This window comes from Mustela erminea, chromosome 14, assembly GCF_009829155.1.
Source record: "Mustela erminea isolate mMusErm1 chromosome 14, mMusErm1.Pri, whole genome shotgun sequence".
Classification (NCBI taxonomy): Eukaryota; Metazoa; Chordata; class Mammalia; order Carnivora; family Mustelidae; genus Mustela; species Mustela erminea.
In genome coordinates, this window is record NC_045627.1 from 31,866,543 (window position 1) to 32,010,721 (window position 144,179).

Sequence of the window (144,179 nt, forward strand, 5' to 3'; positions counted from 1 at the left end):
TAGGTACAGAGTTTCAGTACTTAAATCCATACCCTGAACCTTTTTTTAGTTTCTAAGCCAGAATCATATCTACTTAAGGGCCTTAATTACATCCTTTGAAATTATCACAATTATTTAACTTTTGTTCTCGAACTTCAGGAAAAAGAAAATGCAACAAAAATAAAGTAATTACTCCCCAAGCTGATGAGACCCTTCAGATGTTTTTAACACTGAAGTACTGCACTTTGTTATTTTTAACAGTGTCAGCTATCGCTAACAAATAGATTCCATAATGGTCACACTAACTTATTTCTTGTCACTTTCTTTTTTAAACCAGAAAAGAATAAAGTTTAGGCTGTATTAACTCTGGAACAAATGGATACACATTGCTCTCTATATAAATATATTATACCGCTGAGCGTGGCTATGGAGTTCTATGTAAACTTGAAGTCCCAGAATTACAATTTGTGAAACATAAATTAAAAATATGTTTCAAGGATCTCACCATTTTTTTGAGGATTTAAGTTTTTTTCCCATCATGGGAGTACATGTGTGTAGTTACAAATACAGGTACATAAAATACAGGTATGTACTTATTTTCTTCCACACATTAAAGTACTTTACATTGAGCTCATTTTATATTCACAACCAATTTATGATAACTGTTATTATAATGATATTCATAAAAGTCCATTTGACAGGTGAGAGCATTGAACATTAAAGACTGGAAAGCAACTTGCCTAAATTCACAGAGAGCTTGGATTGGAGCCCAGGCAGTCTAAATCCAATCGACCTATGTAAAGTCCCTGACACAGAGCAAGAAGTCAGATGAAGGCTATTACTTACTGGCATTCATCTAGTATTCCATAAAAGTTGCTGAGATTGGAACCATGTGCAATTATGCCTCTGATAATCTGAAGTGGAACACCTGTGCAGACAGTTTAATATCTACTCTTTAGGTTAAGACTAAAAGTCAGATGAGCATCCTCAGGTTGTAGGCGGTTTAACAGTGAATTCTAGAAAAAGACAAACCATGGAAAAAGACAGACCATACATTCACTTATGAGTGTGTATGGAAGCCTGAAGGGATCAATAGACTTAAGTGATTCCGAATAGGGTTTTGATCAATGACAGAATTTCTCAAGCAATCTTAACTGACTACCCTCCATGCGTACACAAAGCTGACTTGCAATGCCCTGGATACCTGAAGAGTAAAAGCTCTCAAGCTAAGAATAAAAACAGATACCACTGTGGGAAAACAGTATTGTAGGAAAATAGAGATATGTGAAAAGTGGAAAAAAAAAGTCTAAGAAAATAAAAAAGGTGGTATAACAATACAGTTCACAAGTAATTATCTGATTAATTGTACAGTTAGAGAATTTCAAAGTAGGGACAGATTACCTTGGTATGGTGCTCAGGAAAAACTTAGACAAGTGGTAGAAATTAAGTCTGGGTTGGATTTGTAGGGAAAGAAAGGAAAAGCATTCTAGACATAGCTAACATTTCTACACTGAATACAATTCTGGTATAAGTATATACCATATGCTTTAAATTTTTTTTTAATTTTTGTTTTAAATTGTATTTATTTTGACAGAGATCACAAGTAGGCAGAGAAGCAGGCAGAGAGAGAAGGGGAAGCAGGCTTCCTGCTGAGCAGAGAGCCCATTGTGGGGCCCGATCCCAAGACCCTGAGACCATGACCTGAACTGAAGACAGAGGCTTTAACCTACTGAGCCATCCAGGTGCCCCTATACCATATGCTTTATACATCTTTATCTTGCATCTCATCTCAGTTTTGCTGGCCCTGATGTTCAAGAACAAATGCAATAATCTTTTTTTACTAACTTTGAGCCAGTTTTTGTTTTTGATTATTACTAAAGTGTATTCTGAAAGAAAAGAAAATATTTTACTTAAACTTTTCTTAGTTGATTTAAAATTTGTAATATATGAGTGTTTTATGCTAAGTGAAGTAAGTCAGGCAGAGAAAGACAATTATCGTATGATTTCACTCATATGTAGAATTTAAGAAACAAAACAGATGAACCGAGGTGAAGGGAATGAAAAATAAAACAAGATAAAAGCAGAGAGGGAGGGGTGCCTGTGTGGCTCCGCTGTTTAAGTGGCTGCCTTCTGCTCAGGTCATGATCCCAGGGCCCTGGGACTGAGCCCATGTTGGGCTCACTGCTCAGTGGGAAGCCTGTTTCTACCTCTTTCTCTCTGCCTCTCTCTCTCTCTGTGTCAAATAAATAAAATCTTAAACAAACAAACAAAACAAAGCAAAAACAGAGAAGGAGGCAAACCAATACAAGACTTTTAATTATAGAGAACAAACAGGGTTGCTGGAAGGGAGGTGAGGGAGTGGATGGTTTAAATGGGTGACAGTTAATAGAAGGGCACTTGATGTGATGAGCACTGAGTGTTATATGCAAGTGGTGAATTGCAAAATTCTATCCTTGAAACTAGCACTACACTCTTTGTTAACTAACTAGAATTTAAATAAAATAAAAAGTACAATAAAAATGTAACATATGGTATGTGACTACCATCTATTCTTTTGCTTTGTACTCTTCAAATATTAGGGATTATCCATGATCACTGTAATACTATTTTCCTATGCCTACTGAGGTGTCTAGAGATCCTTTTGCCTTATGACAAAGGAAATTATTTTATGGTAGTTTGTCAGGGCAGCAAGTGAATAGTTGGCAGAATGAATCCCTTTCATAAGTTCTTTTGAAGACCTACACATATCTGTCTTTTCAAGTCTGAGATTTAAAGCAAAAAAGTTCAATTTACATGATTCTCTGTCTTCAAAGGTCTTATAAGAGATGTAGGTATGCGAATATTTCTCACTCTTTCCTGGATGATTCTTTTCTTCTACTTTCTAAATATGAGAACATGCAAAATCTACTGAAAAAGAAAAAAAAAATCCTTTGGCAAAAACCATGTGAATACTGGGCGCCTGGGTGGCTCAGTGGGTTAAGCCGCTGCCTTCGGCTCAGGTCATGATCTCAGGGTCCTGGAATCGAGTCCCGCATCGGGCTCTCTGCTCAGCAGGGAGCCTGCTTCCTCCTCTCTCTCTGCCTGCCTCTCCATCTACTTGTGATTTCTCTCTGTCAAATAAATAAATAAAATCTTTAAAAAAAAATGTGAATACTAAAAAATGGCATAAATATTTACCTTTTTATGTTCTGATCCTCTCTGTCCTTACTGGGTTCTATACCTACCTCAGGGGGAAGTCTCATTCAAACTGCATTTTTTTAAAATAATTTATTTATTTGACAGAGAGTGGGAGAAGAAGAGAGTGCACAAGGAGGGGGAGCAGCAGGGGAGAGGGGAAAGCAGGCTCCCTGCTCAGCATGGAGGCCGATGCAGAACTCGATCCCAGGACCCTGAAATCATGACCTGAGCTGAAGGCAGAGGTTTAACCCACGGAGCCACCCAGGTGCCCCCAAACTGCATTTTGAAAACATCTTTGTCCTTAGGAGGCTTGTTCACTGTCTTCTTTGTCTATTGCATTGGAATAGTTTTGTTCAATACAGGATCTGATACAAACATGCAGGGTAGGAGGATGGGAGATGCCCTGAGTCGTCTTTCCCTCAGCTTCTGTAAAATCCCCAGGATTCTAGCCCTTACCAGGCAGGCCACCCCGCCATGCTCCCAGCCCACAGATGGCAGCATCTGTCTTAGCTCCTCTCCTGGACTTGGGAGAGAACACAGTTTCTATCTCTGTGTCCCCAACTCTACAAAGGCTTTTTTCTTTCCCCTCTTTCTAATTCTTCAGTAGTTGGAATTATTAAATTTCTCTATCAAACTACTTAACATGGGCTTTCATTTTCAAGCTAGATCCTCATGTAGGTATCCACATCCACTTCCTTAATGGCGTCCTCTTCAGGAAACAGAAAGAACAAGATGAATTGTTATAATTCTAAGTGCTAATTAAAAATAACTAATAAATTAGAAGAGGTAATACACTTTTGGAACATCTCATAGGCTAATTGCTGGGAAATTAAATTTGCTTAGGAAATCTTTTTAAGTTAATGAATTATGTGAACTAATATCTAATTCATTAGATATTAAATAGTTCTTGAGACTTGTTATGATAAATTTTATAGGAAACTAGATGTACCACTTCAGATCTTTGCTGAAAATAAGATATAAACACAACAGAAAGAGAACCAGTTCAGTGAGGATGTACTAAAAATAATTTCTCAAAGTTAATAATTCCTCTTGGAAAGGTATCCAAAACTATTTATCTGTAATTATTACAGGAAAACAACTGCAAATGGAAAATTTCAAGTAAAATTATTAGATTCACAATCTTTCTCCTCCCCTCTTTTACTCTGAAATAATTACCATTATATATGTAATTCAATATAGATATAAATATAATATATAATTCAAATATACATATATATATAATTCATACATAATTCAATAAAAATCCTAGACAGAGAAGGTAAATTATAGCAAAGGTGATGTTTAGACTTTTCCCCTTTTTCATGAGGTATTTATAACATGATTTATGTATTTAGTGTGGATAAGAAGTTTCCAAGAAATACCAGTCAGTACAATGCCATCATCTTACACACGTGTAACTTTCATTTATAAATGGACTTAAAGACACAGAATGCACCTGAATCAGAGCAGAGTTTTGTCACTGAATCTGTCATTTCATGAGGAAGTCATTCACTAAGTCTTTGTGATAGATTTTATTATTGATCTAAACATATACTGCTCCACATTTGGTGGTGAATAGAAACTCCCACCCTGTCAATCTCAGAAGTAACCATGTTACCTGCTTTGGACACTCTAGATAACTGGGAATGACATTTTGAGCAGGAACTTTGAAAGCCACCTTTATTGTTATATGCCACTGAGAATTTAGGCTTGTTTGTTTGTACAGCACATCCTAGCTCTACCCTGATTGATACAGTACTTCACACAAAATGATGAGTATGAGTCAGAAAACTATGTTTAGGCTTAAATCAGGCCCTAAGTTTATTCAGTGAAACTAGACAATTTACTTGGCATTCCTATCTCAAATGCAGTAGGGCTGGTTTTTAGGGCTGATTATCTCTGAAGTTCTTTCATTTCTGAAATTATATGATTCTATCCTTACTGAGAATCTGTGAAGAGGCTTATTATGCATAAAATTAAACAAAAATTTTCCCAACAGCTGTGCTTAAGAAATTATCTTTTAAAAAATAGTTTTGTAAGTTTTATTATTATTATGATCAACATTACTAAGATTTTAGGTTTGTCTTTATGAGCAGCCCCAAATCATTGTAATAGTATGTGATCAATGACTTAAAAATTTTTCTCTTTGGCTCAACATATATTCCAGAGGGACTGTTTTGATTCTAATAGGTAGGAAATATTCAAATTGTTTAGAAAGTGCACATTCAATAAAATGACTTCAGACACATTATGTATATAACACACACATTCAGCAGTATTGCTTCTAAAATTCATATGAGTTCTATATTAAATAAGGTTTATTTTTGCTTAAATACTAAGCTTTATGCATAATTAATATGGAGCTAGACTGTAATATCTATGATGCTGGTCTTCTTTTTATGATTCTTGACATACAGTGAATATTCATTAAAAATATGTTGATGAAAGACATTATTAGGCCATTTTATGAAATAAAATTTACCATCTTTGATTTTGTACATAATTATGTTCCTTCAGTCTAGAAAAATCCAAATTATTATACGGCTTCAGGGATAATGAGTTAAAATGACATCTTTGCTCTGCTAGCATTAATTTATTAATTGATTTATTCTTTCATTCACTTAACAAATACTTTTTGAGCCTTTTATTGATAGGCAATTCATTAAGCACTGTTGATACAAAAATAATAATAAAATTGGAAAACAAAGTTATATTTGGAAAGAATTCGTTGAAAATTATCAAGTATTATTTAGAAAATGATCATTTTTATGAAAAGCATTATATAACCAAAATACTGGTAGTTATACATTTGTTTTGACTTGCCCTTCCTTTTTTTTTTTAATTTTATTCATTTATTTGACAGAGATCACAAGTAGGCAGAAAGGCAGGCAGAGAGAGGGGAGGAAGCAGGCTCCCCACTGAGCAGAGAGCCCTGATGCAGGGCTCTATCCCAGGACCCTGGGATCATGACCTGAGCCGAAAGCAGAGGCTTTAACCCACTGAGCCACCCAGGCGCCCTTGACTTGCCCTTCTTAATGGTGCTTTACATGAAATGATTAAGTGGTTTCAAAATCTGTATAGGAATTATTTAATTAAAAATGTTGTTGCCTTCCAATTTCCCTCAACTCCCTTCTCCTCTCTAACTCCCCTGTCTTCCATGCTATTTTTTATGCTCTACAAATTGGAAGGGGAGGTGAACCATGAGAGACTATGGACTCTGAAAAACAATCTGAGGGGTTTGAAGGGGCAGGGAGTGGGAGGTTGGGAGAACCAGGTGGTGGGTATTAGAGAGAGCACGGATTACATGGAGCACTGGGTGTGGTGCAAAAACAGTGAATACTGTTACACTGAAAATAAATAAAAAAAATTTTAAAAAATGTTGTTGCCTAAGGCATGAGGAATCACTTATTTCATTACTAGAATATACTTTCTACAACTGCCATAATATGAGCCCTTACCATGCCTTCTTCTTGTCTTCTCCTTGAGACTTAAGTCCCAAAAGTCAAGATCATATGTGTATGGAGTTTCATCTTTTTTTGCTGGTGGAGAAGGGATGTAGATCATGTGTGAAAAATAATCATTTGTAAAACAGAGGGCAAGTAATAAAAGCTGATCCAAAATAGAAGTGAATGGTAGGTTTTAAGAAATATTTTAGACTAGATTTGTAAGTTTTGATGTGTGTTTATTAATCCATGTATATACACACATAAATATACTGACTTAATGTTACTGACTTTAATATTTGAATTGTAAGAACTCCATTATAGATTAAGTATGCATTATAAACACAAACCAGATTTTTTGTACCCTCCTTTCTTACTCTACCTTGCATCTGCTTTTTCTCTAGTTTGAACAATCCTTTATAAATCCCTTTGTCTCATGAATTCTAACTAAATCTTTTACAGGTAAATTGACTTGCTGGCTCCTTTGTGTGCCCTCTTTAACTATCTTCTATTTCCACCCAGGCAAATATAAATATTTCTTCTTTTCTACTTAAAATTGCATATATTTTCCAAATATCATATTATATCTAGTTGTATATATTTATGACTTTTCCATCTTTCCTACTCTATTAATCTTCTATAGAAAGACATATTTCTTAGTTATTCTTATGTACCTGATAACAAAACAACTCTAGATGGCCAAATGTTCGTTCTATGGGGAAAACAAAACAAAACAAAAACAAAAACAAAAAACAACCTCAGTGATATTTTAAGCAAAAGCCCATGTTTTGATCATTCTTAAAATGAATAGCTTCCATTTCTATAACCCTAGTCAAGAATCCACATTCTCTGATCTCTCCTAAAAAATTTCCACCTTATTACCTCAAATACAATATTGAACAGTTACAAGTTCCTTCTCTTACGAATTGAACTTCTGTGGATATCCATTATTCTTGTTCATGACACTACTGATGTCTAGATTTCTTAATTAAATGCTATGGATTTTCCTTAGTTTCATATTTTCTCTCAAATAAGTTGAATATATATGTTAAAAAATATGATTCTTAAGTTTATTATTTCTGTAATTTCTCATTCTACATATAGCTACTGGCTTAAAGAACTTTCTTCTAATGTCTAACTTGGTTTTTAAAGTAGTCTTCAAGATGGTTTTTCTTTCACCATTGTTTTTCTTCAATTTTCCCTAATATGATGAAATATTTTTCCCATAAAACACAAAAATAATTGTATTACTCTTTTACATTAAACCTTTTGTTTATTCTTCATTGTTTACAGAATAGAGGACGAATGACTTTGCCAATATATTACTTTTACTTCCAACAATATCTCCAAACTCATCTAACACCCATGCATTCACTTAGTGTTTCGGATGTTGCCACTCTTCAGGTTTCCTGAAAGGTTTATGCTATGACATCACAACGTACTGTGAATTTTTTCTGTAGTTACACCACTCTTGAAGGCGACATACACTTTTATTATAATACACATCATGAGTATCTGTTTGTACTTCTGCCTTACAAAGGAGAGTAAGCTTGTTGAATATAGAGACTCTTTTTGTTTGTTTTGTTTCCTTTTGTTTATCCCTGATACATAAAACAGGGTCTGATAGGTGTTAGGCACAAAACCATTGGATAGCTCAATGGATATCTGTATATATCTATACCAATATCTTTCTATTTATATATATATATATATATATAGTGTTTATATATACATATCTAATACATTAAATAACTGATCGAATGAATAGATTATTATGCATTTATGTATTTATATTAGTTTTAGTTTTTTAAATAGCAAATAGTAAGCAAAAAACTGTTTTTCCTCAAAGGGAAGAAAAGCAAATTTTCAAGCAGTCTACAAGAGAATTGAGTAAAAGATATGTATCAAAAGCCAATAAGTCACAAAATATAGTTACCTAATCATTTTTTTCTGAGATTTAAACTGACTCTTGCAGGGGAAACGTCTCAAAGAATGTTGGCAATATAATTAATACACATTTCTTTTCTCTACTTCTGACACTTGTGAATTCTCTCATCTCTAATGAAATCCTCGGGTGCAGACTGCACTTAATACCATGCATTTGCATATTGATTGGTAATGACATTATCAAATACATCAAACCCTTTATAGAATACATATTTGAATAACTATCTACAATAAAAGAGGTCATCAATATGTAACCTTATTAAGGTACTTTTGATTTCATTAATAACTGATTAGATTTCATCAACCTTTCACACAGGATTATCTAATATACCTACAGATATGGTAAATTACTCCCATGCATTTTTATTTCTCTTGGTTATTACTATTCTAGAAGAAGGGTGGAAAGATACACAGTTTAGAGAAATACTAGGCAAACTCCATTTGTCCTCTTTCTCAATCATAATTGGAATATTTGGAAATAAAAAGTTCCATTCAATCAATACCAACTTATCTTGCAAGAAAAAAAAAAAGTGTTCTTGTTTATTGTCTTTGTCTTTTTAGACAAAGAATAGCAATGCAAGCTAGAAGAACTTTTTTTAAAAAAGATTTATTTATTTTAGAGAGAGAGAGTGCAAGAGAGCTCACATGAGTTGGGGGAGGAGCAGAGGGAGAGAATCTTCAAACAGACTCCCTGCTGAGTGTGGAGCCCAACACAGGGCTAGATCCCACAACCCATGAGCTCATGACCTAAGCAGATACCAAGCATCAGTTGTTCAAATGACTGAGCCATCCACGTGCCCCTAAATTAGAAGTTCTTGTTTGGAGATCATGGCCCATAAGTGTTTTGAGCCCAGTTAAATTTTATGTATATACGAAGAAAGGACTCATACATGACCTTTTTTTTTTTTTTTTTTTTAAGATTTTATTTATTTATTTATTTGACAGGCAGAGGCTTTAACCCACTGAGTCACCCAGGCGCCCCCATACATAACCTTTAATGGAGCCTATGACTTGGAAGTTTAACAATCATTGATTTATGCTAATACAATTAATTACTTTCTTGACTATATAAAGTTTTAACTTTTAACTTCAGTAGAACTCAGTGATTTAGTAGAACTCAATTGCCTTATGGGGATTTGGGTGTACTATTTAAATGTCCTTTACTTCAGTCATAGACTTAAATGTATTCTCTATTTGAGAAAATTTCACTACCAAGAAAACTTGGGGATAAGATTATTGATGAGTAGAAATGACAGAGTTTTTTTCAGCACCTTCTATTGGTCAAGTATTATATAAGTACCTTACATATGCTTTCTGTTTTAGTCTCAGAGATAAGATCTGACAGTAAAGTGGTAAAAACAGGTTTTATTCAGTAATACAACTGCAATAGGGAACAGAGCGTAGTGTGAACTGAACCTAATTTTGCTGAAACCCAAGACTGGAGACTGTTTAAAGGCTGAGGTATGCTAGGGGCAGAGCACTGAAAGCTAAAAAGGAGGTTAGTTCTTGTGACTAGGCCACTCGGATTTGTCAGTTGGAGTTTATCTAGAGGAGAAATAAATGTGTCCTGTCTTTTTCTTATCCTTTCCAGGAAGCAGTGGTGCAAGTTAAAACAAGGCATCTCTGGCAGTTAGGCCTTTAATCTCCCATGAGGACTAGGAGAAAGAGAGTTATCTCCCTAAATGCTTGCATTTCAAAGAGATAGTGAGTTTGTAGTTTTATATCTCATATGGCAGAGAAGGGGTTTATAGTTTCAAGATTTCTAAAGTAATGACTTTAAAATACACAAACAAACAAAGTAATTACTCTAAGAGAGGATTCTGGAGCCTATTTGCCTATCACCAGGTTTTGGCTGAAACAAACAGAAACATGCCTCTGGCAGCCTTGAGTTTTCTCACGCAGGCCTTTGAGGCCTTTTAAGGAGGGTTTGGGGTTCTTCTAGGGACAAACACCAGGCCGAGGCTTGGTCATCTTTTGGTGCAGAGGTTTGGACTGAGTTATGATGTGCCAAGAATTTTGAAATTCTCAATTCACGCAAGTCTTCAGAGAACTGAAGCCATGAGAATATTCTCTCTAAGGCTTGCTATTAGAAATGCTGGAAGTTGTCAAGTGGAAATTCAAATCTAAGTATGTCCCAGTTCTAAAACCTGTGCATTTTTTCTGCTATACCCATTGGTTCCATTTAAAGTTAAAATCAATTTTTTCCTCCAAATCTAGAATTGAAACAGAGAGTTTTAGAGTGGTTGTACCAAATGTAGGTCTAAGGCACTTATGCATATCTTAAAAATAGTAAGATTTGACTATCCAAGTATTCATCATATACATTAAGAAACAGAATTTTATTTTTATTTATTTATTTTTCTTAAGCATTTTATTTATTTATTTGACAGAGAGAGAGAGAAAGGACAAGCAAGGGGAACAGCAGGCAGAGGGAGAGGGAGAAGCAGGCTTCCTGCTGAGCAGGGAGCCCCATGCAGGACTCTATCTCAGGACCCTGGGGCCATGAGCTGAGCTGAAGGCAGTCACTTAACTGATGGAGCCACCCAGGTGTCCCCCCAAACAAAATTTTATTAGCACCTTAGAAGATCAGTGGGGTCCCCTCCCCTACCACAGCCCTGTCGCTGTACACCAAAGATAACTACACCATGACTACTTATTATTCATTCTTTAAGTTTTCTTAGTTTGTCATTAGTTTGTCATATATGTGTGTGTGTGTAACCATATATGTAGTATGTATCTATAAACCATATTTTTTTTTCTTTTAAAGACTTACATAAATTGTATCTTATGTACATAGATATCTATAATTGCTTCTGTCAGCATTAGGGTTTTTTTAGTCTTATATGTGTTTTAATTATAGAACATTCTTTTTTTATTGCACACAATATCTATTATTTTATCAATATATATTTATGGTGTTTTCAGGTGATTTCTATTACAGAGCTACTATAAATATTCTTTTTTGTTTCTTGGTAAACATGTTTAAAATTACCTATAGTGTATATAACTATTGGTATCATTTCTGGATTTTTAAGAAATACATATCTCCAATCTCAGTAAGTAAATGAAAAATAGATTTCATGAATTTACACATTAACTTCCAGTTGATGAGAATTTCCCAAACTCTACAACCTCTACAACACTTGATATTATCAAGGCTATTTGTATTTGTATTAAGCTAGTTCAGTGTGAAGTAATGAAGCAATTTTCATTTTCCTAAATAACCCTTGAGCATCTTTCACCTTTATGTGTTCTAGGAAATACCTGCCCATGCCTTTAGCCCTTTTCTTTCTAGTAGATTATTTGTCTTTTTATGTTCTGGATACTAATGCCTGGATTAATATGTGTTGCAAACAAATTTGGTTTTAGCTTATCTTTTTCATTTTATAGTTTCTTTTGGTTAATGGAAAACTCTGATTTCAATGGAGTTGAGTCTATTAAATGTTTCTTGTAAGTTTTGCACAAACTGAGTCTTGTTTAAGAAATATCTTCAACAGATGAATGGATAAAGAAAATGTGGTCCATATATACAATGGGATATTACTCAGCCATTAGAAAGGATGAATACCTAATTTTTGCATCAACATGGTTGGGACTGGAGGAGATTATGCTGAGTCAAATAAATCAAGCAGAGAAAGTCAAATATCCTATGGTTTCACTTACTTGTGGAACATAAGGAATAACATATTAGGAGAAGGAAAGGAAAAGTGAATTGGGGGAAATCAGAGGAAAGATGAACCATGAGAGTCTATGGACTCCAAGAAACAAACTGAGGGTTTTACAGGGAAAGGGGGTTGGGGGATGGGTGAGCCTGGTGGTGGGATTAAGAAGGGCATGGATTGCATGGAGCACTGGGTGTTATACATAACAATGAATCTTGGAACACTGCATCAAAAACTAATGATGTATTTTATGTTGACTAACATAACACAATTAAAAAAAAGAAATCTCCTTCATCCATCAAAACATGTAGCTTTTTTCTTTAGATGAATTTTGCCTTTCAAATTTAAATTAAAAATCCATGTAAAGATGACATTTTATAACTCTAGGTAAACTTTGTTTTCTAGGTACAGAAATACTGAGTTCAGTACCAATTATTGAATGGCCCATCTTTTTTGAAGCATTTTGTAATACTGAGATAAAACGTTAATTAACTATTATATTCATAAATCAAGCTATATTGTTCCTTCTGTCTGTTCTTCTCTTTCTGGTTCATTTGAAAGGTGGTATAGCTATTTTCCCAAGTTATTATCCAGAGTTATTGACTATTCTTGGACTTTGTATCCCAAATAAATTTAGATTCAATTTATCGAAACTGGTGTTTTGTTTTTGTTTTTTTGCCTTTTATCCTGAACAGATGACTTTGTGACTATTGTGGTTATGGTGAGTCTTTTTACTGTCCATTCTTTCAGTTTTCTTTTCCATAAAATTGCACATACATTTTACTTACTTGATAGGACATATGTGAAAATTAAGTAAAGTTATATATATATATATATATTCAATATGTATAACTTATAAAGCATCTTGAATACTGTTATTGAAAGAGTAGCATATTTATTTTTTATTTGTGAGTTATAAGTGTATTTACCTCTAATAGTCCCAATCTTATCCAACTGTGCTTGACCTGTAATACAATTATCACTATTTTAATCAATGGACGGAAGACCTACTAGAGTTCATTTGTGCCTGTACGAATCTACTATAATTTTCTCTATTTGTTTAACAAGAAGTTATCCTTTAAGTTCATAGAGTTACATTAATATTCAAATTTAAAAAAAAAAATAGCCTGAAGAAGTCATACAGACTTCTTACATACTTCTGTACATAACTACATACATAGTCATCAATTTAAGAGTCAATAGAGATACAACTCAGGTCCTTTAAGCGTGAAAAATGTAATTAGCATAGATACTTGGTAATGACACAAAACTTAGATTCAGATGAATTAACTACCTAACTTTGGTTAATTTGTTTAAAGTTTTGAGTGTCAGTTTCTTAATACATAAAAGAAGGATTGTAATAATACTGTCCTTGTGCTTTCATTGCGAGAGGTACACGAGATGTGAAAAAAATTGTTTAGGTTTGTGCTATTTAAATCATACTCATGATTATAAAATTGTAGATGTAAACTTACCATATTGTATGAGTCAAAACATTTTAAGTGTCTCATGACAATTTGCTTTTGAAAGAAATATAGTAAACCTCTTTATAGAGCAAACATTTTGTAATCCAAATAAATCCATGCAATTTGGCTATATAAACTGAAATTCTTGAATAACCATTTTCTTATGATTCACTTATTTACTTATTCTAAACCAGTTTAATATACATAAGTGGGAAATATTTCAGTTTCTGTGTATAACAGGGAAAAAAAAAATGAAGAATCAGTTGAAGCATTAAAAAAATCTCCTGAAACCATGGAAGAACAAATAATTAGGTACTCATCTATAAAACCACTCATGTGCTATGAGTATTAGGATTTGTTGCACTTTGATTTAGAAGCTGAATTTTGCCCTTTCATTGGAGGTTAACTGATCACTACGAACATTTCTTTAGTTTAAGAGGCAAGAAAGGTCATTGCTTAAAACAGCAAATGTAAAAATCAATACATATTTTCTGTTTAATATAAGAATACATGAACTGGAGAAGAGGTGAGAGAGAATATAAAAAGTGTAAATTTCCCCATCTTGCATAACAGAAATTCAATCAATATTGCCTAAAATTGAAATATGGATTTTTTAAAATGACTTCAACTTAATGCTTTTTTTATAATCTCTGTTACTTAAACTAGAGGAACTGGTTAGGAAATAATATTTCTTACAGTAAAAGCCAACTGAACATTTGTTAATTTTTAAAGGATTTTATTTATTATTTCAGAGAGAGAGAGAGAGAGCACGAGTAGGGAAGTGCAAAGGGAGAGGAAGAAGCAGGCTCCCTCTGAGTAGGGAACCCAATACCATAGGATCATGACCTGAGCCAAAGGCAAATGCCTGACTGAGCTTCCCAGGCACCTCCCAAATTTGTGAATTTTAAACATTCTTTTGTTTCTGATTTTCCAGTTTAATAAACACTGTTTTCAATTTTTTTTTTAATTTTTTATTTTTTATAAACATATATTTTTATCCCCAGGGGTACAGGTCTGTGAATCACCAGGTTTACACACTTCACAGCACTCACCACTGTTTTCAATTTTAATAAAATATACACATTTAAAGAGAACACAGATTTAATTTTTTAACATTAATAATATCTAGCTTTAAAGAGTGAATTCATTTATAGTTAACAATAGAAATATTAGAAACTTTTCTTGAAGTTCTGGAATTCTGCTAAAAAGAGAGTAAGAGAAACAAGATTAATTTGTTATACTTTTCTAAGACTTTTTGGAAAACTCTTTGCTCTGGTATAAATGATTATAAAGTGACTATACTATTTCTAATTACTTTGACTGCTAAGTGACTAATGACTTAAAACTTAGATAACACAGTGCTTGGGATTGAGTAAAGGGCTGAATGAACATTTGCTACTATTATTATATTTAGATCACAGCCTAATTTCTAAGTAAAGACTTTTTTTTTTCTTTTGTAAAATACCTAGGAAAGCCAGGAAAAAATAAGGATAGTTCATGAAAAAATAACCCTACTTTCTTCTGATTTAGTGACTCAATATCCTTATAGGTAAAGAGAGTATTTGGGAGTGTAAATCATAAAGAACAGTTATTTTTTTTAATTGAGGTACAGTTAACACACAACGTTACATTAATTTCATGTATACACTACAGTGATTCAACAGGCTTATATGCTGTGCTATGTTCACCGCAAGTATTGCTACCATTTGTCACTATACATGGCTGTATTTACAGTACCATTGACTATATTCACTATTCTGTATGTTTTATCCCCATGATTTATTCATTCCATAACTGTAAGCCTGTATTTCCCACCCCCTTTACCCATTTTGCCATTCCCTCACACTCTACCCATCTGGCAACCATCAGTTTGTTCTCTGTATTTATTGGTCTGTTCTGCTTGTCTTCCTTCCTTCCCTTCTCTCTCTCTTCCTTTCTTCCTTTCTTCATTTTTTTTTTAATTTTTTATTTTTTATAAACATATATTTTTATCCCCAGGGGTACAGGTCTGTGAATCACCAGGTTTACACACTTCACAGCACTCACCAAAGCACATACCCTCCCCAGTGTGATAATCCCACCCCCTTCTCCCAAACCCCCTCCCCCCAGCAACCCTCAGCTTGTTTTGTGAGATTAAGAGTCACTTATGGTTTGTCTCCTTGAAGGGAAGGGAGTAGACAGGGAAGGGGAGGACAAGAACAAGCAGACTCTATGCTGAGTACAGAGCTTGACACTGGCTGATCCCAGGACCCTGACATCACTACCTGAGCTGAAACCAAGAGTCGATGCTTAACCAACTGAGCCAACCAGGCGCCCCTGCTTTTGCTTTTCTTGATTGTTTATTCATTTGTTTTGCTTTTTAGATTCTACATATCATTGAATTCCTATGGCATTCGTCTTTGTCTGTCTGACTTATTTTACTCAGCATAATACCTTTGGGTAATTTCCCTCAGCAGTAGTTCCCTATAATCATTCCGTACACATAGGTTCTATGTATATTTTGTTAAATGTATCACTATTTTGAATGTTATTTTTAATGGTATAACAAACTTCAAAACCATTCATTTTTGATAGATAGAAACACATAGTTTTATTTTATAGTGGTATCCTACACTTTTCCTAATGTGACTTGTTAATACTAACAGCTTTTTAAAATAGATTATCTAGGATTTCCTACAAATACAATCACATTTTTCTGTGAATAAGAATGCCTCATTTCTTCTCCACTGTGTATACTTTTACTGTATTAATTGTATTATGGCTTAGAGCAAAATTTCCTTTGTAATAAGAAAGTGAGGTGCTTATTCCAAATCTTAGAAAGCACTTAATATTTTACCACTAATTATGATACTTATACTAGGTTTATCATAGATGCTTCTGTTGGGTGGAGGAATTTCCTTCCTGTTAATAGTTCGCTTTTTTTTTAATTTTGAACTTTACTCTGAGTTTTGTGATATGTTCTTTCTGTATCTATTGAGATCATAGCATTTTTCTTTTATTCTGTTAATATGGTGGGTTAAATTGATTGATTTTGAAAATGTTAAAGCAACTCTGCATTCCTGTCATAAATCCAACTTAATGATATATTATCATTTTATGTGTTGCTGATTTTGATTTAAATATTTTGTTAAATATTTGGTTGATATTTATATGAGAGATGTATAATTTTCTTTTTTTTGTAATGTCTTTATCTAGTTTTCAGTACAAATCTAATACTGGCTACAAAAATAAGAGCTAGAAGTAAATCTTTCTTCCATAATATTTGAATGAGTTTATTTAAGGATTGTGTTATGTTTTCCTTAAAAATTTGAAAGAGTTTAATGGTAAAACAATAAAGGCATGGAGTATTCTTTATAATTCTTATAAAATAAAAATTTTGTATATTTAATTATTATTTATTTAATTGTTATAAATTAATTTATATGTTTTATTATTTTGTTACTCAGCTTTGGTAATTAATATCTTACAAATAACATAATTAATAATTAATGTTTAATTACTTAATTAAAAATTACTTACAAGGAGCACCTGGGTGGCTCAGTTGGTTAAGCGACTCCCTTTGGCTCAGGTCATGATTCTGGAGTCCCAAGATCAAGTCCTGCATTGGGTTCCCTGCTCAATGGGGAGTCTGCTTCTCCGTCTGACCCTTACTCCTCTCATCCTCTCTCTCTCTCTCATTCTCTCTCTCAAGTAAATAAATAAAATCTTAAAAAAATACTTATGATCATTGTGTTCTTAACTTACAGCAATCTGCTTTCAAATACTATATCACTTCATATATAATATAGGATTCTTATATCACTAAACTTCCATTTTACCTTCCAATTCTTTGTGCTATAGTTACCAACATTTTACTTCTACATGTTACAAATCCCTCAATACATTGCATTATTTTTACTTAAAATACTTTTTTACTTTTTAATTTTATTAATTTTATTTTTTTAAAGGTTTTAATTATTTATTTGACAGAGAAAGGGACAACTAGAGAGTGAACACAAGCAGAGTGAGTGGGAGAGAAAGAAGCAGACTTCCCACCAAGCAGGGAGCCCAAAGCAGGGCTTGATCGGAGGACTCTGGGATCATGACCTGAGCTGAAGGCAGATGCTTAAGGACTGAGCCACCCAGTGCCCCAATACTTGTCTTTTAAATAAGTTCCTTTCTATAGTTGAAATATAATTGGCACATTGTATTATATTTGTTTTAGGTGTACATCATATTGATCTGACAATTTTATACATTATTCAATGCTTACCATGGTAATTGTATCACCATCAGTTCTGTAACAATATTATTAACTATATTCCTTATGCTGTACTTTTCATCTCTGAGATTTACTTATTTTATAACTGCAAATTTGAACTTCTTAATTCAATGAGAAAAAGTGTTTCATTTTTATCCACATATTTACCAGTTTGTCATTTCTAGAGTTCTCTATTTTTAATGATCTAAGATTTTTTTTAATGCCTGAAGCACTTCTTTAGCTTGTTTTTTAAACTATAAGTCTGCTGACAATGAATCCTCACAATTTTTGTTGTCTGCAAAAAGCTTAATTTTGTCTTAATTTAAAAAAAATGTTTTGGTGATTTTAAAATTGTCAGCTTTTTTCTCAACATATGCTATTAAGACATCGTTTCATTGCCTTCTAGACAATATAGGTTCTGATGAATCTTTTGGCTTATTATCTTTGTTCTTCAGAAAATAATGTGCTTTTGACCTTTGTTGCTATTAAGAGTTTTTTTTATACATTGCTTTTCAGCAATTTGATTTTGATATGCTTGTATAATTTTCTTTTGTTCTCACAATTGAAAATATTTTAAGCTCCTTGGGTCATGGGTTTATAGATTCATCATATTTGAAAATTTTTAATCCATTATTTCTTAAACAATTTTTTACCATGTCATCTCTCTTTTTTTTTTCCATTGCATGTATGTGACATTACCTAATAGTACAGTACAAATCTTTATGTCTCTGTTCTTCCTATTTAAGTCTTTGGTATTTCTTCAATTAAAAACAAAATTTATTTCATTATGTTCACTGATTTGTTGTTCTTTAAACTAAAATACATGTCACCTAGTTCAGGGAATTGTTTATTTCAAATACTATATTTTTTATCTTTAAGAGTCAGAGTTGGTGGCTTTTTAATATCTTTTATTGCTATACTCATTACTTGAATGTTCCTTTTGAAGTACCAAGCACTGAGCATATTTTTGGCACCTTTGTCTATGAACTTTATCACCTCTTTCATTTTGTTTATGCTTTTATTGACTGATTTTTCTCCTGGTCACGAGTAATATTTTCCTATTTCTTCATAAATCTATTATATTTTTGTCAGAAGCTGGCAATTATAAATTTTATATATTTTTACTGCTTTTCTCTATACCTTTTATATGTTATGTTTTGTCCTGGAGAGTTATTATTGGATCGGTGGATTTTCTTTCTCTTTTTTTTTTTTTTTTTTTTTTTTTTTGACGGCTTGATGTTTATGGTCATTTTGAGGGGAAGGGGTCCAGAGGAGTTTCTATCTGAGGGCTAGTTTTGGCTGGTTAATAAAGTATGGTGCTTCTGGGATAGATAGCAAAAGACCTTTGCATTTATCACGGCCTATCTACTCTGTGTGGTGGGAATTTGAATTATTCCCTATAATTTGTGTGTTTGGGAAATATTTTAGTTTGCAGGATCCTGTGATTTTCTTTCTTTCCTTGAAGTTCACCTTTGCTAGGATTTGTGGATTTTTACCATATCTGTGCTTGTGTTGTTATTCAGCCAGAGATTTATGGTGTCCCCTATATCAGGTTCTGCAATTTATTGTTTTCTCTGTATAGCTCTACATCTCTGTTATTCTGCTCTGTTTACTCTAGCTGTCATTGCTTTTCCAAACTCAGATGTGTTCTACTTTGGCTTCCTCATTCCTGTGGTGTAGTATAGAATTGCCACATGTAGAAGCTATGGTGAAGGTAGGGCTCATCTTGTTTGTTTTTGTGTTCTTACCTTCTCAGTCCTACACTAACTGGTGTTCAAAATAGGAACACATTGTTTCATATATATATTTTCAAATTGATCCCTGTTATTCCTTCTAATTTACAGGCAGTGTGCTTTTTGCATTTTAGATGGGTACACAAAGATCTCCCTGGATGAGACACAGACACTGGGAAAAGGATCCCAACTAATGGAAAACTGAACTTTTAAAATAAATAATTAAAGAAGTACTAGGCTTCTTTAAGCCTCATTGCCTTCATGAGTTCAGAATGCATAACATATTAGAGCCTGGGTTCCACTCCCATCTATCCATCTGAGTTCTAAGGAACAGATGTCTTCTATAGTCAGAGGGAGGCCAGAGATGTGCAATTCCAGTTCACAATGTGACAATTCAGTGTCTGGAATGACTATATCAGCATTTAGTCTGGTGAAGCAGTAACTCTCCCCTATTTGATCAGGGGCTCCATTTTAAGGATTGTGACTGACTGAGAATCAATTGCCTTAAGCACTGGATTTTAGCTATTTTCCCTGGGGTTTTGAAAGAGGCTAACTTCTTATCTAAAAGGCAAGTCTATAGGGGATTAGCTTTGGACAAATGACCTTGAAATACAAGAATTTTGTAACTTATTTAGAACTAGACTGAGTTTCCAGAATCTTAACACAGGCTGTATCTATCCTGGAGGATAAAAATAGCCTAGTTTTTAAGAATTACTATTGCACCAATTATTTATTATACTGAATAAATATGTAATTATATATATATATATAATTTCCATATATAATCATAATTTATATATACTTTCTAAAGAAATTTGTTTTGTTTCTGAATTCCCATTTTATTATTATTTATTGCTGCATAACATTTCGAACCCAACATTAATACCTTAAAACAGCAAAAATTTGCTAACAGTTTCTGAGAATAGGAAATCCCAAAACACTTAGTTTGGTGGTTCTGGCTCATGATTTCTCATGAAGTTGAAGTCTAACTGTTGGCTGGAGTTTCAATAACTTGAGGTTTGACTCATGGTTGTAAGCAGCAGATTTCAGCTCCCTCTCACCTTGTTTTAATCAGGAGATGGTAGACATCTATCCTCTCACCGTGTCTTAACTTGGTGAAAGAGAGCTCTCTGGGGTCTCATTTAGGAGGTCATTAATCCTATTCAGAAGGGCTCCTCCCTCATGACTTAATTACCTCCCAAAGGCCCCATCTCCAAATTCCATTACACTGGCGATTAGTTTTCAGCATATGAATTTTGGGAGGACATATTTAGTCTATAGCATTCCAACATGGGCCCTTCCAAAATTCGGTCCTTTTTGCATACAAAGTTCATTTGTTCCATCCCAAAAGACCCCAAAGTCTTAACTCAGTCCAGCACTAACTTTAAAGTCTAAGTCCAAGGTCTCATGTAAACATCATGTAAATCAGATTTGGGTCAAACTCAAGGTATGAGTCATTCTGAGGCTACTCTTCTCTAGCTGTGAAATTGTGAGACCAAATGTGTTATGTGGTTCCAAGATACAACACTGAAGCAGGGATAGTGTAGGCATTCCATTTCAAAAGGGAGACATAGGAAAGAAGTAAGGAGGGACAGGTCCCAAATAAACCCAAGACCTAATGGAAAAAAGTACACTGGAACTTAAGTTTGAGAATATTCCTCTCAATGCTCATGCTCTGTTTTCCAGGCCCAGTGGGGTAGTAAGTCACCCCCATGGCTCTGTGGGACAACCTACTACAGCTTTACTGGGGCCCCACCACTTGCTGAGAACTGTGGCCCTCCCAGTTTGTGGTACCACACCTGGGCTCTGCCATGCATCCTTATCCTTTAAAACCTAGGTGCATCAAGCCTTTTGGGCCTGTGATGGGAGTGGCTTTCTTGATCTTTGAATCATTTCCAGGCCATTCTTCCATTATAGTTGTTTATCCATTATCTTGGGGTATTTGTACATTATCTTGAACAATATCTCCTGGCTTCTGTTTAGATGGCTGAATCATACTAATCATACTACTCTTAACAAATGGTCACATGGCTTCACCTTTAATATCCTCACATTTTGCAATTTAGATAGGCTGAGAATTATACAAATCTTTAAGTTCTGCCTCCTTAATGCTCAATAATTCCATCTATAAGTAATTTCCCTCTTCTCACATTTTAACATATCAGTCAGAGAAAGCCAAGGTGCATCTTTAACACTTTCTTTAAAAATTTCATGCAAATACTGCATGCTTTCACTTATATGAGGTATCTAAATTAACTAGACTCACAGAAACAGAAAGTAGAATGGATTAAGATGTGGTACACACACATAGAAATATTACTCAGTCATTAAAAAGAGTGAGATCTTGCCATTTGCAACAATACAATTGGAGCTAGAGAGTATTATGCTAAGCAAAATAAGTTGGTCAGAGAAAGACAAATACCATATGATTTCACTCATATGTGAAATTTGAGAAGCAAAACAAACATTCATAGAGATAAAAAAGAGAGAAATCAAACTATAGGGAACAAACTGATGGTTCCCAGAGGGGTGATGGGGGAGTAGGGTTTGAGTTAATAGGTGATGGGGATTAAGGAGGGCACTTGTTGTGATGATCACCAGGTGTTGTATGGAAATGTTGAATCACTAAATTACACACCTGAAACTAATATTACACTGTATATTAACTGGAATTTAAATAAAAACTTAAAAAGAAGAATGGTAGTTGGGAGGAACAAGGGTTAAGGGGAACTGTGCAGTTGGTACTCAATGGGTGTAGTTTGTTATGTAAGATCTGATACAATATTGCATTTATACTTAACTATGTATCATGTTATGTGTTTTTTTTTACCACAATTTTTTTTAACAAAAGAAAAAGTCCTTTAGTAGATTGAACAAGATAATATGTGATAGAACTAAGATTCACCAATGTGATTTTTGATTCTAAGAGTACTGCTCTTTCAGAGTTATTATTGCTGCTTCCCATGACACTGTGCCCAATACTAATGACTTACTACTATAAAATAGTAAGTTTTCAAAATAAACATTGTTATCTTTTTACAAGAATATCAACATACTAAAGTAAGATTAAAGAAATTGTGGAGAGAGACATGCAGCTTCTTAGGCCAGCAGAGGTGTTAGAATGAAAACTAGCAATTAGACTCAATTTTAGTATTTTTAGTATTTGTCTTAAAATAGCCATCAAAGGCACATACTTGCTTAGGGGCAGTTTGGAAACTAAACATGCCTATCATGCAGAAAATTATGGTAAGAAGCCAAAAATTGTTTGGCTGTTCTATACACATACTATAAAGTTAGATAACTATACCAGAGATGGGAACATTGGAAAGATTGAATGAAGGTGAAGATTTAAAGATATTGTTAAAGATTTAAAAATATACTTTACTAGTAGAACAATAAGTTTAATTAGATTGGGTGTTTCTACTATAGTAACACAGAATATAACCACAATAAGTAAATGATTTAAGATCTGATTTTATACCAAAAAGGCAAAGAAAAGAGTTAGGGAATGTAAACACCCACAACCAGGGTCTCAATTTTTGTACTCACTTAGATCAAAAAGATTTATTATTTATTTTATACAGTTTGCCTCATGTGTGAATGCTATTTATATGTGTGCGCACGTGCACGTGTGTGTGTGTGTGTGTGTGTGTGTGTGTGCATATGCATATCTCGTGATAATATTGCTATCTTTTCCTTTTTTTTTTTTTTTTTTTGCTATCTTTTCCTAATTGAATTTCTTTTGCAGGTACCTTTAAGACTGAGTATGAAATATGGAATCAGTAGTCACTGGGTGAAAGATAAGATCTTGGATATTAAACTAAGCACTATAATTTAGATACTTAATTCTGTACTCTCTCTGAGTTTTGTTAGGTAAAGGCACAACACTGAAAACCATTTTTTGTTTTTCACTTTTGTCTTGTTTGTTGTTATTTTGTATGTTTTATTGCTAAGTGCCTACCAAGATTTTTGTTCCATTAATATTTTGTCTGTTCTCTTAGTAATTTTATAGAATTCTTTATATTACATGGGTGCCATTTTCTTATATATGTCTGACCAGTATTCCTTCCCAAGCTTTGACTTGAATTTTTTGTAAATACAAAATTTTTATAAACATAAGTTTTGATAAATGTAGGTTTTTAATTTTAATAAAAATCAACTTATCATCTTTTAAAAAAATAATTTGCTAAATTTTGTGCCCTATTTAAGAAATCTTTGCCTATTCCAAGGACAGAAAGATATTCTTCTCTCTTTTCTCCCAAGAGCTCTTTTATTTTTAAATTTTATAACTGAATATAAATATCATATCAAATTACTTTTTTTTGAAAGATTTTATTTATTTATTTGACAGACAAAGATCACAAGTAGGCAGAGAGGCAGGCAGAGAGAGAGAGAAGAAGGGAAGCAGGCTCCCTGCTGAGCAGAGAGCCCAATGAGGGGCTTGATCCCAAAACCCTGGGATCATGAGCTGAGCCGAAGGCAGAGGCTTTAACCCACTGAGCCACCCAGGTGCCCCTCAAATTACTTTTTTTATGTAAACTTTAAGAAAGGGTCTAAACATACGGATTTTGTTATGTGTGCCTAACTGCTCTAGCATTATTTACTGAAAAGGTTATCTTTTCCCCACTTAATTACAGTGGGGTTTTTATTGTTGTCTGTTTGTTTTAAATAAATCATACAGACTTGATTTAGTGAAGGGGTGCTATTTCTGGGCTCTCTGGTATAACGTCTGTCATTATACCAATGCTAATTATTTTATATACAATATATTTTTAATGAATATTGCTGTTAAATAGTATGAATGCATAGTACTAGTTTATACTATGAATAGTATAAATTCTCTAGGTTTGCTTTTCAGTGTTGCCTTTCACTTCCATAAGGTCTAGGAAAAAGTTGCTAATTTCAAGAAAAATTTCCTACCAGGATTTTGATGAGAATTATATAAAATTTATTCAATAATTTTAAGAGCATTGATGTCTTAGCAATTCTTGATCTTATGAAGTATAATCATAGTACACCCTTCTGTTTATTTAGGTCTTCTTTAATTTCTCTTAGTGATATTTTGCAGTTTTCATTGCATGAGTCTTACATAATTTTTATTATTTGAATTCTGAATAACAATTGCTGTTTGGTATTATATATAGTATAAGATATTTTTAAATTTCATGCCACAATTATTACCTGCTAATACATAGAAATTGATTTATTTATGTATATTGCTATTGTAAACAACTTTGCTAAATTCATATATTAATTTAAGTAGTTCATAAGTAGATTTTCTAGCTGTACAATTACATCAACAATGAATGTTGTTAGTTTTAATTCTTCCTTTCAACTTTTTCTCTCTTTGTTCTAGCTGTCTTATTGCTATGGTTAGAACTTCCAGCTGAACGGCTTGCAACGTTAGCATTTTTTTTTAAAGATTTTATTTATTTATTGGAAAAAGAGAGAGAGGAGTCAGACTTAGAGGAGGGGCAGAGGAACAAGCAGAATCCCTGCTGAGCTGGAAGATCTGATCTGAGCCTAAGTCAGAGGCTTAACCAACTGAGCCACCCAGGCACCCCAACATATTGATTATTTTGAATCAAAGTTATTTTAGAATTAGCTGGTGCAAAGACATTGACCTCGTTTGTCCCCTTGAAAGCTGGAGATAATCTTTCATGTGAAAGATATCCTAGGGGCAAAATGGCTGTAAAATAATGTATGTTAAACTAACACTTATCTTTCTCGTTACTTCTTCACCATTTACTACTTATAGGACAAATCCTTCTGTATTGTCAATTCTTCACAAATTTATTGTTTCTTTGTCTAAAAGACATAAAAGCTTCCAAAGGTGGTCACTTCCTTGGGTTTTTATTCTCTTGTGAAGGATTCCAGGTACATGTAAAAATTCAATAAAATTTGTATGCTTTTCTTCTGTTTTCTTCTGTAATCTGTCTTATGTGAGTCTAATTCTTAGGCCTAGCAAGATATCCAATATGGGTAGAGAATGTTTTCTCCCCTACAAGTACAGTGTTAACATGAGAAAGGGATAGTGGAACTCCTGTTCTATTCCTGACCTTAGTGGAAAAGTATTTAAAACATCAACATTATGTGGGCACCTAGGTGGCTCAATGGGTTAAGAGTCTGCTTTTGGCTCAGCTCATGATCACAGGATATTGGGATGGAGCCCCACATCCATTGGACTCCCTGCTCAGTGGGGAGCCTGCTTCTGCCTCTGCCTCTGCCACTCCCCCTGCTCTTGCTTTCTATCTGTCTCTCAAATAAATTAATAAAATCTTTTAAATAAAAATCAACATCATGCTTGATGTTAACTGGAGGGTTTTAATGCCCTTCAACCAAGAAACTTAAGAAAGTTTCTTTACCTAATTTTTGCAGAAATTTAAAAAAATAAAAGTGGCTTCAATTTCAAAAACTTAATTTTGAATATCCTAAGATGAACATTTGAATATCTGCTTTATTTTATTAATGTTGTGGGATTAACTCTTTTTTTTTGTTTGATTCTATTTTTTTATTCTTATTTTCCTTTTTGTGCTTTGCTTTTGATATTTTTAGTGCTTTCTCTTTGAGTTAGCTCAAGTTATCTTTTTGTGTATGTCCAGTCTGCTATTAAACTCAATTAATTCTAAATATCAGAAATTTTATAAATTTTAAATATCTTCTGGAATTCTCCATCTTTGTATTTTTAATCTTTCCCTCTATTCTCTTTAACATATTAGTGAGAACTATTTGATGTTACATTTGCTTCCTCTTTGCATGTGTATAAAGAAGTATATATAAGGGAAAACTACTCAGCCATGAAATCTTGTCATTTGCAGTGACATGGATAGAACTAGAAGATGCTATGCTAAGTGAAATAAGTCAATCAGAGAAAGACAATTATCATATGATCTCAATTGTACATGGAATTTAAAAAACAATACAGAGGATCATAGGGGCAGAGAGGAAAAATGAAGAGGAAACCAGAGATGGAAACAAACCATAAGAAATTATTAATCTCAGGAAACAAACTGAGGGTTGATGGAGGGAAAGAGGGAGAAGGAATAGGGTAGCTGAGTGATGGACATTAAGGAGGGCACATGATGTAATGAACACTGGGTACTATTCTATAAGACTGATGAACTGCTGAACTCTACATATGACACTGATAATACAGTTTATGGTAATTAATTGAATTTAAATTCGAAAAATTTAATTGAAGGGAAAAATATGATTTGCAACATGTTTGGAATGTTTTAGACGATGCAGTAAGAGAATGGTCCGTTATTACTTGTCAAACTATAATTAGAAGTGGATTCCCTTTTGATAATTTAATCTAATACACTGGTTTTATTTAAATATGTAAAGTAATAGACATTATTGTAGTATTAATAAAGACCCCACATTAAAGAGACTTCCATGATTCTATTTAATTTGTTTTATCATTGTTTTGAAATAAAATAACATTTTCTCAACATAATAACACGAGCATACTGATACAAAAATGTAAGCTGATTGATTCTGAAATTATCATCTCTTACAGCCATAGCAACTATTTTGAGCACAATATTTATCCATATTTTAGTGTAAAATTTCAGTTCAAAACTTACTAGGAGTATTTGGAATTATTAATACCTATTTCTTTTCCTTACAGAGAAAAATCTGCCTAGCATCAGCATGAACACATGCATCCTCCAAAGTGAACAAAATCTCCAATTTGAAAGAACTCAACATATACTAAGGCTACAGGAGATTAAACTCAACATATGCAATAGAGTAATTGTCTATTTAGACATGCAATAGTTAAATGTCAAGAAATACATATAATGAAAAAAGGTATAAAATATTGAAGTAAATGAAAATAGGACTAATAAGTTAACTTCAAAGTAAAGGAAGAATTAGATATAAATTTTACATGGAAAGTGTACAATTTACTGACATATGAAAAGAAAGTGTTAGATAACCTGACCAATAGTCCCCTTTAACTTTCCTTTTCCCAAGTCACGTAAATTTTTTCTTAAAAAATGTACATATGGGGGCGCCTGGGTGGCTCAGTGGGTTAAAGCCTCTGCCTTTGGCTCAGATCATGATCCCAGGGTCCTGGGATCGAGCCCCGCATTGGGCTCTCTGCTAAGTGGGAAGCCTGCTTCCTCCTCTCTCTCTGCCTGCCTCTCTGCCTACTTGTGATCTCTATCTGTCAAATTAATAAATAAAATCTTTAAAAAAAAAGTACATATGATTTAAACAAATTTTTGTGTGGGAATGTACATCTGTACATTTTATGATGAATGGATATAAAGGTAGATCCTTATCTGTGGGTTTAAAGTCAAGGAAAACAACAATGTCCTTTCACATCAAATCATCATCTTTGTCAGATAATTTGTCAATAGTAAGTGGGATATAAATTATCTCTGTTCATTGGGGTGAGTTTACTTCTTAGTCCAAGAGTTTCTTTTTTCTTAGGAAACATCCAGCAAAAACTGGAAATTAAATAGCAAGTTATTTTCTTATTTTTCCTTACCATGTTTCACTTTCCTAATCAGTTCATCTATTTATTTCACCTTTTCCTTTGGTGCTATAGGTCACCCACACCATTATTTCAGAGAGTGTTTTTGTGGAAATGAGACTTTCTCTGGTCTTTTTGTATTCAATCATTCAGAATTCTAGAATTCAATCTAGAATTCAATCATTCAGAACAAAAAGTTAAATTATTATTAAAATCACATATTACCAAGAAATGAAAACATTTGGTAAATTAGAAAATAAATTCACACTGTGTAAAAAGTATTATTTTCAGCTACTTAAAATTTGTCAGGGGTTTAGATCTAGTAACTAGTTTATCAAGGAACAAAAACTCATCCTTACCCTTTATAAAGGTGCTTTGTGTTAAGAACGACTTAAAAATTATCTAAATGAATTTCAGATAATTCATTCCTTATAAAGAACTTTCCTGAATAACAATAAGTTGTAATAGGAAAGCATTTTCAGCACTTCTTACCTCAAATATACATGAAGCAACTATCACATGACAAGTCTTCTTCCAGGCACCTAGTATTTATCAGGAGACAACCATTTTTGCCCTCATAGACCTTATTTGCTCTTGTGCTTAAGCAATTGTTTTCAAGAAAGAGTATTTTCTATAAAGATGTATTATTTCTTCAATTAATATAAGGCTGATTTTTCATTAATTGTGTCATAGGAGGTTAATTCTGCTCTTGTGCTCTTCAATAATAAACTCTTGAAAACACTACACCAGGTGATAAATTATCTCCTTTATTAACTTTTAGTAATATGCACTTAAGGTTTTTCCATGTCTTTTTATGGCTTGACAGTTCATTTCATTTTACTGATGAAATATATTCCATTGTCTAGGTGTACCACAATTTATCCATTTACCTATTGAAGGACATTTTGGTTGCTTTCAAGTTTTGGAATTACTAAAACCATTCTCATGTGTGTTTTGTGTGTTTTTGAATTTAAGTATTGGTGAATAGCAAGGAGTACAATTGCTGAATTGTATGGAAGAATGTGCTTAGTTTTGGAAGAAACTTCATTTGGTTGTACCATTTTGCATCATCCATTCTAATAGGTATGTAGTGGTATATCATTTTAATTTGCATATCCATGATGTCATATGATGTAAAGCATCTTTTCATATGCCTGATTACTATCTGTACATCTTCCTTGATGAGGCTCTGTTAAAAATCTTTGGCCTGATTCTAATTGGGTTGCTTTTTTTTGTTGTTGTTAAGTTTTCCAGAGTTCTTTGCATAATTTGGATAATCCTCTTTTTTCAGGTATGTCCTTTTTAAAATTTTTAAATTTTTTTTTAAGATTTTATTTATTTGACAGAGATCACAAGTAGGCAGAGATATAGGCAGAGAGAGAGAGAGAGAAAGCAGGCTCCCTGCTGAGCAGAGAGCCCGATGTGGGGCTCGATCCTAGGACCATGAGATCATGACCCGAGCTGAAGGCAGAGACTCAACCCACTGAGCCACCCAGGTGCCCCAAGATATGTCTTTTATAAATATTTTCTCTTAGTCTTTGGCTTGACTTCTCTTTCTCTTGACATTGTTTTTCAAAGGACAGTTTTTAATTTTAATGAAGTTTAACATCATTTATTTCTTTCATGGATCTAGTCTTTGGTATTGCTTCTAAAAAGACATTATCATGCCCCAAATCATCTGTTTTTCTGCTATGTAAACTTCTAGTAGTTTTATAGCTTTGTGTTTTACATTTATGTCATGATTCATTTTGAGTTAGTTTTGGTGAAGGCAGTAAAGATCTGTGACTGGCTAGATTCATTATTTTGAATTTGGATGTCAACTTTTTCCAGAATCATTTGTTAAAGAAACCATTTTTTGCTCCATTGAACTGCCTTTGCTCCTTTGTCAGAGAGCACTTGATTATACTTACTGGGGTTTATTTCTGGGTTTTCTATTCTGTTTCATTGATCTTGTCTGTTGTACAAATACCACATTGTCTTGATTACTGTAATTTGAAAGTTACTTACCAACATGTAAGGTTTTTTAAATAATTTTTTTTAATTTTTTGAGAGATTGTAGTTATTTGATAGAGAAAGAGAGAGATAGGTCAAGCAGGAGGAGTGGGAAAGGGAGAGGCAGACCCTCCTCTGAACAGGAATCCCTATGTGGGACTAGATCCCAGAACCCTGAGATCATGACCTAAGCTGAGGGCAGACACTTAACTGACTGAGCCACCCCAGCACCCCATAATGAATTTTTAAAATGAATTTCTGGTCAAGTAGGAAAGGGGTCATGGGAAAGGCCTGGGTGGATGGCCTGGGCTGAGGGTCTGAGGTGTTGAGAGAAGTTTAGCAGATGAATCTTAGGTCACCCAGTGAAAACACTGGTTGATCCTTTTCTGTTTGAATTTCAGAAAAATAACAAATAAAAAAATTTTTACAGCATTTTTTTTTTTTTGCCACTTATCCTGTTTTATATTCTCAGAATTTTCTGGCTCTGTGGTTTAGTGTCTGACATTGATTTATGGAAATTCTCAATTATTATTGTTTCAAATATTTCTTCTGTTCTTTTCTCTCTTGCTTACACTTCTGGTGGTCAGACTGTTCATATGCCATACTTTTTATAGTTATCCCATAGTCCATGGATATTCTGTTATGTTTTTTTTTTTTTAGTCTTTGCTCATTCTCTCTATTTTGTTTTGTTTCATTTTCAGCCAATCTATTGTTATTCCATCTGCAGCTCAGAGTGTCTTTCCTCATCTGTGTCCAGTTGACTAATAAGTCCATCGAAGGCATTCTTCTTTTATGTTTCAGTGTTTTTTTTTTATCTCTAACATTTCTTTTTGGCTCTTTCTTAGAATTTCTATGTGTGTCTCATTTATCTGTTCTTGCATGCTGTCTAGAGCCCTTAGCCTATTAGTTATAGTCATTTTAAATTCCAAGTCTGATAATTCTAATATCCCTGACGTATTTTGTTCTGATGCTTGTACTTTCTATTCAAGGTGTGTGTGTGTGTGTGTGATTTTCTTGATTTTTGCTTCTTGGTGTGATGTACCAGGAAGGGGCTGCCATAAATAAGCCTCAGTAATGTGACAGTGCGGTGTGAGAAGAGGAAAGTGTCGTATAGTCTTATGATTAGCTCTCAGTGTTTTAGTGAGCTGATACCTCCAGATTGTAAACTTGACAACTATTTTTCACTTCTTTTCCTTTTAGGTGAGATAGGATGGCTAGAGTTGGCTGGAGGTGGATATATCCTTTCCCCAGGTTCTGATAATATCCCAGTAGGTTAGGCTCTGGGTAACAACTTTCCCCTGAGGGCTGGCCATGTTAAGAACATGTGCTCTGACATATTTCAAAATGGTTCCTTCACTCTCCCCCTGTCAGAAGTCCAAAAGTATTTTACTTTGATAGTTGCTATTAGAACCTGGTCAAGCTCCTGGAAGTGTCCTTTGACTTGGTCCCTTGTACTGAGTTTGCAATTTAACAATTACAATTCCGACTTTATTACTCCAGTGCTGATTCCTGAGACTATTAACATTCATGATTCTCTGCTCCCATAAACTGTGACTCCTTGTATTTGCTTGTCTCTCCAGTCTCAAAGGCAGCAATCTTTCCTGTGAAGTTCTCTCTCTTCTGAATCCAAGAAAATTTGTTTATTGTTCAGTTTGTTCAACATTTTAGTGGTTAGGACAAAGTGGTAACTTCCAAGTTCCTGACATTCAGAACCAGAAACCCAAGAGTACTTTTAAAGGAGAACTCAATGCAATGTGAGACCATGTATTTGTAAAGAAAACTACTTCACTTCATGAAAAGTGCCAGAAGTTCAAATATATTCTTGTATATATGAGGAATCTTTCATTAAACTGTAGTACAGTCAATAAATGAAACTCTTCATGAGGTCAGACTCACTTATCCTCAAAAGAAGCATTTGAGTATGCTTTTGTTTATGCAGTCATTTCAGTAATTTGGTTAACCCAGTTAGATCTTCATTCTTCTGAGTGTTTTTTTTTAAATTTCTTATTCATATAATAGAATTATATATTTTGACTTTTTAGTTCATTTATAGACCTAAGCTGAATGATTAAAAAAAGATGTAAATACCAACAATTATGTCTATCATATTGTGAGTGTGAACTTAGTTATAATTTCTTTGATTTCTAAGAGATATTCATTTCCTTGTAAAAATAAATTGAGAAGACTTCTTAAAGACCCAACTTGAAAACAACTGCTAACCCTAAAATTATTAATGATATAACTAATTAAGTGTAAAATAGGCAAGAACCCATTTTATTACCGGCAGTTAGGGAAGCATGCCATATACAAACCAAAAATAACAAGGCAATTCTCTAATAAATAATACAGTAGAGGACAGTTTGATGATAGTTCAAAGGTTTGACTCAAATCCACAGAAAGGACTACATTATGAGAAAATAGGTACAAGTTACTTTGACAGATCCCCACTTATACCCCGATAGCTTACAGCTAGGAGGAAAAATCAAAATTTATACAACTAAAGATCATACTTTGTAGTACTTGCTTTCTTCAGTATGGATTTCCTATACTTCCACATTTCATCAATTCTTTAAAAAAATAGATTTTATTTATTTGTTTCTTTGACAGAGAAAGAGTACATGCATACACATGGGTTAGGGAAGAGGGGCAGAGAGAAAGAGAGATGGACTCTCCATTAAGCAGGGAGCCCAAAGGTAGGCTCAGTCCCAGGACCATGAAATCATGACCTGAGCCAAAGGCAGATGATTAACACACTGATCCACCCACGTGTCCCCATCAATTCTTTTCAAGTTGTCCAGGATCTGAATTGGAACATATATTTATGAACATATATTTATGATGTCATATATTACACACAGACATACACACACGTTTTCCTTAAGTTCCTTCTTATCTGGAGTAGCAGAATTTAGAGAGGCATGCAGGAAACTCAGACACAAACTTTTACAGTCTATAAGCCAATATTAGTCAACAAGGTCACTTACAAAGATCATCTTTATAAGAATAAATAGATTTGAGAAATTACTCTTGCAAACATTTCTAGAATTTTTTTAAATGCTATAATTCAAAAGAAGAAAAACCTTCATATAAAGCAAAGGAAGAAAGAGTGCAGGGACTTCCAGAAAAATTTTCACTTACATTCTTAGTAAAAATAAAGCTATTTTAATTTCATGTTTAAGGATTCAGATGTTATCATAAAAATAGAATCATCTACCTGATGACCTTGAGTATGGCAATGACTTTTTAGATATGGCACCAAAAGCATGGTCCATAGGATAATTGATAAGCTCAACTCCATTAAAGTTAAAAACTTTTGTGTGAAAGATAATGTCAAGAGAATGAGAAGACAAGCTACACACTGGGAGAATATTTACTAAAGACACATCTGATAAAGGGTAGTATCAAAATATATAAAGAACCCTTAAAACCCAACAATAAAAAACAAATAACCTAATTAAAAAATAGACCAAAAATCTTAAAAGATTTTCCCCAGCAAAGATACACATATGACAAATTAGGATATAAAAAATGTTTCAAAATAATATGGAATCAATAAAATGCACATTAAAACAATATAATACCACTAAACACCTATCAGAATGGCCAAAATGTGGAACAGTGACAACACTAAATACTAGTGAAGATGTGGAGTAACTGGAACTCTCATACAGCTCTGGTGGGAATGCAAAATGGTACTTCCACTTTGAAAGGCTGTTTGGTGATTTTGTACAAAACTAAATTAATTCTGATTGAAGTAATACAGCAATCATACTTCTTGCTATTTACATAAAGAATTTGAATACTTAAGTATGCACAAAAACCTGCACACAAGTACTTTGATAGCAGTATTTTCCAAAATTGCTAGAACTTGGAAACAACTAGGATGTTTTTTGGTAGTAGAAAGTATAAATAAAGTGTGGTACATTCATACTGAATTATTTATTATTCAGCACTAAAAAGAAATGGGTTATCAGGCTATCTAAAGACATGGGAAAACCCTAAATGCAGATAACTAAGTGAAATAAGGCGATCTGAAAAAGTTGCATACTGTATCATTCCAACTATATGACTTTTTGAAGAAGGCAAAACTATGGAGACAATTAAAAAGATCAGGGATTGCCAGGGATTTGTGGGTTAGGAAAGATGAATAGGCACAATACAGAGGTTTTTTAAGCATGTGTATATAATATTCATATCAGCAGAAGAAAATTTTCTGTAAATGAAAATGTTTTAAATCATGTATGGAAATAAAAAATGAGAATAGAAATAAGTCATAAATTGAGAAATATTTTCCCCAAAGTATTATAAATAATCAAGAAGTATTATTCTAATATTCTAAACATGGTTGTGCACATATTCTTTCTTAGTTATAGAATTCACACCTTCTTCCAGAAAGAAATTGCCATTCATGATAAAATGCTTACCAACTTTAATATAAAATATGATGTAATTAAGACTTCTGGGAAACACACTACTCCCCTACTTATCTAAAACAGTTAAAAATCTGATAATCTTCATTCTGCCTTCTTTTTGTTTATATTCAGTTTTAAAATGATTATATAACCATTCTTTCTTGATATAAAAACTCCCTATTACAAAAGAAATTATTTGAAATAGTGTGCTAGAGATTTATTTTATACAGCATTCACACTAAAATTGGAAGTCAACATATGGTGAAAACATTCTAGGAAAACTTTTTAACTTAATGGAATAGTTATTACAATTTATTGTCTTCTCCATAGTAAAGACAGATTCCAAAATTAGATTTATTTATATAAATGAATTATCCCACAAAGATATTTTATGGAATAAGTGAAAAAAGTCAGTCACAGTTATATCTTCTTATTATCTTCTTATATCTGCTCATAAGTATTCTTATTATATCTTATTATTATTCGTAATAAATATTTTCTGATTATTAGCATCTATGTTACCTTAGAATATTCAATATATGTATGTGGAATATATATATGTTTTATATTTGTATTATACATACAAATATATATATTTATATCATATATTATAATATATAATACACAAATATACTTATAACAATAAATTATATATTCATACTACATATTGCATATATGTCATATATTATAATACATATTATAATAAAATCATATATTTTATATATTACAAATAATATTTATATTATTCAATGCATATCTGTGGAATATATACATATACATATATACATACACATAACATATTTGAATATATATTATATTTTAATGTATCATATATTATCAACTTTTTTTTTTTTTTTTTTTGCATTTAGTCTTGTAAATTCAGCTCATCATTCCAGCTGAAAAAGACAGGTTGTTTTCTACTTCGGTCACTTAACCTATTATGCCTCTTTAGAGTTTTGTATAATATGCAAATTTGGTGAACATCATAGCAATGCTATTTATGAAGATATTGAACTAGGTAGGAATAAAAACAGCATGCCACTAGAGATTTACCTCCAGTCAATACCATACACATTAACTTAAAACCATTTCACTAAGTGATGCTCTATTAACCTGATTGGATGGGTATCTAAGTGTTTCTACAATTAAAGTTGGAGGACTTGAAATAATTCAAGTCTTCTTTTTTAAATTATATTTCCCCATGGTAGACAAAGTGTTCTAGACTAACCCTTCTTTAAGTTAGTGTTCATATAGTACAGTTCATCCTGATAGCTGCTTAGAGAGGTATGCAGAGGACAGCAACAGAAATGTAATTTTGTAAAAGGGTTTTTTTTTTTATTTTTCTTTTTTAAGTACAGAGCATCTAATGCTCCTAATGTCATCCCATGCAATTTAAAGGAAGGATCTAACATTTGACTTGTTCATTTTATCTGAGCAATCCTAAGTGAGAAATTGGTTCTCATTTCAAATAAATAAATGATGCCATCACAAATGTCAATATTGGGGAAGTTTTTACCTGTCGAGTGCTAAGAAACTTTGACTATAGCTTAGGGCAACAAGAGAGAGGTTCAGGAGTAACACTGGTGGGAATTTCCATCCAGCAATTTGTTGTCAAATGCATTGATGTGAGGCCCCAAATGACTCAGAAACTGCTTGCTCCAATGACAAGAGCAACAAAGCGCTCATTTCCAATTACCAAGGGGTTTTAAAGTGTAAACTGTATTCCTCTTCTGTCAGTTGCTCAGAAACGTGGAAAGGGAAATCAGCAACATTTCAACACTAAATTGTTCAACGATGTTGGGTGTGTTTGTGCAGTATTCTGGACAGAGTACATTTGGTGAACAAAATGTTAATGTAGCATGTTTGAAATATTGTTGTTCCTTGTGTGATGGATTTTGATTACAATATTAAAATGGTCTTTTTCTGAAATCAGACATTTCACTTAGAGAAATTGTTCAAGTGTTATGTAAGCAAGACTATCCCAACATAGTTTTTAAATTGTGATAAAGGTACTTTTAATATAAATCTTGTATCTAGAGAGGAAGAAAATGATAAATCACACATAGGAAAGTTACACATTTAGAAGACACTTTATTTGTTTTTCCTAGCCTAAGAGTTAATTCTGATCTCAGACTTTTATTTTCAATTAATATTTTTACTTATTTATTTAGCTTATGAGATGATACAAGTGTGATTAGAAAGAGTTTAAAGTATTGAGAAAAAAGTTCTATTATATATGAGGGCACTTGATAGTCCACTTTCTCTCTCTTTCCATACGTACTTCTATCTACTCTCCAGATCCCTATTGTTTGCCATTTTCTATTCATTTCATATGAAAAAATTTCTTACTTAGTAACTCATTTAACATATTTGCCTAAGCTCTGTAAGATTTGAATCAGTAACCCTAACACAGTGCTCTTTAACTCTACAAACTAAATTTTGAATTTTTATTCCTCCTAATGTATGGCAAAGATAAAGAAGAAATAATATGACTCTCATAGTAATAGAAAATAAACACATGTCAAAATTTTATCTCCATAATTAATGAGAAGAGTATCACCAGGAAGTCACTAACAAGCCACAGTAATCCAGTTTTCTAGCCCTGACTTACAGGTGTTGCTTGGCATCAGAAACTAAGACCAGATGTCAGAAACTACAAGCACCAAAAAAACCCCATGACCCAGTCTTCACAGGTTTGGTCCAGTTCAGACACTCTGCTAACCCTCAAGATCATTATCATCTAACTGTAATAATAAACAACATATATACCTGTGCCATAACAGATCTGACTCTGGGAAGTCATTTAAGGGAAGAAGAGAGGTAGCATTTAAGGGAAGAAAAGAGGTAGCACTTTGAATTGGAGAAGTCTCTCCCTTCCACAAAAAAACCCAAGGTCAGCTTGTTTACCAGCCCTTTAATTACTCTAACCCTGTAAAACCCATACCATGAGGCCTAATCAAGGTGAAAGTGCTTTTAGAGCTGCCCTTCTCCATTCTTTGGTCATTGAATAAATTATCTGCTTGCCATCAAATACTGTTTTGTTATTTGGTTATTTGGCAAATGTTATGAGTAAGGAAAGAAACTACTACTCCAGTAACAGAAGCAGTCAGGAGGTGTGATGACCAGAAAACACTTGAGAAAAGCAGTAAGGAAGGAAGATGACCAGAAAGCATTTATATACATTTATACATACATACATACATACATACATATATATATATATATGTGTGTGTGTGTATATACATATATATATATATTTAAATATTTATTTATTTATTTATTTGACAGACAGAGATCACAATAGGCAGAGAGGAAGGCAGAGAGAGAGGAGGAGTCAGGTTCCCTGCTGAGCAGAGAGCCTGATGCGGGACTCCATCCCAGGTTGCTGGGAGCATGACCTGAGCCAAAGGCAGAGGCTTTAACCTACTGAGCCACTCAGCCACCCCTATATTTATATATTTATATATTTATATATTTATATATTTATATATTTATATATTTATATAAATGATTGCTGGATTTCATAAGAGGTGTTAATGTCCATCTGGGACATTAAGTGATATGCCCATTGAATAGCGATCATTTGCATCTCTAACAAGAAAAATTAAATTTAGCATGTAATTTTACTAAGTGTACGATATTTAATTAAGAGTTAACATTTTCATTTTTCTTCGGATATTTCCTGATTTCCATTTTAATTCATTCTTTGACTCATTGGTCATGTTAGGGGCTGAGAAGTGGGAGATGTTGGTCAAATGGTACAAACTTCCAATTAGATTATGAAAACATTCTGGGGATCTAATGCACAACATTGTGATTATAGTTAAAAGTACTGCACTGTATACTTGAAAATCACTAAGAGAGTAAATCTTAAGTGTCTTCATCATAAAACAGAAATGGTAATTATGTGAGAATGGAGATATTAACTAGGCTCCGGTTATAATCACATTGCGGTAGATAAGAATATCAAATCAACATACTGTACACCTTAAACATACACGGTGTTATATGTCAGTTATATCTCAGTAAGGCTGGGAAAAATAGAGTTAACAGTGAACTTTACTAAAAACATATATCCAGAATTACACATAACCTTGAGTGGCTGTATCCCTTATGTAACGCTGAAAGAACAGAGCAAGGAAATATATGTGCCCATCTAAGATTCATAATTTTTTCACACAAATAAGGAAACCGATTTTCAGCGAAGTCTTGAATAAGAAGAGGCAAAGCACTGTAATTAGAATCTGTATTTAATTGGCTTGAATTTCTGTGACCTTGCCGGTACGTGTAACTGAATGCTAAGCAACTTCTCAGTGGAAAATAAGGATTGGAGTAATTTTTCCATGTAGAGGAGAAATGTTTGCAAATTCATTTATTTTTTAAAGATTTATTTATTTATTAGAGAGAGAGAGAAAGAGAGAGCGGTGGGGGAGGAGCAAAAGGAGAAGGAGAGAGAGAATCTCAAGCAGACTCCACATCTAGGGCAGTGCCCTACACAGGGCTCAATCTCACAACCAGAGATCCTGACCAGAGCCAAAATCAAGAGTCAGAGCTTAACTGACTGAGCCATGCAGGTGCCCCTGCAAATTAATTTCTTTGTTTTTTTTTAAAGATTTAAAGATTAATTTAAGGATTAATTTAAAGATTATTTATTTGACAGAGAGAGATCACAAGTAGGCAGAGAGCCAGGCAGAGAGGAGGAAGCAGGCTCCCTGCCAAGCAGAGGGTCCCATGTGGGACTCGATCCCAGGACCCTGAGATCATGACCTGAGCCGAAGGCAGAGGCTTAACCCACTGAGCCACCCAGGCGCCCCTGCAAATTAATTTTTTAATAATTCTTTTCTGTTATAACTATCATTCCTTTACGAAATGACTTTTATCTTTGATCCAGTTCCCGGATGTCATCCAGGACACAACATTACATTTAGTAGTGGTGTTACCTTAGCCCCTTCGTTTCTCAGGCTTCCCTGATTTCGATGACCTTGACAGTTTCCAGGAGTTCTGGTTAAGTACTTTGTAAAATGTCCTTCTATTAAGATATATCTCATTCTCATGATTAGCCTGGGGTTTGTAGGATTTGGAAGGATCACAGAGTTAAAGGCCATTCTCATCAAATCATATCAAAGTATGTATGTGAAGGCAACTTTCCTGTCACTGTTCTGCCGATCTTGATCACCTGGCTGAGGTAGTGCTTAGCAGGCTTCACTTTATTTATTTATTTATTTATTTTTAAGATTTTATTTATTTATTTGACAGACAGAGAGCACAAGTAGGCAGAGAGGCAGGCAAAGAGAGAGGGCTGAGCAGAGAGCCCGATGCGGGGCTCGATCCCAGGATCCTGGGATCATGACCTTAGCCAAAGGCAGAGGCTTTAACCCACTGAGCCACCCATGCTCCCCTGCAGGCTTCATTTTAGAGTGACACCTATTTATACACCTATACACCTACTCATTAGTACACCTATTCCCCATTTTCCATTTGGTATTCTTTAGAAAGAAGTCACTACTCATAGCTAACATTTAAACAGTGGGTAGTGACGTTCTACCTCCTTGAGCAGAGTATCTAGATAATATATATGGAATTATTTTACATGGGAGATCTGCATATTGTCTCACATTTATTATATATTCAGTAATTTTTCAATAATTTATATCAGCATGGACTTAACAGGTATTTATTTTGAATTTGGGGCTATATCCTCATACTGATTTAGTTATTTTGTTGTACAAATTGTTCCAGTTTTGTCCACTGAGAGCTCTCTCAATTGGTTTCTGTGTCCCCTTTCCACACGCTTACCTACATTTGTTTGCTCCTATGAGCATGTCCTTGCCCCACAATCAACTTGTATACTTCTTCCTCAGACCTGGATTTATTGGAGAATGCTGTTAGAAACCATGATCTTGCTTGTTGCAGTTGGGTTTCTATTTTTTAGTTAACAGAGCAAGGAAATATATGTGCATATGAATCCTTTTACAGACATTTCTACAGATATTTTTATATGTAGCCCCCTATATTTATAGTAAGCTAAATATGAGTTTATATCAGTGTTGAAGCTTTTGATTTTGATCAGTGTCTCCAACTAATCCATCATTGCAGGGATCATTCTAGCGTCTGTCCTTTTTTTATTGGTAAATTCCCAGACAACAACAGTAAGTTTGACCCTTACCATTTGCCATACATTTACTTATTTGTTCAATTCCAGTATATGTCAAAAGCAGTATCAGAATGGTAATCCATACCTCTTTGGGATACAACTTTCCTCAACCACAGTGCAATTAGTGCTTAGGGACAGGTATGTTTTATGTCTTTAGTCTCACAAATTCCACTCATTTCAGAAATTACCGTTCCCTTCCATTCCCTCCAGTGAAGATGTTCCACCCATTTGTAAAACAAATTCCTTTGTCACAAGTTGTCTTCCATCGTGAGATTCTCTGATCCTCTAAATGATTTTTTAAATTTTTGTATTTTAGGACTCACTTTTTGTGAAGCAAAGTTCAGTGGGTTCTGACTAATGAATAACACCATGTTTCACCTTTACAATTTCATATAAAAGAGTTTCTCATCTTAAAAATTCCATGTGTTTCCCCAACCACCCACCCCCCGTCCCTTCAAAACCCTCAGATTGTTTTTCAGAGTCCATAGTCGAGGGCACGGATTGCATGGAGCACGGGGTGTGGTGCAAAAATAATGAATACTGTTATGCTGGAAAAAAAAAAAAAATTCCATGTGTTTCATTTATTTATCCCCATTCCCAATCCCCTAGCAATCACTTATCTTTCACTATCGTGCTAGGTTTGGCTTTTTCAGAAAGTCATGTAGTTGAAATCATGCAGTATGCATCCTTTGCAGACTGGCTTCTTTTATTTAGTAATATGCGTCTTAGAACCATTTATGTCTGTCTGTGTCTCGGTACTTCTTTTTTTTTCCCTCCGTCACTGAATAATACTTGGTTGTACAGTGGCATCACAACTGATCTGTTCCTATTTATAGGGAGATAAAGGATCTAGCCAGTTTTTGACAGTTTCTGATGCTGCCAGCCTTATTGGTCATGTTTTCGGGGGTGGGGGGGGGAGTACCAGGTTCCTGAAAGGAAAGGCTAAAAACGGAGGTAGGGAAGTTTGCAAAAGAGAGGGAAAACATTACTTGGTTTAAAATCAAGCTTCACTGAAGCATTAATGCAGACATTTTGATTTTTATTCAACTTTATGCTTTTAAACAGTTTCAGTTATTGTTTTAATTTGGAATAATATTGAGCATTTTTCATAGGTTTTTGGCTGTCTTTATATCATCCTTGATGAGGCTGATATTGAGATCTTTGACCCATTTTTTAATTGAGTTGTTTGTTTTTTAATTGGTGATTCTGAGTATTTTTTGTATGAATGGGATACAGTTATTTTTATCAGATAGATGTTTATAATATCTTCTCCAAGTCTGTAGCTTGTCTTTCAAATACATTTTGATGGTATGTATAAATGTATTATTGAAGTAGAGTTGACATACGATGTTATAACAGTTTCAGGCATACAGTGTAGTGATATGAGAATTTTATACATTATTCCATGCTTATGATGATAAGTATAATTTCCATCTGTCACCACACAATGTTATAACAATAACACTAGGGCACCTGGGAGTCTCAGCTGGTTAAGTGTCTGATTTAATTTTGGCTCAGGTCATGATCTCAGGGTCTTGAGACCAAGCTCTGCATCAGGCTCTGTGCTCAGTGTGGAGCCTGCTTTCGAGGCTCTCTCTCTCCTTTTGCCCATCTTCCTCCTGCCAACCAACTCTCCCCAAACACACACACTCTCTCTCTCTCTCTCTCAAAAACATTGATTATATTCTCAATTCTGGGATTTTCATTTTCATGACTTATTTATTTTGTAACTGGAAGTTTGTACCTTTGAATCCCCTTCCTCTATTTCACCCATCTCCTCACTCACCTCCCCTCTGGCAACCACTGATTTGTTGTCTATATTTAAGAGTCTCTGTTTCTTGTTTATGTCTTCATTTGTTTTGTTTTATAGCATCTTCTCTTTAAAAGAGAAAAAAATTGCCTGAAAACTAACATGTTCTCTTTTCCTCCTTTTTTCTGTTTTTCCATATTCTCATTTCTCCTTCGCCACTTGCTCTTCCCCACTTTAAAGGAAAATGACATACCTATCATTAGTTCTAACTTACTATAAAACATTGCTCCAGATATGAAACAAAACAAAACAAACAAAAACAGGACTGAAAAGAAAGAGCTAAACATGAATATTAAAGTAAGCAATGTTGCCTTCCTGCCAGGCCTCACAATCCCTTCTTTCCACCTTAGCCCATCTGCTGAAGAAGTACAATTACAATGAACTGCATTTTATGGTTATATAAGTTTTAAAAAGATTATTTATTTATTTATTTGAGAGGGAGAAAGAGAACCTGAGAGAGGTCAGCAGGAGAAGTGGACTCCCTACCGAGCAGGGAGCCCGATATGGGACTCGTTCCTGGGACTCCAGGATAATGACTGGTGCTGAAGGCAGTCTCTTAACCAACTGAGCCACCCAGGCACCCTGGTTATATATAATTTTTGAAAAATTCTAAGACATATATTTCTCAATTGCAAAAATTTAAATCAAAGGGAATTTAACATTTAGAGTTTTACAGTTATAAGAAATTCTTAAAATACAATTTTAAATAAGGGCACCTGGGTGGCTATGTTGGTTAAGCAGCTACCTTTGACTCAGGTCATGCTCCCAGGCTCCTGGGATCTAGCCCTGATTCTGGCTCCTTGCTCGATAGGTAGCCTGCTTCTCCCTCTCCACCACTTGTGCTCCCTCACTCTTTCTCTCTCTTGCTCTCAAATGAATAAAATCTTTAATAAGTACAACTTTATATAATACACATTTGTTTACAGTGGAGTAGGCTAGATGATCAAGTAAAGACATTATTGTATAACATTGAATACATTAAAATAAAATTCCATAGGAAACATAGGATAGAAGTTATTTCAATGAGAAACAGATGAGGCAAATTTTTTTCAACTGTTAGATGATTAATTTATTTTAATTACTATACATCTTAAATTATTATAGTATTTATATTCTTTTAGATACTCCTAAAAGAGCAATATAACATTTTATGCAAAATTGTCACCATTTACAATTGCCCAGTTTGTCATGCGCAACCATATAAACTTATGACATATTTTTAAATATCCATTTGAAAATATTAAGAAGATAGTATTTCAAAAATATTTTATGAGTTATAAATAAAAGGCAAAAGTTTATGATGTCATTAGAATTTGTTAAAGTTAGAATTAGAGTCCAAATTTTTCATGTATTTTGGATCTTAGACCCTTATTGGATATACCATTTGCAAATATCTTCTGTTTATTTGGTTGCCTTGTCATTTTGTTGATGATTTCCTCTATTATGAAAAACCTTTTTATTTTGGTATAGTCCCAATAGTTTAACTTTGCTTTTTTTTTTCTTGCCTGAGGAGATAGAATTAGAAAAATGTTTCTATAGCCAATGCCAAAGAATAACTTGCTTATGCTTTAGTCTAAGAGTTTTATGGTTTCAGGTCTCACATTAAAGTTTTTAAATCCATTTTGAGTTTATTCTTTATATGGTGTAAAAAAGTAGTCCAGTTTCTGTCAAATGTAGTTGTCCAGTTTTTCCAACACCATTTGTTCAACAGACTGTCTTTTCTTCATTGTATATTCTTGACTCCTTTGTCATTGATTAATTGACCATGTTGGTGTGGGTTTATTTCTGGGCACTATTTTCTGTTCCATTGATCTTTGTGTCTATTTCTGTGCCAGTACCATGCTATTTTGATTATTATAGTTTTATAGTATATCTGGAAATCTGGGATTATGGTACCTCTAGCTTTGTTCTTTCTCAATTGTTCTGCCTATTCACAACATTTAAGGAGCAAATAATGCAATGAAAAATGGGCAGAGAACCTGAATACCCCTTTTTCCAAAGAAGACACACAGATGACCAACAGATACATGAAAAGATGCTTAACACTCATCATTGGGGAAATATAAATCAAAAACACAATGAGGGCGCCTGGGTGGCTCAGTGGGTTAAGCCGCTGCCTTCGGCTCAGGTCATGATCTCAGGGTCCTGGGATCGAGTCCCGCATCGGGCTCTCTGCTTGGCAGGGAGTCTGCTTCCTCCTCTCCCTCTCTCTGCCTGCCTCTCTGCCTACTCATGATCTCTCTCTGTCAAATAAATAAATAAATAAAGTCTTTAAAAAAAAAAAAAAACACAATGAGATATCTCCTTATACCTGTCAGAATGGCTAGGATCAAAGAAGCAAGAAATAACAGGTATTGGTGAGGCTATGGAGAAAAAGGAACCCTCATGCACCAATGGTAAGAATGTAGACTCGTGCAGCCACTGTGGAAAACAGTGTGGAGCTTTCTAAAAAAATTGAATATAGAAATAACTTTATGGTCCACTAATTCCACTACCAGGTATTTACTCAAGGAAAATGAAGACACTAATTTGAAAAATATAAAAACACCCCTATTGTTATGGCAGAATTATTACAATAGCCAAGAATAGGGAAGCAATCCAAGTGCCCACTGATAGATGAATGGATAGAGATGTATAATGGAATATTATTCAGCCATAAAAAGAAGGAGATCTTGCCATTTGCAACAACATGGGTGGGTGTAGAAGGTCTAATGCTAAGCGAAATAAGTCAATAAAGACAAATACCAAATGATATCACATATATGTAGAATCTAAAACAAAATAAAACAAAGAAAAGACAAAAAACAGACTTAAATGCAGAGAATGAATAAGTGGTTGCCAGAGAGGGAATGGGTGAAACTGTAAAGGGGAATGAAGAGCATACTATTTTGGTGAGCACTGAATAATGTGCAGAAATGCTGAATCATTATATTGTACACCTAAAACTCATTTAACACTGTGTGTTCATTATATTTCAATTTAAAAAAATGGCAAAAACAGAAAAAGAATCAGAGTCCAAATCTTAGATTGTTAATCTCGTGCTTTTTGAGAAGACCAAATCTGAGAGATTCGTATAGAATTCAGCAAGCAATCTCCTTTTGATAACATTAATGGGACAGAAATATTAAGAAACAAATAGTTAGTTGGGTGCAATGCTGGTCTGGCAACAGATGGTTTGATATACTTGAGTGGTACACACCCTCTAGATGCCAGGCCTTTACTACTTCCATTCATTCTTTAGTCCTTGCAATTCCATGTGCAGTCTGTAAACCACATGAATTAGCATTGCTTAGAGCATGTGAAAATATCGGGTCCCAATCCAGGTGATTTGTATGCACAATAAAGTTTGAAACAGAGGTATTAATTCCCTCCCTCCCTCTTTCTGTTCCTTCCTTCCCTCCCTCCCTCTCTCTCTTTCTGTCTTTCTCTCTCCATTCAAATATAAAATTCATGTAGGAAAATGTTCTGTTTGCTTTCTTCACTGTTCCTTCTACTCCAGGGCACAAGGTTGGTGTCTGCTACATGGTAGGTGTTCTATAATGATTTGTTAGAAGATATACTTCCATAAAAAGAAGTCCACATGTAAGCAGTTATGCTTTGGTGAAGTCAGCAGCCCCAAAGTGGATTCAGATATTTTTTTCCCATCTTGTTGCTGTGCCATTCCCAAAAAACTAACATTCTCACAAATCTTATTTCCCTGGGATTATAAATTGACCTGAGGGTCACCTAACATCCTCCTGCATTATTATTCAAAAACTAAAAATGTAACCTGCTGCCTATTTTTTGTATAGCTTGCAAGTGAAGAATGGTTTTAACAATTTAAATGTTTGAAAACAAATTGTACTATTTCATAACATGTGAAAATTATAGACATTCAAATTTGAATACAGGTTGCATGTTGAGTATATCCCTCAAATTAGTTATGAGAACATATCGAATTAGGGTGGGTCCCAAATTTGAGGCCTCATCCTTGTAAGAAGAGAGATCTGGTGACACAGATGTACGTGGAAGTGAGAGAGGAGTATGAAGATGGAGGCAGCGATTGGAGGGAGTGTCACCTTTGTGAGGTGGGGATCCTGGTGATTGGAGCTGGAAGGATGAGGACCTACTGACTGATGATCCGTAGACAACTTTATTTCTTACAATCACTTCTTTTATACTTTACACAAGATCTGGTTACAAACAGGATCTAGATTTACTTGCAGGATGTGACCTGCGTGTGGGATATGAGCTACATGCAGGACGTGGACTATGTGGGGGATGTGGGCTACGTGCAGGCAATCACATGTGAAAAGGGAACCACAACAATTTATCGCAGCTTTAAATGACAAGAGCAAGTTAAGGGTTCTCCACATGTACCAGATCCATCTAAAGGAGAACATGAAAGCACTCCGGGGATCCTCCCATGTTTATTTTGGGCCTGGTCCTAGGAAGACTCTTGCCCTTAATCTCCTGGAGTTTTCTCACAGGATCTGACATGACTCCAGACGCCAGTCACACTGGCGAGGATCCAGGTTGTGTTCCAACAAGAAATGTAGGCACAGTGCAGAAACCCCAAGGATTCCAAGGCAACCACCAGAGGATAAGAGACAGTCAAGGAAGGACTCTTCCCTAGGGCTTTCTGAAGGAGCAGGAACTTTGCTGGCACTTTGAATTCAGACTTCTGGCCTAGAATTGAGAAAGAATAAATTTATCTTGCTTTAAGGCACCCAATTTATGATAATCTGCTGAGGCAGCCCCAGAAAATGAATACAGGATCCATAAATAAAGTCTTTTTGGACCCCAGCCATGTTCACTCACTCACCGATTGTACTTGGCTACTTTCACTTGGCAACGGCAGATTTGATGAATAACAGAGAAAGTCTGACCTGTAAAGACTAAACTACTTCCTGACCCTTTCCAGAAAAAGTATGAAGATTCTGGGTTTAGAATTCAGCATTATGATTCACCCCTTAGGTATGGAGCCACTTTCCCTTAAGCACATGAAACCTCCAGGGGAAGAACAAATTCTGTAACATTTTCAGTATGAGAGCGGCTTGGGGGTTAGTGTGCAAGGCAAATAGCAGAGAATTACCTCACAAATAACAAGCATGATATGGATTTCCTCTGCTACAAAATTACCTCTCCATCAGGAAATTGCAAACATTTTCTCAGAATTCTTTCTACTTTTACAGCTATAAATTAATTTTTAATAACATCTCACACACACACACACACACACACACACACACACACGCATGCACACACTCTTCCCTTTGACCCATGTCAGATATGGACAAGCAGAAAATTTAAATACGGTTGATTAAAAGTGATTGCAGAAACACAAAACCTGTTTCGAGATCCTGTTTCTTGACTCATGTCATTGTTAATCATTTCACAGAGACCTGGCAGCCACAGCACAGATCCTGAAATATTGTACCAATTACCTGAAGAATGAAATACCAAGAGTGAGGTATTTGCCTCAGGCCCTTCCTCTCGACCTGACCAATAGTTGGGAATGTAATAGAAATGGGCAGACGGCCAAGCCCGGGAATCACCTCAAGTCTTCTCCACATACCTGCATGCTCAGTGATTATCCTCTCCCAATTATAGATGTGACACAGAGCAGTTTTCAGGTTCTGTTTCTGCCATTAGTTTCCTTCAATTAAAACAACTAGCAAATGCGATACAATTATAGCTATAAATTTATCCATTAGTTTTAAAAGAAACCATGTTCTTGAAAGGTAGCAATAGTGGAAAGAAAAAGAAGGCCTCCAAAATTGGACCACTATTACTCAACAGGAATTGAATTGTTAGCTGATTCTCCATGAATCTATGCCATTATTATATGTCCAAGTATTAAGAGACAGGTGCCCCTGATACTTTTTCAGGAAAATTTGTGGAGACCTACAAGCTGTGGAGAGATAAGAATAAAGAATTCTTCTTAAGAAAATGTATGTACGTTCCTGGACACGTTAAGATAAAGGCAGTAACTTTCTCTAGAGAGATTTAGAGACATCCCTTCCTGGAGATATTCCATGGTGATAAAAATTACCTCTCTTTCTGTGGAAAAGAGGATGTGCAGGAATGGACAGGTTTGTCAGTAGCCCCGATAGAGGGTCAGAGTTTACAAAACTTGGGGTTCCTCTTCTATGACTCATCCTCACTATGCCTCACTATGGAAACCAGGGCTGGGGGAACCAGCATTGCTGGGCCACTCTGGCTACTCCTTTCATTACAAATAATAAACTGTCCTTGCATCCAACTCAGAGTCCCCTGTTTTATATGTAAGTATGCAGCTTATGGTGGGTTGACTTAGCTTGAAAATAGAGTAAGAGTTTTAGGCTTTTCACAGTACCTGACTTTGTTTTTAAAATTGCATTTTCTCATCAAAAGTAGAGTATATGTTCACATGTTTCCTGAGGAAAATTTAGAAAATTAAAAATATACAAATGAAAATATACAAATGTATAATATAAAATGATGCCAACCTTTTTTTTTTCTTCTATCTTTTCTTTGTTAGAGCATTTTTTTATTTGCCATGGTTTATAAAATGTACATTTTTTTTTTTCTAAGTTCCTCAACAGCTTAACAGGGAGTCCTTTGTGTAAATAGAATTTGTTGGTCACTGTTGGGTCCATAGTCAAAGGAAAGAGACTGATACAAAGCGAAAGTCAAGCAAAGGTTTATTTTGCACCAAGCATCGAGAATCAAACCGACCATTCTGGGGCCGCCTCTTACAGAGAGGGCGACCCCTCCCTGTCTTACAAGCTAACTTTTATAGAACAAAGGCCATGTGGTTGAGCCTGGCCACACACAGGTGGCCAATGAGATTGTAACACACAGAGAAAGCTGCACAGTCATGCTAGGCCACACACGGGTGGCCAATTGAATAACAATTCACCCCATAGTAGCTATTTGAACTAGTCTATCACCTTGGTTAGAACTGGCACTCAAAAGTTGCCCAAAGGCGGGACCCACACTCCTTGGTAGCTAGGGAGACAGTATGCACACACCAATGATTGGATGTCTCCACCTGGCCCGACTCATCCCTGCATTTGGGCTGTTATCTCCACCTGACCTGACCCACTTTTGTATTTGGGCTCTGTTATCAGGGACTGGTCGACTATATTTTACTGGTTTCCCAGACTTGCTTTTAAGTAAGTCCCCTGGGGGCGGGGAGGCAAGGTCAGTGTAAGTTCTACTGCATAGACAACAAAATGGCTGTTCACCAGGTGGAGCTGCTCTGGCTAAATAGGCCCTTACAGTCACCAAATATTCTTTCCTTATGTTTTAATTATTATTTTTATATATTATTGTTTGTTGTTTAATTTCTCACTTGTCTGGAAATAATTTTTAGAAGAATATTCATTAATTTGAAAATATTTTCTTTATTTTCTTCAGTGTCATAGGCAGTCTATTGTATCCTAGACCATAATGTATTGAGGTAAAATGTAGGGCAGAAGTTTATAGTCAGCCTGATTTTTTTTTTCTTTTGTCTTGATGACAAAAGATTATTTCTTTTTCTTTGTCCTCCAGGATTTTAACTAGGATAGATCTCATTGTTGCTAATTCTATCCATTTATTCATAGACACCATGCAACTTTTCAATATTTTGATTCTTTTTTTCTTTTTCTAAAAATTTTTGTACAATTCTCTTTTTCCTTTTCCCTTTCTCATCATTGGAAACACTACTTACGGGGTGCCTGGTGGTTTAGTTGGTTTGGCATTGACTCTTGATTTTGGGTCAGATCATGATCTAGGGTCAGGTCATGATATCAGAATCCTGAGACTGAGCTCCCCTTGTCAAGCTCCACCCCCATAATCTCTCTCCTTCTCCCTCTGTGCCTCTTGTCTCCACTCCTCTAAAAAAGAAGAAAAGAAAGAAAGAAAGAAAGAAGCACTAATAAAGAAATATGGTGCTCAAACATCACATTCCATACCTATTATTTTCTCTATAAAGCTTTCTAACAATGTGATCATTCCTAAGATATTTGTTCACTTTATAAAATCCACTTTTCCACCTTTGTTATCGTTTTCATCATTGTTTCCTTTCTTTAAGCTGCTTTGCATGTGGAACACTTGTGTGATGATTTGTCTTTCACTTTCTTGAACACTGTCAGTTCTTGTTTCACTTCTGTATGTTGCCTTGTGCTCTTTTCCACCATTCTGAAATATGTGTCTCTTTATTGACTTGCTTAATGCATGGTAATGTGTTTAATCACACTTTTTATTTGCTTACACCGTTGTAGCTTTTTGGAGGAAGAGGGAAGGAAGGTTGTTGAGTATTCTTTATCTGACTTATGTTTCTCTGATTCTTTCACCTTTTTTTTTTTTTCTTTAGCATATTATTCCATGATACCAAGTGATGTTCAGGTAGGTCCCATCACCAGCTGGAGCTGCTGTCCTTTTTGTTTCCAAAGAAATGGTTGGACTTATTTCTTAGGTTGTATCAACCTAATCTTAAATTTATTTATTTTATTTTTAATATTTACCTTAAGTTTTTATTTAAATTCCAGTTAACAGAGAATTAAATTCCAATTAATTAATTTCATGTGTGCACTATAGTGATTCAACACTTCCATACATCACCTGGTGCTCATCATAACAGGTACACTCCTTAATCTTCATTCACCACCTGTTTCTCCCACCTCCCCATCTATCTCCCCTCTGATTACTATCAGTTTGTTCTCTATAGTTCAGAGTCTGCTTTTTTGGCTTGTCTCTTTTGAAAAATTGATCTACCAATTCTCTTTGAATTCCACAGTCCTCCGTATTCATTCCTTGACTCTTCCCACTGCAACAAGGCATATAAATTGCATTTGATAATATTTATAATTTAGCATTATAGATGATATTTGTATTCTTATTTATTATTCTTTTTGTTTAGAGGTAATTGTCAGGAAAGAAGTAAATTAAATCTTTCTGTTACCTTAGAACAATGTATTTCATAAATGGCTATCCAGAAGTGCTCTTCTTAGTCTAATGATCATCCCTTGATTACCTTTAGTTTTCACAGTAGCTAATCATCCCAAAATAATAAAACATTTGGTATCCTTTTTATGAAGTTATACTACATAATATCTCTAAAATGCATGCAAAATGATTAATATTCTATCTTCAATTTGTGATGTAGCTTCTAGGAATTCTTAATGACTAAAATCATGGTCTGCCTCTAAGTATACTTATACATCAAAGCTTCTGTGTTATTAACCCAGTGGAACTTTCAATTTGTATTTATGTTTATTCTTGTCTAGAAAATATATCTTCCCCACAAAGATTCCACTTTATATTTATATATGTTCAATCATTGTAATTAGAGGTGAACCATTAATAATTCATGCTTTGTGTAGAATTAGTATAATTGGATTCTGACATTTACTGTCTAAACCTATTGTGCTTGGAAATGTCTTGCATTACATTGTGCACCATGACCCAGTGATTTCACCATAAGAAAAAAAAAAAGATAAAAGCTTTTAGTTTTTAAGCTCTGGCTACATAAATGGATAGAGAGCTTGAATATATGACACAGCAATGTTTTATTCTAGGGATTCTGAGATCCTTCACAAATTAGAAACACTGTATGTGACTTATGGTACTTTCATTTGATTGCAGAAGGATACACTAACCCACTTAACATGATATAGTATAGTTATATATTGTATAAAAGTCACTCCATTATCAAGGCTGTTAAAACATCCATTGGGAGTGGTAATTTAGTTATTTGAATAAAGTGAATTTGGTTGAATCAATCATTTTTTTCCTTAATGAGGTCTGAGTTTTTACATATTTGCTCTTCATTTATATATCTCTGAATGTCTTTATATTATCTATTAAATATAGTATTCCAAGCTAATGTGAGTTGTAAATACACTTTATGTTTACAGTAAATTATTTTATCATGAGGAAGTTTGTTATAAATTAGCCAATCTAAAATTGCCTTTCTATCTCTTAGAATAATTCCACCAAAGACAATTTGAATCTACAACTTTCAAGCAAGAAAAATCTACTACCTATCCTCTTAAAATGTTCCTCTTTATTTATTTTTTTTTAAAGATTTTATTTATTTATTTGACAGAGAGAGATCATGAGTAGGCAGAGAGGCAGGCAGAGAGAGAGAGGGGAGGAAGCAGGCTCCTGCTGAGCAGAGAGCCTGATGCGGGACTTGATCCCAGGACCCCGAGATCATGACCTGAGCCGAAGGCAGCGGCTTAACCCACTGAGCCACCCAGGAGCCCTAAAATGTTCCTCTTTAAAAGTGTTTGTCTTAGGTGGCTGCATTTTATGATGGTACATAATTTTATATTTTATGAATTCAAATATTGGGGTAAAAATCTACTAGAATTCCTACTCCTCTGACATAATATATTTTATACCATCGATGCAGCTAAATTCTAATAAAAGGTATCACAGTATAGTGTCTTTATATCTTCAAGTGATTATTTAGGGAGGATAGTCCTTAGGAAAAAAATAATTCAAAATTATTTTACAGATTAAAAGACCATTTTGGTTTTGGAGTGATAAGAACTATAAAATTATTTAAAAATAATTATTAGAACATATACTTTATATATAATAAAAAATTAAGACCTTATATCCATCCAACAAAATTTTTCAAAAAGTCACAAAGTGGAAAGAATTTTATACCAAAAATCCATTTATACCTACAGGTTTATTTTAAGAGCATATAAAGATGCACCAATAGATGAATAAAGGGATAGATAGATATGATAAAGCAAATATAATAAACACTAATAACAGAATCTAGTTGTGGTTATGTACAGCATAGGAAATATGTTCAATAATATTGTAATAATATATAGCAATAGGTAGTGATTACACTTACTATGGTGAGCTTCAGTAATGTATAGAATTGTCAAATCAATATGTAGTATATACCTGAAACTAATATAATATCATATGATAACCATACTTCAATAATTAAAAGAATAAATCTACAGGAAATAGTACACTTCCACCAAAATATGTCCACACACACATGTATCATGAACTAGGTTGTACTATATTGACACAAATTTAGTTATACCAAGTATTGGTGAAGGCATGGAAGAAAATAAACACTTTACAGTCTTGACGGTATTAGAAATCTGTTAACCCTTCCTGGGGAATTTGATTATATCTACAAAACTTTAAAGTTTTGATCTATGATGGCTTTTTTGGAAGAGGAGAAAATGAGGGGTGCTATAAGTTTAGTTAATTGTCTCCAACAATTACTGTGTTTTCTCCCTTTCATATATTATAGTGAATCTAGACCTTCTGATACTTTTAATGTATTTAGTATGTTCTAAACTAAATGAGTAAACTATTACATGAATGCTTTAATTTGTTCATAATTCTATGTTCATTTTATGATTTCCTTTAAAGGCTAAATAAAATATAGAATTTCTCCATTAAATATTGATGAAAAACAAACCTTCTGATGTTTTATAGCTTTTAAAAAAATCACTGAAAAGTATCTCCAGTATCTGGGGGTGTGTGTGGGGATTGAAAACTGACAACACTGGGAAGTTTGTAATATCTGTGGGAATAGAAGAGGAACAACTAGCTTGTTTTTCTCCATATGGATTTCTAAGGTGAAATTCAATAATTTTTCTTTATTTTATTCATAAAATAAGCACCTGGATTTAACAACCATTCATAAAGGACAGTGTTGCATAGTGGTTCACATTTTGGTGTGAAATAGACCTTGATATAAATCTGCTTTGCCTCTCATCTGGCTATTAAATTAAATTTTTCTAAGTTACTTTATCTAAACCTTAGTTTTCTCATCTGTAAAATTGCAATCATAATATATACATCATGGGTTGATAAGAGGAATGTGTGCCTGGAACATAACACCAGAAATTTAAGTCAAAAGACTAGAGCGAGTGCATAAATTCTATAGCTGGACATTTGTTCAGTAAAACAGACTGTGTTACACAGGTGGGCTCTAATCAGACTCAAGAGAATAAACAGTGACAGTCACCATCTGGGACAAAATTGTAGCCTCCAGAATTACAACACTAAATTTTGATGAACCATTTTACAATGTAAACTATTTAATTAAGATTTCTTTCTGGACTTCCTCCACATTATCTCTTAGTTGAAATGATTTGTACTTCTTATGCTGTGTGTCTGTTATTACAGAGATGAAAATAGAAAATCTAGATATAGATTAGAAAAAAAAGATCTTAAAATCAGACTGAATTCTGCTTTACATTTTTTTAAATTTATGCCTATTGATTACATCATGATTTATAATAGCATAAGGAAAAAAATAAGATGTGCTTTGGTAAGGTCAAGACAAACTAAGTTTATAACAGACAACCCTACATTACTATATCACCACATATCTTTTTCAGATAAGTAAGTGATAGCCTCTGTCCACACTTTAAGTATGGTAAAACAAACAACAACCAAAGCACATTTCATTCACCAGATGATTTTATGGTCCAATTAAGTTCTTTGTTACTGACTAGGATGGTATAATCAACTACCCCATCTGAGATTCTCTCTCTGCCAATTAAACTTTCTCAGTATATCAGCAAAGAAAAGCATAGCATTAGCTAATCCCATGTGCAAGAGAAGTAAAACTGTATTTCATTTTTGTGTACTGTGTTTAACTCATTTTTTTCAGAAATTTTAACATCTAATATGTGTTACTCAGTTAGATCTACTAGTCAGTCCCTAAACATGTACACTGCTTCAATAGTTTTTTCAAATATATTCAGAGATCACCTGGAAAAGAAAATGGAAAACAATATCATGATAAAAAATTTCAGCAAACTGGGAATAAAGCACATGACCAGTATTCATTTTGTCAAGTGCATTTTTGGCCAGGAATGTAATCAAATATTGCTGTAGTTGTTTACTCCTTCAGTCTAATACAGTAGTGAGGTTTTCTGTGCTGAATCAAACTAAGTTGCAAACTCCAATCCTGCTGGTGCCCTTTTATCAATTTCTTTAAGTTTCAGTTTTGCAACAATACTCCCCTGAATCCAAAGACTTTGGCTTTCCTGAACCTTCCCAGAGGGTCATGGAAATAATGCCATTGTATCACTAGTCACCATTAATTATTTTATGGTCAGAATTACCATGGTATCTGATTATCCTTAAAACTCTCTCATTCTTGATTAATTAAAACAATCTTGGCAAATGCTTTTGCTCTGATCCTTCTTGCACTAGTCCCAGGAATTTCAACCCCCAGTGGGGAAATTCAAATGCTCCTGGCTGTCACTCTTAATCATGGTCTCAGTTCCATAGACCAACAAATAAAGCCATGGTCCTATTCCATTCTTTTTAGCTGTATTATCCAGGTGGCTCTGGACTGCTTACATGGATAGACTTCCAAATATTGAGCAAACCAGCGATCCCTGAAGTAAGCCATACATTTATTTTTTACTATGCTTTTGCACATAGTAATGTAAAGTATTGATCACACTCCAGAACCTTCAAAATGTTACATTTTACTTCTTTTTTCTACATGTTTTCCTGGTTTCCAGGGTTAGTCCAATCAAGCTACTCTATGACTAAATGCCAAACCATCAGTGGGCTTAATTTTACTTAAGTTCATTGAAAAACTATTGAAAAACATTTAGTAATGACATGATGTTTTACCATATTGCTATTTAAAAGTAATAGAGATGTGAGAATATAGCCTCTAGTATTCCAAATTTATGCTTTAATAAAATTTCAAATAATATTTAAAAGGTAACAATAGCAAATCCTTATTTTTTAGTTTTATCTTTTAACAATAGCATAACTTTAAATCTTAAAAATATGAATAAACTGTTTTGTAAAAAATATGTCTTTGATATTATGTAATTGTTCAAATTATAAGTATGTATAAATTAATTGTATTATCTTAATAACTTAAGCAAAGTGAAAATCTTAACTCTTGCTGTTTTCAATTCTTGTGTTATCTTTTGAGTTTTAAGATATTTATTGTATTCCACATATAAAAATTGTGTTCAGTACTAACAGTGTTCTCACTGATTAGAATTTTTATATCAAAAATCAACAGAAAGTACTTATTTCAGTATAGTTAATAAAGAGAAAAAAATCCTCTAAGCACAGGACCCTAAAATGTTATGAACCACACACAAAAAACAGTTTTTATTGTTTCTGGAGTACATTTTTATATGTTTATATGAGCTTAGATGCTATTTTATTATTCTCAGATTTTTGGATTTAAGAGTTAAGGTAATCTACATTTTGAATAGTACACTATGAAGTAGGCTTAAGAACAAGATACAATATAAAAATAACTCAAATGCATTTTGTTATTGAAATAACAAAATTCCTCTCAAACATATATTATCATTATCTGCAGTCTCACAATCTTCTTTATTCAAAATATACCACATATTAGACATCATTTCAAATGATAAAAACATAGTACCATCATTTCGCATAAAATCCATTTTAAATTTATTGTAAATATATATAGAGAAAAGGAGTCTTTTCAACAAATAATGTTGGGAAAACTGGATATCCATACACACAAAAAAATGAAGTTATACCCTTATGCCATGTACAAAAATATATTTAATTAAAAAATAAGTTAACTCAAAATAGATCATAGCTAAATACAAGAGCCAAAACTATAAAGTTCTTGGAAGAAAACCTAGTAGGAAAGCTTCATGACATTGGGTTTGGTAATGATTGTTTTGATAGGATACCAAAAGCACAAACGTCAGAAGAAAAATAGGTCATTTGGACTAATAAAAAATTGAAACTGTTGTGCATCAAATGATACTATCACTCTATGAAAAGGCAACTCACAGAATGGGAGAAAATATTTGCCAATCACATATTTGATAAGGGAGTTAATATACCAATTATATAAGGAATATCTACAAAGCAACAAAATGAAAGCAAGAAACTTAATTGAAAAATAGGCAAAGAACTTGCATAAATATTTCCTCAAAAATACACATATAAACTGTGAGTGCATAAAAAGATACTTAACATCACTAATCATTAGGGAAATGAAAATCAAATTCCCAGTGAGGTACCACCTCACATGCATTAGGGTTACCATTATAACCCATGAATAAATCCCACTTGGTCATGGTGAGTAATTCTTTTAATATACTATTAGATCCTATTAGCTAGTATTTTGGTGAGAATTTTGACAACCATGTTCATTAAAGATACTGGTCTATAATTCTTTTCATTGGGGTCTTTGTCTCGTTTTGGGGACAAAGTAATGCTGGCTTCATGGAATAAGTTTGGAAGTTTTCCTTCCCTTTCCTTCTTTGAAACAGCTTCGCAAGAATAATTATTCTTTAAATTCCCCTGTGAAGCCATCCAGCCCTGGACTCTTATTTGTTTGGAGATTTTTTATTATTGTTTCAATTTCCTTTCTTATTATGGATTTGTTCATGTTTTCTATTTCTTCCTGTTTCAGTTTTGGTAGTTTTTAAGTTTCTAGGAGTGCATCTCTTTCTTCCAGATTGTCTAATTTGTTGGCATACAGTTGCTCATAATATATCCTTAAAATTGTTTGTACTTCCTTGGTGTTGGTTGTGATCTCTCCTCTTTCTTTCTTTCTTTCTTTCTTTCTTTCTTTCTTTCTTTCTTTCTTTCTTTCTGTTTTTAAAGGTTTTATTTTTTTTTTTTTTGACAGAGAGAGAGAGAGGCCACAAGTAGTCAGAGAGGCAGACAGAGAGAGATGGGGAAGCAGGCTCCCCACTGAGCAGAAAGTCTGATGCAGAGCTTGATCCCAGGACCCTGAGACCATGATCCAGAAGAAGGTAGAAGCTTAACCCACTGAGCCACCCAGGCACTTTAATGATCTCTCCTTTTTCATTCATGGCTTTATTAATTTTGGTCCTTTCTCTTTTTGATAAGTCTGAGTCAGGGTTTATTGATCTTATTAATTCTTTCAAAGAACTAACTTCTACTTTCTTTGATCTGTTCTACTGTTCTTTTGGCTTCAGTACATTAAGAAGATTATTCACCAAGACCAAATGGGGTTTATTTCTGGATGGCAAGGGTGGTTCAACATCCAAAAATCAGTCAACATGATACATCACATTATTAAAAGAAAGGACAAGAACCACATGATTCTCTCAATTGATTTAGAAAAAAAAACATTTGGCAAAATGTTTCTTGATTAAAAAGTCTTCACAGTGTGAGGATAGAGGGAACATATATCAATATCATAAAAGCCATATATGAAAATCCCACAGCAAATATCATTCTCAATGGGGAAAAACTGAGAGCTTTTGCCTTAAGGTCAGGAACATGACAGACATACCCATTCTCAGCATGCTTGTTCAATATAATATTACAAGTCCTAGCCTCAGCAACCAGACAACAAAAAGAAATAAAAGGCATTCAAATTGGCAAAGAATTCAAACTCTCACTCTTTGCAGATGACATGATACTTTCCATGGAAACCTCAAAAGACTCCACCCCAAAATTGCTAGAACACATTAGGAATTTAGCAACATGACAGGTTATAAAGTCAATGAACAGAAATCAGTTACATTTCTGTACACTAACAATGAGACAGAAGAAAGAGAAATTAAGGAATCTAACCCATTTACGATTGCACAAAAAATAAGATACCTAGTAATAAACTTTACCAAAGAGATAAAAGATGTGTGCTCTGAAAACCATAAAACACTTATGAGACAAATAGAGGAAGACACAAAGAAATGCAATAATGTTTCATGCTCATAGATTGGAAGAATAAATATTGGAAAATTGCTTATGATACCCAGAACAATTTACATATTCAGTGCAATCCCTATCAAAATAACATTAATATTTTTCAGAGCTGCAACAAATAATCCTAAAATTTGTATGGAACCAGAAATGACCCCAAAGAGAGGAATGTTGGGAAAGAAAAATAATGCTGGTGGCATTACAATGCCAGAGTTTGAGCTTTATTATAAAGCTGTAATCATCAAGATAATATGGTTCTGGCACAAAAACAGAAAAGTAGATCAATGGAACAAAATAGAGAACCCAGGGACACCTGGGTGGCTCAGTGGGTTAAGCCTCTGCCTTTGGCTCAGGTCATAATCCCAGGGTCCTGGGATTGGATCGAGCCCCACATCAGGCTCTCTGCTCAGCAGGGAGCCTGCTTCCCCCCTTTCTCTCTGCCTGCCTACCTGACTACTTGTAATCTCTCTCTCTGTGTGTGTCAAATAAATGAATAAGAAGTTAATTACAAAAAAAAAAAAAGAATAGAGAACCCAGAAATGGGCCCTCAACTATACCGTCAACTAATCTTCGACAAAGCAGGAAAGAATATCCAATTGAAGAAGGATAATCGGCCGTGATCGTATAGTGGTTAGTACTCTGCGTTGTGAAGAAGGATAATCTCTTCAACAAATGGTTGCTGGGAAAATTGTACAACCACATGCAGAAGAATGAAACCAGACTATTTTCTTACACCATACACAAAGATAAACTCACAATGGATGAAAGGCCTAAATGTAAGACAGGAACTTATCAAAATCCTGTCTCACTGACATGATCTCTTCAACCTCAACCACAGCAACTTCCTGCTAGACATGTCTCCAAAGGCAAGAGAAACAAAGCAAAAATGAACTATTGAGACTTCGTCAAGATAAAAGGCTTATGGACTGCAAAGGAAACAGTCAACAAACTAAGAGAAAACCTATGGAATGAGAGAAGATATTTGCAAATGACATATCAGATAAAGGACTAGTATTGACGATCTAGAAAGGCATTATCAAACTCAGCACCCAAAGAACAAATAATCTAGTCTAGAAATGGGCAGAAGACATAAACAGACATTTCTCCAAAAAAGATATCAGATGGCCAAAGGATATCTGAAAATATGCTTCATGTCACTTGGCATCAGGGAAATATAAATCAATAAAATACCATAATGAGATACCACCTCACACCAGTCAGCATGGCTAAAATTAGTAAGTCAGGAAACAACAAATGTTGGTAAGGATGCAGAAAAAGGGGAACTCTCTTACATTTTTGTTGGGAATGGAAGCTGGTATAGCCACTCTGGAAAACAGTATGGAGGTTCCTCGAGAAGTTAAAAATAGAGTTACCTTATGACCCAGCAATTGCCCTGCTGGGTATTTACCCCCAAATACAAATGTAATGAGCCAAATGGGACACCTGCACCCCAATGTTTTTATTTAACAGTGATGTCCACAATAGCCAAACTATGGAAAGATGGAAAGAACTGAGATGTGAGATGTTCATCAACAGATAAATGGATAAAGATTATGTGAGATATATATATATATATATATATATATATATATATATATATATATTCTGCACACACAATGGAATATTACTCTGCCATCAAAAAATGAAATCTTGCCATTTGCAATGATGTGGATAGATCTAGAAGGTATTATGCTAAGTGAAATTAGTCAAAGAAAGAGAATTATATGACCTCATTCATATATGGAATTTAAGAAACAAACCAGAGGATCATAGGGGAAGGGAGGAAAACTGAATGGGCAGTAATCAGAGAAGGAAACAAACCATGAGAGACTCTGAACTATAGAAAACAAACTGAGGATTGCTGGAGGGGAGTTGGGTCAGCAATGGGGTACTTGGGTGATGGCTATTAAGGAGGTTATGTGATATGATGAGCACTGGGTGTTGTATGTAACTGATGAATTATTGAACTCCATATCTGAAACTAATGATGTAATATATGTTGGCTAATTGAATGTAATTTTTTAAATTTTTTTATTTTTTATAAACATATATTTTTATCCCCAGGGGTACAGGTCTGTGAATCACCAGGTTTACACACTTCACAGCACTCACCAAACATGGGGGCTTAAGTGGGTAGGAGAAGAATAAATGAGGCTAATTGAATTTAAATTAAAAAAAAAGAAAAGATTGCCATTATGCAACAAGCAAACAAACAAAAAACAAACAAAATAACAAGTGTGAGTAAGGTTGTGGGGAACTTGGAACCCTCGTGCATTGCTGTGGGAATGTCAAATGGTGCAACTACTATGAAAATTTAACGTTTTCTGAAAAAGTTAAAAAGAGAATTACTGTTGTGTCTGGATGGCCTAGTCAGTTAAGTGTCTCACTCTCGATTTCAGCTCAGATCATGATCTGAGGGTCATGGGACTCAGCCCTGTCTCCACAGCCAGTGTGGAGGTTCTCTTGTTGTCCTTTTCTGACCCTCCCCTACTCACTCTCTCTATAAATGCAATCTATCTATCTATCTAACCATATGATCTAATAATTCCACTCCGACATATACCAAAATTATTAAAAGGAGAAAGTCAGATATTTATAAATCATGTTTATAGCAGCATTATTCACAATAGCCAAAAGGTGGAAATGACCCGTGTCCATTAACATGTAAAAGGATAAACATGTAAATGGATAAACAAATGGTATATATGATGTATTCAGCCTTAAAAGGAAAGGAAATTCTGACACACACTAAAAAATGGATGGACACTCTGGACATTATGCTGAGTGACTTAAGCCAGTCACAAAGGACTAATCCTGCATGATTCCACTTATACAAAGTGAAGAAAGTAATCAGATCCATAGAGACAAAAGTAGAATAGTGGTTTCCTGGGGCTGGGAGGAGAAAGTAATAGGGAGTTATTGTTTAATGGGTATGAAGTTTCAATTTGGGAAGATACAAAATTCCAAAGATGGATATGGTTATAGTTGCACAATAGTATGAATATATTTATTTTTAATAAACTATACACTTAAAAAACATTGAAATGTTCTTTTTATATTATATATGTTTTACCAAAATAAAAAAAAAAGATGTAGAAATATTAAATGAACAAAATCCCAGTTATCATTCAATCCAACCACAATCTTGAAGTCTCCTCACATAAACACACACACACACAAAATAAAAGGACAAAATTAGTCTTAATCTATATTTCAACATAAAAATCAAAGATGGTAATTGTGAGAGGATAAATACCCAGAAATTCTGAGTAAGATTAAATTTTTACAAACCTTCATTTGCCATTAAGTTTGCATTCTTTTTTTTTTTTTGTCCTCACTGCTAAAGCAAAAACAATAAAGTTTAGATTCTCCTCAACTTTCCTTTCTTTCTTTCTTTCTTTCTTTCTTTCTTTTTTTTTTTTAGATTCTATTTATTTATTTGACAGAGAGAAATCACAAGTAGATGGAGAGGCAGGCAGAGAGAGAGGAAGGGAAGCAGGCTCCCTGCTGAGCAGAGAGCCCGATGCGGGACTCGATCCCAAGACCCTGAGATCATGACCTGAGCCGAAGGCAGCGGCCCAACCCACTGAGCCACCCAGGCGCCCCTCTTTCTTTCTTTCTTTCTTTGTTTCTTTCTTAATCTGAGAAATCTATGTGTAAACTCCAAATGCCCATTTCTTTTTCTGTTTTTGTAGGAATCCCTAGGGGGTTAATACATTTCCACAAATTCACACTAAGGCAGTCTTCTAGTTTTATTCTTTGTTAAATAAAGTTGACCTAGACCTATTGTATAGTTATTTTCCCTTAGGTGGTGGCCATTATACTCAATAATAAATTACCACATGGGGCTAACTATACTTCCTAATGCACTAAACTAATAAAGAAACCAAACTGTACATTTGCATAAGGAACATACATAAGATTTCACATGTGAATCTTTTACTTTACATAATAAGATGTCATCAAATCATCAGAACTGATGGAGGGAAAGGAAGAGCAGCAAAGATATTTTACTGCTGTGGCTATATGTGGCCACTTGCAGAGTCTACAACCCGAGTCTTACCCTTGATACTGTAGGCAAGGGCCAGATTACCTGATTTTGCACATTTTGCACACAAATATGTACAGTCAAGCATTCTAATTATCTCTATGCCATGGAGTCCACCTCAAAATGCTGAAGGACTCTGCAGGAAAAATAAACAGGTACAGCAGTTAGATTCATATATCACCACATTTAGAAAACCAGTACCCTAGCTCTAGTAACTGTACCATCTGTCAAAGGAAAGGAAGCAAAGCCTTAATGACTTATTTCTTATGTATATGACACTAAGTTTATTTGAGGCAGAAAGTTTTAAACCAGGCTATTAATAACTGACAATTTTAAGTTCCTTTCAAAAAGATGGAAATTTGGGATGCTTGGGTGGTTCAGCTGGCTTAGCATCTGCCTTGGGCTCAGGGCATGACATCAGGGTCCTGGGCTAGAGCTCTACATCAGGCTCCATGCTCAGCAGGAAGTTTGCTTGTCTTTCTCCCTCTTCGTCTCCCTTCTGTTTGTGTTTTATTGCTCTGCTCTCTCTCAAATAAAATATGCTTTTTTTTTTAAGAAGATGAAATCTAAGGAGTACAAGGAGGCAGTTATAGAAATAAAATAAAACTCTTTGGTTATTTGCATACATTAATTTAATAATTGTATTCTAATGCTATCAGGTTATTAATATAAAAATATATAAGTATTAATTTTTAGGGAAAAACAAAACAACAGCAAAAAAAAAAAAAGGTTTCAAGATGTAAAGAATACTAGAAGAGAACTAATTAAAATAGAGTGGACAAATACGGCTTCTCTAAAAATGAGACATGACACCCTGAATGGTGAGGTCTGATACCTGTCCACGGCCTCATACAAAGAAGCTCATATTTTTTCTGGCACTTTTCACCATTTCTAATTAATGTATTCTGAATAATAAACACAATATAAAGATAAAAGAAACACCCACAGACACAAAGACACATACTCAATGAGAGGAAAATGAAAAAAATGAAACAAATTTAAAAACTCTCCTCAGGGGCGCCTGGGATGCTCAGTGGGTTAAAGCCTCTGCCTTTGGCTCAGGTCATGATCTCAGGGTCCCGGGATCCAGCCCCACATGAGGCTCTCTGCTTAGCAGGGAGCCTGCTTCCCCTTCTCTCTCTGCCTGCTTCTCTGCCTCCTTGTGATCTCTGTCAAATAAATAAATAAATAAAATCTTAAAAAAACAACAACAGCAACAACAAAAAACTGTCCTCAAATAAGAACAAGACACAATGGACACAGTGTATCCAGTACAATAATGTATCTGGTAATCTAGATCCAATGAGAAGTGTAGAATTTCTCCTCAAGAAAAGCCACAAAATATATGGAAATCTCAATTCAAATAAATATCATTCAATTTACATTTGCAAAATGATCCTATGTTAAGTAAAACATTATTCAAGACACATTGCAGGTGAATCTACCCCAAGAATGTCTAGACACTTGTTCTACATTAGTGTTACTGAAAGAAATATAGATACTATTAGCATTTTCCCAAGAATCAAATAATACTTTCCTCAAATTAAATTTAAACTTTCATCCTTTATAAAGAAAAACAGTGTTTGAAATGTTAAATGTAAGTATTTCTAGTTTGAACTCAACATTTTTTTTTTAATCTTGAGCTTTCCTACTACCTAGGAAGATATTTTATTAGACATTTTATTTTATCTGCTGGTGGATGAATAGGGGGTTTTATTAACCTAGGATCATGGAGGGGGGTTCTTTCACTAAAAAAAATTAATAAAAACAAAACACAAATGTAGAAGTACCTGAATAGACAAATTGACATTCACTATATTGAACTAGCAAGCATGTTATATAAGCCAAGTTAGTAAAGCAGTAATTTCAATTGATTTTATTACATAATTGGAAGAGAGAAAATACAGCTGGCAATGAAATGTACTACCAATTTTATATTTTTCAGAGCATGTGGTATTTATGTCTAAAAGGAAGTTGCAGATATATCCAGTGGTGTTTATTCAAATATGAAATAGTTTATAGGCAATTATAATGAAGAAGATCTGGCCAAATTGCTTAATAGAGTACTCTGGATTTTATTTTTTATTCATCATCAAAAGCAAGTGCTAAGTGACCATCAACATAATATTATTATTGTTTTTCTTGTTGTCCTGCTGGTCTTGGGACTCTGGGTGGGTTCTAAAAGTTAATTTAACAAATCTTATTCCAAAAACATGTTAGTTGATTTCTCACCATCACACTCTTCCTTGCCACATTCTTCAAGAAAATAAAATCCTTTGTGGCACACATGTTTTAATTAAATAAAAAATATAAGCAAAAGCAGTCAATTAAAATTATAGAGAGCTTTTTAAGTAGTGAGAATCAAATCTAGAAAATATTCCAACTTACTTTAAAAATTTCCTTTGAATTTCTAAGGCTGGTATTTATATGTGTTTTCTGTCCATTTTTTATTATTATTTTATTTTATTATCCATGCTTGGAGAACTGTATTGTTTATGTTCAATGTCTCTCTCATCTGTGCTCAGGTAGATTTTACAGAAAAAAACAGAAAGCCTTATCACTGAAGTAGAAGATTTTAAAAAATATTTATTAAGACTTTTTTTTTTTTTTTTTGGAGGAGTTCAAGGTTTATAGCAAAATTGAGGGAAAATTACAGAGATTTTCTTATACAATCTCCCATTCGGGTAAGCTTACCATATTATGAGCATGCTTTACCAGAGTGGTACATTTTTTACATTTAACTAATATATATGACACATTATAATTGCCAAAATTCCAAATTTACATTACAGTCACTCTTGAAATTATATGTTCTCTGGGTTTGGAAAAATGTATAGTGATATATATTCATTATTATGGTATCATATTGTCAATGCCCTAAAAATCCCTCTCCCCCAATTTCTTCTCCCATCCCTTGCTGACAACCACTGATCTTTTTATTGTTTCCATAGTTGGATTTTCCAGAATGTCATGCACTTGGAATCATACAGTATGCAGTCTTTTCGGATTGGCTTCTTTCATGTGGTAACACGCATTTAAATTTTCTCTATGTCTTTTCATGGTTGACATCTCATTTCTTTTAGCACTGAATAATAATACACTGTCTGAATGGACCACAGTTTATCCATTCATCTATTGAAAACATCTTGATTTCGTTTTTGGCCCATTTAATTGCTTTTTGTTATAGTTGAGTTTTAGGAGTTCTTTGTATAATTTAGCTACCAGTCTTTTTATCAGACGTGTCTTAATATTTTCTCCCAGTCTGTGGTTTGATTTATCATCTCTTGACATTGTTTTTCATGAAGAAGAAGTTTTAATTTTAATGAAATCCAACTTATCACTTATTTCTTTCATGGATCTGTTTTTTGGTGTTACACCTAAAAATGAGTCACCATACATGAAATCATCTAGGTTTTCTACTGTGTTGTTTTCTAGAGTTTTATAATTTCACATTTTACGTCTAAGTTATGATCAATTTTGAGTTAATTTTGGTGAGGACATAAGTTTTGGGTCTAGTGTTATTATATTGCATATGGATGTTCAGTTGTTCCTGAAAAATTTATAAAAGAAACTTTTTGCTCCATTGAATTGTCATTGCGCCTTTGTCAAAGAGTGATTGACTACATTTATGGGGGTTTATTTCTGGACTCTGGACTCTGTTCCAGTGATCTGTTCATTCTTCTACACATACTACACTCTCTTGATTACTGTAGCTTTAAAGTAAGCCCCATAGTTGTGTGTGGGATTGGTATCTGTCTCCGGACTTAGTTCTTCTCTTTAAATATTGTTGGTTATTCTGGGTCTTTTGCCTCTCCATGCATACTTTGAATCCATTTGTCAGTCTGTACAAAGTAACTTCCTATATTTTGATTGGAATTACCGAGATCAAGTCGGGAAGCACTGACAACTTGGCAATATTAAGTCTTCCTATTCATGAATATAGAATATTTCTCCATTAATTTATTTCTTCTTTGATTTTGTTCATCCAAATTTTGTAGTTTTCCTTAAATAGTTCTTGTGTATATTTTGTTAGATTGATAATTACATCATACTTTAGGGTGCTAATGTAAATACTATGCTCTTAGTTTTAAATTCCACTTGTTGGTATATAAGAAAGCAATTGATTTTGTATATTAACTTGTCCTGCAACCTTGTTATCATCACTTATTAGTTAAAGGACTTTTTTAAATTTTCTTAAATTGACATTGCACATTACTCTTCATCCAGGTTTGTCACATATTTTGTAATGAAAAATACATTTGGGCAGGATTGACAAGTTGGCATAAGTGTCAGAATGCTCTGGGTAAACAGGTCTTCTCCAGTAAACACTGTGATAGACTGAACACTCAACTAGGCTCTAGAGTTGAATTTGGACATCCTCAGGTGACAAATGATCACAGGACCGTATCATAGATCCTGGACAATTGGGAGTTGTTTAACAGAGTCTAGGATTTGGGAGACAGAAAGAAATCTCCATCCTACCTGTTTGCTCAGAGATTGGAAGAATATTATTCAGCCATGAAAAAGAATTGTGTACACTATGTGATTCAACAACTTGTTATGTTATGCTATGCTCACAAGTGTAGCTAACATCTGTCACTATATTATGCAACTGAGATACCATTGACCATATTTTAATTTATTCTTGTGACTTATTTACTCCTTAACTGGAAGCCTGTATCTCCTACTTCCCTTCATCCATCTTACCCATCCTTCCATTCTCCAACCTCTGGCAACTGTCATTTTTCTCCCTGTATTTATAGATCTGATTTTTCTTTTTGTTTATTTTATTATTCATCTGTATTGTGTTTTAGATTCCACATACATGTAAAATCATATGGTATTGGTCTTTCTCTGACTTAGTTCACTTATTATAATACCATCTAAATCCAACCACTTTGTTGCAAATGGCAAAATCTCATCTTTTTTTTAAGTCTGAGTAATATTCCATAACATAAATATAACACATCTTCTTTATCCATTCATCTACCCACAGATACTTGAGTTGCTTCCTTATCTTGGCTATTATAAACAATGCCATAATAAACATAGGAGTGCACATATCTTTTCAAATTAATGTTTTCATTTTCTTTAGGTAAATACCCAGTAAAGGAATTACTGGATCATATAGTACTTCTATTTTTAAATTTTTAAGAAATCAAACTGTTTTCCATACTGACTGAACCAATTTAATTCCCACCAACAGTGCATGAGGGTTCCTTTTTCTCCACAAACTTGCCAACACTTATTATTTCTTTTCTTTTCCTTTTTCTTATCTTTTTGAATTGAGTCATACTGACAGATGTGGGGTGATATCTCATAATGGTTTTGATTTGCATGATCTCCTTGATGATTAGTAATGTTGAACATTTTTTCATGGCCATCTCTATTTATTTCCATTTATATGGGTACAACACTAGACCACCAAAATTTGATTTAGGAATAGTAACTAAGGAGCTTTCTACTTACAGGCAGGTTGGAGGAAGGAGACCTTCTGATATCTAGCAGAAAAGAGGGGGGATAGTCTTTGCCATCTTTTCAGGAAACCATAAATGAGGTATAAATGATATCCTGAAGTCTCCTGGTTAGCATAAGCTTAAAAATATATTTTAGTAATTTCCCAGAAAATCCTGTAATTCCATAGATATGTATTGCTTTGAGATCCTAAATAGACTGGAAAGGATACCTAGGGACCGTGTAAACAATAATCTGAAAATATATATGCATTCCTATGTTTTTTTGTGGTATTATTTATAATACCAAAATATGGAAGCAATTTGAGTGTCCAAGTATGGAAGAATAGATAAAGAAGATGTGGGGTGTGTGTGTGTGTGTGTGTGTGTGTATACATATGTGTGTGTGTATAATGGAATGTATATGTATATATACATGTATATGGAATGCATGTATATATATATAAACTATACATAATATATAAAATGGAATATTGACATTTGCAACAACAATGGATGGATCTATAAGATATTATATTAAATGAAATAATTTAGGCTATTAAAAGATGAAAGGGAGTGGGAGATGTAGGCTTCCAGTTATAGAATGAGTAAATCATGGGAATAAAAGACAAAAAGGGAATAATATCATAATAACATTATATGATGACCAATGATAGTTAAACTTGTGTGAGCATAGCAAAACATATAGAGATGATGAATCACTATGTCGTACACCTGAAACTAATGTAACACTGTGTGTCACCTATACTCAAATTAAGTAAAGGAAATATATATTAAAAAATACAAAGTGACGCCTGGGTGGCTCAGTGGGTTAAAGCCTCTGCCTTCAGCTCAGTTCATGATCCCAGGGTCCTGGGATTGAGACCCGCATCGGGTTCTCTGCTCAGTGGGGAGCCTGCTTCCTCCTCTCTCTCTGACTGCCTCTCTGCCTACTTGTAATCTCTGTCTGTCAAATAAATAAATAAAATCTTTAAAAAAATATATAAAACAAATTGCTTCTGTGGAAAGTGATTAATGGGAGAGTAACTCATTTGTACCATATTTTTAAATATTATTAAATAAAAGGAAAAGGATAAGACGTGAATGGGTAACTGTGTACTAAATCTAAAAGAGAAAGGGTTAAGATCCACATATGAAGTTACAAAAGTGAAGGTGTCTGGGTGGCTCAGTCAGTTAAGTGTTTCCCTTTGACTCAGGTCATGATCACAGAATCTTGGAATTGAGTCCCATGTAGGCTCCTGCTCCCAGGGAGTCATCTTCTCCCTCTCCCTCTGCTCCTTCCCACGACTCATGCTCTCTCTATTTAAAAATAAATGACATCTTAAAAAAATAAAGTTACAAAAGTCACTAGGTGAAAAGAGAGAGAGAGAGAGACATCAATAATATTGAATATATGTTGTGAACAGAATATTCACAGGATATCAAAGAAGTACTTTCTCTCAAATTTCATTATAGCATTATTCATGATAGTCAGTATATGAAAACAAAACAATGTCCATCAGTAGATGAGTAGGCGAAGAAATATAATAAATCTTATTCAGCCATGTATGTGCTTTGGTGAGTGCTGTGAAGTGTGTAAACCTGGTGATTCACAGACCTGTACCCCTGGGGATAGAGTATTATGCCTCCATCAGAAAGGATGAATACCCAACTTTTGTAGCAACATGGACGGGACTGGAAGAGATTATGCTGAGTGAAATAAGTCAAGCAGAGAGAGTCAATTATCATATGGTTTCACTTATTTGTGGACCATAACAAATAGCATGGAGGACATGGGGACTTAGAGTGGAGAAGGGAGTTGGGGGAAATTGGAAGGGGAGGTGAACCATGAGAGACTATGGACTCTGAAAAACAATCTGAGGGTTTTGAAGGGATGGGGGGTGGGAGGTTGGGGTACCAGGTGGTGGGTATTATAGAGGGCACGGATTGCATGGAGCACGGGGTGTGGTGCAAAAATAATGAATACTGTTATGCTGGAAATAAAAAAAATAAATAAATAAAAATTAAAAAAAAAAAAAAAAAAAAAGAGTGGAATCCTGCCATTTACAAAAATAATAGAAGTTGAAGGCATTGTGTTAAGTGAAATACGATAGATGGGAAAAAGTAATTACTGTATGGTGTTACTTATTTGTAAAGTCTAAGAAACCTAAATGTAGTAATAGAGAATGGAATGTAGTTATCAAGGAGCTAGGAAAGGCAGAAAACAGAGAGATGTTGGTTAAAAAAATAAAGTAGAAATTTTCAGCTATAAGATGGATGGGATCTGAGGATTTAATGTACAAGGTACTGCAAGACACAGAGGTGGACAAAGAAAATCCCCTGTACTTATGTGGTTTAAATTCTAGTGGATAATATTGAAGCAATGCTGTTCAAATTATTTTTGTAGCATGAAAACTAAATAATTATTTTTGTAGCATGAAAACTAAAACTAAATACATAATAAACATAAACATAATATAATTTGTGTTTGCTTCTTTTAAGGATTATAATCCAAGATATATAAGACAGACTTTAATATTAGATCGTGAAAGGGTTAAATAGACATCTTTTATCTATTTTTTTTGATCAATAGACTCGATATTTTTTCTAAATTTATAGAACCAAGATACAAAAGGCAGATTCTTTAAATATAATCTTAATATTTTGTTGAGGAAAGGGTTCTTCTTATGTTGAGAATCTTTTACAATTAAATAGCTTTAAAATTAATAAAGCATAGGATAATATGACCATGATAAAGTGAATCACATGCATCATATCTTGTATGAACTAGGCATTAAGGAAAAGGGCACAATTTTTCCCTTTATCTTAAAATTATCTACTTCATTGGATAAATGAAAAAAAACACAACTATTGATCAGCTTTCTCAGATGAGCATTTTTACACATGCAAAAATAAGTTTCTGTAATAAAATACATTCACTTCTATTTTATCATATGCAATTATTTTAAATATTATAGGTTTTAGAACCACATGTTAAAACTGTACCTATATTATCTTGTGTAACAGCCGTGAAAAGAAATTGAAGACCAGATGCCACACAGGTATATGAAATAAATAAAGCAGGAAGCTCTAATATACAGTAAAGGTTTAGGTCATCAGTAATGTTGATAAAGAGGTTGAAAGGATACATGAAAGAATTTCTCTTGTTTCTCAACCTGTGTGGCACTATGTCTATTTATATTCTTCAAATAATACTTATAGGGGGCTAGCAGGTAATGAGAGAAGGTGTAAATCTTGCCTCCTACCATCTCCCACACCACATAACACTTTGTTGTATATAAAATCCTGTGCTTGTAGCTCATGGAACACTACATTAAAAACTAATGATGTACTGTATGATGGCTAACAAAACATTTTTTTAAAAAATCCTGTGCTTGTGGCTAACTGTAGAGCATTTCTAAACTCTGCTGGTTGTTGTCATCATGGTATCCAAGCGAGACTGAAAAATAGTCTTTAATTGTACCTGGTCCATGTTCATTATAGGCCTTTCACATGTAGACAAGTGTTCAGGTTTATTTTTCCTTTTTTTCCTATAAAAACTAATAGAATAAGCCAATCACAAATGGGTCAATAAAAACATGTTTACTTTCCAGAGGAGAAATTTACAGAAACATGTTCATTGATGTATTATTCACAATAGCCAAGAGATGGAAGAAACTCAGATGTCAACCAACAGATGAATGGATAAAGAAAATATGGAATATACATACATTGGAATATTATGCAGCCTTTAGAATGAAGGAGTTTCTGTTACACGTTACAGTGTGGATTAACCTCAGGGGCATTATGCTAAGCAAATTAACACAGTCACAAAAGCACAAATACTGTATGAATCCATTCATAAGATATATAGGAAGCTGTCAAAACCATAGAAATAGAAAATAGAAAAAGGGCTGGGGGGAGAGGAAATGGTGATTTGCTGTTCATTGAGTATACAGTGTCAGTTATGCAAGATGAAGTTGTAAAGGTCTGTTGTACAATGATGTGAATAATCTTAACACTACTGAATTGCATAATTAAAGATAGTTAAGATGGTAAATTTAATGTTATTTTACCACACAAAAGATGCTTATATTCTGTAAGAATAGTTATTCAATGATTAATTTAATTACTTCAAAAATTATGTTTCCAGATTTATTATATCTTTCAATGATAATCAAAATTGACAGCCTAAGTTCTGTATATGTCTACTCTATTTTGCTGTCTGTCCCAAGTTTGGTTTATGGCCACTATATTAATGGGAATAGAGGGGTTTTACATTTCTGAAACTTCATGTCTGACTCCTAGCCCAATTTATTAAACTTCTCTTCATTTTTTAGTAGGGAGGGGGAAAGGGAGAGGGAGAATCTTAAGCAGACTCCACACCCACTGCAGAGCCCAATAGAGGGCTTGATCTCCCAACCCTGAGATCACTATCTAGCCAAAATCAAGAGTCAGAGGCTTAATCAACTGAGCCAGCCAGGACACCCCTCAACTTATTTGACTTCTAATACTATTACCTGTGCCTGCATTAATGCAACTCCAAGAATATTAAGTGATTGCATTTCACTAAAAGTAAAATAAATGATCTCAAAACGACAGGTGCTGCTTTAGCACACAAATAAAACAAACTTTTGATTATACTTTTTAAGATTGTTTAATGAAATCATGAAAAATAATAACGTTAACTCAATAGTAAAGAATTTAGCCTCTAGCCCCATCCCAAATCACTTTCTGCAATCTGTGAACCTATAAAGTTACTCCTCCAAATACAGACTATTTTGTCATTTAGAAAGTGGCATAAGAATAAGTACAGAAAAATGAGCCAAATGCTCTTTATTCCCAGACAGCTACATCAATATGCTGGGGCCAGTATCTGACTTTGAAGAAGAGAATTTCTGGAACACATAGATAGCTATATTTTAAAGAGTAAAGCTTACATTTCCTCTTGGTAGAGGATTGATAAGGAAAATCTTAAATGTGTATTCATAGACTAATACTTGATTTTCAGGATACTGGTAAAGGAAAATGTTAAATATTTTGCATACATTATTTCCTTCCCCTAGATTAAATGAAAATTGTGTTCTTATTCAAAAATATTATTAAACATGTATTTTTCTAGTATATAATATGCACTTGGATGATAAAAAAAAAAGAATCTTGCAATTTGTATCTCTGATCTCTGCATCTATAAGTGACAAAAACTCAAAACAAATTTGTGAGGCCAAAATAAAACTAAAAGAGATGCATATGGCATAAATGAAATAAGAAGCTCAAATGATTTTTACCTATCAATCATCTACCTATCCATCTTTCTATCTCTGGTAGAAAAAAATGCCTACATTCCCATGTTCATTGCAGTATTATTCACAATAATCAAGATATGAAAAGATACATTAAAAAAAACCTAAGTATCCATTAATACATGAATGGATAAAGAAAATTTGGTATACAATATACAATGGAATATTATGCACCCAAAAAGAAAAAGAAAGAGACAGAGAGAGAAGGAAAACACCCTTCTGTGACAATATAGGCAGAACTTAAGGGCATTATTGTTAAATACATAGGACAGAGAAAGATAAATAATGTAAGATTTCACTTATATGTGGATCTTAAAAAATAGCCAAAGGCATAGAAATAGACTAAAAAAGTGGTTACCAGGGGCTGGGCTGTAGGGAATTCTGGGAGTTGTTGGTTAAAGGTACAAACTTCCAGGTTGAAGATAAGTTCTGGGTATCTAAAATATAGCATGATGATTCAGTTAACAATACTGTATTTTAATCTTAAAAGTTGCTGAGAATAGATCATAAATGGTCCCACTACAAAATAATCTAATAGTTATGTGAGATGATGAATGTGTTCATTAACCTTATTCTGGTAATCACTTTACAATACATACATGTCAAATCATCACTGTGTCTATTTTAAACTTACACAATGTTATGTGTCACTTATATCTCATAAAGCAGAAGGAAGAAATGAATAAATACAAAAAGAAATAAGGAAGAGTTAAATACATGGAGAAATATATCCACTTAATTCTTTGAAATAACATAATTAAAATGATAATTTTCTCCAATTTGATATGTAGCTTCAAAATGTTCTCATTTGAAATTCCAGTGGTTTTCTTTTTATATAAATTAAGAAAATTATTATAAAATATGCATTGAAATGTAAATGACCTAAATTAGCTAAAACAACTTTGGAAAATAAACACACAACTGGAGGATTTATACAACCTGATTTCAAGGCTTACTTTAATGCTACACTATCAAACCACTGTGGTAGAAGTAAAATTTATTATCTGTTTAAAAAGTGACCAATATCAGGAATGAAAAAAGGTGTATTGCAGATTTTAAAGCTAATAAAAGAAGAATAAGTAAGTATTATGAACAACTTTATGATCAATACAATTGATAACATATAACGTTGAAAAATTGCTTGAAAGACAAAATTATCAAAACTTATACTGGAAAGAATAGAGAACAGAATGGTCTATATCTTTGTAAAGTATTCAATATGTAGTAAATACATTTCCACAAAGAATACTCCAAGCCAGGATTCTGTGGGAAGTTCAAGTAAAAATTTAAGGAACAAAAAAAATAACACTTTTACACAAGGAGTTTCAGAAAATACAGAATAGCGTTGATACTTTCCAAGTGATTTTATAGTGCCACATAATCCCAATACCCAGACAATAAAAAAGAAAAGAAAATTAATAATAAAAAATAAACAAAACAAAACAAAAAAACTCCACTAGAGGAAGACAGTTAAAAAAAAAAAAAGTCTGCATTTCCCAAAAGTCACAAACCATAAATCTAATCAAGATATTGTAAACTATTAAGTAAAACTTGGTGGAGAAAGATTAAAAAAATATATGGAATAATATCTCTCGGGAACATATATGCAAAATTTCTTAAAATAATTTAGATAATTGAGTCCAGTGATATGTAAAAAAAAATAATGTATCATAACCAAGAAGTATTTATCACAGGACTTAATGTTTATTTTAAAATGGGAAAATACATCAATATTATTCATTGAATTGAGATAATTAAAGGGAAAAATCATACGATCATCTCAATAGGAGCAGAAAAAGGCATTTGAAAATTGTGATAAAAGTTACCATAAAACAATGCAGAAAGAAAAATGTCTTCAATCTCACCAATAGAAAAAAAAAAAAAAAACCTACAGATAACATTTTATTCTAATGTTATAAATGTAGACACTTTCTTTTGAAAATGGGAACAAGGCAAAAATACCTGCTCTCATTACTTCTGTTGAACATTTCATTGGAGACATTAGAAAGTTCAATAAGGGAAAAAATATAAATAAAAGATATAATGTTAAAAAGAAATATATAAAACTGGATTTACAGACTCAATGATTTCATCTATAGGAAATTTGAAGAAATCTAGATACCTACTCAAATTATGAGTTAAAATTTTAGGGTTGCAGAATATAAAGTCAGTTTATAAAATTATTTTGTTTTTCTACAATCTAGCAAGGAATAATTGGAAATTAAAAATTTTATATGTCATTTATATTTCATCAAAGAAATAAAATATGTGAAATATATTTGAGGAAAGGTATGCTAAACAGTGACATTACAAATTACAGAACCTGAGTGATAGGGATTAATAGTAATCTAAAAAAATGGAGGAAATACCATGATTTTTCATTAGGATAGGCTTATTCATATATTATTATTATTATTTTTAACCGAAGCTTTAGGCCCAATGTGAGGCTTGAACTCGTGATCCTGAAATCAGGAGTATCCTTCTATACAGAGTGAGCTAGCCAGTGCCCCCTATATTAAGGTAGATTTAATATAAATAAAATCTTTGCTTCCTTTTTTTTTTTTGGTAGAAATTGACAGACTTTGTATAGAATTGATGTAAAAATATAAAATACTTAAAAAGGCAAAACAACTTCAAAATGAGAACAAAATGGTAGTATTTATCTTGTCTAATTTCAACAGTTAAAGTGAGCATCAGCATAAGAATAAATTGATCTCTGAAACAGAATAGAGTACATAAATAGATCAAAGACATCTAAGCAATTTAATTAGGAAAAGAAAGTCTTTTTGACAAATGATACCAGAAAGCTGGATATTTGCATAAAAACAACCAAAATAATCTGATTCCTACCTCACATTACAATTTGGGTCTATATATCAACATTAAAAGTATGGGATTTCTAAAATTAGACTAAGGGAAATATTTGTGTGCTGTTAGTGTGGACAAATATATTCTAGGACACGAAACTAATGAAAAATAGAATGGGAATATCAAAGTTTAGGAAATATAGATGTATATGACACAGAACTTATCCATAGCTTATAAAAACGTAGGACATAATAATGGGAAGGCAGTCCACCAAAGATGGGTGAAATACTTGCACAGATGTTTCACTATAGAAAATATGTGAAGAGTCAGTAAACACATGAAACATGTTCAACATACTTAATCATCAGGATGTACACAGTGAAAGTAAAATCAGATACCACTGTGTACTCAACAGAATAGCTAAAATTTAAGTCTGACAACATCAAATAATAGTTATATTGTGTATTAACCAGTACTCTCATGCATAACTGGTGGGAATGTAAGACAATAGAGCCACTTTCAATACTATTTCCCAGTTTCTTATAAAAGTAAACATACTAGAAGAAACTCCACTTCTAGTACGTAATCAAAAGAAATAAAAATGTATATATATACACACACACACAAACTTTAAAAAAAATTATTTAAATTCAATTAACATGTAGTGTATTAGTAGTTTCAGAGGTGGAGTTCAGTGATTCATCAACACCAGTGCTCATTACATCACATGCCCTCCTAATGTCCATCACTCAGTTAGTTACCCCAACCCCCACCACCCTCACTTCCATCAATCCTGTTTGTCTCCTATGATTAGGAGAACCTTATGGTTTGCCTCACTCTGTAATTTCATCTTATTTTCCCCCCTCCCCTCCCCTACGATCTTCTGTTTTGTTTCTTAAATTCCACATATGCATGAGATCATGTAATTGTCTTTCTCTGATTGACTTATTTCGTTTAGTATAATATGTTCTAGTTCCATCCACATCATTGCAAATGGGAAGATTTCTTTCTTTTTTTTTGGCTGAATAGTATTTGTGTGTGTGTGTGTGTGTGTGTGTGTGTGTGTATGTGCGTGTGTATACCACATCTTCTTTATCCATTCATCTGTTGATGGACATCTCAGTTCTTTCCATAGTTTGCTATTATGGACATTGCTGCTATAATATTGGATTGCAGGTGTCCCTTCAGATCACTACATTTGTATCTTTGGGGTCAATAATTCACAGTGCATTTGCTGGGTTACAGGGTAGCTGTACTTTTAACTTCTTTTTTTTTTTTTTTTAAGATTTTATTTATTTATTTGACAGACCGAGATCACAGAGAAGCAGTCAAAGAGAGAGGAGGAAGCAGGCTCCCTGATGAGCAGAGAGCCTGATGCAGGGCTCAATCCAAGGACCCTGGGATCATGACCTGAGCTGAAGGCAGAGGCTTTAACCCACTGAGCCACCCAGGCGCCCCTGTTCTTTGAACTTCTTGAGGAACCTCCATACCATTTTCCAGAGTGGCTGTTCCTACCAAAAGTGTAAGAGGATTCCCCTTTTCCTGCATCCTTACCAACATTTGTTGTTTCCTGACATGCTAATTTTAGCCATTCTAACTGGTGTGAGGTGGTATCTCATTATGTCATCTCATTGATTTATACTTCCTTGACGCCAAGTGATGTGGAACATTTTTCCATATGTCCTTTGGCCATTTGTATGTCTTTGGAGAAATGTCTATTCATGTCTTCTGCCCATTTCTTGATGATATTAATTTTTCTATAAGTTCCTTATAGATCTTATATACTAGCCCTTTGTCTGATAAGATAGTTGCAAGTATCTTCTCCCATTCTGTCAGTTGTCTTTTGATTTTGTCGACTGTTTCCTTTGGTATGGAAAAACTTTTTTATCTTGATGAAGTCACAATTTTTGCCTTCTTTCCTTTGCCTTTAAAGACATGTCTAACAAGAAGTTGTTGCAGTTGAGGCTGCCTGTGTTCTCCTGTAGGGTTTTGATGGATTCCTGTCTCACATTTAGGTTTTTCATCCATTTTGAGTCTATTTTTGAACACACACAAGGAGGATCATATCAGGATTATTCATATTAAGTCCAATGGATAAACCACTTAGATAGTCTTTGACAGGTAAAGAAATCATGGCATTTTTACAGAATGGAAAAACTATTCAACATTAAAAAGGAACAAACTACTGTGTCTTTTAAAAAAGGATTTATTTATTTTTTCATTTATTTGAGAGAGAGAGAGAGAGCGAGAGAGAGCGCATGGGCAGGGGGAGGGGTAGAGGGATTAGCAGACTCCCCATTGAGTGGGGAGCCCTTTGGTGAGGACTTGAGCCCAGGACCCTGAGTTCATGATGTGAGCCAAAGCCAGATGCTTAACCAACTGAGCCACTGAAGGGTCCCTACTGAGTCTTGAAACATGGATTGATCTCCAAAATATTATGGTGGGTGAAAAAGCTAGACACACAAAAACATTAAACGATTTAATTTATTTGAAGTTCCAGTGGATGATACTGAACTAATCTGATAGAATTCAGAAGAGTGGTCACCTGGGACCAGGACTGAGATTGGTGGTGATGGGTAGTTGGTAAGGGGAGCTGGAATATAAAAAAGCACAAGAGAACTTTGTGGGGTAATGGAAATTCTTATATGTTGGTTGTGTTAGTGGTTACACAAGTGCATATATTTGTCAAAACTCATTGAATATTCCACTTATAATCTGTGAATTTCACTGTAAATAAATAATATCTCAATTTAAAAATGAATAGAAATTAAACATCTTTGAATATAACATATATCCTGTATACCTGTAATGTCTGCCCTTAAATGTTTCCATGAATAAAAGTTGTGTAGTAAATTGCAGTCAATTAAAATAGTATATGACAGTTAGAACTTTAAAAAAATTTACTCTACTTTCTTTTCCCTCTTGATGAATTTAAATAGTCACTATATAAGATAGTGGTTATTTATTATCAGTGACATTCTTTTCATCTCCAAACCTATGAGATTTACACTGATTAATGTTCAAAGATATTTGAATGACTTTGGGCCGACCCTAGCCTATCAGCAGTGATATCCAGTGATCAGCATGATTTCTCAGCCTATAATCCATCACCTTGAAAAACATAGTACATGATGCAAAGCTGATTTACTGTCAAAGCCACTTCAGCACTTCTCCACCATCCCCTAAATGAAACTTCCAGAAGATTGATAGAATAAAATATGTTGAAGCATATACAAAGCTGAATCTCACAAAACAATTATTTTTAAAAAGAGAAAGTAACTAAATTTTTCAATTTTTGTGTAAAAATGCCGAATTGAATTTTTTTGGAAATCATCTTAATTTGTTGATACATTTCTCATTGACATTATTCATTTTTTCTTCCTCTGTCCCTATGCATTCATAAAAAAAATTATAAATGGATACCTTTACTATCCTGAGGACAAACTACTACAAATATCTAAACATTTTCTTACACAAAATTTACATGTGGAGACACATAACATAGTGATTAAATGCTTAGCATGTAGGGGTGCCTGGGTGGTTCAGTGGGTTAAAGCCTCTGCCTTCAGCTCAGGTCATAATCCCAGGGTCCTGGGATCCAACCCTGCATCAGGCTCTCTGCTCAGCAGGGAGCCTGTTTCCCTTCCTCTCTCTCTGCCTGTTTCTCTGTCTTTCTGTCAAATAAATAAATAAATAAAATCATTTTTAAAAAATGCATAGCATGTAAAGTAGGATTGCCCAGCCATGCCACTTTATAATATTAGTGTTTTTACCTGACTTTCTAAACCTAATTTCCATCACACTAAAGAAATAAAAAGTGTCGGGGCGCCTGGGTGGCTCAGTGGGTTAAGCTTCTGCCTTTGGCTCAGATCATGATCTCAGGGTCCTGGAATCGAGTCCCGCATCGGGCTCTCTGCTTGGCAGGGAGCCTGCTTCCTCCTCTCTATCTCTCTCTCTCTGTCTGCATCTCTGTCTGCTTGCTCTCTCTCTGTCAAATAAATAAATAAAATCTTTAAAAGAAAAAAAAGAAAGAAACGAAAAGTGTCTACTTCCTAGGGTTGTTGTTAAGAATAAACGAGAAAAAGCATATATACTAAGTCCAGTGCCTGAAAGGATTTAAGCACATAACAAATGCTAATGTTTATGATTTTCTATATCTTTTCTTTCTTTTTAGGTTTTCAAGGGGTTCCTCTGGTACATAAGAACACCAGACAGAATCAAAGGCTTACTGAAAATGTTGAGGTTAAATTAGACTTTTCACACATAAGTTAGATTTTTTTTTTAAGATTTTATTTATTTATTTGTCAGAGAGAGAGTGAGCGAGAGTGAGCACAGGCAGACAGAGTGGCAGGCAGAGTCAGAGGGAGAAGCAGGCTCCCTGCGGAGCAAGGAGCCCGATGTGGGACTCAATCCCATGACGCTGGGATGATGACCTGAGCTGAAGGCAGCTGCTTAACCAACTGAGCCACCCAGGCGTCCCCACATAAATTAGATTAAATGATATTTTTGCTAAGATAGGCAAAGGTTTAAATGACACTCCATGGAATGAGTAGTTGCCATAAATTGCCTGGCCCACAACAACCACTTTTGTTTTGCTCACTGATGATTCTCAAGTGTCATTATGGAGCGATTACTGTAATATAGTAGATTTTAATGCCTATATATTGCAATAAGTATTTTTGAATAAGTAGATTCCGATTTGGGGGCTCTGGAAGTTGTCTATGCTAGTCAGTTAACATACTACAAAACTTTTCAAATATTTTTAACAGTGAAATGAATTTATTATAGAAGTATGCTAAAACTATTTCATTTCTGAGCTTTCAAAAGCTGGGTCTTTGATTAGAAATTGTATAACTTTTAACCTGATTACTATGAATATAACGTTAGACTAAAATCATTTCCATTTTTAGAAGAAAGAGTCAATTTGATCAGAAGAATACTATCAATATAGGGTAACAGGAATTCATAAAGCCTTTTTATAGAGACCCGCATAAAAGCAGCATGTAGTACAAAAGGAAAAGGATTCAGTGATTTCTATACTCATATCACTCTTTCATACTTTTGTTTCCCACAATAGCTCTCCACTTGGACATATATGCTAAAAGCATATAAAATCCATTATGACAAAACCTCAATTCCTTTCTGTAGAGATGGTCATCAAGAAGACATGAGCCTCAGTTGACTAGCAAACTGAACCTAAACAGTTGGAGGCTCATTACTCCTACCTCTGTCCTTGGAATTCATACCTCACTTACTATTACCGTACTAGCAGCCATTTTTTAAGGACATAGCCTTGAGAATATAATGTGTTATTGATACCATCTGGGTGATATATACACTGAACGTAGTTAAGGCTTTTATTTAAATTTTTGAATTAAGGTGGGCAGGACTGGGGATCTACTGCCCAAGACTAGATAAGTTTCACATGTAAATTTCCTTGCTTATTAAGAGTGCCACCTACTAATCTGGAGTGATCCACCTCTTTCTTGTGTCTCTCCTCAACAAAACTTATCTTCCACTGTTGTGTCTTTCCTCAACAAAACTTATCTTCCACTTTTCTCTTGTTCAGCTAACTATCTATCCAGTTATCCAGATGAGAAACCTGATATTTATTTTAGAGAACTCCTTCATCCCAGATGTAGTGTAACTTAAGGCAATTTTACTTTTGGAGAGCCTCTACAGTTTCTCATCCTTCTTCCCCTGCTATCACCCTAGTTCCAGCCCTTGCCTTTCTTGCCCAGATCATTATAAAATAGTTGGATAGTATTTAATGCAGATGTATACTCAACTACAAATGAAAAGATTTGACAATTTAATTAAAATATGTAAAAATTTAAAATAAGACTATTTATTTATAAATTTATTAAATTTATGTATTTATGGTGTATATAAAAAGTAATCAAGTAAGCACACATGAGTGTGTGTGTGTGCATGTGTGCACATTTGAAATGTCTAGAATGACATATCAAACTGATCATTCATGAGAACTCATGGTTCTCATGAGAATTCATGAGAATTCATGGTTACTCATGAGAACAGAAATACTGACATGAGAAAACCTGAAGAAATATTTTGAGCAGGACTGTTTGTTGTATGATAATTTTTAGTGTAAGAATTTACAGTTCTGATGTCTTTTTTAGACAATCATTCTGAGCTATGATCATTACTCACTGAGTACTCTCTTCTAATAGGTCATTCTCTACTGTGCTCAAGTAATTCTAATCCCATGTGTTGAGTCACTTCCTTACTTGAGTCACCTGTTTTGCCAGTAATATTTATTTTAATTGTATAATTCAGTTATGTATTATGTTAAAAGATAAATACAGCTGCAAAAAGAGTTCTTTCTGTGAAAAATAAGTTGAATATTTTGAAAAAAAAAAAAAACTCAAAACAAATAGTTAAAATATTTCCTTCAAATTTGATATGGGTGGTTCAACTACTAGAAAATTTTATGAACACCTAGAAAGAAATTTGAATCTTAGCTGTAGATCACTCAGATAAAAGAAATTGAAACAGAAATCACAGATTATTATGGACATGGATTATGCAGATGGTTAAAGTGAGCTCCACACATACAAAAAGCCTTGGAGGCACTCTAAACTTTGAGGAATTCGTGAGCATTTATGTTTTAACGTTAGACACAATGTTTATTGCACACATTTTTTTGATTTAAAATGTTCCTCTAGTGATTGCTTCAACTGATTAGCAGACCTCCAATACAAACCATGTTAGATAAACCAGTTATAGGATGTATATTATCTCAACATTTGAATTCAATTTTAAAAACATATTGATTGATAACACATGTTCAGTTTATGATTTAAAGTGCTTGGGACACCTGGGTGGCTCAGTTGGTTAAGCGGCTGCCTTCGGCTCAGGTCATGATCCCAGCGTTCTGGGATCGAGTCCCACATCGGGCTCCTTGCTCGACAAGGAGCCTGCTTCTCCCTCTGCCTCTAGCCTGCCACTCTGTCTGCCTGTGCTTGCGCTCTGTATCTCTCTCTCTAACAAATAAATAAAAAATCTTAAAAAAAAAAATAGATATGATTTAAAGTGCTATACAGTCTTTATTTTTAATAACTTTATACAAATATATTTATTTCCAATCAATGGAAGTTTCAGTAGTAAATGTCAAAATATTGAGGAAAAATTATGAGATTGAAAAATGTACTTGGCATATATTTAACTATATTTATTATTTTTACCCCTGATTTTATTGATTAAAGTATTTTTTTTAAAGATTTTATTTATTCATTTGACACAGAGAGATCACAAGTAGGCAAAGAGGCAGGCAGAGAGAGAGACAGGAGGAAGCAGGTTCCCCGCGGAGCAGAGAACCCGATGCGGGACTCGATCCCTGGACCCTGAGATCATGACCTGAGCCGAAGGCAGCGGCTTTACCCACTGAGCCACCCAGGCGCCCATTGATTGAAGTATTTGATATACATTTATATAATTTATCTCTGTAATAATTACAAAAATAGATGGTTTGGGGAGAAGAATAAGAACAGAAAATTTAGAATCTATACTTTTGCTGATTTTATTTTTTATTTTTATTTTACTTTGAAATAATTTTAGATTTATCATTGCAAAGATAGTCCAGAGAGTTTCCATATCCCTTTCACTTGGCTTCACCCAATGTTTAAAACTTGCATAATTATGACACGGATATTAACACTAAGAATTCACATTGTTAAAATCCTATTAATTAAACTACATGCTTTATTTATATTTCATCAGTTTTTCCACTAATGCTCCCTTCCTTTAGTCCAAGGATCCAACCCAGGACATATTGCATTTAGTGTTCAAGTCTTTTTAGTGTTCTGGTATCTGTGACAGTTTTTTGCCTTTTCCATGTGAAGATTGAATTTATAGTTTTTGGAAAAAACTCCCTAGAGGTAAAGTGTACTCTTCATCACATCATCTCAGGAGGTGCAGGGTATCAACATGATGTCCACTTCAATCACTTGGTTAATGACACCTCCAGATTCTTGGACTATAACATTACTATTCTGTCTTTTCCTACTGTTTTTGTGAAAATGAGTCACTAAGTGCAGTTACTCTCCAGGAAATTGGAATTTTGCTCCCTCCACCTGTTGGAAGAAGTACCAAAGGATCTGTGGGCATATGTTAAAAGTGCCACAAAAATTAAGAAGCATTAAAAAAAAAAAAAAGATACTTCTATAGTAGGGAGCTCTGCTCTTTATTAGAGTGTTGTATCCATTAATTTTAACATAAATCAATGGAATCTGCCTGCAGTATTTTTTTCTATGGTATTCTAATGGTGATTCTTTATGTTCCTCATCTTTCTCCATTTGTATTTTATAATTTTTTGTAAGGAAAAGTTATCCCTTCTACTACCCTTATTTATTCAGTCACTCATTTATATCCTTGTAGCCTCATAGATATTCTATTTTATCATCAGGTTAATCCAATCTATGTTATTTATTTTGTTGTTAAAACCATTCTCGCTTGTTCCATTATGATCTCTTTTAGATTGTCTCATGCGTCTTTCATTATTTTATTGTCCTTTTAAAATTTTTTTTCTTTCTTTCTTTTAAAGCACTTCCTGACACTATAAGATGGCCCAGATTCATTCTATGGTATCCCTTGCTCCTTTATACCTAAATCCAGCCATTTCTCCAGGGAGTTCTAGTTCTTTTTCCTGGAAAACAGAACTAAGAAACTCAAATGATGAGTTCAAACTAATATCTTATATTCTGATGTAGTGCTGATCAATTTATTATAACATTCCCTCATCATTTGTAGCTTCTTTCTTTGACAGTGATAATCTGGTTCTTATTATCTTCAATGTATTTACTCATTCTTTTAACCTTACTGTAATAGTGTCAGACTTGCTGCCTTATGAACAAGTGAGAATTAGATGTAGCAACTACAGTAGTCTTTGTGTAGAGTTTCTTTTGTCTTTAACCATATAGCACCAAATCAAGCATTGTTTTCCAGTGTCGTCCAGGAGGTTCTTCCTCCCATCTTTTTCAGTGAGGTTATGTTACACTTGTACAATACTACTAGATAAGTGCGTCACAGTTCATATCCCATCCTGTATTCCTCAGACTCTCTGGTTGATTTTATATTTTAATTTGCATACAGTGAAGTATACGTTATTGTGTACCATTCTATGGATTTGGGCAAATGTATAGAGCCATGCATACATCACCACAGCATTTCACAGAACAGTTCCATTGGCCTAAAATTTTATTATGTATCATCTTTGTTTTTGTTTTTGCTTTATTTAAGGATTTAATTAATTAATTTGTTTACGAGAGAGAGAGAGAGAGAGTGAGAAGGCACAATCCAGGAGAGTGGCAGGCAGAGGGAGAAGCAGGCAGAGAGAGAAACAGGCTCCCCATTGAGCAAGGAGCCCAATGTGGGACTCAATTCCAGAAAACTGGGATCATAACATAAGCCGAAGGCAGACACTTAACTGAGTGAGCCATCAAGGAGCCACTATGTGTCATCATTTACAAAACATTTCTCCCCTTCTCAAATGCCTAACAACTAGTGATCTTTTTTACTGTTTCTATAGTTGTTTCTTTTATAGAATGCCATATAAATAGAATTTTTAAATATATGGCTTTGGGAATCTGGCTTCCTTTACTTACCAGAAAGTATTTCAAGAATGGTCAATTTCATTGTCAGAATCAATATTGTTGAATATATTCCATTCCGTTTTATGGATATACTCATTTGCCTATCTACACACCTATTCAAGAATATCGGGTCTGCTTCCAGTTTTTAGTGAATGAGAATAAAGCTGTATAAACATTCACATAGGTCTTTTTAAACAGATATATTTAGATGCAATGCACACATTAAAAATTTACTCACAGTTTACAATTTAATAGTTTTTTTTTGTTTGTTTGTTTGTTTTTGTTTTTGTTTTTGTTTTTGTTTTTTTTTATTCTTTTTTTTTTATTTTTTTTTTATTTATTTTTATTTCCAGCATAACTCCTGAAAGAATTTAATAGTTTTTAATATAGTCAGAGTTGTTCAATAGTCACCACAATCAATTTTAGAACATTCTGGTCATTGCAAAAAGATCTATACTTATTAGCAGTCACTCCCAATTTACTTTCAATGCCTTGTCCTAGGCAACCACTAAGCTACTTCTTTCTCTCTATCTTTGTCAATTTTGGATAATTTCCAGTCTTTTAGTTGGCTTCTTTCACTTGGCATAATATTTTTAAAGATCATCCATATTGTAGCATATATCAGTACTTCATTCACTCATTGTTAAGTACTGTCCATTTTATGATTATAACACATTTTACTTATCCATTCAATTAATGGACATTATGTTGTTTCTATTTTTTTGCCTATTTTGGAAAATATTGTAATAAATTTCCATGTAAAGAATATTTTGTACAGACATAAGTTCTTATTTGAGTATAAACTTAGGAGTTGAGTGCTGAGTCACATGTGAACTTTATGTTTAATATTTTAAAAATAAACTGTTGAAATGTTTCCAGTGTAGCTGCACTATTTTACATTCTCATCAGCAGTATATGAATTATATTGGAAAATTTGTTATTGTTAATGTATCAGGTATTCTTTTTTCTCCATTTTACTTTATTTCATTTCTTTTCAGTGTTCCAGCATTCATTGTTTATGCACCACACCCATTGCTCCATGCAATACATGCCCTCCATAATACCCACCACCAGGCTCACCCAACCCCTCCAACCCCCTCCCCTCCAAAACCTTCAGTTTGTTTCTCAGAGTCCACAATCTCTCATGTTTTCTCTCCCCTTCCAATTTCAGGTATCCTTAATTTAATATAAGAGTTCTACACAATCCCAGTCAAAAACCTAGCAAGTTTTTGTAGATATTGACAGTCAAATTATAAAACATATATAGAAGTAAAATAGTTTCCTTCAGGGAGGTGAGGAAAGATGGCAGAAGTATAGGGGACCCTATTTCAACCAGTTCCCTGAATGGAGCTGGATATCTATCCAGACTCTAAAATCAGTCTGAGATGTAAGAATATATATCTGGATCTCTACAAATCGAATATCTCTGGCAACTGGTTTCAAGGTGTGAAGCAGGGAACTGTGATTCTGTGGGGATATATTGGAAGATGAATGGAAGAGGAGGGATTCTCCAGGGTCCTGCTCTATCAGAGCACAAAAGCCTCCTGCACTGGGGACTGAGCACAGGCTCACTTGTAGCTGAAGGGAAAGGACTTTAGGGCAGCCCCCTAGCTTGAAACCTGGAGCTTTAGGGGTATACATGTGAACTGGGGGTGGCCTGTGGTTTTAGAAGCACAAAAGGCAGAGATGTACCCATCCCTGGGAGTAAGGGATAGGAAAGCTGCTGTGGGGTGTACAGCCCAGCAGGCTGTGGTTTTTATTTTTTTATTTTATTATTTTATTTTTTTATAAAGATTTTATTTATTTCATTTATTTTATTTATTTTATTTAATTTTATTTATTTATTGATCAGACAGAGATCACAAGTAGGCAGTGAGACAGGCAGAGGGAAAGAGGGAAGCAGGCTCCTGCTGAGCAAAGAGCCTGATACAGGGCCCGATCCCAGAACTCTGGGATCACGATCTGAGCTGAAGGCAGAGGCTTTAACCCACTGAGCCACCCAGGTGCCCCAAGGCTGTGGTTTTTAGCAGCAAGACAGAAACAGAGACAGTGTGGCCCAGAGAACTCATTGAAGAGCAAACTGCGATATTGACATTCTGAGACAGAGGTTTGCAATGGTCACTTCTGCTCTGACTCTTGGAGGAGATGCAGAAAGCCACCAGGGAAAGCCACCAGAGAAAAAAAGTGCCAAAAAACTATTTCTCACTGAACCCATCAACTCCCAGGGGGAAGAGTAACTCTGCCCAAACAGAGTTGCCTGATTAACACTGTGGCAGGCTCTTCCCCCAGAAGACAGGCTGGAAGAACAACAGGCCATGAACACTAAAGTCCCCATAAAACAGGTGCATTTTGCTTAGGGTGTGATCAATAATTTGGACTCTGTCCATTCCCTCAACCACCCCTCAACAGAATGACTAAGATGAGGAACTCTCAACAAAGGAAAGATTCAGAGACTGTGGCTACTGCAACAGAACTAATGGATACAGATAGATATAACCAAGACATCAGAAACTGACTTCAGAGTAACAATTATTAAGGAGATATCTAGGCTTGAGAAAAATATTAATGGCAATATAGAATCTCGGCCTAAATAAGATCTAATCAGGTCAAACATAAAAGTGCAATAAATGAAATGCAATCTAAACTGGATATTCTAACTGCCAGGGTAAATGCAGCAGAAGAACAAATTAGTGAGAAAGAGGATAAAATGATAAGAAAGAAGGAAATTGAGAAGGCATGGGAAAAACAAATTAAATCCAAGGAATCAAACTAAGAGATATTAGGGACTCAATGAAATATTATAATATCAGAATTATTGGTCCCTGAGGGGGTGGAGAGAGAGAGTTCTAGAAGACGTATTTGAGTAAATCATGGTTGAGAACTTCCCTAATTTGGGGAAGGAAACAAGCATTCATGTCCAAGAGGCAGAGAGGACCTGTCCCAAGATCAATGAGAACAGACTGACACCACAATATAATAGTACAGTTTACAAATCTTAAATCCAAGGAAACAATCTTGAAAGTAGCAAGGGGGAGGAGATTTCTTATGTACAGAGGGAGGAACATAAGAATAACACCAGACCTTTCCACAGAGACCTGGCAAGCCAGAAAGGGCTGGCAAAACATATTCAAGGTACTAAATGAGAAGAACATACTTTCAAGGATACTTTATCTAGCAAGACTATCATTCAGAATAGATGGAGAGACAAGGAGTGTCCAAGACTGGCAGAAACTGAAATAACATGTGACAACAAATCCAGCCCTGCAAGAAATATAAGGGGGGGGGTTTCCATAAAAGGAGAAAGATCCCAAGAGTGATATAGATCAGAAATTTACAGAAACAATTTATAAAAACAAGGACTTTACAGGCAACATGAGGACAATAAATCATATGTTTCAACAATCACTCTCAATGTGAATTTCCTAAATACTCTCATGAAACAGCACAAGGTCACAGATAAGATAAAAAGAGAGGACCCATTCATGTGTCCAAAAAGACACAACCTATATGCTATCTACAAGGGACTCATTTTGAACCTTAAGTTACCTTCAGACTGAAAGTGAAGGGGTGGAGAATCATCTATCTTGCCAATGGACCTCAAAAGAAAGTGGAGATAGCCAGTCTCATATCAGACAAGTTATATTTTAAGCTAAAGACTGTAGTTAGAGATACAGGACAGTATATCATGCTAAAATGGTCTATCTAACAAGAGTATCTAACAATTGTAAATATCTATTCCTCCAACATGGCTGCAACCAACTACATATGCCAACTGCTAACCAAAATAAAGAGACATATTAATAATATTACGCTAATAGTAGGGGATCTCAACACTCCACTCTCAGCAACAGACAGATCATCTAAGCAGAAAATCAACAAAGAAACAAGAGCTTTGAATGATGCAATGGACCAGATTGACCTCATAGTAATATACAGAACATTCTATCCTAAAACAACAGAATACTCATTCTTCTCAAGCATACATGGAACTTTCTCCAGAATAGACCACATATTGGGTCACAAATCAGGGCTCAACTGATACCAAAAGATTGAGATTATTCCCAGCATATTCTCAGACCATAATGCTTTGAAACTGGAACTCAAACAGAAAAAAAAAAAAAAAAAATGGAAGAAATTCAAATACTTGGTGTTGAGACCATTCTGCTCTGCTTAAGAATGTTTAGATTAACCATGAAATCAAACAAGAACTTAAACAATTCATGGAAACCAATGAGAATAAGAACACATTGGTCCATAACCTATGGATTACTGCAAAGGAGTTCCTAAGGGGAAAATACATAGTCATTCCAGCTTCATTCAAAAAAAGAGAAAAATCCCAAATACACAAACCATCTTTACAACTTAAAAGACTAGAAAATCAACAACAAATTAAACATAACCCATGCATGAGGAGGAAAATAATGATTAGAGCACAGATCAATGAATTAGAAACCAGAAATACAGTAGAGAAGATCAAGGAAACTAGAAACTGGTTCTCTGGAAGAATTAATAAGATCGACAAACCACTGGCCAGACTTATCCAAGAAAAGAGAAGGGACCTAAATTAATAAAATTATGATTGAAAAGAGAGAAATCACGACTACCATCAAGGACATAAAACAATTATTAGAAATTATTATCAACAACTATGTGCCAAAAATTAAGCAACCTGATAGAAATGGATGCGTTCTTGGAAACCTATAAACTACTAAGACTGAAACAGGAAGAAACTGACAACCCAAATAAACCAATAACCAGTAACAAGATTGAAGAAGTGATAAAAACCTCCTAAAAAACAAGAGTCCAGAACCAGATGGATTCCCTGGGGAATTCAACCAAACAGTCAAAGAAGAAATAATACCTATTCTCTTGAAACTGTTTCAAAAAATAGGAACAGAAGGAAAACTCATTCTCTGAGGCCAGCATTACCTTGATCCCCAAACCAGGCAAAGATCCCATGAAAAAGGAAAATTATAGACCAATATCCCTGATGAATATGGATGCCAAAATTCTCAACAAGACCCTAGCTAATATGATCCATAGTACATTAAAAGGATTATCCATCATGACCAGGTAGGATTTACCCTTGGGATGCAAGGGTGGTTCAACATTCACAAATCAATCATTGTGATAAATCATATAAATAGGAGATGAGACAAAAACTACATAGTCCTCACAATTGATGAAGAAAAAATATATGACAAAATACAGTATCCTTTCCTGATTAAAACTCTTCAGAGTGTATGGATAGAGGGAACATTCCTCAATTTCATAAAAAAAAAAAAAAAATCTATCAAAGACCATGGCAAATATCATTCTCAATGGAGAAAAGCTGAGAACCTTTCCCTTAATATCAGGAACACAATGAGGTTGCCTTCTCTTGCCACTATTGTTCAGCATAGTACTGGAAGTCCTAGCAATAGCAATTAGACAACAAAAATAAATAACACATATTACATATTGGCAAAGAAAAAGCCAAACTCTGCTCATAGACGACATGATACTTTATGTGGAAAACCCAAAAGACTTTACCCCCAAATTATTAGAACTCATACAGCAATTCAGTAATGTGGCAGGATACAAAATCAATACACAGAAATCAGTTGTTTTCCTATAGAGTAACAAGGTAACTGTAGAAAGAGAAAGCAGGGAATCAATTCCATTTACAATAGCACCAAAAACCTTAAGATACCTTGGAATAAAACTAACCAAAGAGGTCAAGGATCTGTAACCTAGAAACTACAGAACACTTATGAAGGAAATTAAAGAAGACACAAAAGGATGGAGAAACATCCCACACTTATGGATCAAAAGAATAAACATTGTAAAAAAAAAAATGTGCTACCCAGAGCAGTCTATATTTTTAACACTATCCTGCTCAAAATACCAACAGCATTTTTTTTTTAAGTGCTGGAACAAACAATCCTAAAATCTGTATGGAACCAGAAAAGCCCTGAATTGCAAAGGAAATGTTGAAAAAGAAAAACAAAGCTGGGGGCATCACATTGCCTGATTTCAAGCTATATTACAAAGTTGTGATCACCAAGACAGCATTGTACTGGCACAAAAACAGACACATAGATCAGTGGAACAGAATAGAGAGCCCAAATATGGACCCTCACTGTGGTTAACTAATCTTCAACAAAGAAAATATACAATGGAAAAAAAGACAGTCTCTTCAATAAGTGGTGCTGGGAAAATTGGATAGCTATAGACAAAAGAATGAAATTCGACCATCCTCTTACATCATACACAAAGATAAACTAAATGGATGAAAGACCTCAATGTGAGACAGGAATCCATCAAAATTCTATGTTTATAGGCAGTAAACTTTTTGATATCGACCATAACAACTTTTTTCAAGACACGTCTCCAAAGGTAAGGGAAACAAAAGCAAAAATGAGCTTTTGGGACATCATCAGGATAAAAACTTCTTCACAGCAAAGGAAACGGTCAACTGTAGAAAGAGCCAAGATGCCCTTCGAGGATAAAGAAGATATATACAATGGATTATTACTCAGGCATCAGAAAGGATGACTACCCAACTTCTGCATAAACATGGATGAACATGGAGAAGATTGTGCTAAGTGCAATAAGTCAGAGAAAGACAATTATCATAGGGTTTCACTTATTTGTGGAACATAAGGAATAGCATGGAGGACATTAAGAGAAGGAATGGAAAATGAAGTGGGGGGAGTCAGAGGAGGAGATGAACCATGAGAGACGATAGACTATGGGAATTAAACTGAGGGCTTTAGAGGGGAGGGGGATGGGGGAATGGGTGAGCCCAGTGATGGGTATTAAGGACAGCACATATTGCATGGAGCATTGGTATTATACACAAACAATGAATCATGGAACACTACATCAAAAACTAATGATGTACTATATGGTGACTAATGTAACAAAATTAAAAATTATGGAAAAAAAGAAATATATAGCTAGGCTAGAATTGCAAAAACAATATTGAAAAAGAAGAACTTTGGAGAACATACCCTGCATGATTTTAAGGCTAATTGCAAAGCTACAATAATCAAGAAAGTATGGTATTGCAAAAGGAGAGACACATAGATCAGTGACACAGAATAGAGCCAAGTAATAGATCCACATGAATACAGCCAACTGATTTTTAACAAATGTGTCCTGATAATTCAGTGGAGAGTTGTCATTTCAACAAATGCTTATGGAAAAATTGTGTGTTCATATGAGAAAATAGTAAAAAGGGAATATCAACCCATACCTTACCTCTTTTCTTAAATTCAGGTGTAATTCCTTCTTTTTTATTTTTAATTTAAATTTTAGTGAACATAGAATGCAATATTGGTTTCTGGAGTAGAATTCAGTGATTCATCATTTACATTTACATTTTCTTTTCCCCTTTCCCATATGTTCATTTGTTTTGTCTTAAATTCCACATATAGGGGCGCCTGGGTGGCTCAGTGGGTTAAAGCCTCTGCCTTCAGCCCAGGTCATGATCCCAGGGTCCTGGGATCAAGCCCCACATTGGGCTCTCTGCTCAGGGGGGAGCCTGCTTCCCTTCCTCTCTCTCTGCCTGCCTCTCTGCCTACTAGTGATCTCTGTCTGTCAAAAAAAAAAAAAAAAATTCCACATATAGATGAGATAACACAGTACTTTTCTTTCTCTGACTGACTTATTTCACTTAGTATAGTATACTCTAGCTCCATCTACATTGTTGTAAATGGCAAGATTCCATTTTTTATGGGTGACATTTTATTATATATAGTTATATATTATATATTAATGTATTATATATTATCATGTACTCCATATTATATATCTCATTTCATTAAATATTATATATTTCATCATATATGTTTATTTTATATATATTATCACATCTTCTTTATACATTCATCAGCAGATGGACATTTGGGCTACGTATCTGGGTATTTCTTTTTATTGCTGAGTAGTGTTACATTGTATGGATACAGCATATTCTGTTTAACTATTCATTACTACTATGAGTTTTCAGTATATAAACCTAGGATTTTGTTTGCTAAATATATTCTTAGTATTTGATAGTTTCATAAATAAAATTGATTTCTTAATTTTTTCCAGATTATTATTGGTAACATATAGAGACAAAATTTATTTTTTCTATTCTCTAACTAAATTTTTAAATATATACCTTATATCTTATTACCTCTCTAATATATTAATTATAATACTTTTATCTTGGATTCCTTAAAATTTCTACATAGAAGATCATATCTTTGGTAAATCAAATTAGTTTTACTTATTTTTAACTCTCGATACCATTTTTTTTAACCTATTGCATTTTCTAGAACTTCTGATGCATTATTGAACAGAAATGGTAAATGCAGACATCCTTAGATTGTTCCACATATTAGAGATAAAGCATTTAGTGTTTTGTAAGTAATTGTGAATCTAGTCCTATGTTTCTATACATGTCCTTTCTCAGACTGTGAAAGTTTCTTTCTATTCCTAAGATATCAGAACTTTTATTATCAACTGAATTAAGTCCTCAACTATGGAATTGCTTCTACAAGCATCATTTTGAAACTATTTAAAATGCATGTATCACTTATTTTTTGCTTATGAACTGGATTACTCCAATCTGCTGCATTTTTAAGTTCTTAAATATGCCCATATAATTATACGCTGCTTCTTTTTTTGTTAATTTAAAAAAATCACAAACTTACAAAATAGGTGAGGTATAGTACAAAGATAGAGGGTTTTTTTGTTTGTTTGTTTGTTTTAATAAACCAAATTAAAGAAAATTGTCACTTCGATGCCCCATGATCCCAAAATGTTTTAGTGTGTATTTTCTATAAAGAAGGGTGTTTTATTAGTATAGTCTTTGACGTCAGAAAATTAGAAAATTAACACAATATATGATCACCTAATGCTCAGGCACGATTCAAGTTGTTTCAGTTTCCACAATAATGTGTTTTAGCAAAAGATCTAATTCAGTCACCCTTCGCGTAAAGCTCTCATGTCTCATTCCCATGTTTTGTCCTGAAAAGCTTCTTTCTTTGACTTTCATGGTAGTGACACTTTTGAAAAGTATATGTCAATTATTTTATAAATTGTCCTTCAACTCATGTGGGTTTGATGTTTCTTCTGCACAAATATCACTGAATGATTTTCTTCATGAAACTTTTTATGGATTACAACATATTTTAGAAATCACTTGCATTTGGACAAGAAGATTTCCCAGAGTGTTAGAAGTTATCATGATGCCTTAATTGTAATCACTGTTTTTTTTTTTGTTGTTGTTATCATCAACTAGGTTTCCATTTTTTTCATCAATAAAGATAAAAACCTCTGACTCAACTATTAATTATATTTTTTGTTTCATTTCATGGATATACTTGTATATTAACAAGTATCAGGTTAAAAACTATATTTTGAATAATAATTGAATAAAAATCAATCATATAACATACATAGTTTTTTTTGTTATAGAAATTTTTCAGTTTTTTTTTTGTTGTTACATGCTTTCATAGAAAACCTTTATTTCTGGAAGTGACTCATAGTCTTGATGTTATCTCTGCTGGAGCTATTTTTAATGAAGTGTCAAATGTACATTTTAGCTTTCAATAGATTCATCTTAGAAAGTGTGGGAATGCTGAGCAACAGCCCCAGAAAGAATTTCTGAATAGTTGTTGTTCTCTAACCAACAGCAGGAATATTCTTAGACACAAATTATGCAAAAAAGAACCCCATTGCTATTGTTTAGACTCGCAAAAAGTCATTTTGTTCATTTGGCATTTTATCGGCATGATTTTATGTAGCAAATATGTTAGTAAAAAGTAACACCATGTAAATGAAGTTTTGCAGAGTTTATTTTACCCATGTAAAAGGGAAATTTAAAAAAATTCAAACTATGAATTTACAAATCAGAATTTATAAAATGATTAGGAACAGTCTCTGATTTTAGGAGGTAGATATTCTTAATTAATTCAGGAAACAAAATTTCCTTTAAGTTCAAAGTTACTTTGTTTATATAAAAACATATATATATACACATACTTATATGTGTATTTATGTATATAATATGGAACAGAGGCATATATATATATATGTATATACACACATATACATATTTATTCAATAAAGTTATATTCAGGCATTAATTTATATATTCATGGTACCTTAGTGTGAACACATGTGTTCACTCACATGTGCTAGCCCACATGCATATGCGATTGAATGTTGAGCTGAGAAAATATAATTATTTAAATCAACATCTTACATCTACACAATTAACATAATACATTATAAGCTACTATTTCATTTTTTTTTAAACAGGGAGTTGTGCCTGAAATTATGTTAAATGTCCACAAGGATACAAAATTCAAGCAATTTCAATGAACTGTTCTTTCTACAAAATGTCAAACATTTAGATTTATTTTACCAAGATATGGCCAGATAGTAACAGTATTAAAGATATCAAAAAATTGTTAATCTAAACTCACCCTAATGTAAAAACTTAGCCTTTTTTTTTTTCCCATTCGTTAGGTGGAGAGATAGAGTGCTTATAAAAATAATCTATTCACATTTAGCATATTTGTTTTTGCGAGAAAATCTGTGCCCCATTTGTTTGGTGTTTTGGTTTTCTCCATCTGGTAGGCTTCAGTTCTTTCAGATTTCTGGAAAAGTATTTTCCTTGTAGGCAACCTAATGGCATATTAGTTGCCTCACATTACTGAAAATAGCTTGCTTGCTGAAAGGATTTAGCTAACACATTTGAATGCATCTCCTATCACATCTATAATCCTTTGGAACTTATCCTTTCTGTTACCATTTTAGTAGTCAGCACTCTTTGGCCAATTATTGCTTTAAAAAAATTGTTTTTTTCTCTCTTCAACTCGACTGAAATATTCTTTAAGGCAGACTATATATACCTGTCAACCCTTTATATTCAGAAGACTCAGCAAGGTTAAAGATGGGTGACATTGCCAGTGTCCCTTTCTCAGGGGCAGCCACTAACCTCCACAGTGTTAGAAACAATACATGTGCAAACACAACAAAAATACACCACGAGAGAGTCAACTTCAAAATCTTAATTTCTTGGGGCGCCTGGGTGGCCCAGTGGGTTAGGCCGCTGCCTTCGGCTCAGGTCATGATCTCAGAGTCCTGGGATCGAGTCCCGCATCGGGTTCTCTGCTCAGCGGAGAGCCTGCTTCCCTCTCTCTCTCTCTGCCTGCCTCTCCATCTACTTGTGATTTCTCTCTGTCAAATAAATAAATAAAATCTTTAAAAAAAAAAAATCTTAATTTCTTATATGATTATATAAATGAGCTTCCTCAGATTTTCTCAGCTCCAACTCTGTCCCAGACATGTGACTGTTTGGCCACCTCAACCACTGCTCTGGACCCCTTGTTCTCAGCACTGTTTTTCCAGAGGCCAATATCGGGGAGTCCATGTATCTTCTGCTTCCATCATTTTGGTGTAGCTTCCATCAGTTGAGTCAAACTGAAAATTCCATAACTATCCATGTGGCAAATTTTGACTAATGGAAAATAAGAAACAGGGAGTGAGGTTACTGGAATATAAATTCTCTGGCCTCCCACAATGACCTTGCAGTTTGTGCTGAAGTTGTGGCTACTCTGGCAATGAGTCACCTTCTCGGCTGCAGTATTTTCTTCACTCACACAAACCTCGAAAAATTGTACCACCTGGTAAAGCATTAGTGCTTATACCTTTTTTTATGACTGTTTCTTAGGAAAGGTAAAGTAAGTTGTAAGGGCTTTCTATATGCTTTTTAAAATTGTATTATAAGCTCAGACTCTGCAGATATGAATGATCTACCACTTTGACTAGATGTTTAATTATTAATGTACATGAACATTGTAGCATACTAATCTTCATTCGGTATAGTCACTCAAATAAGCAAATAATAATTGACTCATCATTCAATTATCATTTTTTATGATTGAAGATATAACCCAATTATAAAAAAAGAAATGTAATGTATGATTCATCAGGCACACATAGATATGTCTTGTGGTAGCAACAGGATTCCTTGGCTCTTGATTCACAAAACCATGATGGCTGTCATTGGAAAAAATTATAATCATGATTTGATTCCACTCGCTTTTGAAAGTTTGTGGTTTGTGACTCTAGATTTCTTCCTTCTATATCTGAGATGTGAAAGATGGTAACATTATTTATATTGTAGAAGTTAGTTTTTCTTATAATCCTAAAAGGTAATTTCAGCAAAGAAAAGAGGTAGAATAGCTAATTGTTCTCACTTGGTCATTTTGTACTAGCATGTCCTTCACTCAGGCCCTCCAATGTGGAGTCCCATATGCTGTATACAGGCATAGCCTGTCTCCTGTGCTGAGTCCGTTCTGGTCAATCAACTCCTCTATCAGCACATAGTATTCAAAATATGACTCACTTCTGGGGAAAAAAAAAAAAGTATGTGAAGTAAATGGAAACAGTCTAAGTTTTCTCAGTTTTTGCACTAAGTGACATTTTAGGTTATATAGTCCTCTGTGTGGGGGACTGCCCTGTGCATTGTAGAATATAGGTCAACAATCTCTACCCAGTAGAGGCCCATCACACCATCCTGTGACAACAAAATATGTCTTCAAATACTGTCAGATGTTCCCAGGAGTGGGGGGCAAATCTGAACTGAATGACAAGCTCAGAATCAGCCATATTATGTGGTGCAGGGCTATGGGACAATCTGTCATTAAAGGGAGTTTGTGGCCCCTGTCCCCCTCAATTTTATGTACTTAGCACTTCAACTTCCACTGGGATTATAGTTGCCTAAAACCCCCTGAACTCTGGTCCTAGAATAGTATCTGCTGGAGCAGTAAAAGCTATGCATTCTGGATTCCATGGGACTTAAACTTGTTCTGGCAACTTCACTAACTATTTTACGATGCTATGGACAGAATTATGCCCCTCCCCCCACACACACACCCCACCAACGATTCATGTGTTGAAGCCCTAGCTGCCAGTATGTCTGTATTTGAAGAAAGGATCTTTAAAAAGTAATTAAGGTTAAATAAGATTATAAGGGTAAGCCTTAATCCAATATTATTTGTATTTTCTTAAAGATTTATTTATTTATTAGAGAGAGAGAGAGAGCGAGCATGCACTTGAGGGAAGGAAGAAGGGAAGGAGGGGGAAAGATAGAGGGAGTAAGAATCTTAAGCAGACTTTCTGTTGAATGTGGAGGCCCACTCTGGACTTGACCTCATGACCCTGAGACCATGACCTGAACCAAAACCACAAGTTGGACACTTATCCAACTGCACCACTCAGTAACTTTATGCAAGAGGAATATCTTTATGCAAGAGGAATACCGATCAGAGCTCAAGCTCTGTCCCTCCTCTCTTTCCCTCCCTCTCCCATTCCCATGTGAGGACTCAAAGTGGTTTCCATTCAGAAGCCTAAAAGGGAGCTTTCACCAGAAATTCATCATGTTGACACCTTGATCTCAGACTTCTAGCCTCAGAATAACTTTTTGTTTTCTAAACCACCCACTCTATGGAATTTTGTTATGATAGCCCAAGCTGATTAAGACGATGACTTTGGACAAATTACTTATCTCTCTAGTTTCAGTGTCTTCCCCAGTTAAATGGAGTAACTTCCTGAACCATATTCCAGTTTGCTAACTAAATGTATACGCTGTGTTGTACACACATAGCTGTCCTCATGGGTAAGTCAACAACAACATCTGCTTCTGAAAATCAGCTTGTCAGTGGACTCACCCACATTTCTGAGGTCCCAGAATGTCTCATGCAAGTGCTTAATTTGTATAACTAGGTTTGAAATGTAATGCACAAGAATGTGTGCTTTGACCATTAGAACAGTGTTCTGCTAGTCTGCTTCTCAGATTCATAATAATGTTTTTTGAAATGCATAAAGCCTAATACAGATGGGAAGGAAACCAAGCTTTAGTTATTATTATATTTTAATAAAGTTAATGTGTTCATATCCTTGCTTCTTTATTAACTCATTAAATAACAAGATCTCATTGAGCGTCTAATTTACTCCTGCAATTACCCCAGAATAATTCAAGATACTTGCAACGTGCTTTGGAAATATCTGTGATTGTGGCTGGTGGAAATTAACAGAGATTGTTAACACTGTGGTGGGTTGTTGTCAACATTCATAATTGAAGCAAATGTGAACTTTACCTAGATGTTAGTGAAAAAGAAAAAAAACCCATTTTTAAAATACAAACCACCCTAGAACTTTAAAATTGTTGTGAATTCTGCCCATTCATTCTTAGAGCCCCAGGGTATGATCTGTTGCCCTAACACAATTTGACGTTGCTTCATAGAGCACTTAGGTAGAAGGCATAGGCTTTGAATGGAGAGTCATCTCTCTGCTCCCAGATCACTTAGACATACATCTGTTCTTGAACACTTCAGTCAGACTTATTCAATCCTTACAGTTGAGATGCAAGTTTCATTTATTCCCTTTTCAACTTTCAAATAGTTAAATAAAACTAATGCAAATGAGGGTTTTCAGCTGCAGATCCACTTGTTCTCTCTTTAGCTGAGCTCTCCTGATAGGAAGATTTCGGGTCTCTGTGAAGTGAGTCAATTTGCTTGGGTTGATTGATATCCCTACAGACACACTTCCTTTGAAGTATTGCCTGCCCTATAGCCAGTACTTAAAAGCTGGAAATGAAGTCCAGCAGGAGTTATCCCAGCTTGTTTCTAGCAAAACCATACTAGGAGATAGAATATCAAAAGTGAAAATGGGAACAAAGGAGAAGGAGGAAAAAGGTGTGGGATCACAGCCTTTTATCTATTGATGGGAATGGCCATTGTGTATTAGAGGTTTGACTCTAAATGTATGAAACTGTTAACATTGAATACTTTCCAAATTCAGTTCTTAAAGTCTTACCTGTTACCTCTGGGACTGTGTACTTATTAGTCATCCCTCCGCTTGGCACTGAATTAATAGTTCCCAGAAGTCTGAGCTGAGATTTAAAGTACTTAATCTTTGTTTTGCCCTCAAACCTGTGTGACTTTGGAAAAGTATGGAAAACTTAAGGTTTTAGGGCCTCTGATGCTGCTACATGCAGAACATGGGTGGTGGAAAGAAGTGAGTCTTGGATTTCCTGGAGCTCTGAGACTCAAGTTAAATTACCAACAGACCTGACTGCCTCCTGAGAACAAAAGCAACATTTAAGACCCCCAAAATGGAAGGAAAAGCATTGAGGGTGTTAGACACCATAATGAGAAAGGTCTGAATCAAGATGGCAAACATGCACATGAGGTAGATAAGTATGTTTTAAAAGGCATTAAGTGTTAGGCTTAGTGAAAACATGTGTTCTCCAGACACAGAGAAGATACCTGATTACAGATCAGGTTAGATCTCTGTCTAGTTTTCCTTCTTACAAGAAATTATCATGTTTCCTTTATTATAGTACCCATCCTTAGGTTTTCCTGTCTTAAATCATCCAGGAAAGTAACTATGTCATACTCATTTTTGCCTCCCTAACCTTACACTTCATCTGGCATATCGTAGGAGTTTAGATACATATTTGTTGAATAAAACTGACAAACTGTGCTTTGATCTTCTATTAATATAAATGCACCATGCTAGATGCTGCAAATTACTAATTGAAATTCTCAAAAATGCTTAATATTCCTCTGTATCATTTTGACATTCCTTTCAAAAACATGCATGATTTAATAAGTCTGAACACTATATCATAAGAATACACTAAGAAAATAATGGAAAAAGAAAAGAAAATGCATTGTCCCAATATTCCTATAAAATGTGGCATCATATTCATTGCTTAGCGTATAGTTTGTGGGTTTTGAAATGTTCATAACACAAGCAGTAACAGACAAGTTTCTTCAAGACAAAAGTCACCTTATTTTATTAGTTGTTTCAAGAGTCATAATTCAGAATTCATGTCTATTTTCAAGGACATCAATTTTACTTAGAAAGAGCAAAGAGAGCACACAGGTTCTGAGTCCAAGATAGAAAGCTGATTTATTGCTGTAGCTTCATTGTCTGTAGACTTTCTTCTCTCCTGTATGACAGTGTGAGCATTTAATTCAAAATGAATTCCTTAATCGATAGGGATCATCTTTAAGAACTTCAGTCAAGGTAGATAGAGCAAGGTTGTCCAGTGTAATCTCAGAAGGAATATAGTGGAGGACTACCCACTTATTTTCATTTTGAACTTTGACCCCAACTTTCTTTGAGTTGGAAGCATTCATGCCCTGTTCTCTATACATCTCCAGTTTTTACCTATTGTGTGCAGAAGGTGCTACATTTTGAGAAATAAATGATCTTTATTGGGTTGCACTTTTAAGGAGGCAAAAACTTAATTCAATTCAATAAGACTTTTAAATTTCTATATACCAAATTTATCATTCTGTACATTCCATATTAAAGCAACAAATTATATTTTTTACTTCTGAGTTATATTCAACATTACAATTTATCAGTTGTTAAAGTACACAATATTTTTTATTGGCCTTGGGTACTTTTCCTTGCTAAGCATTCTTGGATTCTTTATTTCCCTACCTATGGCCCTGCTGACACCTTACTTGACACTAGTTCTTTAAATTACCTGGCTGGCCATGTAGGGTTTTCCGCTGATAAGGAATTCTAGTTGTGAATTCTGACTCCTCACGCTGTCCTCTGTGGTCTCTTTGTTAGGCCCTGTTCAGTTGCTGCGGCTGTGCACTCAGGAGGTCCCTCCTGACAGCCACATGGACAGTGCTGGTTTTTAGCTGACTCATTGTGCTAAAACAGGGCTTTATCTGGTTTATTGTGCAGCAATAAATTTACTACATTCTTTAGCATGTTAGCTTCTTTGCAGGTACAGGGATAAATGCTTCTAGGGATTATATCCCTAGGGTATAGTAAATTTAAAAAGAAGACTGATACATTAAATACATTATCTATCTATAAAGTATATATTTGTTAAGACAGATTATATTTATATATAGATATTTACATTTATGTGTTTATATCTTCTTATCAATTTCTTTTAAATTTGTGAATAAACAATTTTTTTCATAAGTAAGTCATAAAGATCAGAAATGCATGAATCAAACAAAGAAGCTTTGTATGTTTTAAATATTTAAGCATATTTGTTATTCCATTAGACCTTCTATTGAAGTGAGGTTTCGTGGATATATTGAAAAGGTACATAATATGGGGAAAATAATTTCAGAATTAAAATAAATTACAGATATAGGAAACTATTGATGTGAAAGGGAAATCTTCAGGAGGGCACGTAATGCATGGAGCACTGGGTATTATATGTAAACAATGAATCTTGGAATACTACATCAAAAACTAATGATGTACTATATGATGACTAACATAACATAATAAAAAATATGTAAAACTCAGTTTCGGGGCACCTGCATGACTCAGTGGGTTAAAGCCTCTGCCTTCGGCTCAGGTCATGATCTCAGGGTCCTGGTATTGAGCCCCGCATGGGGCTTTCTGCTCAACAGGGAGCCTGCTTCCCTTTCTCTCTCTGCCTGCCTCTCTGCCTCCTTGTGATCTCTATCTGTCAAATAAATAAATAAAATCTTTTAAAAAAATGTAAAACTCAGTTTAAAAAAATGAAGTTTACATGTGCCAAAATAACAGCAATTAAGATTATTTATGTGATTAATTTTACCTACATACACATACACAAAGTTAATGTATATAATTATAGCAAACTCTCTGGAAGTGTTTGTACTCACTATGTCATCCATGGATATTGTAATTACAGAGGATTTTCGTGTCAACTAAGCATATCTGCATTTTTAAATCTTTTATAAAGCACATACACTATTTTAAAAAATTAAAAGCAAAAGCTATAAAAGTGCTGATTTCACTAAGTAATCTTAAGGTATTTGTATCAAAAGATCTAGAATGTCTTCAAAAAACTACTTCCTAAAAAGTCAATTTAGTTAGGCTTATGGTAACTAAAATATTCCTTAAAACCACACAGTAGAACACACTGAATATTCTTTCCTAACCTCCATTCACTGGGTTGTCTGGACAAGACAAGAAGGAACTAAGGTGTAGTAACACTTATTGTCAAGCCAGGGATCAAATATTCAGTATAATGATCTAATAAAAATAGGGTAGAGAACAGACCTTAGACCTCAAAAAGAGCTTTCTCCATCATCACCCTTGAACTGAAGATAGTTGTTTGTACAAACCTGACTTACCCACTGAATCCCCAATGGAAAAGACCATAGTTCCGGTAGCAAGCATATTCAAAATACAGGATATTCAAGATACATTGTCCAGTGAATTAACCACTTTTACTTCAGTGAGAAATAATACCTGGAAAGAAAATTTTTAAAAAAAGAATATCTCTAGTATTTGTTCCAAGAATATCTTGGAGATGTAAAATACTTGCATGTTACAGGTTATGAAAAAGCCCTCATAGAAAAACCAACCAAAACCAAATAGGACTCCATTTGCCTGTGGAACATCTAATATTTTTTTTTGTATTACTTATTAACTTCTGTATAGGAGAGACATTTAGTGAAATTAAGTTTTAAAAACATTTAAAAAAAAAAAACTTCAATGAAACCCCTACTTTGCAATAAAGAGTTATCACTCTCTTAAGTTTATGCTATCCATAGGGTTAGATGCAAATTTTAGGGGGTAAATGTTATTGAGAAGAGTGAAAACATTTTAATTGTTTTCAAAATAGACCAATAATTCGCTGCATTTTTGTGAAAGTGTTACTCTTATGCTCACCCATGAGTATCTCTTGAATTCTTAACACAAGCTTATCACATTAACTTCTTATCCTCTGGGAGGAAAAAAAAAAGGGGGGGGGGTATAACAACAATATCCTTGTTAAGAAGTTCTAGAGACAGGGTGTAGATATATATAGACAAGCACACAAATACAATCCCTTCTGCCAACTGTGAAATCTAAATACTATTGAAAATACTTTAGACTTTTGTCAACAGAAGCTTTCTATAGATGATTTATTTAATTGGAAAACAAAAACTACAGAACATGTAAGCGGCAATTGGTTTTCTCTATTGCTAAGGTGATACATCAGCAAGGTACTGCATTGTTTAATAGTACAATTCTTGAACGTTCTCTTCAGATTTTATTTTGCTTAAAGAACCAGGCAGAAACTATTCTATGCCTAGTTGTAACAGGTTATTTGAAAATGGAGAGATTCTAAGGTCCTCAGTGTCTGACCTGTCCGTCTCTGACCTGTCAGTGTACCTGAAAACTATGGTTTTCCTGTTTTGTTTGAAACATTATCTCTAGAAAGCTGCTATTAAAATAATATATAACCTTGTATTGAGTTGAGGTTATCCATTATATGTGATTAGGGTTTTTGTAAGCATGAATATATCAGTGGTACTCAATCCTTAGTGTACATTAGAATTAGCCATGGAACTTAAAAAAATAATGTTGCACCCCATGCTGGAACAACGAAATCTGAATCTTTGGGTTTGACCCCAGGGATTTCTTTAAAAAGTGAGTCAGGGAGTTTGGGGTAATTGGAAGGGGAGGTGAACCATGAGAGACTATGGACTCTGAAAAACAATCTGAGGGTTTTGAAGGGACGGGGGGTGGGAGGTTGGGGTACCAGGTGGTGGGTATTATAGAGGGCACGGATTGCATGGAGCACGGGGTGTGGTGCAAAAATAATGAATACTGTTATGCTGGAAATAAAAAAAAAAAAAGTGAGTCAGGTGATTTTGACTCACACTTAAGGTTGAGAACCGCTGAAATAAACAAATTCCCTGTGCTTCTATAATATTAGCATGGCTCTTTTCTCAAGAACAGCTACATAATTTGTGGGGCCTGCAAAATGAAAGTGCAGAGCCCCTCTTCAAAACATAGGAAAAAAATATGATTCAAGACACTAAGATATACAGTTTCTGTTCTGTCTTGTGATTTTTTTTTTTACTGTTTAATGTTGTTCTAAGTAAAAAGAAAGAATCATTAGCATTATTTTTGTTATTTATCTATACATTTGTAATGTCTATTTAATTTTTTAAATTTTTTTTACTTTTTAAAATATTTTATTTATCTATCTGACAGAGAGAAAAATCACAAGTAGGTAGAGAGACAGGCAGAGAGAAGGGGGGAAGCAGGCTTCCTGCCAAGCAGAGAGCCTGATGTGGAACTCCATCCCAGGACCCTGAGATCATGACCCGAGCTGAAGGCAGAGACTTACCCCACTGAGCCACCCAGGCGCCCCACAATGCCTGTTTTAAATACAAATATGAGAACACACAGAACCACCAACATTGCATGATTCGTATTTTCTATCTTGTACATGTGTATGTTATACTGTCTTACCAAAACAGTGGAATCAATACCAAAAAACAGCTTAAATGTTTTTATTTCACTTCTTGATATGCTCACATTCTACAGATAGGTCCTACCTTCAGCTTATCAATAAGGGAGGGAGGAGTTTCCTTTTCTTTTATGTCATCACCTTCAGTGTAGGTGTTGAGCTAATATAGGGAAGTTCGATGAGTAAGAAAGAATATGATAGAGTTCCTGGGTCACCCTTGCTTCTTGGAGAACCAGAACATTGCCTTTTTTTTGTATTCAAAACAAACTTTGGTTCGCACGGCCAAGGGTGACATCTTAGAGCCCAGGGCCCCTGCTTCTTCAGCCACAGCTGTTAAGACCACATGTTCTGAATCTTGCTGGCCTACCATCTATTGTGGGTCCCCTGGGATTCTGTGCTCATGAGGCATCATTTATATTATATGCAAACGTGCAAGCAAGAAATGGTAGAGGCTACGCATATTGTGCGTGTCACTTCAGCTCATGCGCGCTCCACTGTCCCATCAGACTTCATTTCACAACACGAGTTCAAAGATATAAATAAATGGAAAGTGTTCCAAGATGGCAACAGCACAGCGTTAGCCCAAGGATAGGGTCTTTGAAACATGAGCTCTCTACACCTGTGCATGTGGTCAATCTGAAGCAGCCCTACCCTTCCTCTCCAGAGTGGATTCCCCACAGATCAGGGGCCTGGTACAGTGAAAGGTGTGCACTGGGCTTGAGTGGAGCTGAAGTTAATGATTTTGATGAAGTGTCCAAATACCCAGAGCCTTGGTTTTTAACAAAAAGACAATATAATTTTACAAATAGATATAGAGGACTAAATCATTTCCCAAAGAAACTCAACTTTGCTTTTATTTTGCCAACTTGCTTTTGCTAATTACCTGGACTATGGTAATTGATAGTGCCTTTGTTTAGACTGAATTTGAAGGTCCAAATACTCTCAGGTTTGAGATCTATCATCGTTTTCTGCCATGATGCCTGGATGTATTTTCATTACTCTGCTCTCGTACTACTAAGGGTAAAAGCAACACTTATGAGCAAAGAGGTACCCTGAAGATTCTATCCAGGTCTTTCGGTCTATTTAGAAACATCCCCTGTTATCAAAATTTTTTTAAAAAAGCATATATCTGCATATTTATACATATATATTGTATGCATACAGACAAATGCTTATATATTCATATATGCTGATCGTGAGTTTATTTTCAAAACCATTTTTCACCCTTCCTGTGGTCTGCTTTAAATCACTGGGGCTGAATTTTGCCCATTTTGTTTCCTCAGCTTTCTTGCTGGGTTCAGCTAACAGGAGAAGGTGGGCTATTCTGCATTGTATTTTTCTGCATTGAATAGTATCACCAGCAATGGATGCACCTCTCTCTTTGTGGGCAGTTCCTACTCCCATCAGGCAGATCCACCGAGCTTTCTGCTCTTCCCTAGTGGCCTGGTTCCCAGGTTCCAATAACTCTGCTTGCTCCTTCTGTTCCTCTAGCTCTGAGGGAAGGGACAATGCACTACCCCTGATGACACCTCACCTTCTCTATTTTGTTCTCTCAGCTACTCCAAATACCTTTGTAATTAAACTGCCATATAGAATTCCCTGATTGAATTATCTAGTGTAGATTTTGTTTTCCTGGTCCACAGGGTTCTCCAGAGAAACAGACCCAGTAAGCATCTACCTATCTAGGGAAATTTATTATAAGGAATTTATTACATGATTATGGAGACTGAGAAGTTCCCAGTTCTGCACTTTCAGTCCCAGTCTAAAGGCAGGAGAGGACCAATCCATGTCTCTTCTCAAAGACGATCAGGCAGAGACAATGAAGTGTCTCTTGATCAGTCTTTATTTCTTTCTTTTTCTCTTTAAGTCTTCAAAGGATTAGATGAGCCTTATACATCCTCATTGGGGAAGGGAGTCTACTTTACTCAGTCTACCCATTCAACTGTTACTCTCATCCAGACACACCCAGAATAATGTTTAACCAAATATCTGTGCAACCATGGTCCAGGCAAGTTAACACATAAAATTAACCAGCCTGACTGTGACTGGGATTGAATTCCAATGCCCTCAGTCTCACCTGGCAGAAATCAAAGGGGAGAGATGCCAAGAGAGGAATACAGTTGGCTGCCAAAGATAACTGTTGTTTGTACTTCATTATTAAAACCTGGAACTTAGAATTCAATACCAGTCCCTTGTCACACCAATCATCAGGGACAGCTGCAAAATGCAGCACCTTAAATAAAACACTTTCCTGTTGCTCTAGGCAATTTTTAAATTGTTTCAGTTTCTCTTTTCTTCCTCCCTCTTTCCATCAGTTCATTTGCCTTTAGTTTTTCTTGCTTTGCAAAGCAAGTTTAAGTGAGAGAACAATATTGGGGTAATTCTCATGTTCAAAAAATACTAGGTATTTCAAGGTATCTTACTGAGACAATTTGACCACTGAGATTTGTTCTCTCTTGTTCTCATAAATTGCTAATGACACATCTATTTCTTGCTGTCACTACTCATTTTTTATTCCAATTCCAATTCCAATTCCAATTCTTTAACTCTGTCTTTTGTAACTTGTAGATTCAGGTGAAACTGAATTAGTCTCATACTAAAGATGTATTTAATAATTGGATTGGATATAATAAAATTTTACCAAATCAATCTTATTAGGATTCACAAATTTGATAGCATTGTAAAAAATATAACTGTCTTGTAATAACATGAAACTCTTCAAACTTTATTATAAGTAAAATTTGCAATCATCAGATTTAGGACATACTAACAATGTATACATACTGAATGAATTTTTACATACAATTATAAAATAGACCTATAATAATACCAATTTCTTAAGCCATTAAACCCTTCCCCCACAAAGAAATTAAGAGAGAAGTCATGGCATTAGATAGTAACAATTCCCGTCAATCTCATCATTTTATTAACAATATCTTTATTTTAGAAATCAACCATGCACTGTTTTAGATAAACCAGAAAGTCATTTGCTTTGACTCAAAAACATTCTCCAAGTTCTTTTCTTATTAATCATAATAAGTTTAACTACTAGATCACAAATGAATCTATGACATATAGATAATAAAGGAATAAAGCACATGACAGTGTCTGACTTTAAGGCTTTCACTGGAAAATCCAGAATAAACTTGTTTTACTTTAGGTTATCACCTAAATAAAATCCAAAGTTCCCTTTGTGGCGTGTTTATAATGTGAGTTCACTCTGACCCACAGGATATCATTAATTTCCTATAACAAACTTGCAGCAATGTTTGGAAAAACTTATGTTCTATTATTATCACCAGGAGCTTTGCATTCTCTCATTGCTGGTATGTTCATGCCAGTTGCTTATATGACTTTCCTGAATCTGGGTCTCTTTCCTGAGCAGCCACAGACATACTTTTCTGAGGAAGGAGATATATACTTGTTCTTATAGAAACCTGAAAGATTTCAGGTTAACTTGGTTAATTTATATCTAAAACAAAATATTTTTCCCCTGGAAAGAAATAACAGAATAACATGAAAGACCAAGTGACCAAACACTTACTTCTGGCATGTTCTGCTTCCTGGAAAGAAGAGTCAGTTGGTTTCTACACTGAAGTGTCCCAGATGACACTTTTAAGACAGAAGTCAAAGAACTTTACATCAAAAGTAGTAAGTGCCCCTAGCAGTGAACAGAAGCAATAGAGACCAAAAGAAATGCTGCCTTGGGCAATTAATTCTATTAGACCATCAATTCATTCTTTTAAAGATTTATTTTATTTTATTATTATTTTATTTTATTTTATTTTATTTTATTTTATTTTATTTTATTTTATTTTATTTTTTAAAGTCCAAGCCAACTCAATTCTGAGTGCAGAGCCTGATGCAGGGCTCGATCTCATGACCTTGAGATTACAACCTGAACCAAAACCAAAAGTCAGACACTTAACCTACTGCACCACCCTGGTGCCCTCAGTCCACCAATTCTTAAGCATGTCCCTGTATCTAGGTCTAGGTCCTCACTCTGAATGTGAGGTTTCACAAGAAACACCATACTTCATAGTATTACTCCTTGCCCTTCAGCCAGGACTGAGATTCTCAGCTCAAAAACACACCTATTTACATGCTATTGATCTTGTTACAAAACTATATTAAGGGTTAAAATTACACATGATTTAGAGCTCTGGATTATAGCCTGTACAACTTGATTTCAGAGCAATTTACTTTCATGTAATTTCTTTTCTTTTCTTTTTTCAAGATTTATTTGACAGAGAGAGGGTGACCAGCTGGGGGAGTGGGAGAGGGAGAAGCAGGCTCTCCATTGAACAGGGAGCCTGATACAGGGCTTGATCCCAGGACCCGGGATCATGACCTCAGCCGAAGGCAGATGCTTAAACAACTGAGCCACCCAGGTGTCCCCTTCCATGTAATTTTCTTAAATTTAATTAGATTAAAACTTAAATTTGTATTGTAATGTCTTTAGATTCCCACAGAAAAATAGTACAATTATTTAATAACTATTCACTATATACTAGACATGTTGATTACTTTCCATGATGTAGCTCACTGCTTTTCTTTACAGCCTTGTTAGCTCCTGATATAGGAGAAAAAATTAGAGAAACAGAAAGGTTGTGACTTACCAGAAAGGTAAATAGAATATAGACTCTATGAATAGAAGTTTTGTAATCAGAATGCCTAGATGGAAAATTAGTTCAATAACAACAACAACAACAAAAACCACTGTGTGCATTTGACCATGTTCATAATCTCTCTGTGCATCATTTTTCTGTTTTTTAAAAGATTTATGTATTTATTTTAGAGTAAGAGAGAGAGCACACCAATGGGGCAGGGGTAAAGGGAGAGAGAGAATTCTATGCTCTTTCTGAGCATAAAACTCCACCCAGGACTTGATCCCAGGACCTTGATATGATGACCTGAGCAGAAATCAAGAGTTGGCAACTGAACTGACAGAGCCATCCAGCTCCCCCTGTGCCTCACTTTTCTTATCAATAGAGTGGTTTGAAAATAATAAAACTTTCTTCACAGATTTGGAACTAGTTGAGTCAGTACAAGTGAAGGACTTATTAGAATATCAGGCAATATTAGACACACAGGAAATGTGTCATTATTATTATCCAAGATCATATAGCTAAATAGTGACAAAGTGAAGAGTTAGATCTCAGTCTGACTGAGACCAAGGAAGGGGGTAGGTGTCATCCCACTTAGGGACATGTAAATAGCACTTGTCTCCTCTAACTCCTGATAATCAAAAGAACAAAATATATCCAAGGTTTATAAATTGTGAAGTCCTATCACACATAACATGATAGGCTTGAATAAATGTGTATAGATGTGAAATATCACCTTTATGATTAAATGTTGCTATTTTTAACTTTATTATTATCTTTCACTTAAACTTTCCTTGAACTGCTTTTTTAATGGATTTGTGGCAGGATGTAAACTGTCTCCTTTTTGGATATAAACAGTTCAACTTTTTGTATTTTCCTTTGCTCATTTTTTGAGTCAGAGACCTTCCCCAGCATGGAGTTCATGTATCACCATCTCTCCTGGGCCAATGTGCTCTTTGGGAGATGTCTAGGTTTCAGGCAGGAGTGGTTTGGGTTCTACTGTATGTGGTACTTCCAAAAAGGGCCAAGAAGGTTATTTGGGAGTGGAGAATGATAGGATTGTCATGAGGCACATAAAGGAAGGAAACTTAGAAACAAAGAAGAGGGAGGGAAGACCAGATGTCAGAAGCCCAGTGGAGATAGCCCTTCACATGGATCTTCATAATATCTACTCTGCATGGAGTGCTACCATCTTCTCTTCCTCTTTCCTTGTCCCTGAGACAGGCCTTCCCATATAAGTCCTGAGGACCCAGAGCAGCAGTGGCCCACAGCTGAGGAAGTCCTTTCTTGATGGGTGGTTTCTGTCAAGGTAATCCAGCCTTGAACCCTCTGCAGCCAAAGAAGAGTAAAAGGGACCCTGGAGGGAGAAGTTCCTGCTCTTGTTCTTGAGAGAACCAATTTAGAGAATAAGTGGATAAAATTATTCAATTTCAAGAAATTTGACAAAATGTGCATGTAATTGACTTTTTCTCATTTCAAATAAAGTTATTTGAATTTTCATCTGAAGAATCCAAAATTATATTAAGAACTAAATATATATTTAAAGAAAATCTGTATTATATTCAGTTATTGCCTTTGTACATTTTATTTTTTTAAGATTTTATTTATTCATTTGAGAGGGAGAGAGAGAGAATGTGTACAAGCCAGGGGAGAGGCAGTTGGAGAGGGAGAAGCAGACTCCCCACTGAGTGGGGAGCCCAATTAGGAGCTCCATCCCAGGACCCTGAGATCATGACTCGAACTCAAAGCAGATGCTTAACTAACTGAGCCACCCAGGAGGCCCTAGTTTATACATTTTAGCTCATTTTATTCCCTAAAACTAAAATCCAATACCAAACTCCTTTTGTAAATATTTTTTCCTCATTATTAATAATGATTAACAATAGAGTCTTCATGGAGGATTTATGAGTCAGAGTTGTACATGTTGTGCATTTTTTTTCTTAGTTTTTCTTTTCTTTGAAGATTTTCCTTATATTTTCCTATTTTAAAGTCTTCCCATTGTGCATTCCCCTCATTCTAACTTATCTTCAAAATAAATTTTGAATGCATAAATTCATTTTTTAAAGATTTTATTTTATTTATTTCTGAGAGAGAGAGAGAGAGTAAGGACAGAGAGTGAGAGGAAATTTCAAGCAGAGTCTACACTGAGCACTCCACACTCCAGCCCTGATCAGGGCTGACCCCACAAACCCAAGATCATGACCCAAGGCAAAACCAAGAGTCACTTTCTCTACTGACTGAGCCACCCAGGCTCATCTTTTGTTTCTTCTCAACTTTTATTAATTGTGTATGCTTTCCCCAAAAGAATACTAGTTATTTTTTACTTTTTTACTTTGCTCATCATTAACTACATTTTCCCTTTTATGAAAGAATCTTAATATCCTATTCTCTTTTGACTATTTTACTTATGTCTCTATGCTATTGAACATAGACATTTTGTGTGTAACATCACTATGATATTGTTTAATGTAACTTTGACTCTACCTTTTTCTACTGGGAGTTACTATTTTACTTTATTTTATTTTTCTTAAGGTTTTATTTATTTATTTGACAGACAGAGATCACAAGTAGGCAGAGAGGCAGGCAGAGAGAGAGAGGTGGGGAGAAGCAGGCTCCCTGCTATGCAAAGAGCCTGATGTGGGGCTCAATCCCATGGCCCTGGGATCATGACCTGAGCTGAAGGCAGAGGCTTAACCCACTGTGCCACCCAGGCACCCCGGGAGTTACTATTTTAGAATGAGTTTGAACACAGAACCAGTATCCTGATATACATTTATGTCCTTTCAAACTTGTGCTCTCCTTTTATTTTCCAAAATATCTGAAATTATTGTCCTCTAAGTTTCCATCTTCATTGTTTTCATGTTACTCATACATGACTTTATACTTCATATTAATATTCGTATTAGAAATCTCCCATTTTTCCCCTTTTAGCATGCTTTTTATCATATCATCTTTGTAAACTCTCCCAATTTATTTACTCTTATAACCCCTTCTCCAAGAAAACCTAATTTTGAGTAACTTTTATCTTGTGTTGGCCCTTTGTCTCATTGCCTTTATTTAAAACACTTATTCACCTTTCTGTTATAACTACATTATATTGTTAATATTTGTGTGTATTTATAGTACTGTTATTGATATGATGTTGCTGTTTAAATCTCTTGTTCAATATTGTTAAATTTTGAAATATTCAATGCATGTATACACTAGAGTTATATGAATTTTATATTCATATAAAATCATACTAGATTCAATGTGTAATTAGGATGTACATGCATATATATGCATATATATAATTTCCATTTGGGAAACAGCTCTTTGAAAAGATCCTTCTTATTTAGCCATCTTTGGTGTATCTTTGATACACTCCCATGAGCAGACACTGTGTATCCAGATTTTACTTACCAAAATAAATTCAGTGACATATATTTATTATAGAAGACATCTGATTAGCCATTTATCATGATCAAAGATGCATAAAATATATCTACTCTTCATAAGAATCTTTAAATACATTTGAGATTTTCAGATATGTATGATGGATTAACTTACATCATCAATCATTCATTGGGAATCCCCACATGAGTGTTAATGAGATATTCATTCTTCTGTAGTCACAGAAAGGATAGAAGTCTCTGCTCAGGAGGTGGTCAAGACAAATTTCACTGAGTCTCTACAATATAAAAGATGTGGAAAGACTAGAGCAAAGTTCACAAACTCAAAGTCTTTCAGGAACCAGGCAGGTAATATAAATGCACGAGATACACCCGGTATAAGGAAACTAGTGTTGTGCTGTTTGCATTTGCCTTGAGCCAAAAACATGCTATGACACACTACTGTTGTAATTTTCTTTTTGTAAAATAAAAACCAGACCCAGAAAATTACACGGAAGACACTATATTTAATGAATTATTAACCACAAACATAAAAAATGCAACATTGTCAGCCAACCCCCCCTTGTGCCCTGTCACAATTAAAGACCCTTATTCCCTCCACAACTACCATATTGATGTTCAAAAGGCAATCTCCTTGGTATCTTTATAATTTTATCATCCAAGTGTAGATTCCCAAGCACTATAATTTAGTCTTGATCATTTTGAAAACTTGATATATATTTTATATCTCTTTAATCTATTGGCTCTCCCTCCAGATCTTTGTTATCTTTACAATTTATCTGTTGAAGACCCAGAACTTTGTGACTTGTAGATTTTCCCAGTCTGGATTTTACTGATTAATATTCATGGAATAGTTCACCATGTTTCTCTGTCCTCTGTGTTTCCTGTAAAACAGACAGCTGGATCAAGAGGTTTGATCAGAATCAGATTTAATTATGTTGGAGAGATTATAGGTGCTGTATTCTTTCATCAGGAGCTTCTGATGTCTGGTTCATACTTCTAAAAACATTTATTAGAAGCCACTGATCCTTAAAATCTAAGTCCATTAATTCATTTGGGAGCTGTAAGATGATGATATCTGACTCTATCATTAAATTTAAATTTGTAGTTGGCACAATTTCACAAGGAGACAATTTTCTCCGTGTAAAACTGAGTAAGCCAGTCATGGTATTTATAGAGGAAGTACAGAGTAAATGATCCTTCACTTTGTTTATCCAGTTTTCATGATAATTTATTGGTTCCATCATACTAAAAAGATGACTAATTTATTTTCTTACTATCATTATGACATCATTGGGTTAAAAACATTTGGCGGTTTCAGTAAATTACAATAGTTAGCTCATTGAAGCCCAAGTTCCCCCATCTTGCTGAATGGGACTTTCTTCAGTTTGATTTCTTTGTATTTTCTTATATGATCCTAATAAACCTGGAGACATTCTTTTCTGTTTTGTATATCACTATGTCCCAGAATCTGCTTGTGTATCTCCTAACACAGAAATGGAACTGGTGATTCCTGAAAGAAACCCTAGGCTTTTCTTCCTTCTTCCTTCTCCTTCTTCTTCACTTTTTTTTTTTTTTTAAAGATTGCATTTATTTATTTTCTTTAAGAGAGAGAAAGAGTGTGTGCATGTGTATGCATGAGTGGGGGGGAGCAGGAAGTGAGAGAGAATCTCAAGGAACTCCACACTGAGTGCAAAGCAGGGAGCTTGATCTCACAACCCTGGGATCATGACTTAAGCCAAATTCAAGTCCTACCCTTATTGCTTAACTGACTGAGCCACCCAGGTGCCCCTCCCTTATTTCTTTCTAATGGAAAATGTTACTTGAAGATGTCATTTTGAGCACTAGAATGCTGTGGGTGCTCATTGCTATAAGATTAGTCATTATTTCTTGGCCTTTTTTAGCTATACAGTTGTGAAATACATAGTTTGTTCTGATATTTTCAGTTCAAATTCAGGTCTACAAACCTTTTACTGTCAACATCTCATATTAAACAGAAACAATCTCAATTAATGAATGATACTGCCACCCAGTAATTATGATTACTAAAAACAGTTATGATTACTGAAAACTTTCCAGTTTTTGTTATTTGAATATACTGTCTTCATTTTTCCCATCTCTCTCTCTCTCTTTTTTTTTTTTTTTAAAGATTTTATCCATTTGACAGACAAGTAGGCAGAGAGGCAGGCGGTGGGGGGGGACAGAAGGAGAGGAAGAGAATCTGGAGCAGACTGCCCACTGAGCACAGAGCCTAATGCCAGGGCACAAACTCATGACCCTGAGATCATGACGAACCAAAATCTAGTCCTATGTTTAACTGAGACACCCAGCTGCCTTTTTTCCTCCTTCTTTGAAGTTCAGTAATTTTGCTAAAATATGTCTTAGCCCTGGTCATTGGTGAATGGTATTCCCAGACTCATATAGTTCTCTTTAATACATAGCTTAAATATTAATCATTATAATAATTTAGGGAAAGTTTTCTTGAATTATAGATTTTATTATTGTTTAATCCCTTGTTCTGGTTTTCTGTAGTAGAGAATTTGTCATCTCTTTGTTCATTGTTTATCTTCATTGTCACTCTTTCTTGAATCTTGCATAAAAAATATCTTCTTATATTTTATTTTTATTTTTAAAATTTTCTTTGTCTCACTTTGTATTTATTTTGAGGTATTAACCATTATGATTATTCAATGCTGAGTTCTTTTTGGTTTATTCTTCATATCTGAAGTGACATTTGCTTTTATTTTTAATTCTTTCATGAGTTTTGCCACCTCACTTTTGAGTTTTCTTTTCAGAAAAACTTTTGAATTTTTTAACATGTTTTTCTTTCATTCTTTCTTTGTATGTAGACATGCTGTTTTTTTCCTTTTTCCTTCCCACCTTTTTTTTTCCTTACAGCAACTTTTTATGGGGTTTGACTATAATAATTCTTTGTAACTTTTTACATGAATTTTACATGAAGCCAGTTTTCCTGGAGTTTTAGGAGGAGATATTGTTCGAATTGTTTTTCTAATTTAGAAAACTCTCTTACATTATTTTATATAATGCTTGAAAATTTGTAGCCCTCATTGTATTTTTCTTCCTCTTTGCTTCTCTTTACTTCCTAAATAATTTAATCCAACATTTTTCCAGTGAGGTCAAGAAGTGTCAGTGGAAAAATTGGGAAAAGTCTCATAGTTTACTCTCTGCAGCTTAAAATATTTACCCAGTTGTTCATAACTACATAACTCACAATTGTTTCCCATTGCATCATTATTTCATAGTATGTTACACATTTATTTTAAGTTCTGATACCTTAGACCAAGAGGAACATTTGTCCTCACAGCCAGTATTCACTATAGATTTCCTTGTTCATAGAAAATAATTTTTGCATTAAAACAAGTTCTAGGTTATGCATTTGCACTATATTTTTATAATAGTATTCTTACATTAGCAAATGTAGAGATTGGAAATTACATAAAAACTGACTTTTTAAATGAGTTATTATAGTGACAACTCACTGAACAATTTATGTACTTTTTTTTTTTTTTTTTTTAAAGATTTTATTTATTTATTTGACAGAGAGAGATCACAGGTAGGAAGAGAGGCAGGCAGAGAGAGAGAAGAGGAAGCAGGCTCCCTGCTGAGCAGAGAGCCCGATGCGGGACTCGAGAACTGAGATTTTAAGACATGATTTCACTATCACTTCCTGCCTGCCACCTTTCATTTTACATGTATTTATTAATAAGTCTCTAACAGACTAAAATTTCATGAAGCCATAGGGGCACGTGGGTGGCTCAGTGGGTTAAGCTTCTGCCTTCAGCTCAGGTCATGATCTCAGGGTCCTGGATCGAGTCCCGCATCGGGCTCCTGCTCAGCAGGGAGCCGGCTTCCTCCTCTCTCTCTCTCTCTCTCTCTCTCTGCTTGCCTCTCTATCCACTTGTGATCTCTCTGTCAAATAAATAAAATCTTAAAAAAAAATTTCATGAATTCACATGCCAAATTTGTATAATGTAGTAGATAATTCAGTCATAATGTTTGAAAAAAACACAGAATAGTTCTTCAAATGAACACTGTTCTTTATTGACTGTTAGGTTACAATATATAAAATGAAATCATTACTGATGAACAGATGTCTGTGGAAGATGATATCCTATAGTATAAGCAGCTTTCAATTTAGTTCTGTGACTTAAAACAGAAAAATAAGGCAGAAGTCACAGGAGAATAAAATATTAATGTGGAACTCAGTCTCTTAAATCCCAGATGTTTGAAGATAACCTTGATAAAAGAAATATTCAGTCATGATTGAATTCATTTACATTTATGTGTTAGGCCTTCTACCTTAGTATTTGGCTAACTTGAGACCTCTATAGTAGTGGTTCTATATGATTCCCAGTACCATCATCCTTCTGCTGAAGTTATTTCCATTCCTCAATATCAGATACTAAAAATTGTAAATATTCATAGAAAGTTATTCAACTACATAATGAATGATCTCTAATTAATAGATGTTGATTTAAAAATTTACAGAACTATATTTCTTATGGAAATAAAAAAAGATCATCCCATTTTTAGTTTGCAATGTATCTATTATATCTCATATAATGATGATCAAAGGGATACTATTATAGTCATCATCACTATAATTTTGGAAATCTTCTTTTGTTATTTTGAAGCATGTGTTCTACTTTGGGTTATCTATCATTGATAATAAAATATAGTAGACTGCTAATAATGTGCTCAAGCACACATTATTAGTCATAATAAAGGTAAACCCATTTTAGAAGGTTATTTTACTGAAATAAGTTAATACAATTGTTGCTAATAACAATTAGATCTCTTGATTACCACCTACAGAGCACTAATACACACCACAGCTACATGCGATATCCTTTGAAATCAGCTATAAATTAAAGTTTGGAAAAGAGTCATAATAGAAGGGGATGGAATTTCCATTGAAGATTATTACAGAGGAATAATCCTTATGAAATCTAAACATCAGCTAATACAAATCAGAATCATGTTAAAGCTATTAGCATTTTTGGACAATAAATACTGATAACTATGTCTGCCTTCCATTAATCTAATCACTCTTCCAGGTAGTATCAACCATATATATGTGTTATACTGTCATACAAAATATTATGTCTACCATCTATCTACAACTAAAACTAATGTACTATCTAGCTTTCAAAAGAATGAATACATGGCAATTTATGTATCTAATATAATAACTAAGTAATGTCCATCTTAGGACTTTTGTACTTTCTGTTTCCATTGCTAGAATGTCTTTCACCTCATATCCACATATAAATATGGATATTTCCTTCACATCTTGTTAAAATATCATCATAACAAAGAGATCTTTTCTGATTACCTTTTTTTTTTTTTTAAAGATTTTATGTATTTATTTGACAGAGAGAAATCACAAGTAGATGGAGAGGCAGGCAGAGAGAGAGAGGGAAGCAGGCTCCCTGCTGAGCAGAGAGCCCGATGCGGGACTCAATCCCAGGACCCTGAGATCATGACCTGAGCCGAAGGCAGCGGTTTAACCCACTGAGCCACCCAGGCGCCCCTGATTACCTTTTATAAAACAATACGCCCCTCATTCCAACATCCTTCATTAATTCTTTTCACAGAACTGATACAAGACATACATTTTTATTTTTTTAATTTTTTTAAGGATTTTATTTATTTGACAGAAAGAGAGATCACAAGTAGGCAGAGAAGCAGGCGGTGGTTGGGGGGGAAGCAAGCTCCCAGCTGAGCAGAAGCCCGATGCAGGGCTTGATCCCAGGGCCCTGAGACCATGACCTAAGCCAAAGGCAGAGGATTAACCCACTGAGCCACCCAGACACCCCCAAAACATACATTTTTAAAAATTAATGTCTTTCCCCATTAAATGGAAAGTTCCCCATGTCTCCACTGACTGGAACACTCAGCAAATATTTATTGAATAAGTGAATAATTAAAACTTTGAATAGATGACCTTTTTATTAATACATTTAAACCTCATCATTATAGCTTCAGTAAATTTCTGACTGTAACAACTGGAGATATTTTACTAAATTTATAATGATAGACCAATTTTAACAAGATAGAGATTCTTTGTTTCTATTTCTATATTTTTCATTTTATTACATAACATATGCATATACTTGCCTATACATAAGAATGTTCTCAAAATTCAATGAGAGGAGAATCTAAGAAGACTTCAACTTGATAAAAGACTCTCTTCCTTTTCACTACTTTTCCTGCTCTGATTTTTGTTTCCTGTGAGTCAAACAGCCATGAGAGGCCTATAGAAGCTAACAGGCAGGTAAGGTAAGTGTTCCTGAGGCCTTGGTGCAGTTTGAGTCCTGGCAAAGATACTTGTGCAGCTCCTTCTCCCTGTTGGGTTCTTGAGTGAGAAACATTAAGTTATCTGGTCATACCCAAATGTATGAAATGTGTGTTTGTGTGTGCCTGTTACTTTATGTGAGAATATTATAATTACAATGTATCCATGTAAACAGGGGCCTAACAAAATAGTGCTTGATGTTTAAAGCCAAGTGCTAGCACTTTATAACCTAGTTCTACCAATGACTATGTACATGACACAAATTCCAAGCCAGTTGAGTTTCTGTATTCATTTTCTATTGTTGTTATAACCAATTTCCACAAACTTAGTGGATAAAACAAACAAATTTATAATGTATTCCTATTATCAAAAATTCTAAAGTCAAGGTGTCAACAGGGCTGTATTTATTCAGGAGGCTTTAGGGGAGAATCCATTGTCTTGCTGATTCTAGCTTTTGGCTTCTACAGGTCACCTGTATTCTTGGTTTCTTCCATCTTCAAGGCTGACTACAAAACATCTTCAAATTTCTCTCTTTTTCTCTCTGACCTCTGCTTCTGTCTTTGCATCCCCTTTTCTGGCTCTAACTCTCCTATTTTAAGGATTCTAGTTATCAAGCCTACCTGAATAATCCAAGGTAATTTTTCAATATCAAGGCCCTTAGCTTAATCATATGCACAAAGTTCCTGTCACCATTTAAGTAATATGTTACATTTTCAGAAATTAAGATGTGGACATCTTGAAAGGCTATTATTCTATCTACTACAGTTCCCTCTTCATAAAATGGGGATAATAATTACATTTATTTCATAGGTTTATTGTGAGATTCCAATGATAAGCTGATGTAAAACACCTAAAATAATATATGACTCAGAGTAATGTAATTAATATAATTTGTGGAATGTTAAAAAAATGCCTGGGTGACATCATTGGCTGAGCATCTCACTTTTGATTTCAGCTCAGGTCTTGATCTCAGGGTCATGAGTTTAAGCCCAGTATTGGGTTCCATGCTGGTCATGGAGCCTAGTTAAAAAATATAATAATAATAATAACAATAAAAGCAACAATAATAATTTGGAGAATGTTTAGCTTTCTGAGTGTTGTGTATGAGTGTAACTGTATATAGCATATATAGGATTGGGGCAATGTATGTTTATGTCAGTGTGAACATGTGTGTATATATGTATATCTGTCTCTAATGGAGCTGTATGTATGTGCATGAATGTGTCCATCTGAAGCTGTCGATTTTTGTTTGTCAGCAGATGATCTACCTAGATAGTCTACCTAGAATGGTAGATGGGCTAATGGTCTCTGCTCCTGATTTTGTGTGATGAGACCAGGGAACAGGAAGTTACCTTAGTATGTTCTCATGAGATGACAGGCAACCTAAGCTTTTGGGCCACCATTGCATTCTAAGATAAGCCAGTTCACTTCCCACTCTTGCTAAGAGCTAGGATAGTCCAGCAACCCAACATGATCTCCAGACACCAGAGATTCATTGAACACTACTCTCTAATAGAAGTTTATTTTGGGATCCTGGAATAATAAAATCAAACATATGTGATCATGCATTAAAAAGATATCAATTCTTTATTAATCCAAAGAGTACTTACTGATAGAATTAAATTCATGACAATCTGATGATCTAAGAGTTGGGCTGGTCAACACCTGTGGCCTGATCTAATGGAAAGACTGGTGCTTATCATAATTCATATTCACAGTGATGTCACGGGGATCTCCTGATAATAGCAATTATGATGAGTTTTTGCTGTCTACTTGTTTGGGTGGATAACAAGTTATTTAGGGCATTTAAGTTCAACCATGCCAGTATATTATGTATCTCATTAATGAAATGAGGAATAAATACATGTAATGTATTGGGAATAAAATGTATGTCATGTAATAGGAATGAAATACATAAAATAATGCATTTTAAAAAAAGAAGGGGTTAAACTGTACTTTTTACAGTTATTCAGCTTTCTTAAAATTAGGGTAATGAAATTCTGGAAATATTGTTAACATGTTTGGAACAGGTCAAATCCCAGAGAAGAGATCTATTCTATTTCTTGCAGTCAATTAGGCTGCATTGCAAGTTAAAATTCACTTTAAATCTCTAAACAGTAAATTTGTCAGTTTCCATATTCTAAATAGCATCTTAGATGTGATTCATCTGGATTCTACTACTATTGAAGTTATAACAATTCAGGAAAACTAGGTTGAGATTTTCTCTTGCTCTTGTTACAGAAATCTCACCTTTCTCTTGAGGAAACAAATAAACATCTGTATGCAAATTCCTTTCTATAAAGATGATTCTCCATAGAATTCTCTAACCAATAACCAAACCCAAGTCTCTCTGCCCTATGCAGAGCAAAGCCAACCTCTGAGAAGTCAGGTTTGCAGCAGGGAAGTGTTTTGTTTGTTTGTTTGTTTGTTTTTAAATTTATTAATTTATTTATTTATTTTCAGCATACCAGTATTCATTGTTTTTGCACCACAGCCAGTGCTCCATGCAATCCGTGCCCTCTATAATACCCACCACCTAGTTCCCCCAACCTCCCACCCCTCGCCGCTTCAAACCCCTCAGATTGTTTTTCAGAGTCCATAGTCTCTCATGGTTCACCTCCCCTTCCAATTTACCCCAACTCCCTTCTCTTCTCTAACTCCCCTTGTCCTCCATGCTATTTGTTACGCTCCACAAATAAGTGAGACCATATGATAATTGACTCTCTCTGCTTGACATATTTCACTCAGCATAATCTCTTCCAGTCCCATCCATGTTGCTACAAAAGTTGGGTATTCATCCTTTCTGATGGAGGCATAATACTCCATAGTGTATATGGACCACATCTTCCTTATCCATTCGTCCATTGAAGGGCATCTTGGTTCTTTCCACAGTTTGGCGACCATGGCCATTGCTGCTATAAAGAGCAGGAAAGTTTTTATTTGAAAGACAGCCAAATGAGAAAGACAGCAAGGCAAGTCTGAACCCTGTCTCCCTGAAGGGGAAGAGAACAAGTTTTTTACAATCACAAGAGTTGAAATTACATAGATATTGAGAAAAAGGGTGAGGAAATTTATAACTATTGATGAAGAAAGTTGGTGCATGAGTACTGAACAAATCTAGAAGTAACATACATACTATGGTCACTTCAGAGTGGAGACTTACCATCAGGGGGAGCAAAATTCAGCCTCTGATGTCAGGAGGTGGTCTGAGGACAAGGAGAGGGGTCATAGATATATGCCAAATAAATGGTATATAGCAGATGAGATCATCTCAGGTAAGGAATGCAGAGACTAGGCTGGAACCATATCTATTGGCCTTGAGTCCAGGCTTCTGCAGACAGAACTAGTGGATTTCTTAGTTGAGTCTGAAAAGACACAATAGCTGAGTGAGGGAAAAAAATTCTCTCAAATACAAGCTTTAAACTTTTTTTCTAGTTTCAACCTCACTAACCCTATGAAGCATGGTTTCACCAGCACTTTAGTAGCTTTGTTCAAGTATCTGAATGTAACTGAGAATAAAAATAAAGGTCTATGTATTGATTTTTAATTCATGCTTTTTACCCTTTCAGATTGGCTTTATGCTTATCATCACAAATTTAATAATATTTACAAATTGTTGAAGATCCTTTTATTGTTAAACAAATATTGTATTCAGGAAAACAATTGAAATAAATAAACAAAATGTTAAAAAAAAAAAAGAAGAATTTGCTCCCCAGGAAAATGCATATACATTCAAAATATTACAAATACTATCAGGGGTTCAAGGAGTTCTTGAAGTCCATTTATTAACTTTTGGGAGAGAATTTTATTTAAGGATTAAACACTAGAGAAAGAATCATTAAAAACTGAGAATAAGAGATGTCACATAATGCTATCATTTTTTTTTCCAAAATTCCTAGCAATAGGAAAGTAAACAAATTGGAAAACTATAATAATTGGAGGGAAATAAAATTATACTTTTTCAGACACCATAATTATGTACTCAATCACAAGAGAATCTTGAATTATTTTTAAAAATTACAATTAGTGAGTTCAGTAAGCACCTACACATAAGTAATAGATACAAATATTAAAAGCTTTTTTTATATTCCAGCAGTATCCAGGTGAAGATATAATAGAAAAGAGATAGTATTCCATTAAAACTATTAATGAAAAATGTAAATGTCCAGGAGCATGCAACAGGAAATGTGAAGGAGCTACATAAAGAAAACCACAAAGTTTATGGGGAGATGTAAAAGTGGATTTTAACAAATGGAGTGAAACAGCATATTCCTGTACAGGAAAACAAAACAATATAAAGATAACAATTCTTCAAAATTTAGTAATAGCTTAAAGCAGTTTTAATTAAAATTCTGATGACATATTGTTGGAACTCAAAAACATGCTTCTTATATTAATATGAAACTAAAAATAAAATAAACTGGGAAAAACCATGAATAAATTAAAAATATCATATTAATGATTACAGACACCCTGTCTGAGATAATATAATATTTTACACAACTGTAACAATTAAAATAGAGTGAACAAAATGGTACTAACAAAAGAATCCATGGAGAGATCAGTGGAATTGAATATTTAGCCCTGAAATAAAACCTCATACAGTGTGACCAAATACATTCTTTGAGATTTTCTTAGTGGCCTTTTTCTATTATGTTTTGGAGGAAGGTTGGATTGAGAAAAAGGTCTAAATCCGAGTGACTTTGGAAAACTCTAAATAAATATAATTTAAAGACTTTATGTTATCATACATTAAAAAATAGAAACATATAATATAAACCTTTAAATTTACAGCTCATAATTTTTAGCAACTAGAGATATTATTTATAAGGAATGTTCCAAGATTAGGAACATAAAACAGAACACACTTCTTGGAATTTATATGACATGATATAAAATAAATTATTATAATCCAACTCTTTTGATTTTAGAAATTTGATTTAGAAATTGATTTTGATTTTAGAAATTGATAAATTATTTGTATCGGAAAGTCAGAAAATAGATATATAACAGATAGTAATAATGGAAAACATAACTGAGAGAAAATCCATTTTCCATTTGAATACTTAAAAAAATGAATTTTGGGACAATCATACAAGCCATGAATATTAAAAAAAAACTGAGAGATGAAATCATACTAAATACAAAAAAAAAGGGTAACTATTCAAAATCTAAACATCTAACTTTAATAATAATGGCAGCAAATGTCATTCTTAGTATTTTACTTAATTTAATTAGAACAAAAACCTCAAATGAAAATTTTTTTCATTTTATTTAACCATTGATTAAACCAAATTAAAAATAACTCAATAGTACTTTTTTTTTTTAGGATTTTATTTATTTATTTTAAAGAGAAAGTGAGCAGGAGGAGGAGCAAATGAAGAGAGACAAGCAAACTTTGCACTGAGCACAGAGCCTGATGCAGAGCTGATCTCATTACCCCGAGATCATGACCTGAGGCAAAACCAGGGTCAGAGGCTTAACACACTGAAACAACCAGGTACCCTGACTTAAACCCCAATTTAAACAGTGTTTTATCCACAATCATTATTCCTCCTGTTATTAGAACATCACCATTTTAGTCAATGGGTCACAGAAAGAGATAACTTCAGATTTTCTTCCTTAAATTTCTACACTTAATCAGGATTTTTGTTGTTGTCAATACTATTATCTTTATCATTAACATCATTATCATCATCATTTCTCATTTTGGCTTTCAAAATAAATTAGATAATTCCTAGGTAGATTGCTTATTTCTATTAAACTTCTTATTAAATTTTATTAATAATTAGAGGTAACATTCACAATAGATGCATCCATGTTGTTGTTTTTTTTTAAATAAAGACATTGATTTTACTTGTAAGATACCAACTTTCCTTTATATCAACTATTTGTATAATGGGGTTTAGTCTTTCTTTACCATAATTTTTTATAGTGATTATTTAGATAAAGAACAAAGATCTATCAAATAGATAGTATGTTTTATCCTGTGTTCCTATCTTAACTTTATTTTGCATATATATAATGATGTTTAGGAAAAGCTGGTAAGCTGTCATTATGACCATAAGGATACAACAAAAACTGAGTAATAATATGTTGATTTATTGAGGATACTTTAGTTTGATCTCAGGCATTGACAAAATGATATGTAATTTCAGATAAACAAATAAACAGCTGGATCCCAAATTAAGAAAACAGAAGATTATTTTATTGGCCAAAATATTTTGACAATTAATTTTTTGATAAGCTCATTCTAAGGAACCAAGAGATAATAATCTATGCCACAAAGTTATTGCAGTATTTTCAGTGAGTTGAACATACGGTCCTGGATGATTTCTCATTTGCCGGAATTATTAGATTTATATTGTTGAGGTTTACAATTTCTCTATTAGTTGACAAAAGCCTAATTCTATACTTTACATTCCTGTAAACTTTTTCTCAGCCTAACAATATAAAGAGGTAAATCTTATTACTTCAGAAATGTAATTTTTCTTTTGGTAAAGGAACATTTGTTAGGATTAATGGAAACCAGGCAAGTTCCATGCCACAACAGCATATAAAAACTGGCTTTATAATTGTATTCTCTAATTATAACATTCAGGGGGCATTTCAGTCTCCTGTTATCAAGATTAGATGGGTTATCAATTAGAAACTGTATCCATAGTTTTATGCCATGGATAAAGTCACCTTCAAAGTCCAGAGGTGTACAATTCCCTGTGTTTTATGTATTATAAATCCTTTAAAAAAATGTATGTGTTGCCTGAATATAGTGAATTTAGAGGAAACATACCTCACCATAATTAAGGTCTTATATGAAAAGCCCACAGCTAACATTACATTCAATGGGGAAAAATCAAAAGTTTTCCCCTAACATAAGGAACAAGACAAGGATGTCCACTCACTACTGTAATTCAATATTGGAAGTCCTAGCCACAGTAACCAAACAACAAAAAGAAATAGAAGGCATCCAAATTGGTAAGGAAGAAGTAAAACTTTCACTATTTGCAGATGACATGATACCAATACTGAAAACCCTAAAGACTTCACCAAATAGCAACTAGATCTGATAAATAAATTCAGTAAAGTTGCAGGTACAAAATCAATGTGCAGAAAGCCATTACATTTTATCCATTAATAATGAAGCAACAGAAAGAGAAATTAATAAAATAACCCCATTTGCAATTACAAAAATTGTAAGACACCTAGAAATAAATCTAACTAAAGTGAAAGATATGTACTCTGAAAACTATAAAACACTAATGAAAGAAATTGAAGATGACACAAAGAAATGGAAAGACATTCCATGTTCATTGATTAATAGAACAAATACTATTAAAATGTCTATATTAGCCAAAGCAATCTACACATTTAATGCAATCCCTATCAAAATACCAAGAGCTTTTTTCACAGACTAGAACAAACAGTCCTAAAATTTGTATGGAACCACAAAAGTCCCAAATAAGCAAAACAATCTTGAAAAAGAAAAGTAAAGCTGGTGATATCATAATCCCATACTTCAAGTTATATTACAAAGCTGTACTAATCGAAAAAGTATGATCCTGGCACAAAAATAGACACATCATTGGAACAGAATAGGAAATTTAGAAGTAAATCCACAATTACGTGGTCAATCCTCAACAAAACAAAACAAAACAACAAAACAGAAAAGAATATCTAGTAGGAAGAAGAGAGTCTCTTCAATAAATGGCATTGGGAGAACTGGACAGCAACATACAAAAGAATGAAACTAGACCACCTTCTTATACCATACACAAAAATAAATTCAAAATAGATTAAAAACCTAAATATGAGATCTGATATTATAAAAATCTTTGAAGAGAGCACAGGCAGTAATCTCTCTGATATTGATCATAGCAACAATTTTATAGAAATGTGTTCTGATGCAAGGGAAGTAAAAGCAAAAATAAACTAGGGGGACTCTATCAAAATAAAAAGCTTCTGTGCAGTAAAAGAAACAACCAACAAACTAACGGCAACCTATGGAGTGGAAGAAGATACTTGCAAAAGACATGTCTGATAAAAAGTTGGTATTCAAAATACATAAAATAACTTATATAGCTCAACACCCCCCCAAAACAAATAATCCAGTTAATAAATGGGCAGAAGCCAGGAACAGACATTTCTCCAAAGAAGACATTGTAATAGCTAACAGACACATTGAAAGATGCTCAATATCACTCATCATCAGGGAAATGGAAATCAAAATTAGAAAGAGGTATCTCTTCACACCTGTCAGAATGGCTAAATTCAACAACACAATTAACACAAGCATTGGTGGGGATATGGAGGAAAAAGGAACACTCATGTCCTGTTGGTGGGAATGCAAACTGGTGCAGTCACTCTGGAAAACGGTATGGAGGTTACTCAAGAAGTTAAAAATAGAACTATCCTACAGTGGGGTGCCTGGGTGGCTCAGTTGGTTAAGTACCTGCCTTTGGCTCAGGTCATGATCCCAGAGTCCCACGATCAAGCCCCACATCTGTCTACCTGATCAGTGAGGAGTCTGCCTCTCCCTCTGCCCCTTCTCTTTTACTCTCTTTCTCAAATAAATAAATAAAATCTTAAACCAAAATGAGAAAACAAACAAAAAACCCATCTTATGATCTAGTAATCACACTACTGTGTGTTTACCACCAAAATACCAAAACACTAATTCAAAGGGATACATGAGCCCCTCTGTTTGTAGAAGCATAATTTGCAATAGCCAAATTATGAAAGCAACCCAAGTGTCCACTGATAGATGAATGGATAAAGAAGATGTGAGATTTAGATCTATATCTATATCGATATCGATATAGATATCTATAGATATCTATTTCTATATCTATAGCTATCTATTTCTATCTATATTTCTATCTAGTCTATATCTGTCTATTTCTATATCTATATAGATAATCGATATAGACACCTATATCGATATAGATATAGATATAGAGATGATATAGATATATATAATGGAATATTATTCAGCCATAAAAATAATGAAATCTTGCCATATCTTGTGATTTGTAATGAGATGGATGGAGCTAGAGAATGTAATGGTAAATGAAATGTCAGTCAGAGAAAGACAACTACTATATGATTTCATTCACACATGGAACTGAAGAAACAAAACAAAAGAGCAAAGGGAAAGAAAGAAAGAAAAAAAGAGAGAGAGAACGAAAGAAAGGAAGAAGAAAGAAAAAGACAGACCAAGAAACTGACTCTGAACTACAGAACAGATTGATGGTGACCAGAAGGGAGGTGGGTGGGGGGTGGGTGAGATAGCAAAAGGGATTAAGAGTACACTCATCCTGATGAGCACTGAGAAATGTATAGAATTGCTGAATCACTGTACTGCACACCTAAAACTAATAGCACTGTATGTTAACTATACTGGAATTAAAATAAAATATTTAATAATAAAAAGACTGTTGCAAATTTGCTTTGTGTCACTGTCTCCCCTCAGGTTGTCACATTGGTTTAATACAACTACAGATTAAGTTAAAATCAATAGTATTTTATTGTGTGGTGCCAAAAACTGCTAGGATTGGTGGTGCAATAATGATGTTATCTCTCTTCTAACAACTACACTTTTCCCTGGAGAAGAGAACCATTCCACAGTGTGATACAGTTATAATAATACTATTAATAGTAAGGATAAAAATAAATAGAATCACAACTAACATTCTTTAGTGTTTTATAACAGCACCTTCTTTAAATACTTTGCTTATAAACTGGATAACACTGCTTTTCCTCAATTTCTTAAGAAACGGATAATCTTATTTTCTTCATTTTGTACAAAAGAAACCCAAGTCACCTACAGTTAAATAAAATATTGCTAAAGTAAGAGCCAGAGATATTATTCATCTGAACACTATAGTTCCAGGGCCTTCTTTTGAAACTATTATACTATAATGCACCTCAACTGAAGTACACAATATTTTATAAAATTTACATTGAGGAATTTAAGGTTAAGGAGAAGTGATCTCAAGGACACTTCCTAAAAGAAATAAAAGTTAAGATGGACCTTAACATATGAATTTGACAGGCAGATACAAAGCAGATAAGAGTACTATGTAGAAACCAGCACCATGGGAATATACAATTTCATGAGGATGGGGACTTTGTTTACTGTGCATTGCTAGATTGCTGATGCCTAGACTAGATGCTGAATTATTGTTAAATGGCAGCAGGAACAAAAACCGTATGCCATTGCATTTTATATTGTAAGCCATAAACAAAATTGTTGGTAGTTTTATGTGCATGTTAAAATGCTCCCTGGAAGTATAATATGCTAAACTATTTTAATATTATATTCTGCCTTCATTAAGTACAATTTGAAAATAATTTTTCCTAAAACCCTCTCTCCTCACCCATAAACATCAACAGCAACAACAAAATAGAAATACCAACTATATGCAAACATGGCCTTTCTGACCTTAAAATTCTTACTAGGCTATGCTCTTCTCTATGCTCTTCACAGTGCATGTTCTTATGCAATAACTGTTGTTTTTAAGGTTCTATCTTATACATTCCCCCTACCTTTTATTTTCTGGGACAATATCGTATAGGAACTGGATAAAGTTATGATGACAATATCTCAAAGGCTCATTTGCAGTGTAAGTAATCTGATCAAACTTTTAATGACATTTTAAGGTAAGTCATAAATTCTGGATAAGAGCATATGTTCACTGTAAGAAGGGCATGTATTGCATGAAGCACTGGGTGTGGTGCATAAACAATGAATCTTGGAACATTGAAAAAAAAATTAAATTAAGATGTTTAAAAAAGGGGTGCTCAGTGGGTTAATAAACCTCTGCCTTCAGCTCGGATCATGATCCCAGGGTTTTGGGATCAAGCCCTACGTTGGGCTCTCTGCTCAGCGGGGAGCCCGCTTTCTTTCCCCTTCTCTCTGCCTGCCTCTCTGCCTACTTGATCTCTCTCTCTCTCTGCCAAATAAATAAATACAATCTTTAAAGAAAAAAAGAAAATATGTTGGGTACAGGAACTGAACTTTTATAGAAATGGGATAATTTCTAGATAATTAAATAAATAGATAAATGATAGATAAATGACTAAAACTGTAGTCAAACTTAAGTGGCATGGCAATAGTAATTTTTAAAAATACAACTTTAGCAAACTGTCATCACCGTGATTAAAAAACAGAAAAATATTGTTGGGATGCCTGGGTGGCTCAGTTGGTTTATCTTTGGCTCAGGTCATGATTCCAAGGTCCTGGGATAGTCCTACACTGGGGTCCCTTCTCAGTGGGAGTCTGCTTCTCCCTCTGCCTGCCACCCCCCCACTTGTGTGCTCTCTCTCTTTCTGATAACTAATAACTAACTAACTAAATAAATAAATAAATAAATGTTGTAAAAAAAAATTGTCAGATCAAAGTAGTCTCTGTGGTTGATCAGGAAACTGCTGGCCAAGAATCAGTGGGCTCATGTTTGCTTGTACAGTAGTATCACAGGCCAGTGTTACTGTTGGAAATGTACACCAACTATTGGCTTTGATACACGGACTTCCCAGTGAGGACTTACAGGTCCTTGGAGTTCTGAATTTTCACTGCACTGAGAACCCCTAACATGTAAGTTACTTTTGGAAGGTCCATCTTAAACATCTCTATGTCAAAGACTCACAATACCAAGGAGTTGCCTATTTCATTCTTCCCTGGAAAGGGCTGTTCAGATCTACACAAGTTGTTCTTTTCTCAGATGTGCTCTGCTGTTGATTTGTGTAGAAAAATGTCAGTGCTTCAATGATTCCATAATGATTAATGAAAATAAAACTAGGAATAGATGAAACATGAGATGATTTTTATATTCCAAGTCATTAGAAGCCATATAGGGAGTTGTGAAAGGCCCATTAAAATAGATTATTATAACAAGGCAAATTAATGGATTCTTTAGAGTTTAGAAAATAAACTTGATGAGTTATATGAGAAATTTATTACTAAAAACCATTTTTCATATCTGAATAATAAATTATAGGCTATGTGCAGCCAATTTAGATCCATTTTTGTGATGACATATTTGACCTGCCTTTGTTTATGGAATAAATGCAGCTGCTAAATGTGTTTATATAATAACTAATTAATGGTTGATGGTCCATCAACTTGATCTATGAACTCTGTTGTAAAGAAAGTAAATAGAAACTACCAAATTGTGTGCCATGCTCTGAAGTAGCCAAATTCTTCTCTGCAAAATATATTGAAAGAACTTTTTTAGCAAAGTATATTTTATTATTTTGCACAATAATATGCAAATCAAATAGCTCACATCAGAATTGCGGTTTTTCCCCAAGTAAACTGATTACCAACAGAATCTTTACTCATATCTGCTGCAAGTAATACACCTTACTTTTAAAATACCATTTTAAAATAATATATTTTAAGGTGAATTATTTTTAGGGGGCAAGTTAAAATAATGGGTAAAACTTTGTTTTTTTATAATGGAAATTCTATACAGATACTGGATTTATGCACGTTGACCTTTTTTCTATTCAAAATAAACATATGAAAGTTAACTTTAAATCTCTATTTAAATCGTGGCTGGAGAGCAGGCATTTGTCTCCTCTTCTTTCCAAAACCTCATTGTTATTCAGTGAAAACCACACTAAGGAATAATCTCCTGAAGCCTAACAAGAAGCATATGATGCGGTTATCTGCAGACGAGAACTCTTAATAAATTCTGGGAAATGTAATATAGAAAGTAAATTGATGGATGAAATGATGAAAGTAAGCTACTATCTAGGATTAGTGTTTAGGTGAAATTCATAGCTGAGGTGAAAATGCTTTGAGACCCCTGGTCCAGTCAATGGGCTGGGCAGGGGGTACTAAAAAATGAAGATTGATCCTTTATTTATGGAACAGCTAGGTGACTCAATCATCCTATATACCTTCCTTAATATGAGAACAAAACAGGGAGTTTTTTTACTCCCTAGTCCAAAGATAGAAGGATTTCCTCTTAAGAAATTTAGTGAACTATTTTGTTTTTAGTAATAGAGTTAGCACTTCTGAGTTTAAGTGCTCTTCACTCTGGCATTACCTAAGTACCGCAATAACTTAATAGGAAACACATCAACTGGATTTTTCACTTTTTGCTATGCAGGTTCAATCAGTTAAAAGCAGCTGCATGAAGAAGGAAAACAAACAAGCAAACAAACTAAAGGAAAATCTTAATTCCATAATAGAAGGAGGACAATAATTAATAGTAGTAGTAGTAGTAGTAATAGTAGTAATCAATAATTAATAATAGAAGGAGGGCATGGATAACAATAAAAGAAAATGAATCATAAAAGGAAAAAATGCAAGATCTAATAAGAATTAAAATTTAATAGGTTGCAGACAATATTTTGGGGGAAAGTTACTTCTTCAGAGCAAACAAACAGAATCAAAAAAGGAAAATGACCTGGGATTCGGGCCACAGTCAATGGAAGACAGGAGTGTGGTACAGTGAAATCTTAGGGTGACAGCTATGTTGCAGGCCTACCCTGAGAAAAGATCTCAGTAGAGCAGGAGTTTGAAAAATCTAGGAGGGAATGTCACTGGCAAACAGACTAGAAGGGGTAAATGAAACTCTGCATAGAATAGATACATTGTGGCTATGAGTAACATTCATTACACTTTTGTTAATAGAAAAGAAAGAAAATTAAAAGCCCTAGGAAACAAAATATGTAGAAGAACATCATCATTTACATATAAAACACATATTAAATGAGATTTGAATTGAAGCACACAGTGGAGAATAAGACAAAAATTAATTTTGCTTGATGCTAGAAACATGTTCTTTATGTGGTGCAAGAGTTATGTTGGATCTAAAGAAAAATAAAAGTAATTCTAGCATAATAATTAGTTCTGATGTTAAAAATTCCACACCATAATTTCGGTCTCGCTTTAATATGGAATTTATATTATAAAATATTATTAGTATATTTACATAATATAATATTATATATACATGTATATTATATATTTTGGAATTTGAAAACTCAATGTAGAAAAAGCCAGATGACTTACATGTTATCACAGAACAGAACACAAACAGTATTAAGTCAAGTCAAGCAAAAAATGTTGCAAGAATAAGTGGTGGAAAGAGCTTGTAGGAAAAGGTAGTTGCTCCAAAATTTTTATCTTAAATAGTGGGACATATGGAGAAAATATATCAAGTAGGTGGGATAAGGAACAGAAACTTAAGCACATTTTTTATTTAGTGCTGTATAAGAGAATCATACAAATAAATAATGCACTACACGACCATTACCACTACTGTTGAATAATATTCCATTGTCTTTATGTACTTATTTATTTGTCCATTCATTCACAAGGATATCTTGGTTGAACCCAAGTTTTGGCAATTACATATAAAGCTTTTATAAATGTCCATATGCAGGTTTTGATGTGGACATAAGTTCTCATTTTATTTGGGTAAATTTCAAAAAGTACAATTGCTGGAACATATGGCAATCTTGTGTTTAGTTTTCTAAGAAACTGTCTTCCCAAGTAGCTATACCACTTTACATTTATCATCAGCAATGAATGAGTGTTCCTGTTAGTTCACATCCTCGAAAGCATTTGGTGTGGTCAGTGTTTTGGATTTTAGCCATTTTAATAGTGGGTAGATGTATTTCATTGTTGTTTTAATTTGCATTCCCCTGAAGATATATGACCTTGAACATCATTTCATGTTTATTTTCCACCTGTATATATTTTTGGTAAGGTATTGTCAGATCTTTTTCTCATATTTTAATTAGGTTTAAAAGAGTTTATTGTGTATTTTGGATAAGATTACTGTTATCTAATAATTTAAACAAAATCCACAGCAGGTTTAAAATAACATAGTAAAAGAAGAGCAAAGGAAATCATAACCAGGAGTTAGAGGATAGTGATATTATCAGGAATGCATGCTTGGTATCTGCTTCCATTTATTCTTGTACTTAAAGCATTTCTTCTTTATTGATAGTTCACATCTTAGTGCCTGGAAATATTTTAGCTTACTTTCTTAAATTTGTTTTTGTAAAGTAAATCACAAGAAATACACAGGGTATTCTTTAAAATCCCAAATGTAAAATATTTTGATGTCCACTGTAATATAATATGGAATATAAATCTCATACAACTCTATATGTATTTGATAGTTTTTATATGTACCATTCATTCTAATGTTTAAAGATGGTCACATTTTTTTTTTTCCTGTGTAGGGGACCCATCTATTACCTCTGATTATAATATATCAAATCAAATCAAATCAAATCAAATCATACTGCTAATTAGACAAATATATTCTCATAATTTTCTTATTACACTTTCAGAACTTCTTGCAATAAGTTTTTAGTCTGCAAAACACGAATGACCAGATATACCCTCCTACTGGTCAATATAGAATTTTCATTTTCCAGCTGGTCTATTCCTCCCTCAATTCTAGATGCATTTCCTTTGTGCTGGAGCCAAAAAGACTCATGTCCCACCGCTGCACCTGGTGAACATACTGACAAGTCCTATTAGCTGTATATACGTATGTATGCATGTATGTATGTATGTATGTATTTTTGTTTAAATTTGCTTGCTTTCTTTTTTTTTCCTTTATCTTTATAACACCAAGTGCTTAATGCAACAATTGCCCCATTTAACCCATTGCCCCCCATCTCCCTTCCAACAACCCTGTTTGTTCGTGTTTTAAGAGTCTGTTTCATGGTTTACCTGCCTCTTTTTTCCCCTCTGTTCATCTGTTTTGTTTCCTAAATTTCATATGTGAGTAAAATCATGTGGTATTTGTCTTTCTCTGACTTATTTATTTCACTTAGCATAATACACTACCTTCATCTGCATTGTTGCAAACAGCAAACTATTATTCTTTTTGATGGCTGAGTAATATTCCACTGTATGTATATACCACATTTTCTTTATCCATTCATGAGTCAGTGGACACTTGGACTGCCTCTGTAATTTGGCTATGGTAGCTAATGCTGCTATAAACATTGGAGTGCGTGTATTCCTTTGAAATAGTATTTTTGTATCTTTTGGATAAATACCTAGTAGTGCAATTGCTAGATCATGGGGTAGTTCTATTTTTAACTTTTTGAGAAAACTCCATACAGTTTCTCAGCGTGGCTGCACCAGTTTGCATTCCCACCAGAAGTGTAAGAGGGTTCTCCTTTCTCTGCATCTTTGCCTGTTTGCTTTAGATCCTAACAATGCTTCAGAGAGAAGCTTCTAGAGAACAAGCAGATCACCCAGCATGCTCCACTGGTGTGAAGAGAAAGCAGAGAAAGACTGTTACAAGAGATGAGGATACCTGACTTGAAACTTGTTATGAGTGTCTCCCCAGTATAAAGATTTTTATTTTCTGAATGTCAGGGATATCCTAAATTCAAACGGCATTCACCCTAACACTGAGTGAATGTTACATATTGAGTATTGTATATTTAATTAAATACACAGATGTAGTTATCAAAGTGTGTTTTTTTATTGAATACAAAACATGATTTAAATGATCATGAGAAAAATTTTATCTTACAATAATAATTTTGAATTTGGTTAAATCCAGTGAAAAGAAGAAAACCATCGTATAAGTGAGAAAAACAATTACAAATACACAAACTAGATTTTAAAGTAATTCACCATGGGATTAAGGATTTCTATGTGAATTTGCATTCTTAAAAGTCTACATGTAACTGGACTATTATTACTCAAATATTAAAGATCAGGATAGTAAGAGAATTACCACAAACCACCTGATTTAATTAAAAATGGTTTCGCAAAGAGGTTTTGATTTATTATTAAAATTATGTTAACATTGAAGGCAGAGGAAATATTTTGGCTTATTTTATATCCAGTGTATCTTCTAATGGTATATTATGATTATATAATAATCAAACTATATTTGTGGAATAAATGAAGAATACTTTCTGGTATTAAAAATCAAGCAATATCGGGGTGCTTGAGTGGCTCAGTCATTGTCTACCTTCAGCTCAGATCATGATCCTAGGGTCCTGGGATTGAGTCCCACATCAGCCTCCCTGCCCAGTGGGAAAACTGCTTCTCCCTCTCCCATTCCTCTGCTGTGTTCCCTCTCTTGCTGTGTCTCTGTCAAAAATAAATAAATAAATAAATAAATAAATAAATAAATAAATAAAATCTTTAAGAAAAATGGAAACAATATATTAAAATACTCATTTCTATATGGAGAAATCTAAACACAATAAAGGATAAGAAATTTGCTAAATGGCTTTTGTATTTCTCTAGAACCTGGTCTAGAAAGATTATTTTAAAATAGCAAATATTTCTAATAACTTCCCACTTGTTATTACTTCTGGGAAAAATTGTTTTTAATCTTGCACATAAAAGAGCATGGAATTTTCCTATACAATATCTATGAGGCATCATACATAGAAACACTTGAAAATCCTTAACACTTTGGTAAAAGCATGTTATATTATCTTTCACTTTAATTGACTTTTCCCCATGTCTCTAACCATTTCTAAACAATTTCAACTTTCTTGTCCTTGTCCTTCCATTTGATAAGCAGAACATAAAATTATGTGACATAAATATCTGTGACCAATTCAGAAAAATCTGTCAGGGCTGAGAAGGCAGGAAGTGACGGCAGGTCAATAACTCGTATAAATGTGAACTGGAGAGAAAGGTGCAAAACACTGGGGTTCCAATTCCAATTGGAATTTAAAATTCCAATTGAATATTCAATTCCATTGAATTCTATTTACTCTACACTTTTAGGTGCATTTCTATAAGGCAGAATACAAGATGAATATACCTTTCATTCCCTTAAATCCTTCTCTTTTGGCCCCTCCCTAGGAGAATCCTGTAGCTGGAAAAGTGTCTGTGCAATACTCAGTGGGCCATTTGATCTAAAATCTTAATTTTCTTACATTTTAGGGGAATCAAAAAATCAATTAGTAAAAATACTGGTAAGTAAAAAATTTTGTTTCAAAAAAATATTTAGCTTCAGCTTTCAAATGTAAAATGAAGGAGGCAAAAGAGTTTTCTGAAATCTTTCAGCTTGAAATTTTTCACATATTCTATGAAATGAAATGCTTAATGGATGTGAGTGTGTCCTTTGATTACAAAAGTAAGGTTTGTGCATTGATTTGCTTAGTAATTTCTATAACCAATGTGGGCTTAAACTCATGACCCCTAGATTGCTCGTACTTTATTGACTGAGTGGGCCAGGTGCCCCAAAGTAGTGTGTGTTTAAAATGAAAATAAATGAAAGTACAAAGAAGAAAATAGTACATAAAATATCTTAACAATTCATTTATATCAACTTACAAAAACTCTGGGATATATTTTTGAAATATGTTTCACGTGTTGTTCTATGACTGGATAATTTTTTCCACTATTATTATGATTTTCTGAAGTATTTTCCCATCTTCCTCTTTTCTGTTTTAAATATATATTTTTTAAATATATAAATATATATATTTTTTCTGTTTTAAATATATATATATTTAAGTTCTATGTTAAATGCATGCAAATCATTTATAACACATGTGGAATTATAAAGGAAAAATAAGATGAACTCCCATATGCCCAATACAATTTAAGAAACAGTATTTTTGCTGTAGGATATTTCAGATTAAGTGTCCCATAGGCATTTAAAAATATAAATGCAGAAGATCAGAAATTATGTACAACTACCAATTTATAGAGGTCATGAATAAAAATATAACTATAGAATAAATATTAGATTACTGAGGAATACAAGGACTGTGAAGAGAAACACCAATTAATTAACTTTATAAACTATTTGAAATTTAGTTTTAATTTTTTTCATGCCAGATTCAGAACATCTTGTTCCTAAACCACTTATATTTTAATAGTCTATTCCCTTAGTAATGTCACTTTAAAATATGATATGTTCCCACAAAATGTTTTGATTGCATTCAGGGTATTATTCAAATCTATTGGTAAATTTGTTTATTAGTATCTAATAGCACATTATAAAATATTGATGGAAATCTGGCATGGCAAATTACAACTATTTGTTGATTCTTTTTAAGATTTTTCATACTTATTTCTTCAGCATTAATCTTCCTTATGCATTTTAGAATCATTTTGCCAAATCACCTTTAAATTGCTTTTAATCCATAGGTTATTTGTAGAAGAATTTTGTGATAATCTCATCTTGTCTTTGACACAATACTTGTTTAGGAGATTATATTTAAGCTCAGTCTCTTACAATTTTGCAATTAATTGAGATTTTTTTTGCATTCTAGTTCAAGAATGTGTCTTGCATATAACTATGTCCAAACTTGTCAATCTCTCATCACCTGTCTTTTAATATTCAGTGTCTATTTTTCTTCCTAAATAGCTCTCAAGTATCTATCTGTTTCTCTACCTTCACTGCACTACTCAATCCCTATTATCTTTTACCTGTACTACTGACAGAGCTTCTTGATTAGTGCCTCCCCATTCAACACCTTGCTTTTTTTTTTTCTCATCCCAGCTAAAGTAATCTGCAAGATCTTTAAAAACTCTTATCCTATTCAGGTCTCTGTCAGTATGTACTTCCTTGAGGAAGCCTTTCTTATTCTTTACGGTTTGTTTCAGTTTCCCTCTTTCATAAAATAATACAGCTATTCTTAGTACCACTTGTCTCACTTGTAATCAAATATTTATTTTTTATTTATTTACTAGCATATATGTCGCTTCTCAAAACTGTAGACCCTGTATGTGTAGAAGCCTTATTAATTTTGCCAGACATGTTTTTTTTTGGATGAGGGAATTTGTAATTTTATTTTATTGTATTAATTAGTTAATTTTAATTTCAAGTGTTTATTTAAATTTCAGTTGATTAACATAATGTAATATTAGTTTCAGGAGTAGAATTTAGTGATTTGCCACTTATATATAACACCCACTCCTTGTCACAACAAGTATCCTCCTTAATACCCATCACCCAGTTCTTCTACTTAATTAACTATATAGAAAACCACTAAAAGTATTTGGTGAACAAACTGAAATAATGTCTCTTGAAACAAATTCTGTTTTCACTATGGCCTAGTGTGTTGGATTTCAAGTTGTAACCCAAAAGCACAAAGCTTCTAAGAAATGCCTGCCTTATCCATGATCATAGTGGGCTCAGGTGTTGGGTATTCAATTTTGGTTTTATCTATAGAAAATCGGGGGCGCCTGGGTGGCTCAGTGGGTTAAGCCGCTGCCTTCGGCTCAGGTCATGATCTCAGGGTCCTGGGATCGAGTCCCATATCGGGCTCTCTGCTCAGCGGGGAGCCTGCTTCCCTTCCTCTCTCTCTGCCTGCCTCTCCGTCTACTTGTCATTTCTCTCTGTCAAATAAATAAATAAAATCTTAAAAAAAAAAAAAAAAAAAGAAAATCGGCTAACATCTATGGGATTTTCTATGTAAGATAATCTTAATAAAACAATGACTTCAGTGTTAAAATAAAATGCTAAAAACTCATGGGGAATAGTCATTTCTAAATATGTCCAATAATTAATTTAAAAAAACAAAATCCATAGTAGTAGTTTATATCAACCAGAGTGAAATATGCACTTTTAAATATATCTTGTGTTTTGTATTTTATCTCAGCAAAAGCATTTTAAATACCAAACTGACAGAACCTCAGGGAAATTTTGGTTTTGTTCCTTTTATATTTAACATTTTAATCGCTTATATTCATTCTTAAATAAGGAAAGATCTACCTATGTATAATGTTTGCCAATATATAGTGAAAGTTCAATACATTTTCTCTACTTCCCTTTATTTTCATTCTCCCTCAATAATTGTGGATAGGAAACCTAGCCAAAAATTAACCTTAAGCACTACCACCCACCCATTAGAATAACTATGATATATCAAAAGAAAAAAAAAGATAACAATTGTTGGTTGGAATGCGGATGAATTGGAACAATTATTCGCTGTTGATGGAGACATAAAATGCAGTGACTGCTATTGAAAACAGTATAGTTGTTTCTTAAAACAGCTACAACAAAACACAGAATTATCATATGATCTAGCAATTCCATCTCCAGGCATATAATCAAAATAATTGAGAACAGGTTTACAAAAATATATTTGTACAAGAATGTTTGTAGCAGCATTATTCACAGTAGCCAAAAGGTGGAAGCAAGTCCAGTATCCATTGATGGATGAAGGGATAAACAAAGTGTGGTACATGCATACAATGGGATATTATTTAGCCTTAAGAGGGAATAAATTCTAACACATACTACAGTATGGATGACCCTTAAGGACATTATGCTTAGTGAAATAAGCCAGACACAAAAGTGCAAATTCTGTATGATTCGGTCTATATGGGGTAAATAGAACAGTTGAATTTATATAGACAGGAAGTCAAGTGGTGTTGCCAGGGGCTGGAAAGAAGAAGAAACGAAATTTAAAAGATAGAGTTTCAGTTTTGCAAGATGACAAGAGTTCTGGGATGGATGGTGGTAAAGGTTGTTTAAAAATATGAAGATATTTCATGCCAGGGAACTGTACATGTGAAAATGGTTATAATGATAAATTTTATGTTGTATGTATTATACCAAAATTTTAAAAAATAAGAAAGAAAAAAAAAATAGATCTGAAGCACCCCAAAATTGGAAACAACTTAAATGTCTATCAACTGATGAACAGATACACAAAATGTGGTATATCCTGGCAATAGAGTACAATTTAGCAATGAAAAGGAGCAAACTACTGAACCATGCTGTGATATTATGGATGAACCTCAAAAACATGCTAGGTGAAAAAAGCTAAAAACAAAAGGTCTCAAATATATTGTGTGATTTTGGTTATGTGAAATGTCCAGAATCCATACAGATAGAGAGAGATTGGTGGTTACTTGAAGGAGAGTAAGGGAACAGAGATTGAGTATTAATGGACATGAGGGATCCTATAGGTTTTTCTACCTTTTGTATGGCTTTTCTACCTTTTCTACATTTTTTATGTTGGGGGCAATACCTGTGACCCTTCTGAATTTAGGGGACCATTTTTCTTGCACCTGCATATTCCTTACCTTTTTTAGCTTTAACATTCTTCATACTATCTATCTTGTCAGGGATTTTTTTTCTCACAGATTTCTTTATGTGCCATATTTTCAAATATAATTGCATAAATTAATAATAAAGAAGATAATGTTAAAGAGTAGTGTCCAGTACTTAGGTAAGGCTCTTCATAGCATTGTCCCAATGGAAACTACCAGAATTTCAAACATTTGTCTCTCTTTTGTAGGAGAGACAAAATGTTTGAAATAAATCAGCCTCTAAAGTGACTACATAAATGCTCAATTTACACATAACTTTAAAATAAATAAAGATAAAAGTAAACTTGAATGAAGTTAGACTGTGTTTTCAGAAAACTTAGTTTATTTATCCTTATAGTTTCTTTCTTAAAACACACACTAATAATTATTTAATTGAACACACATTGGCCAAATGGAATATTTTAGGATTGAAAACTGTTATAGCAATATGCCACATTAATACCTATAGGGCCCTGAACAGTTTGGCACTGTTTTATTAACAGAAAAATTAACGATCTGATTTTTTTTGTTGTTGTTGTTATCCTTAAATGGATTAAGCATTCCTTTGAATCATCCAAATGGAATCCATACAAATGCTTTAATTTTAAGCAATTTTGGGTTTTTCTTTTTTTAGGTAAAACATTAGTGCTTCTAGTGTGTTAACTTTCTTTGAAAAAGCACATCTGCTTTTTCAAGTCAGTGTATCTCTTATACACAGTGTGATTGATATAACTCTGAATTGTAGTGCAGAAAGAAAATATAGGCTTAAATGTAAAAATATAAGCTGTGAGATGTACACCACAAGTATGCTTATTCTCAATCTATTTCTAAAGAGAAGGATCATTGACATCAAAAAAAGTCAGAATTGTTGGAGAAAACATAAATGTAACATCCTATATTATAAAATAAGGGGTTTTGATAGTGAATGGAGGAGGAGTCAAGATGGCGGAGATGTAGCAGGCTGAGACTACTTCAGCTAGCCGGAGAACAGCTAGATAGCTTATCTAAAGATTGCAAACACCTGAAAATCCATTGGCAGATCGAAGAGAAGAAGAGCAGCAATTCTGGAAACAGAAAAACAACCACTTTCTGAAAGGTAGGACCGGGGGAGAAGTGAATCCAAAGCAACGGGAAGATAGACCCCGGGGGGAGGGGCCGGCTCCTGGCAAGCGGCGGAGCAACGGCGCACAAAATCAGGACT